The sequence below is a fragment of the Solanum dulcamara genome, chromosome 1, assembly GCF_947179165.1.
Source record: "Solanum dulcamara chromosome 1, daSolDulc1.2, whole genome shotgun sequence".
In the NCBI taxonomy this organism is placed as follows: domain Eukaryota; kingdom Viridiplantae; phylum Streptophyta; class Magnoliopsida; order Solanales; family Solanaceae; genus Solanum; species Solanum dulcamara.
Genome location: NC_077237.1, coordinates 88,137,896 through 88,279,112, shown reverse-complemented (window position 1 = coordinate 88,279,112; position 141,217 = coordinate 88,137,896). Strand labels below are relative to the sequence as shown.

The following is a 141,217-nucleotide window of genomic DNA, read 5'->3' as shown; positions in this document are numbered from 1 at the left end:
TCGAATTCTCTTGGATTCTTCCATAGTAAAATCCGTAACGACATAGGGAATGACTTCAGTAGCCCCGGCGGTGCTTTAGAGGGGTTTAGGAGTATTTTATTGGCTATGAAATAGAAATTAGGCGATTTTTCCAGTTTTTCGTATTTGTTAATCCATAGATTTTTTAGATGTCGTGGGTTCGGGTCGAATTTTCTTGGATTCTTCCATAGTAGCATCTGTAATATCGTGGGGAAAGACTCCAATAGCCCCGGAGGTGCTTTAGAGGGGTTTAGGAGCATTTTATTGGCGACGTAATAGAAATTAGGGGATTTTGCTAGTTTTTAGTGTGTGTTAGCCCACGGATTTTTTAGATGCCGGGGGTCTGGGTCGAATTTTCTTAGATTCTTCCATTTTAACGTCCGTAACGACCTAGGGAACGATTCCAGTAGCCCCAGCGGTGCTTTAGAGAGGTTTAGAAGCATTTTATTAGCCACGCAATAGGAATTAGGCGATTTTGCTAGTTTTTCGTGTGTGTTAGCCGACGGATTTTTTAGTTGCCGGGGGTTTGGGTTGAATTTTCTTGTATTCTTCTATTGTAGCATCCGTAACGACCTAGGAAACGACTCCAGTAGCCCCGATAGTGCTTTAGAGATGTTTAGACGCATTTTATTGGCAACGCAATAGGAATTAGGCGATTTTGCCAGTGTTTTGTGTGTGTTAACCCACAGATTTTTTAGGTGCCGAAGGTCCGGGTTGAATTCTCTTGGATTCTTCCATAGTAGCATCCGTAATGACCTAGGAAATGACTCCAGTAGTCCCAGCGGCGCTTTAGAGGGGTTTAGGAGCATTTTATTGGCGACGCAATAGGAATTAGTCGATTTTGCCAGTTTTTTGTGTGTGTTAGCCCACAGATTTTTTAGGTGCCGGGGGTCCGAGTTGAATTTTCTTGGATTCTTTCATAATAACGTCCGTAACGACCTAGTAAACGACTCCAGTAGCCCCGACGATGCTTTAGAGGGGTTTAGGCGCATTTTATTGGCGACTCAATAGGAATTAGACAATTTTGCCAGTTTTTCGTGTGTGCTAACACACAGATTTTTTAGGTGCCGGGGGTCAGGGTTGAATTCTCTTGGATTCTTCCATAGTAGCATCCGTAACGACCTAGGAAATGACTGCAGTAGCCCCGGCGGCGCTTTATAGGGGTTTAGGAGCATTTTATTGGCAATGCAATAGGAATTAGTCGATTTTGCCAGTTTTTCGTGTGTTTTAGCCTACGAATTTTTTAGGTACCGGGGGTTCGGGTCGAATTTTCTTGGATTCTTCCATTGTAGCATCCGTAACGACCTAGGGAACAACCTCAGTAGCCTTGACGGCGCTTTAGAAGGGTTTAGGAGCATTTTATTTGCGACGCAATAGGAATGAGGCAATTTTCCCAGTTTTTCGTGTATGTTAGCCCACGGATTTTTTAGGTGCCGGGGGTCCTGGTCGAATTTTCTTGGATTATTCAATAGTAACATCCGTAACGACCTAGGGAATGACTCTAGTAGACCCGGCAGTGCTTTAGAAGGGTTTAGGAGTATTTTATTGGCGACGCAATAGGAATCAGGCGATTTTGCCAGTTTTTCGTGTGTATTAGCCTACGGATTCTTTAGGTGCCGGGGGTCTGGGTTTAATTTTCTTGGATTCTTCCGTACTAGCTTCCGTAACGACCTAGGGAATGACTCCAGTAGCCCTGGCGGCGCTTTAGAGGGGTCTAGGAGCATTTTATGTGCAATGAAATAGGAATTAGGCGATTTTGCTAGTTTTTCGTGTGTGTTAGCCCATGGATTTTTTAGGTGTAGGGGGTTCGGGTCGAATTATCTTGGATTCATCCATACTAGCGTCCGTAACGACCTAGGGAACGACTCCAGTAGCCTTGCGGCGCTCTAAAAGGGTTTAGGAGCATTTTATTGGCGATTCAATAATAATTAGGCGATTTTGCCAGTTTTTAGTGTGTGTTACCAATGGATTTTTTAGGTGACGGGGGTCTGGGTTGAATTTTCTTGGATTCTTCTATAGTAGCATCCGTAACGACCTGGGGAACGACTCCAGTAGCCCCAGAGGTGCTTTGGAGGGTACTAGGAGTATTTTATTGGCAATGAAATAGGAATTAGGCCATTTTGCTAGTTTTTCGTGTGTGTTAGCCCACGGATTTTTTAGGTGCCGGGGGTCTGGGTCGAATTTTCTTGGACTCTCCCAGAGTATCATCCGTAACGACCTAGGAAACAACTCTAATAGCCCCAGCGGTGCTTTAGAGGGGTTTAGGAGCATTTTATTTGCAACACAATAGGAATTATGCCATTTTGCCAGTTTTTCGTGTGTGTTAGCCCACGGATTTTTTAGGTGCCGGGGTTCTGGGTCGAATTTTCCTGGATTATCCCATAGTAGCATCTGTAACGACCTAGGAAACGACTCCAGTAGCCCCAGTGGCGCTTAAGAAGGTTCTAGGAGCATTTTATTGGCAATGAATTAGAAATTTGTCGATTTTGCAAGTTTTTCGTGTGTGTTAGCCCACATATTTTTTAGTTGTCGGGGGTCCTGGTCGAATTTTCTTGGATTCTCCCATAGTAGAATCCGTAACGACCTAGGGAACGACTCTAATAGCCCCGACGGCGCATTAGAGGGGTTTAAGAGCATTTTATTGGTAATGCAATAGGAATTAGGCGATTTTGTCAGTTTGTTGTGTGTGTTAGCCCACGGATTTTTTAGGTGCCGGGGATCCGGGTTGAATTTTCTTGGAATCTTCCATAATAATTTTTATAACGACCTAGGGAATGACTCCAATAGCCCTTGTGGCGCTGTAGAGGGGTTTAGGAGCATTTTATGTGCAATGCAATAGGAATTAGGCAATTTTTCCAATTTTTTGTGTGTGTTAGCCCACAGATTTTTTAAGTGCTGGGGGTGCGGGTCAAGTTTTGTTGGATTTTTTCATAAAATGTCCGTAACGACCTAGGAAACGACTTCAGTAGTCCCAACGGTGCTTTAGAGCGGTCTAGGCGCATTTTATTAGCAACGCAATGGGAATTAGGCGTTTTGCAAGTTTTTCGTGCTAGTTAGCCCACGGATGTTTTAGGTGCCGGGGGTCTGGGTTGAATTCTCTTGGATTCTTCCATTGTAGCGTCCGTAACGACCTAGGGAACGACTCCAGTAGCCCCGATTGTGCTTTAGAGGGGTTTAGGCGCATTTTATTGGCGACGCAATATGAATTAGGCAATTTTGCCAGTTTTTCGTGTGTGTTAACCCACAAATTTTTTAGGTGTCGGGGGTCCGGGTTGAATTCTCTTGGATTCTTCCATAGTAGCATCCGTAACGACCTAGGAAATGACTCCAGTAGCCCCAGTGGCACTTTAGAGGGGTTTAGGAGCATTTTATTGGCGACGCAATAGGAATTAGTCGATTTTGCCAGTTTTCGTGTGTGTTAGCCCACGGATTTTTTAGGTACCGAGGGTTCGGGTTGAATTTTCTTGTATTATTCCATAGTAGCATCCATAACGACCTAGGGAACAACCTCAATAGCCTCGGCGGTGCTTTAGAAGGGTTTAGGAGCATTTTATTGGCGACGCAATAGGAATGAGGCAATTTTGCCAGTTTTTCGTGTATGTTAGCCCACGGATTTTTTAGGTGCCGGTGGTCCTGGTTGAATTTTCTTGGAATCTTCCATAGTAGTGTCCGTAATGATCTAGGGAACGACTCCAGTAGCCCCGGCGGTGCTTTAGAAGGGTTTAGGAGCATTTTATTGGCGACGCAATACGAATTAGGCAATTTTGCTAGATTTTCGTGTGTGTTAGCCCAAAGAGTTTTTAGGTGTCGGGGGTCCGGGTTGAAGTTTCTTGGATCCTTCCATAGTAGCATCCTTAACGACCTGTGGAACGACTCCAGTAGCCCCAGAGGCGCTTTAGAGGGGTTTAGGAGTATTTTATTGGCGACGCAATAGAAATTAGACGATTTTGCCAGTATTTCGTGTGTGTTAGCCCGTGGATTTTTTAGGTGTCGGGGGTCTGGGTCGAATTTTCTTGGATTCTTCCATTTTAACATCCATAACGACCTAAGGAACGACTCTGGTAGCCCCGACGGCGCTTTAGAAGGGTTTAGTAGCATTTTATTAGCGACGCAACAGGAATTTGACGATTTTGCCAGTTTTTCATGTGTGTTGACCCACGAATACTTTAGGTGCCGGGTTCCGGGTTGAATTTTCTCGGATTCTTCTATCGTAGCATCCGTAATGACCTAGGGAATGACCTCAGCAGCCCAGAGGTGCTTTAGAGGGTTATAGGAGCATTTTATGGGCGACGCAATAACAATTAGGCAATTTTGTCAGTTTTTCGTGTGTGTTAGCCCACGGATATTTTAGGTGCTGAGGGTCCGGGTCAAATTTTCTTGGATTCTTCCATAGTAGCATTCGTAACGACCTAGGGAATGACTCCATCATCCCCAGAGGCACTTTAGAGGGTTCTAGGAGCATTTTATTGGCGACGCAATAGGAATTAGGCGATTTTGCTAGTTTTTAGTATGTGTTAGCCCAAAGACTTTTTAGGTGCCGGGGGTCTGGGTCAAATTTTCTTGGATCCTTCCATTGTAGTGTCCGTAATGATCTAGAAAACGACTCCACTAGCCCCAGCGGTGCTTTAGAAGGGTTTAGGAGCATTTTATAGGCGACGCAATACGAATTAGGCAATTTGGCCAGATTTTTGTGTGTTTAGCCCAAAGATTTTTTAGGTGCCGGGGGTCCGCATTGAATTTTCTTGGATCCTTCCATAGTAGCATCTGTAACGACTTGGGGAATGACTCTAGTAGCCTCGGCGGTGCTTTAGAGAGGTTTAGGAGCATTTTATTGGCGATTCAATAATAATTAGGCGATTTTGTCAGTTTTTCGTGTGTGTTACCCCCCGGATTTTTTAGGTGTCGGGCGTCCGGGTCGAATTTTCTTAGATTCTTCTATACTAGCATCCGTAATGACTGGGGGAACGACTCCAGTAGCCCCAGAGGCGCTTTGGAGGGGACTAGAAGTATTTTATTGGCAATGAAATAGGAATTGGGCCATTTTGCCTATTTTCGTGTGTGTTACCCAAAAGATTTTTTAGGTGCCGGGGGTCTGGGTCGAATTTTCTTTGATTCTACCATAGTAGCCTCTGTAACGACCTAGGAAACGACTCCAATAGCCCCAGCGGCTCTTTAGAGGGGTTTAGGAGCATTTTATTTGCAACGCAATAGGAATTAGGCAATTTTGCCAGTTTTTCGTGTGTGTTAGCCCATAGATTTTTGAGGTGACGGGGGTATGGGTCGAATTTTCTTGGATTCTCCCATAGTAGTGTCTGTAACGACCTAGGGAATGACCCCAGTAGCCTGGCGGCGCTTTAGAGGGGTCTAGGAGCATTTTATGTACAATGAAATAGGAATTAGGCGATTTTGCCAGTTTTTCGTGTGTGTTAGCCCACAGATTTTTTAGGAGTAGGGGGTTCGGGTCGCCTATTTTTGGATTCATCCATAGTAGCGTCCGTAACGACCTAGGGAACGACTCCAGTAGCCTGACGGCGCATTAGAGGGGTTTAGGAGCATTTTATTGGCGATTTTGCCAGTTTTTAGTGTGTGTTACCAACAGATTTTTTAGGTGCCGAGGGTCTGGGTCGAATTGTCTTGGATTTTTTATAGTAACATCATTAACGACCTGGGGAATGACTCCAGTAGCCCCAAAGGCGCTTTGGAGGGGACTAGGAGAATTGTTTAAGCAATGAAATAGTAATTAGGTCATTTTGCTAGTTTTTCGTGTGTATTAGCCCATGGGATTCTTTAATAGTAGCATCCGTAACGACCTAGGGAATGAATGCAGCAGCCCCGGTGGCGCTTTAGAGGGGTTTGGAGCATTTTATTGGAAATGAAATAGGAATTAGGCGATTTTGCCAGTTTTTCGTATGTGTTAGCCTACGGATTTTTTAGGTGTCGGGGGTCCGGATAGAATTTTCTTGGATTCTTCCATAGTAGCATCCGTAACAACCTAGGGAACGACTCCAGTATCCCCGGAGGCACGTTAGAGGGGTTTAGGAGAATTTTATTAGCGAAGTAATAGAAATTAGGCAATTTTGCCAGTTTTTCATGTGTGTTAACAGAAAGATTTTTTAGGTGCCGGGGGTCCAGGTTGAATTTTATTGGAATCTTCAATAGTAGCATCCGTAATGACCTATGGAATGACTCCAGTAGCCCCAACGACGCTTTAGAGGGGTTTAGGAGCATTTTATTGGCGACGCAATAGGAATTAGGCAATTTTGTCAGTTTTTCGTGTGTGTTATCCCAAACATTTTTTAGGTGCCGGGGTCCTGGTTGAATATTCTTGGATCCTTCCATAGTAGCATCCGTAACGACCATGGGAACGACCCTAGTAGTCCCGGCTGTTTTTCCAGTTTTTCTTAGGCGATTTTGCTAGTTTTTCATGTGAGTTACCCCATGGATTTTTTAGGTGCAAGGGGTCCGAGTCGAATTTTCTTGGATTCTTCTATAGTAGCATCCGTAACGACCTGGGAACGACTCCAGTAGCCCCAGAGGCGCTTTAGAGGGGACTAGGAGCATTTTATTGGCAATGAAATAGGAATTAGGCCATTTTGCCAGTTTTTCGTGTGTGTTAGCCCACAGATTTTTTAGGTGCCAGGGGTATGGGTCGAATTTTCTTGTATTCTTCCATTTTAACGTCCGTAACGACCTAGGAAATGACTCCAGTAGCCTCGGCGGGGCTTTAGAGGGATTTAGGAGCATTTTATTAGCGATGCAAGTGGAATTAGGTGATTTTGCTAGTTTTTCGTGCATGTTAGCCTATGGATTTTTTAGGTGCCGGGGGTCCGGGTCGAATTTTCTTGGATTCTTTCATATTAGCGTCCATAACGACCTGGGAACGACCTCATTAGCCCTGTCGGCACTTTAGAAGGGTTTAGGAGCATTTTAGTGGCGACGCAATAGGAATTAGGCGATTTTGAAATTTTTCGTGTGTGTTAGCCCATGGATTTTTTTGGTGCCGGGGGTTCGAGTCGAATTTTCTTGTATTCTTACATAGTAGCGTCCGTAACGACCTGGGAACAACCTCATTAGCCCCGGCGACACTTTAGAGGGATTTGAGAGCATTTTATTGGCGACGCAATAGGAATTAGGCGATTTTGCCATTTTTCATGTGTGTTAGCCCACAGATTTTTTAGGTGCCGAGGGTCCGGGTCGAATTTTCTTGGATTCTTAAATAGTAGCATCTGTAACGACCTGGGGAGTGACTGTAGTAGCCCCGGAGGCGCTTTTGAGGGGTCTAGGAGTATTTTATTGGAGACACAATAGGAATTAGGCGATTTTGCCAGTTTTTCGTGTGTGTTAGCCCACAGATTTTTTAGGTGCCGGGGGTCCGGGTCGAATTTTCTTGAATTCTTCCATAGTAGCATCCGTAATGTCCTAGGGAATGACTCCAGTAGCCCCGTAGGCGCTTTAGAGGGGTTTAGGAGCATTTTATTGGCGACGCAATAGAAATTAGGCGATTTTGTCAGTTTTTCATGTGTGTTAGCCCACGGATTTTTTAGGTACCGGGGGTCCGGGTTGAATTTTCTTGTATTCTTCCATTTTAACGTCTATAACGACCTAGGGAACTACTCAAGTAGCCCCGGCGATGCTTTAGAGGGATTTAGGAGTATTTTATTAGTGATGCAACAGGAATTAGGCGATTTTGCCAATTTTTCGTATGTGTTAACCCACTAATATTTTAGGTGCCGGGGGTCCGGGTCAAATTTTCTTGGATTCTTCCATTGTAGAGTCTGTAACGACCTAGGGAACGACTTCAGTAGCCCCGGAGGTGCTTTAGAGGGTTCTAGGAGCATTTTATTAGCGACGCAATAAGAATTAGGCAATTTTGCCAATTTTTCGTGTGTGTTAGCCCATAGATTTTTTAGGTGCCGGGGTCCGGGTCGAATTTTCTTGGATTCTTCCATAGTAGCCTCCATAATGACCTAGGGAATGACTCCAATAGCGTCGGAGGCACTTTAGAGGGTTCTAGAAGCATTTTATTTGCGACACAATAGGAATTAGGCGATCTTTCCAGTTTTTAATGTGTGTTAGCACAAAGATTTTTTAGGTGTCGGGGGTCTAGGTCAAATTTTCTTGGATCCTTGCATAGTTGTGTCCGTAATGATCTAAGAAACGACTCAAGTTGCCCCGGCGATGCTTTAGAAGGGTTTAGGAGCATTTTATTGGCGACGTAATATGAATTAGGCAATTTTGCCAGATTTTCGTATGTGTTAGACCAAAGATTTTTTAGGTACCGGGGGTCCAGGTTGAATTTTCTTGGATCCTCCATAGTAGCATCCATAACGACCTGGGGAACGACTCCAGTAGCCCCGTCAGCGCTTTAGAGGGGTTTAGGAGCATTTTATTGGCGATTCAATAATAATTAGGCGATTTTGCCAGTTTTTTGTATGTGTTACCGCACAGATTTTTTAGGTGCCAGGGGTTCGGGTCAAATTTTCTTGGATTCTTCTATAGTAGCATCCATAACGACCTGAGAAACGACTGCAGTAGCCCAGAGGCACTTTAGAGGGGACTAGCAGCATTTTATTGGCAATGAAATAGGAATTAGGCCATTTTACCAGTTTTTTGTGTGTGTTAACCTACGGAATTTTTAGGTGTCGGGGGTCCAGGTCGAATTTTCATAGATTCTTCCATATTAATGTCCGTAACAACCTAACGAATGACTCCAGTAGCTCCAGTGGTACTTTAGAGGGGTTTAGGAGTATTTTATTGGCAACGCAATAGAAATTAGGACATTTTGTCAGTTTTTCGTGTGTGTTAGCCGACGGATTTTTTATGTGCCGGGGGTTTGGGTCGAATTATCTTGGATTCTCCCATGGTAGCGTCCGTAACGACCTAAGAAACGACTCCAATAGCCCTAGCGGCGCTTTAGAGGGGTGAAGGAGCATTTTATTGGCAATGAATTAGGAATTTGTCCATTTTGAAAGTTTTTCATGTATGTTAACCCACAGATTTTTTAGGTGCCGGGGGTTCGGGTCGTATTTTCTTGGATTCTCCCATAGTAGCATCCGTAACGACCTAGAGAACAACTCCAATAGCCCCGGCGGTGCATTAGAGGGGTTTAGGAGCATTTTATTGGCAATGCATTAGGAATTAGGCGATTTTGCCAGTTTTTCGTGTGTGTTAGCCCATGGATTTTTTGGGTGCCGGGGGTCCGGGTTGAAATTTCTTGGAATCTTCCATAATAACATCCGTAACGACCTAGAAAATGACTCCAAGAGCCCTAGCGGCGCTTTAGAGGGGTCTAAAAGTATTTTATTGGCAATGAAATAAAAATTAGGCGATTTTGCTAGTTTTTCGTATTTGTTAGTCCATAGATTTTTTAGATGTCGGGGGTCCGGGTCGAATTTTCTTGGATTCTTTTATAGTAGCATCCGTAATATCATGGGGAATGACTCCAGTAGCCCCGGAGGTGCTTTAGAGGGGTCTAGGCGAATTTTATTAGCAACGCAATAGGAATTAAGCGATTTTGCTAGTTTTTTGTGTGTGTTAGCCCACGAATGTTTTAGGTGCCGGATATCCGGTTTGAATTCTCCTGGATTCTTCCATTGTAGCATCCGTAACGACCTAGGAAATGACTCCAGTAGCCCCGGTAGCACTTTAGAGGGGTTTAGGCGTATTTTATTGGCGACGCAATAGGAATTAGGCGATTTTGCCAGTTTTTCGTGTGTGTTAACCCATAGATTTTTTAGGTGCCGGGGGTCCGGGTTGAATTCTCTTGGATTCTTCCATAGTAGCATCCGTAACGACCTAGGGAACGACTCCAGTAGCCCCGTCAGCACTTTAGAGGGGTTTTGGAGCATTTTATTAGCGACGCAATAGGAATTAGGCAATTTTGCCAATTTTTCGTGTGTGTTAGCCCACAGATTTTTTAGGTGCCGGGGTTCGAGTCAAATTGTCTTAGATTCTTCCATAGTAGCATCCGTAACGACCTAGGGAACAACCTCAGTAGCCCCGACGGTGCTTTAGAAGGTTTTAGGAGCATTTTATTGGCAACGCAATAGGAATCAAGCGATTTTGCCAGTTTTTCGTGTGTGTTAGCCCACGAATTTTTTAGGTGCTGGGGGTCCAGATTGAATTTTCTTGGATTCTTCCATAGTAACATCCGTAACGACTTGGGAATGACTCTAGTAGCCCCGACGGTGCTTTAGAAGGGTCTAGGACCATTTTATTGGCGATGCAATAGGAATTAGGCGATTTCGAAAGTTTTTCGTGTGTGTTAGCCCACGAATATTTTAGGTGCCAGGGGTCCGGGTCGAATTTTCTTGGATTCTTCCAAAGTAGCGTCCATAATGACCTAGGTAACGATTCCAGTAGCCCCGGCGGTGCTTTAGAGGGGTTTAAGAGCATTTTATTGACGACACAATAGAAATTAAGCGAGTTTGCCAGTTTTTCGTGTCTTAGCCCACAGATTTTTTAGGTAACGGGGGTTCGGGTTGAATTTTCTTAGATTCTTCCATTGTAGCATCCGTAACGACCTAGTGAACGACTCCAGTATCCCCGGCGACGCTTTAGAGGGGTTTAGAAGCATTTTATTGGCTACGCAATAAGAATTTGGCAAGTTTGCCAGTTCTTCGTGTGTGTTAGCCCACAGATTTTTTAGGTGTCGGGGGTCTGAGTTGAATTTTCTTGGATTCTTCCATTCTAACATCCGTAACGACCTAAGGAATGACTCAAGTAGCCCCGACGGTGCTTTAGAGGGGTTTAGGAGCATGTTATTAGCTACGCAATAGGAATTTGACAATTTTGCCTATTTTTCGTGTGTTTAGCAGATGGATTTTTTAGGTGTCGGGGGTCCGGGTCAAAATTTCTTGGATTCTTCCATAGTAGCGTCCGTAACGACCTAGGGAACGACTTCAGTAGCCCCAACGACGCTTTAGAGGGGTTAAGGAGCATTTTATTGGCGACGCAATAGGAATTAGGCAATTTTTCTTCTTTTTCATCTGTGTTATCCCATGGATTTTTAGGTACCGGGGATTCGGGTCGCATTTTCTTAGAATCTTCCATAGTAGCACCCGTAAAGACCTAGGGAATGACTCATGTAGCCCCGACAGTGCTTTATAGGTGTTTATGAGCATTTTATTGGCGATGCAATAGGAATTAAGCAATTTTGCCAGTTTTTCGTGTGTGTTAGCCCACAGATTTTTTAGATGCCGGTGGTCCAGGCCATATCTTCTGGGAATCTTCCATAGTACCATCCGTAATAACCTGAAGAACAACTGCAGTAGCCCCGGAGATGCTTTAGAGGGGTTTAGGAGTATTTTATTAGCGATACAATAGGAATTAGGCGATTTTGCCAGTTTTTCGTGTATGTTAGCCCACAGATTTTTTAGGTGCCGAGGGTCCAGGCCAAATTTTCTTGGATTCTTCTATAGTAGCGTCCGTAATGAACTGGAGAAAGAATCTAATAGCCCTGGAGGTGCTTTATAGGGGTTTAGGAGCATTTTATTAGCAATAAAATAGGAATTAGGCGATTTTGCAATTTTTTCGTGTGTGTTAGCCCACGGAGTTTTTAGATGCCGGGGGTCCGGGTCAAATTTTCTTAGATTCTTCCATAGTAGCGTCCGTAACGACCTAGGAAATGACTCCAGTAGCCCCGACGGCGCTTTAGAAGGGTTTAGGAGCATTTTATTGGCGACGTAATAGGAATTAGGTGATTTTGCCAGTTTTTCGTATGTTTTAGCCCACAGATTTTTAAGGTGCCGAGGGTCCGGATTGAATTTTCTTGGATTCTTTCATAGTAGCGTCTGTAACGACCTAGAGCAGGACTCTAGTAGCCCCGGCGGTTCTTTAGAGGGATTTAGGAGCATTTTATTGGCTACGCAATAGGAATTAGACAATTTTTCCAGTTTTTCGTGTGTGTTAGCCCACTGATATTTTAGGTGTCGGGGGTCCGAGTCTAATTTTCTTGGATTCTTCCATAGTAGCATCCGTAATGGGTCAAATTTTCTTTGATTCTTCCATTGTAGCATCCATAACGACCTAGGGAACGACTCCAGTAGCCCCGGTGGCGCTTTAGAGCGGTTCAGCAGCATTTTATTAGCGATGCAATAGGAATTAGGCGATTTTGCCAGTTGTTCGTGTGTGTTAGCCCATGAATTTTTTAGGTGCTGGGGTCCGGGTCGAATTTTCTTGGATTCTTCCACAGTACTATCCGTAACGACCTATGGAACGACTCCAGTAGCCCCGACGGCGCTTTATAGGGATTTATGAGCATTTTATTGGCGACGCAATAGGAATTAGGCAATTTTGCCAATTTTTCGTGTGTGTTAGCCCACGGATTTTTTAGGTGCCAGGGGTCCAGATTGAATTTTCTTGGATTCTTCAATAGTAGAGTCCGTAACGACCTAAGGAATGACTTTAGTAGCTCCGACAGTGCGTTAGAAGGGTCTAGGAGCATTTTGTTGGCAATGAAATAGGAATTAGGCGATTTTGCTTGTTTTTCGTGTGTGTTAGCCCACGGATTTTTTAGGTCCCGGGGGTCCTGGTAGAATTTTCTTGGATTCTTCCATATTGGCGTCCGTAACGACCTAAGGAACGACTCTAGTAGCCCCGGCGGTGCTTTAGAGGGGTTTAGGAGGATTTTATTGGCGACGCAATAAGAATTAGGCGATTTTGCCAGTTTTTCGTGTGTGTTAGCCCATTGATTTTTTAGGTGACCGGGGTTCGGGTTTAATTTTCTTATATTCTTCCATATTAGCGTCCGTAACAACCTAAGAAAGGAATTTAGTAGCTCCGGCGGCGCTTTAGAGGGGTTTAGGAGTATTTTATTGGCGACGCAATAGGAATTAGGCGATTTTGCCAGTTTTTAGTGTGTGTTAGCCCACGGATTTTTTAGGTGCCAGAGGTACGGGTCGAATTTTCTTGGATTCTTCTATAGTAGCGTCCGAAATGGGTCAAATTTTCTTGGATTCTTCCATTGTAGCATCCGTAACGACCTAGGGAACGACTCCAATAGCCCTGGTGGCGCTTTAGAGCGGTTTAGGAGCATTTTATTGGTGATACAATAGGAATTAGGCAATTTTGCCAGTTTTTCGTGTGTGTTAGCCCACGGATTTTTTATGTGTCGGGGGTCCGGGTAAAATTTTCTTGGATTCTTCCATAGTAGCATCCGTAACGACCTAGGGAACGACTCCAGTAGCCCCGGCGGCGCTTTAGAGGGATTCATGAGCATTTTATTGGCGATGCAATAGGAATTAGGCAATTTTGCCAATTTTTCGTGTGTGTTAGCCCACGGATATTTTAGGTGTCGGGGGTCCAAATTGAATTTTCTTGGATTCTTCAATAGTAGCGTCCGTAACGACCTGGGAAATGACTCTAGTAGCTCCGACGGTGCTTTAGAAGAGTCTAGGAGCATTTTATTGGTCATGAAATAGAAATTAGGCGATTTGGCTTAATTTTTGTGTGTGTTAGCCCACAGATTTTTTAGGTGCCGGGGGTCCGGGTAGAATTTTCTTTGATTCTTCCATAGTAGCTTCCGTAACGACCTAGGGAACGACTCCAGTAGCCCTGGCTGCGCTTTAGAGGGGTTTAAGAGCATTTTATTGGCGACGCAATAGGGATTATATGATTTTGCCAGTTTTTCGTGTGTGTTAGCACACAAATTTTTTAGGTGCCAGGGGTTCGGGTCAAATATTCTTAGATTCTTTCATTGTAGAGTCTGTAACGGCCTAGGGAACGACTCTAGTAGCCCCGACGGCGCTTTAAAAGGATCTAGGAGCATTTTATTGGCAATGAAATAGAAATTAGGCGATTTTGCCAGTTTTTTTAGTGTGTTAACCAATGGATTTTTTAGGTACCGAGGGTCCGGGTCGAAGTTTCTTGGATTCTTCCATAGTAACGTCCGTAACGACCTGGGGAATGACCTCAGTAGCCCAGGCGGTACTTTAGAGGGGTCTAGGAGCATTTTATTGCCGACAGATTTTTTAGGTGCCGGGGGTTAGGTTCGAATTTTCTTGGATTCTTCCATAGTAGCGTCCGTAACGACCTAGGGAACGACTTCAGTAGCTCTGATGGTGCTTTATAAGGGTCTAGGAGCATTTTATTTGCGACGCAATAAAAATTAGGCGATTTTGCCAGTTTTTCATGTGTGTTAGCCCACAGATTTTTTAGGTGTCGAGAGTTCGGGTTGGATTTTCTTAGATTCTACCATAGTAGAGTCCGTGACGACCTAGAGAATGACTCCAGTAGCCTCGGCGGCACTTTAGAGGGGTTTAGGAGCATTTTATTAGCGACGCAATAAGAATTAGGCGATTTTGCCAGTTTTTCGTGTGTGTTAGCCCATGGATGTTTTAGGTGCCGGGTGTCCGGGTTGAATTTTCTTGGATTCTTTAATAGTAGCGTCCGTAACGACCTAGGGAATGACTTTAGTAGCCCCGGTGGCGCTTTAGAGGGGTTAAAGAGCATTTTATAGGTGGCGCAATAGGAATTAGGCAATTTTGCCAATTTTTCGTGTGTGTTAGCCCACGGATTGTTTAGGTGCAGTGGGTTTGGGTCGAATTTTCTTGTATTTGTCCATAGTATCGTCCTTAACGACCTAGGTAATGACTCCAGTAGCCCCTGTGGTGCTTTATAAGGGTTTAGGAGCACTTTATTGGCGACGCAATAAGAATTAGGCGATTTTGCTAGTTTTTCGTGTGTGTTAGCCCACGAATGTTTTAGGTGCCGGGTGTCCGGGTTGAATTTTCTTGGATTCTTACATAGTAGCGTCCTTAACGACCTGAGAAACAACTCTAGTAGCCTCGGAGGCTCTTTAGAAGGGTTCCGGAACATTTTATTAGCAACGCAATAGGGATTAGATGATTTTGCCAGTTTTTCGTTTGTATTAGCCCACAGATTTTTTAGGTGTCAGGGGTTCGGGTTGAATTTTCTTGGATTCTTCCATAGTAGCATCCGTAACGACCTAGGGAACGACTCCAGTAGCCCCGACGGTGCTTTAGAGGGGTTTAGGAGCATTTTATTAGCGATGCAATAGGTATTAGGCGATTTTGCTAGTTTTTCGTGTGTGTTAACCCACAAAATTTTTAGGTGCCGGGGTTTCGGGTTGAATTTTCTTGGATTCTTCCATAGTAATGTCCGTAACGACCTAGGGAACGACTCCAGTAGCCCCGGTGGCACTTTAGAGTGGTTTAGGAGTATTTCATTTGCTACACAATAGTAATTAGGCAATTTTGCCAGTTTTTTGTATGTGTTAGCCCACATATTTTTTAGGTGCTGGGGGTCCGGGTTAAATTTTCTTGGATTCTTTCATTGTAGCATCTGTAACGACCAAGGTAACGACTCCAGTAGCCCCGGTGGTGCTTTAGATCTGTTTAGGAGCATTTCTTTGGTGACGCATTAGTAATTAGGCGATTTTGCCAGTTTTTCGTGTGTATTAGCCCACAGATTTTTTAGGTGCTGGGGGTTCGGGTTGAATTTTCTTGGATTCTTCTATAGTTACGTCCGTAACGACCTAGCAAATGACTTCAATAGCCCCGGCGGTGCTTTAGAGGGGTCTAAGAGCATTTTATTGGCGACGTAATAGGAATTAGAAACTTTTGCCATTTTTTCGTGTGTGTTAGCCACAGAATTTTTAGGTACCGAGGGTCTGGGTCAAAATTTCTTGGATTCTTCCATACTAGCATCCGTAACGACCTAGGGAACGACCTCAATAGCCCCGGCGGTGCTTTAGAAGGGTTTAGGAGCATTTTATTTGCGATGCAATAGGATTTAGGCGATTTTGCCAATTTTTCGTGTGTGTTAGCCCACAATTATTTTAGGTGTCGGGGTCTGGGTCAAATTTTCTTGAATTCTTCAATAGTAGCGTCCGTAACGATCTGGGGAACGACTCTAGTAGCCCCAGAGGTGCTTTAGAGGGGTCTAAGAGCATTATATTGGCAATAAAATAGAAATTAGGCAATTTTGCCAATTTTTCTCGTGTGTTAGCCCATGGAATTTTTAGGTGCTGGAGGTCCGGGTTGAATTTTCTTGGATTCTTCTATAGTAGCGTCTGTAACGACCTAGGGAATGACTCTTGTAGCCCCGACGGTGCTTTAGAGGGCTTAAGGAGCATTTTATTGGAGACGCAATAAGAATTAGGCGATTTTGACAGTTTTTCATATATGTTAGCCCATAGATTGTTTAGGTGCCGGAGGCTCGGATTGAATTTTCTTGGATTCTTCCATAGTAGAATCCGTAACGACCTAAGGAATGAGTCCAGTAGCCCATGCGGCGCTTTAGAGGGGCTTAGGAGCATTTTATTGGCGACGCAATAGAAATTAGGCAATTTTGCCAGTTTTTTGTGTGTTTTAACCTTTTTTATTTGCCAGGGGTACGGGTCAAAATTTTCTTGAATTCTTACATAGTAGCATCCGTAACGACCTAGGGAATGACTTAAGTAGAACCGGCGGCGCTTTAGAAGGGTCTAGGAGCATTTCATGTGCAATGAAATAGGAATTAAGTGATTTTGCCAGTTTTTCATGTGTGTTAGCCCACGGATTTTCGGGTTAAATTTTCTTGGATTATTTCATAGTAGCATCCGTAATGACCTAGGAAATGAATCTATTAGCCCCGGTGGTGCTTTAAAAGGGTTTGGAGCATTTTATTAGCGATGCATTAGGAATTAGGCAATTTTGCCAGTTTTTCGTGTGTGTTAGCCCACAGAATTTTTAGGTGCCGGGGGTACGGGTCAAATTTTCTTGTATTCTTCTATAGTAGCGTCCGTAATGACCTAGGCAACGACTCCAGTAGCGCCGGCGGTGCTTTAGAAGCGTTTAGGAGCATTTTATTAATGACGCAATAGAAATTAGGTGATTTTTCTAGTTTTTTGTGTGTGTTAGCCCACAGATGTTTTAGGTGCCGGGGGTCCGGGTTGAATTTTCTTCGATTATTCCATAGTAGCATCCATAACGACCTAGGGAATGACTCCATTAGCCCTGGCGGTGCTTTAGAGGGGTTAGAAGCATTTTATTGGCAACGCAATAGGAATTAGGCAATTTTATTAGTTTTTTCTATGTGTTAACCCACAGATTTTTTAGGTACTGGGTCCAGGTCGAATTTTCTTATATTCTTCCATAATAACGTCCGTAACTACCTAGGAAACGACTTCAGTAGCTCCGACGGCGCTTTAGAGGGGTCTAGGAGCATTTTATGTTCAATGAAATAGGAATTAAGTGATTTTGCCAGTTTTTCGTGTGTGTTAGCCCACAGATTTTTTAGGTGTTAGGGGTCCGGGTAGAATTTTCTTGGATTATTTCATTGTAAAGTCCGTAACAACCTATGGAATGACTTCAGTAGACCCAACAATGCTTTAGAGGGGTTTAGGAGCATTTTATTGACATTGAAATAGGAATTAGGCAATTTTGCCAGTTTTTCGAGTGTGTTAACCCACAGATTTTTTAGGTGTCGGGGGTTCGGGTGGAATTTTCTTGGATTCTTCTATAATAGCATCCGTAACGACCTAGGGAACGACTCCAGTAGCTCTGGCGGCGCTTTAGAGGATTTAGGAGCATTTTATTAACGACGCAATAGGAATTAGGCAATTTTGCTAGTTTTTCGTGTGTGTTAGCCTACACATGTTTTAGGTGCCGGGGGTCCAAGTTGAATTTTCTTGGATTCTTCCATAGTAAAATCTGTAACGACCTAGGGAATGACTCTAGTAGCCTCGGAGGCGCTTTAGAGGGGTCTAGGAGCATTAATTTTTTAGGTGCCAGGGGTCCGAGTCAATTTTTTTTGGATTCTTCCATAGTAGCATCCGTCCAGTAGCCCTGGCGGTGCTTTATAGGGGTTTAAGAGCATTTTATTGGCGACGTAATAGAAATTAGGCAATTTTGCTAGTTTTTAGCCCACATATTTTTTAGGTGCCGGAGGTCCGAGTCGAATGTTATTGGATTTTTCCATAGTAGCATCCATAATGAACTTGAGAATGACTCCAATAGCCCTGGTGGCGCTTTAGAGGGGTTTAGGAGCATTTTATTGGTGATGCAATAGGAATTAGGCGATTTTGCCAGTTTTTTGTGTGTTAGCCTACGGATTTTTTTGGTGCTGGGGTTCATGTCGAATTTTCTTGGATTCTTCCATAGTAGCATCTGTAACGACCTGGGGAACGACTCCATTAGACCTAACGTTGCTTTAGAGGAGTTTAAGAGTATTTTATTGGCGACGCAATAGAAATTAGGCAATTTTGCCAATTTTTTGTGGGTGTTAGCCCACAGATTTTTTAGGTGCCGGAGGTCCGGGTCGAATTTTCTTGGATTCTATCATAGTAGAATCCGTAACGACATGGTAAACGACTCTAATAGCCCTGTTGGCACTTTAGAGGGGTTTAGGAGCATTTTATTGGTGATGCAATAGGAATTAGGAGATTTTGCTAGTTTTTCGTGTGTGTTAGCCCACGGAATTTTTAGGTGTCGGGGTCCGGGTCAAATTTTGTTGGATTCTTTCATAGTAGCATCCGTAATGACCTTGGGAATGACTCCAGTAGCCACAGCAGTGCATAAGAGAGTCTTAGGAGCATTTTATTAGCGACATAACAGAAATTAGGCGATTTTGCCAGTTTTTCATGTGTGTTAGCCTATGAATTTTTTAGGTCCTAGGGGTCCAGGTCGAATTTTCTTGGATTCTTCTATAGTTGCGTCCGTAATGACTTAAGGATTGACTCCAGTACCCCCGGTGGGGTATTAGAGGGGATTAGGAGCATTTCATTGGCGACGCAACAAGAATTAGATGATTTTACCAGTGTTTTGTATGTGTTAGCCCATGGATTTTTTAGGTGCCGGGGGTCTAGGTCAAATTTTCTTGGAGTCTTCCATAGTAGCGTCCGCAACGACATGGGGAACGACTCTAGTAGCCCCGGCAGCGCTTTAGAGGGGTTTAGGATCATTTTATTTACGACGCAATAGGAATTAGTCGATTTTACCAGCTTTTCGTGTGTGTTAGTACATGGATTTTTTAGGAGATGGGAGTTCGGGTCAAATTTTCTTGGATTCTTCAATAATAGCATCCGTAACAACCTAGGGAACAACTCCAGTAGCCTCGACGGTGCTTTAGAGGGATTTAGGAGCATTTTATTGGTGACGTAATAGGAATTAGTTGATTTTGCCTATTTTTCATGTGTGTTAGCTCATTAATTTTTTAGGTGTCGGGGGTCCGGGTCGAATTTTCTTGGATTCTTCCATATTAGCATCTGTAACGACCTAGAGAATGACTCCAGTAGCCTTGGAGGTACTTTAGAGGGGTTTAGAAATATTTTATTAGCGACGCAATAGGAATTAGGCGATTTTGTCAATTTTTCGTGTGTGTTAGCCCATAAATTTTTTAGACGTCGGGGGTCTGGGTCGAATTTATTTTGGATTGTTCCATAGTAGAATCCATAATGACCTGGGAACGATCCAGTAGCCTGGGGGTCTAGGTCAAATTTTCTTGGAAGCTTCCACAGTAGCATCCCTAACGACTTGGGGAACGACTCTGATAGCACCAGCGGTGCTTTAGAGGGGTTTAGGAGCATTTTATTGGAGACGCAATAGGAATTCTATGATTTTGCCAGTTTTTCATGTGTGTTAGCCCACAAATATTTTTGGTTCCGGGGGTCTAGGTTGAATTTTCTAGGATTCTTCCATACTAGCGTCCATAACGACCTCGGAAATGATTCAAGTAGCCCCGGCGGTGCATTAGAGGGGTTTAGGAGCATTTTATTGGCGATATAAAAGGAATTAGGTAATTTTTCTAGTTTTTCGTGTGTGTTAGCCCATGGATTTTTTAGGTGTTGGGGGTCTGGGTCAAATTTTCTTAGATTCTTCCATAGTAGCATCCGTATCGACTTGGGGAACGACTTCAGTAGCCCCGTCGATGCTTTAGAGGGATTTAGGAATATTTTATTGGTGACGCAATAGGAATTAGTCAATTTTTCCAGTTTTTTGTGTGTGTTAGCCCATTGAATTTTTAGCAGTTGGGGGTCCGGGTCGAATTTTCTTGGATCCTTCCATAGTAGTGTCCATAGCGACCTAGAGAACAAATCCAGTAGGTTTGACGGCGATTTAAAGGGGTTTAGGAGCATTTTATTAGCGACGCAATAAGAATTAGGCGACTTTGCCAGTTTTTCATTTGTGTTAGCCCACGGATTTTTTAGGTGTTGGGGGTTTAGGTCGAATTTTCTTGAATTCTTCCATAGTAGTATCCGTAACTACCTGGGGAATAACTCCAGTAGCCTCGTTGGTGCTTTAGAGGGGTTTAAGAGCATTTTATTGGCGACGCAATAGGATTTAGGCAATTTTGCCAGTTTTTTATGTGTGGTTAGCCCACGAATATTTTAGCTGATGGGGGTTTGGGTCGAATTTTCTTGGATTCTTCTATAGTAGCATCCGTAATGACCTAGGTAATGACTCTAGTAGCCCCGATGGCTCATTAGAGGGATTTAGGAGCATTTTATTAGAGACGCAATAGGAATTAGGCGATTTTGCCAATTTTCGTGTATGTTAGCCCACGAATTTTTTAGGTGCCGGGGTCTAGGTTGAATTTTCTTGAATTCTTCCATAATGGCATCCATAACGACCTGGGGAAGGACTCCAGTAGCCCTGGCGATGTTTTAGAGGAGTTTAAGAGTATTTTATTAGCGACGCAATAGGAATTATCCGATTTTGCTAGTTTTTCGTGTGTGTTGGCCCACAGATTTTTAATGTGCCGGAGATCCGGATCGAATTTTCTTGGAATCTTCCATAATAGCATTCGTAACAACCTGGAGAATGACTCAATTATCCCCAGTGGCGCTTTAGATGGGTTTAGGAGCATTTTATTGGCGACGCAATAGGAATTAGGTGATTTTGCTAGTTATTTGTGTGTGTTAGCCCACAGATGTTTAAGGTGCCGGGTGTCCGGGTTGAATTATCTTGGATTCTTCTATAGTAGCATTCGTAATGACATAGGGAATGACTCCAGTAGCCCCAACGGTGCATAAGAGAGGTTTAAGAGCATTTTATTAGCGACGCAAAAGGAATTAGGCGATTTTGCAAATTTTTTATTTGTGTTAGCCCACGGATTTTTTAGGTGTTGGGGGTCTGGGTCGAATTTTATTGGATTCTTCCATAGTAGCATCCGTAAAGACCTTGGGAATGACTCAAGTAGCCCCATATGCTTATTAGAGGGGTCTAGAAGCATTTTATTGGCAACGCAATAGGAATTAGGCGATTTTGCTAGTTTTTCATATATGTTTAGCCCACGGATTTTTTAGGTGCCGGGGGTACGGGTCGAATTTTCTTGGACTCTTCCATAGTAGCGTCCATAACGACCTAAGAAACTACTCCAGTAGCCCCAGAGGCACATTAAAGGCGTTTAGGAGCATTTTATTGTCGAAAGAATAGGAATTAGGCAATTTCTCCAGTTTTTCGTGTGTGTTAGTCAATAGATTTTTTTGAAGCCGGGGGTACGGGTCGAATTTTCTTGTATTTTTCTATAGTAGCATCCATAACAACATGGAGAACTATTTTAGTAGCCCCGGTGGTGCTTTAGAGGGTTAGGAGCATTTTATTGGCGACGCAATAGGAGTTAGGCTATTTTGCCAGTTTTTCATTTGTGTTAGCCCACGAATATTTTAGGTGCCGGGGGTCCGGGTCAAATTTTCTTGGATTCTTTCTTAGTAGCATCCGTAACAACATAGTGAACGACTGCAGTAGCCCCGGCGGCGCTTTATAGGGGTTAAGGAGCATTTTATTTGCGATGCAATAGGAATTAGGCAATTTTGTCAGTTTTTCGTGTGTATTAGCCCACAGATTTTTTAGGTGCGGAGGTCCGGGACAACGTTTCTTTGATTCTTCCATAGTAGCGTCCGTAACAACCTGGAGAATGACTCTAGTAGCCCCGACAGTGCTTTAGAGGGGTTTAGGAGCATTTTATTGGCGACGCAATAGGAATCAGGCAATTTTGCCAGGTTTTTATGTGTGTTAGCCCACAGATTTATTAGGTGCTAGGGTTTGGGTCGAATTTTCTTAGATTCTTCCATAGTAGCTTTCCTAACGACCTGATATGACTCTAGTACCTCGGTGGTACTTTAGAGGGGTTTATGAGCATTTTATTTGCGACGCAGTAGGAATTAAGTGTTTTTGCCAATTTTTGTTTGTGTTAGCCCACAGATTTTTTAGATGCTGGGGGTCCGAGTTGAATTTTCTTGGATTCTTCAATAGTAGCATCTGCAACGACCTAGGGAACGACTCCAGTAGCACCGACGGCGCATTAGAAGAGTTTAGGAGCATTCTTTTGGCAACGCATTAGGAAAGATGATTTTACTAGTTTTTCGTGTATATTAGCCCATGGATTTTTTAGGAGCCAGGGGTACGGGTTGAATTTTGTTGGATTCCTTCATAGTAGAGTCTATAACGACCTAGGAAATGACTCTAGTAGCCCCGACGGCGCTTTAGAGGGTTTAGGAGCATTTTACTGACGATGCAATAGGAATTAGGCGATTTTGCAAGTTTTTAGTTTGTGTTAGCGCACAGATTTTTTAGGTGCCAGGGGTTCGGGTCAAATTTTCTTGGATTCTTCCATCGTAGCATCTGTAACGACCTGGGGAATGACTTCAGTAGTCTCGAAGGAGCTTTAGAGGGGTTTAGGAATATTTTATTAGCGACGCAATATGAATTAGGCGATTTTGCTAGTTTTTTATGTGTATTATCCCACAGATTTTTTAGGTGTCGGGGGTTCCGGTCGAATTTTCTTGGATTTATCCATTGTAGAGTTTGTAATGACCTGGGGAATGACTCCAGTAGCCCCGTCGGCTCTTTTGAGGGGTTTAGGAGCATTTTATTGGCGACGGAGTAGGAATTAAATGATTTTGCCAGTTATTCATTTTGTATTAGCCCACGGATTTTTTAGTTATCGGGGGTTCGGGTCGAATGTTCTTGGATTCTTCAATAGTAGCATCCGTAATGACTTGGGGATTGACTCAAGTAGCCCCGATGGCGCTTTAGAGGGGTTTAGAAGCATTTTATTGGCGATGCAATAGAAATTAGGCGATTTTACCAGTTTTTCATATGTGTTAGCCCACGAATTTTTCAGGTGACGTGGGTCCAGGTCGAATTGTTATATCCCATACTTCTGTACCTTGAGATATATTCGTAAGCTTCTTAAAAATCGCCATGTGATCCCTATTATCTATCACGTTACCAAATAACTCTAAGGAAGGGAGAATCTCCATGATAGTGAAGGTTGAAAATAGAGTTATAAGTATTTGGAAGAAGTTGGAGGCCAACTAACAAATCGTGGAACTCGACTTGCTTGCATAAGCTACTAACTTAGAAGTCCTACACACTTAAGCTACTTGAGTATACATCAATCTTAAGTAGAAAGGAGTGCATAGACTCTTAAAATGAGACGAGATGACGAACGTATGAAAGGGAGCAAAAATTAGTTTTTGAACTTACGAAAGTAAAGCAAGTAGGTGACAAGCAAGCAGGTGACAAGCAAGCTGGTGACAAGAAAGTAGGTGACTCACCTACTTGGGATGGACCCATGCTGCCACGTGGCAGCTTTGGATTGGAAGCTTGGACGAGGTGGCACCCTAGGAGGCTGCCATGTGTCACCCCTAGGGGGCTACCACATGTCACCTCCTAAGGAGGTGTATATATACATGTTGTCTGACTCTTAATTAATTTTCCATCCAAAAACATTAGCCAAAGAAGAGGAAAAACGTTAAGAACCCAAAAAGAATAAGGCAGCCATGGTTTTGAAGAATTAAAGGTGAGTTCTTCGATTCTTCTCCATGAATTAATTATCTACGGTGTTCCTCAATTACGTCAAGGAATATATATATATTTTATGATGCCTACAGAACCATACCTTCAGCTTTACACTTGGAACAAACAAGAGAAAGTGTGAAAGAAGAAAAGGAAAACGTTGGAGGGCAATAAGAGGAGCTACGGGTTTGGGGCTGCCAAGGTAAGACTCGGAGTTTCATTCCGTGAATTAATTATTTAAGGTATCACACAGTTATGTAATGGTGTTTTATAACATAAAATTACAAATTGGGGTAGCGTAAAAGGGGCACAAACAGTCCGCCCCAATTCAGCATACCAAGAAGTTTCCGAGATGTAGTTTTGGCAAGCTTTGGACAATTTCGGGTAAGGTGAGACCTTTCCCTTCAAATTGGGGTTTATGGTGTTGCTATAAAGTGTATTATATGTTGTTTAAGTGGCTGGAAACGTGAAAACATCATAGAAACGCTTGACGTTCGAAACAAACTAAATTGGAATCGCTATAGTTGAATTATCGTCGAAGTAAAGTGTTGTGCTTGTGGTGTACTGCTGCAGGTGTGTGGGGGTTTGTAACAGGGCCTAAATGTGTTATAAAATGGGTGTGGGTGCTTCTGGTAACATCCACACGACCCCTCATTTTGTATAAATAAAGGCTTTGCAAAATAAAGACTAGAAACCCTATTTTGGTGTCGTAATTTTCAGCAAGTTGTTTGGAGCTTGTGTTGCCTGATGTCGCCATGTTTTATATTTATATGCTGCAGGGTGTTGTTGTTGGTTGGATGTAGTGATTAGGGATATAATTGGAAATTAAGATAGGGCACTTTATAGGGGAGGTGCTGCTCAATTTTCATTAACGCCTTTACTAATTAAAGAACTAGTCGAGGAGACGAATAAGGAAATAGGTTCCATGAATGCTAAGGTGCAACTGAGGGCACTGAAAAGTTAAGGTTGTTGATACTTTCATTTCTTCCATGTTAAATAGATTCGGAATACGATGACGTGGACGTGATTAAGAAAAGTCCATACGAGGTATGTAAAGCTATTCTTCTCTTTTTTGGCATGTCTTAGACGTAAGTAATGAATTATATGTATATGAGCTTGGGATAATTCCATTCATAAATTCCAAGCATGAGCCATGAGTTTCATTGACTTCGTGATATTAGAAATCCTGTAGTAATTAAGTTGTTGCCTTTTAGGGCTTCTATATGACGAAAGGTGGTATGTGTAAAGCCTGTCTCTTCTTCTCTTTGGAATGTCTTAAATGTAAGTGAATTGAGGTATGATATGAGTGTAAAGGCAGTTCCAGTTGTAAGTCCCGAGTATAACTTGTGACTCGATTTCACTCCTAAATGCTAAGGGTCTTGAAGTAGTTAAACTACGACCCTCGAGCCTTCTATAGGCTGAATAGTGATTGGGTGTGTAAATTCCTAAATCTGGGGTTTCTTAGGCATATTTATGATAATGGTTGGGGGATGTCTGATGTGTTACCAAGTCTTACATACACGTATATGCATTGTTGTATGATATGTGGATCGGGCCATCGTTCCTCGGCATTATTATATGATATACATGTATACAGATTGGGTCATCGTTCCTCGGCACTAATATAAGAGATACGAATTAGGCTGTCATACCTCGACATTATCATACGATATATGGATTGGGCCATCGTACCTCGGTATTATCATACGATATATGGATCGGGCTATCGTACCTCGGCATAATCATACGATATATGGATCGGGCTATCATTCCTCGGCATTATTACATGATATGTGGATCGGGCCATCGTTCCTAGGCATGTGCTTGCTATATACATGGATAGGACTGTACGTTCCACAGCGCTAATAGCATATATATACCTATCATGATAGATGATGTGTTTGTAACACCGAGTCCCCGAGCGGGCCAAATACGGTACGTGATAATGGTATACAGGACTTTATTTTGTGAGCTGCAGGTACAGTACCCTATTAAATGTTATACTTGGGTTCCTGCATTCCTGTTTCAGTTGTTATCTCAGTTATGTTATGCTTATATACTCAGTACATGTATCGTACTGACCCCCTTTCTTCGGGGGGCTGCATTTCATGCCCGCAGGTATAGACTTTCATTTCAGAGATCCGCCAGCACAGAATTTCTGCTCATTTATGATTGGACGTGCTCCACTATTCCGGAGCCTAGTTTTTTTGTACTGGTCCTCCGATGTATATATGTATTTGTTTATTCAGGGGTATGGTAGGGGCTCTGTCTCGCCATATGTTATCATACTATTCTTAGAGGTTTGTAGACATGTATATGTGGGTTGTTCATGAGTTTATTTCGGCTGTGCCTATACGGCACATTGTAAATGTTTTTTCATTATGGCAGCCTTAAGGGCTTGTATTTTCTTCCATGATACGATATGAATAAAGGAGGCTACATAAACATGAAAAAGTTTTAACCCATTGGGGTTTTAGGGGGTTTTATCACATTACCCATAGTTCAATTTGGTTATATTTGAAAGTTACGTATACAGAGGTCCAGGTCGGACCCCAGTCGCGGCCCACAGGGTTGTGTTATGACACGAATTTTCTTGGATTCTTCCATATTAGCATCCGTAACTACGTAGAAAACAACTCTAGTAGCCCGATGGTGCAATAGAGGGGTTTAGGAGCATTTTATTAGAGACACAATAGAAATTAGATGATTTTTCCAATATTTTGTGTGTGTTAGCCCATGAATTTTTTAGGTGTCGGGGTCTGGGTTGAATTTTCTTGAATTTTTCCATAGTTGCATCCATAAAATCCTGGGAATAACTCCAGTAGCCCTGGCGGTGCTTTAGATGGGTTTAAGAGTATTTTATTGGCAACACAATAGAAATTAGCCGATTTTGCCAATATTTCGTGTTTGTTGGCCCACGGATTTTTTAGGTGTCGGAGGTCCATGTCAGAATTTCTTGAAATCTTCCATAGTAGAGTCCGTAATGACCTGGGAAACGACTCAAGTATCCCCGATGGCGCTTTAAAGGGGTTTAGGAAAATTTTATTGAAGACGCAATAGGAATTATGTGATTTTGCTAGTTTTTCATGTGTGTCAGCCCATGATTTTTTTAGATGTCAGAGGTCCAAGTTGAATTATCTTTGATTATTCAATACTAGCATCCATAATAATCTAGGGGATGACACTGATAGCCTCAACGGCGCATTAGAGAGGTTTAGGAGCATTTTATTAGTGACGCAAAAGGAATTAGGAGATTTTGCAAGTTTTTTGTTTGTGTTAGCCCACAGATTTTTTAGGTGTCGGGGGTCTAGGTCGAATTTTCTTGGATTCTTCCATAGTAGCATCCGTAACGATCTGGAGAACGACTCAAGTAGCTCATAGGCGCATTAGAGGTGTTTAGGAGCATTTTATTGGCGATGCAAAAGTAATTAGGCAATTTTCCCAGTTTTTCGCGTGTGTTAGCCCACGGATTTTTTAGGTATCGGGGATCTGGGTCAAATTTTCTTGGATTCTTCTATAGTAGCATCCATAACGACTTGGGAAACCACTCCAACAACCCCATCACTGCTTTAGAGGGGTTTAGGAGCATTTTATTGGCGACGCAATAGGAATTAGGCAATTTTGCTAGTTTTTTGTGTGCGTTTAGCCCACGGATTTTTTAGGTGCCGGGGGTCCGAGTCGAATTTTCTTGGATTCTTCCATAGTAGTGTTCGTAAAGACCTAGGGAACTACTCCAGTAGCCTCGAAGGCACATTAGAGGGGTTTAGGAGTATTTTAATTGCGAAGGAATACGAATTAGGCAATTTTGCCAGTTTTTCATTTATGTTAGACCATAGATTTTTTAGGTGCCGGAGGTCCGGGTCAAATTTTCTTGGATTCTTCCACAGTAGCATCCGTAACAACCTAAGTAACGACTCTAGTAGCCCAGTGGGGCTTTAGAGGGGTTTAAGAGCATTTTATTAGTGACGCAATAGGAATTAGGCGATTTTGACAGTTTTTCGTATGTGTTAGCCGAGGGATTTTTTAAGTGTCGGGGGTTCAGGTTGAATTTTCTTGGATTCTTCCTTATTGGCATCCGTAACGACATGGGGAACGACTCTAGTAGCCCCAACGGGGCATTAGAGGGGTTTAGGGGCATTTTATTGGCGATGCAATAGGAATTAGGCAATTTTGCCAATATTTCATGTGTGTTAACTCACGGATTTTTGGTTGACGGGGGTATGGGTCGAATTTTCTTGGATTATTACATTGTAGCATCTATAAGACCTGAGGAATGACTCCAGTAGGGCCGGCAGCGCTTTAGAAGGTTTAGGAGCATTTTATTGGTGAATTTGCCAGTTTTTCGTGTGTGTTAGCCCACGGATTTTTGGGGTGTCGGGGGTCCAGGTCGAATTTTCTTAGATTCTTCCATACTAGCGTCCGTAATGAACTGGGGAATGATTTCAGTAGCCCGGGCGACGCTTTAGAGGGATTTAGAAGCATTTTATTAGTGACGTAATAGTCATTAGGTGATTTTGCCAGTTATTTTGTGAGTGTTAGCCCATAGATTTTTTAGGTGTCGGGGGTCCAGGTCGAGTTTTCTTAGATTCTTCTATAGTAGCATCCGTAACGACCTAGTAAACGACTCCAGTAGCACAGGCGGCGCATTAGAGGGGTTTAATAGCATTTTATTGGTGACGCAACAGGAATTAGGAAATTTTGCCAGTTTTTGGTGTGTATTTGCCCACGAATTTTTTAGGTGCCGGGGATCCGAGTCGAATTTTCTTGGATTCCTCCATAGTAGCATCCGTAACGACCTGAGGAATGACTCCAGAAGCCCAGCAGTGCTTTAGAGGGGTTTAAGAGCATTTTATTAGAAACTCAACAGGAATTAGGCGATTTTGCCAGCTTTTCGTTTGTGTTAGCCCATGGATTTTTTAGGTGCCGGGGGTACGGGTTGAATTTTCTTAGATTCTTCCATAGTAGCATACATAACGACCTTGGGAACCACTTCAATAGCCCTGGTGGTGCTTTAGAGGGGTTTATGAGTATTTTATTAGCGACGCAATAGGAATTAGGCAATTTTGCCAGTTTTTTGTATGTGTTAGCCTATTAATTTTTTAGGAGCCAGGGGTACGCATCAAATTTTCTTGGATTATTACGTAGTAGCATCCGTAACGACCCGAGGAATGATTTCATTAGCCCTAACAGCATTTTAGAGAGGTTTAAGAGCATTTTATTAGTGACGCAAAAGGAATTAGGAGATTTTGCAAGTTTTTCGTTTGTGTTAGCCCACAAATTTTTTAGGGTCTGGGTCGAATTTTGTTGCATTCTTCCATAGTAGCATCCGTTATGACCTGGGGAATGACTCAAGTAGCTCAGAGACGCATTAGAGGGGTTTAGGAGCATTTTATTGGCGACGCAACAGGAATTAGGCAATTTTCCAGTTTTTCGCGTGTGTTAGCCCACAGATTTTTTAGGTGTCGGAGGTCTAGGTCAAATTTTCTTAGATTATTTCATAGTAGCATCTATAACGACCTGGGGAACCACCCCAATAGCCCCATCAGTGCTTTAGAGGGATCTAGGAGCATTTTATTGGCAACGCAATAGAAATTAGGCAATTTTGCTAGTTTTTCGTGTGTGTTTATCCCATAGATTTTTTAGGTGCCAGGGGTATGAGTTGAATTTTCTTGGATTCTTATATAGTAGCATTCGTAAAGACCTAGGGAACTACTCCAGTAGCCTCGGAGGCACATAAGAGAGGCTTAGGAGCATTTTAATTGCGAAGGAATACGAATTAGGCAATTTTGCCAGTTTTTCGTGTATGTTAGACCACAGATTTTTTGGGTGCCGGAGCTCCGGGTCAAATTTTCTTGGATTCTTCCATAGTAGCGTCCGTAACGATCTAAGAAACGACTCCAATAGCATCGGTGGGGCTTTATAGGAGTTTAGGCATATTTTATTAGCGACGCAACAACAATTAGGCGATTTTGCCAGTTTTTCATTTGTGTTAGCCCATGGATTTTTTAAGTGTCGGGGGTTCAGGTCGAATTTTCTTGGACTCTTCCTTAGTAGCATCCGTAACGACCTGGGGAATGACTCCAGTAGCCCCAGCGGCGCATTAGAGGGGTTTAGGAGCATTTTATTGGCGATGCAATAGGAATTAGGCGATTTTGCCAATATTTCATGTGTGTTAACTCACGGATTTTTGGTTGACGGGGTACGGGTCGAATTTTCTTGGATTATTCCATCGTAGCATCTGTAAGACCTGAGGAATGACTCTAGTAGGCTCGGCGGTGCTTTAGAGGGTTTAGGAGCATTTTATTAGCGATTTTGCCAGTTTTTCATGTGTGTTAGCCCACGGATTTTTTAGGTGCCAGTGGTTCGGGTCGAATTTTCTTGGATTCTTCTATAGTAGCGTCTGTGACGACCTAAAGAACGACTCCAGTAGCCCCGGTGGCGCATTAGAGGGTTTTAGGAGCATTTTATTGGCAACGCAACAGGAATTAGACGATTTTGCCAGTTTTTCATGTGGGTTAGCCTACGGATTTTTTAGGTGCTGGGGGCTGGGTCAAATTTTCTTGGATTCTTCTACAGTAAAGTCCAAAATAACCTGGGAACGACTCCAATAGCTCCGGCGGCACTTTAAAGGAGTTTAGGAGCATTTTATTGGCGACGTAATAGGAATTAGGCAATTTTGCCAGTTTTTCATGTATTAGCCCATGGATTTTTTAGGTGTCGGGGTCTAGGTCAATTTTTTATGGAATCTTCCATAATAGCATCCGTAACGAATTGGGGAATGACTCCACTAGGTGCAGCGGTGCATTAGAGGGGTTTAGGAGAATTTTATTAACGACACAACAGGAATCAGTTGATTTTGCCAGTTTTTCGTGTGTGTTTAGCCCACGAATTTTTTAGGTGTTGGGGGTCCGAGTCAAATATTTTTGGATTCTTCCATAGTAGAGTTCGTAAAGACCTAGGGAACTACTCTAGTAGCCTCGAAGGCACATTAGAGGGGTTTAGGATCATTATAATTACGAAGGAATACGAATTAGGCAATTTTGCTAGTTTTTCATGTATGTTAGACCATAGATTGTTTAGGTGTCGGGGGGTCCGGGTTGAATTTTCTTTGGATTTGTCTCTATTAGCATCCATAACGACCTGAGGAACAACTCCAGTAGCCCCGGTGGTGCTTTAGAGAGGTTTAGGAGCATTTTATTGGTGACGCAATAGGAATTAGGTGATTTTGCTAGTTTTTCGTGTGTGTTAGCCCACAAAATTTGTAGGTGCCGGAGGTCTAGGTCAAATTTTCTTAGATTCTTCTATATTAGCATTCGTAACGACCTGGGTAATGACTACGGTAGCACCTGTGGTGCTTTAGAGGGGTTTATGAGCATTTTATTTGCGACGCAATAGAGATTAGGCAATTTTACAAGTTTTTAGTGTGTATTAGCCCACAGATTTTTTAGATGTCGGGGGTCCGGATCGAACTTTCTTGGATTCTTTCATAGTGGCATCCCTAACGTCCCGGAGAAAGATTCTAGTAGCCCGGCGGCACTTTAGAGGGGTTTAAGAGCATTTTAATGGCGACACAATAGAAATTAGGTGATTTTGCCCAGTTTTTCGTGTGTGTTAGCCCACAGATTTTTGGGGTGTCGGGGGTCCGGGTTGAATTTTCTTAGATTCTTCCATAATAGCGTCCATAATGACCTAGCGAAAACTTTAGTAGCCCGGGCGGCGCTTTAGAGGGATTTAGAAGCATTTTATTGGCGACGCAATAGGCATTAGGTGATTTTGCCAGTTTTTTATGAGTGTTAAGCCCACGGATTTTTTAGGTGCCGGGGGTCCATGTCGAATTTTCTTGGATTCTTCCATAGTAGAATACGTAACGACCTAGGTAACGACTCTAACAGCAAGGCGGCGTATTAGAGGGGTTTAATAGCATTTTATTGGCGACGCAACAGGAATTAAGAAATTTTGCCAGTTTTTTGTGTGTTTGCCCATAGATTTTTTAGGTGTCTGGGGTCCGGGTTAAAATTTCTTGAATTCTTCCATAGTAGCATCCGTAACGACCTGGGGAATGACTTCAGAAGAACCAACAGTGTTTTAGAGGGGTTTAGGAGCATTTTATTAGCGACTCAACAGGAATTAGGCGATTTTGCTAGTTTTTCGTTTGTGTTAGCCCATGGATATTTTAGGTGCCGAGGGTCCGGGTTGAATTTTCTTAGATTCTTTCATAGTAGCATACGTAACGACCTGGAGATTGACTCCAATAGCCCCGATGGTGCTTTAGAGGGGTTTAGAAGCATTTTATTAGCGACGCAATAGGAATTAGGCAATTCTGCCAGTTTTCCGTTTGTGTTAGCCCATTAATTTTTTAGGAGCCGGGGGTACGCTTCGAAGTTTCTTGGATTATTCCGTAGTATCATCCGTAACAACCCGGGGAATGATTTCAAAGGCCCCCGCGGTATTTTAGAGAGGTTTAGGAGTATTTTATTAGCGACGCAAAAGGAATTAGGAGATTTTGCAAGTTTTTCATTTGTGTTAGCCTACAGATTTTTTAGGTGCCGGAGGACTGGGTCGAATTTATTGGATTCTTCTATAGTAGCATCCGTAACGACCTGCAGAACGACTTAAGTAGCTCAGAGGTGCATTAGAGGGGTTTAGGAGCATTTTATTGGTGATGCAAGAGGAATTAGGCAATTTTCCTAGTTTTTCGCATGTGTTAGCCAATGGATTGTTTAAGTGTCGGGGGTATGGGTCAAATTTTCTTGGATTCTTCTATAGTATCATCCGTAAAGACCTGGTGAACCACTCTAATAGCCCCGTCAGTGCTTTAGAGGGGTCTAGGAGCATTTTATTGGCAACACAATAGGAATTAGGCGATTTTACCAGTTTTTCGTGTGTGTTTAACCCACGGATTTTTTATGTGTCGGGGGTCCGAGTTGAATTTTCTTGGATTCTTCCATAGTAGCATTCGTAAAGACCTAGGTAACTACTCCAGTAGACTCAAAGTCATATTAGAAGGGCTTAGGAGCATTTTATTCTGAAGGAATACAAATTAGGTAATTTTTCCATTTTTTCGTGTATGTTGGCCCATAGATTTTTTATGTGCCAGAGGTACGGGTCAAATTTTCTTGGATTCTTCCATAGTAACGTCTGTAACGACTTAAGGAATGACTCTAGTAGACTCGGCGAGGCTTTAGAGGAGTTTAGGCATATTTTATAAGTGACGCAATAAGAATTAGGCCATTTTGACAGTTTTTCGTTTGTGTTAGCCCATGGATTTTTTAAGTGTCGGGGGTTCAGGTCAAATTTTCTTGGATTCTTCCTTAATAGCATCTGTAATGACCTGGGGAATGACTCCAGTAGCTCCGGCGGCGCATTAGAGGGGTTTAAGAGCATTTTATTGGCGATGTAATAGGAATTATGCAATTTTGCTAATTTTTTGTGTGTGTTAGCTCACGGATTTTTGGTTGCCAGGGGTACGGGTCGAAGTTTCTTGTATTCTTCCATCGTAGCATCCGTAAGACCTGAAGAATGACTCCAGTAGCCTCGGCGGTGCTTTAGAGGGTTTAGGAGCATTTTATTGGCGATTTTGCCAGTTTTTCGTGTGTGTTAGCCCACGGATTTTTTAGGTGCCAGTGGTCCGGGTCGAATTTTCTTAGATTCTTCTATAGTAGCGTCCGTGATGACCTAGTAAACGACTCCAGTAGCCCCGGTGGCGCATTAGTGGATTTTAGAAGCATTTTATTGGCGACGCAACAGGAATTAGGCGATTTTGCTAGTTTTTTGTTGGGGTTAGTCTACGTATTTTTTTGGTGCTGGGGGCCGGGCTGAATTTTCTTGGATTCTTCCACAGTAGAGTACGTAAAAACCTTACGAACGACTCCAGTAGCCCTGGTGGCGTTTTGGAGGGCTTAAGAGCATTTTATTGGCGACGCAATAGGAATTAGGCAATTTTTTCAGCTTTTCGTGTGTGTTAACCCACGAATTTTTAAGGTGCCGGGGTCTAGGTCGAATTTTCTTGGATTCTTCCATAATAATATCCGTAATGAACTGTGGAACGACTCCAGTAGCCACAACGGCGCATTAGAGGGGTTTTGGAGAATTTCATGAACGACGCAACCGCAATCAGTTGATTTTGCCAGTTATCCGTGTGTGTTAGCCCACAAAGTTTTTAGGTACTTGGGGTCTGGGTCGAATTTTCTTGGATTCTTTCATAGTAGCATCCGTAACGACCTGGGGAACGACAACAGTAGCCCCAGCGGCGCTTTAAAGGGGTTTAGGAGCATTTTAATTGCGAAGCAATAGAAATTAGGCAATTTTGCAAGTTTTTCGTGTTTTAGCCCACATATATTTTAGGTGTCGGGGGGTCCGGGTCGAATTTTCTTAGATTCTTCTCTATTAGCATCCGTAACGAACTGAGGAACAACTCCAGTAACCCCGGTGGTGCTTTAGAGGGGTTTAGGAGCATTTTATTGATGACGCATTAGGAATTAGGCGATTTTGCCAGTTTTTGGTGTGTGTTAGCCCACAAAATTTTTAGGTGCCGGGGGTCTGGGTTGAATTTTCTTGGATTCTTCTATAGTAGCATCCGTAACGACTTGGGCAACGACTATGGTAGCACCAGCTATGCTTTAGAGGGTTTTACGATCATTTTATTTGCGACGTAATAGAGATTAGGCAATTTTGCAAGTTTTTAGTGCGTGTTAGCCAGAGATTTTTTAGGTGCCGAGGATCCGGGTTGAACTTTCTTAGATTCTTTCATAGTAGCATCCCTAACGTCCTCTGGAACGATTCTGGTAGCCCAGCGGCACTTTAGAGTTTAAGAGCATTTTATTGGCGACGCAATAGAAATTAGGAGATTTTGCCAGTTTTTCGTATGTGTTAGCCCACAGATTTTTGGGGTATCGAGGGTCCGGGTCGAATTTTCTTAGATTCTTCTAAAGTAGCGTCCGTAATGACCTGGGGAACGATTTCAATAGCCCGGGTGGCACTTTAGAGGGATTTAGAAGCATTTTATTAGTGACGTAATAGGCATTAGGTGATTTTGCCAGTTTTTCGTGACTGTTAGCCCAGGGATTTTTTAGGTGCCGAGGGTTCAGGTGGATTTTCTTGGATTCTTCCATAGTAGCATCCGTAACGATCTAGGGAACGACTCCAGTAGCACAGGCGGCATATCAGAGGGGTTTAATAGCATTTTATTGGTGACGCAACTGGAATTAGGAAGTTTTGCCAGTTTTTTGTGTGTTTGCCCACGGAATTTTTAGGTGCTGGGGATTCGGGTCGAATTTTCTTAGATTTTTCCATAGTAGCGTCCGTAACGATCTGGGGAATGACTCCAGAAGCCTAGAAGCACTTTAGAGGGGTTTAGGAGCATTTTATTAGCGACTCAACAGGAATTAGGCAATTTTGCCAGTTTTTCATTTGTGTTAGCCCACGAATTTTTTAGGTGTCGGGGGTCCGGGTCGAAGTTTCTTATATTCTTCTATAGTAGCATCCGTAGCGACCTGAGGAACGACTCCAACAGCCCCGGTGGTGCTTTAGAGGGGTTGAGGAGCATTTTATTGGCGACACAATAGGAATTAGGCAATTTTGCTAATTTTCCGTATGTGTTAGCCCATTAATTTTTTAGGAGCCAGGGGTACGCATCGAAGTTTCTTGGATTATTCCGTACTAGCATCCGCAACGACCAGGAGAATGATTTTGGTAGCCCCAGCAGCATTTTAGAGAGGTTTAGGAGCATTTTATTAGCGACGCAAAAGGAATTAGGAGATTTTGCAAGTTTTTCGTTTGTGTTAGCCCACAGATTTCTTAGGTTCCGAGGGTCTGGGTCGAATTTTCTTGAATTCTTCTATAATAGCATCCGTAACGACCTAGGGAAAGACTCAAGTAGCTCATAGGCGCATTAGAGGGGTTTAGGAGAATTTTATTGGCGACGCAACAGGAATTAGGTAATTTTCCCAGTTTTTCGCATGTGTTAGCCCACGGATTTTTTTGGTGTCGGGGGTCTGGGTCAAATTTTCTTGGATTCTTCCATAATAGCGTCTGTAATGACCTGGGGAACCACTCCAACAACCCCTTCAGTGCTTTAGAGGGGTCTACGAGCATTTTATTGGCAACGCAATAGGAATTAGGAAATTTTGCCAATTTTTCATTTGTGTTGACCTACGGATTTTTTAGGTGTCGGGGTCAGGGTTGAATTTTCTTGGACTCTTTCATAGTAGCGTCCGTAAAAACCTGGAGAATGACTCTAATAGCCCCGGTGGTGCTTTAGAGGGGTTTAGGAACATTTTATTGGCGACGCAATAGGAATTAGGCAATTTTGCCAGTTTTCCATATGTGTTAGCCCATTAATTTTTTAGGTGTCGAGGGTACACGTTGAATTTTCTTGGATTCTTCCGTAGTAGCATCTGTTATGACCCGGGGAATGATTTCAGTAGCCCCGGCGGTGTTTTAGAGGGTTTTAGGAGCAATTTATTAGCGACGCAATAGGAATTAGGCGATTTTGCTAATTTTTCGTCTGTGTTAGCCTACGAATTTTTTAGATGCCAGGGGTTCAAGTCGAATTTTCTTAGATTCTTCTATAGTAGAATCCGTAACAACCTGGAGAATGACTTTAGTAGCCCCGGCGGCGCTTTAGAGGGGTTTAGGAGCATTTTGTTGGCGACGCAATAGGAATTAGGTAATTTTTCCATTTTTTCATTTATGTTAGCCACGGATTATTTAGGTACCAGGGGTTAGGGTCGAATTTTCTTGGATTCTTCCATAGTATCATCCGTAACATCTTGGGAACGACTCTAGTTGCCCCGGTGGTATATTAGAAGGGTTTAGGAGAATTTTATTGGCTACGCAAAAGATTTAGGTGATTTTGCAAGTTTTTCGTTTGTGTTAGCCCACGAATTATTTAGTTGCCTAGGGTCCGGGTCGAATTTTCTTGGATTCCTCCATAGTAAAGTCTGTAACGACCTAGGGAACGACTCCAGTAGCCCCGACGGGGCATTAGTGGGGTTTAAGAGTATTTAATTGGTGATGTAACAGGAATTAGGCAATTTTACCAGTTTTTCGTGTGTGTTAGCCCACAGATTTTTTAGATGTCGGGATCCAGGTAGAATTTTTTGGATTCTTCTATAATAACGTCTGTAACGACCTGAGGAATGACTCCAGTAGCCTCAGCAGTGTATTAGATGGGTTTAGGAGAATTTTATTAGCGGCGCAACAGGAATCAGACGATTTTGCTAGTTTTTCATGTGTGTTAGCTCATAAATTTTTTAGGTGTCGGGGGTCTGGGTTGAATTTTCTTGGATTCTTCCATAATAGCATCTGTAACGTCCTGAGGAACGACACCAGTTGCCCCTTCAGCATTTTAGAGGGGTTTAGGGTATTTTATTGGAGACGCAATAGAAATTAGGTAATTTTGCAAATTTTTTGTGTGTGTTAGCCCACGGATTTTTTAGGTGCCGGGGGTCCGTGTCGAATTTTCTTGGATTCTTCCATAGTAGCACCGTAAAGACCTAGGGAACAGCTATAGTAGCCCTGGTGGTGCATTATAGGGGTTTAGGAGAATTTTATTAGCGAAACAACAAGAATTAGGCGATTTTGCCAGTTTTTCATTTGTGTTAGCCCACAGATTTTTTAGATGCCGGGGTTTTGGGTCGAATTTTCTTGGATTCTTCCATAGTAGCATCCGTAACTACCTAGGAAACTACTCTAGTAGACCCAGAGGCGCATTAGAGGGGTTTATAATCATTTTATTGGCGATGGAATAGGAATTAGGCAATTTTGCCAGTTTTTCGTGTGTGTTAGCCCATAGATTTTTTAGGTGCCGGAGGTCCGAATCGAATGTTCTTGGATTCTTTCATATTAGCGTCTGTAACGACTTGGGGAACAACTCCAGTAGCCCTTCGGGGCTTTAGAGGAGTTTAAGCGCATTTTATTAGCGATGCAACAAGAATTAGATAATTTTGTGAGTTTTTCATTTGAGTTAGCCCACGAATTTTTTAAATGACGGGGGTCCGGGTCGACTTTTCTTGAATTCTTCCATAGTAGCATCCGTAATGACCTGGAGAAAGACTCCAGTAGCCCTGCTGGTGCTTTTGAGGGGTTTAGGAGCATTTTATTGGAGATTTAATAGAAATTATGCAATTTTGCCAATTTTTTGTATGTGATAGCCCACGAATTTTTTAGGTGCCGGGGGTCCAAATCGAATTTTCTTGGATTCTTCCATATTAGCGTCTGTAACGACCTAGGTCACGACTCTAGTAGCCCCGGTGGCGCGTTATAGGGGTTTAGGACATTTTGTTGGCGACTCAATAGAAACTAGGTGATTTTGGTAGTTTTTCGTGTGTGTTAGCCCATGAAATTTTTAGGAGCCGGGCGTATGGGTCGAATTTTCTTGGATTCTTCCATCGTAGCGTCTGTAATACCTAGGGAATGACTCCAGTAGCCCCGGCGGTGCTTTAGAGGGTTTAGGAGTACTTTATTAGCAATTTTGCCAGTTTTTCGTGTGTGTTAGCCCATGGATTTTTTCGGTGCCAGTGGTCCAGGTCGAATTTTCTTGGATTCTTCTCTAGTAGCATCCGTGATGACCTAGGAAACAACTCCAATAGCCGCAGCGGCGTATTAGAGGGGTTTAGGAGAATTTTATTAACGACGCAACACGAATCGGTTGATTTTACCAGTTTTTCGTATGGGTTAGCCCACAAAGTTTTTAGGTGCTGGAGGTTCGGATCGAATTTTCTTGGATTCTTCCTTAGTAACATCCATAACTACCTGGGGAATAACTTTGGTAGCCCCGGCGGTGCTTTAGAAGAGTTTAGGAGTATTTTATTGACAATACAATAGAAATTATGTGATTTTGCCAGTTTTTCGTAGGTATTAGCCCACAGATTTTTTAGGTGTCGGGGGTCCGGGTCGAACTTTCTTTGATTCTTCAATAGTAGCATTTGTAACGACCTGGGGAACGAATCCAGTAGCCTCGGTGGTGGTTTGGACGGTTTAGGAGCATTTTATTAGCGACACAATAGGAATTAGGCGATTTTACGAGTTTTTCATGTGTGTTAGCCCACGGATTATTTGGGTGCCGGGGGACAGGTCGAATTTTCTTGTATTCTTCCTTAGTAGCATCCATAATGACCGGGGGATTGACTCTAGTAGCCCCAGCAGCGCATTAGAGAGGCTTATGAGTATTTTATTGGCGACGCAATAGGAATTAGATGATTTTGCCAATTTTTCGTGTGTGTTAGCTCACGGAATTTTGGTTGATGGGGGTACGGGTCAAATTTTGCCAGTTTTTCGTGTTTGTTAGCCTACGGATTTTTTAGGTGCTAGGGGTCCGGGTCTAATTTTCTTTTATGTTTCTTTAGTAGCATCTGTAACAACCTGGGGTATGACTTCAATAGCCCCATTCTACGGCATTTAGGAGCATTTTAGAGGTGACGCAACAAGAATTAGATGATTTGTCAGTTTTTTATGTGTGCTAGCCCACAGATTTTTAAGGTACCAAGGGTCCAGGTCGAATTTTCTTGGATTCTTCTTTAATAACATCTGTAACGACCTGGGTAATAACTCTAATAGCCCCAAAGGGGCTTCTATGTTATTTAGGAGCATTTTAGGGGCGACGCAATAGTAATTAGGCAATTTTTCTAATTTTTTATGTATGTGAGCCCACGGATCTTTTAGGTGTCAGGGGTTCGGATTCTTAGTAGCATCTGTAACGACTTAGAGAATGATTCTAGTTGCCTCGGTGGGGCTTCTACATCGTTCAGGAGCATTTTAGGGACTGGTCGAATGATCTTCTATTCTTATTTATTAGCATCCGTAACGACCTGTGAATGGTTCCATTAGCCTCGGCAGGGTTTCTACGATGTTTAGGTGTTTTGGGGGTGACTCAGCAAGAATTAGGCGATTTTATCAGTTTTTCGTGTGTGTTAGCCCACATACTCATTAGGTACCAGGGGTTCAAGTCAAATTTTTTGGATTCTTCTTCATTAGCGTCTGTACCAACCTGGAAAATGACTCTAGTAGGCTCAACGGGGATTCAATGGCATTTAAAAGCATTTTAGAGGTGAAACAACAGAAATTAGGCAATTTTGTCAATTTTTTGTGTGTTAGCCTACATATTTTTTAGGTGCCTTGGGTTCGGGTCAAATTTTTTTAGATTCTTATTTAGTAGTATTTGTAACAAGATGGGGAATGACTCCAGTAGCCCCGACGGGCTTTTAGGATGTTTAGCAGCATTTTAGGGGCGACACAACAAGAATTGGGTAATTTTTCTAGTTTTTCATTTGATTTAGCCTATGGATTTTTTAGGTGACAAGGGTCTAGTTCGATGTTTCTTGGATTCTTCTTTAGTATTATCCATAATGACTTGGGAAACACTCCAGTAACCCCGATGAGGCTTCTAGGGTGTTTAGGAGCATTTTAAGAGCGATGTAAATGAAATTAGGCGATTTTGCCAGTTTTTCATCTGTGTTAGCATACAAAACTTTTGGGTGCTGAGAGTACTGGTCGAATTTTCTTGAATTCTTCTTTAATAATATTCATAAAGACCTAGGGAACCACTCTTGTAGCCCCGATGGGGCTTTTACAGCGTTTAGGAGCATTTTAGAGGAGATGCAATAGAAATTAGGTGATTTTACCAATTTTTCATGTCTGTTAGCCCACAGATTTTTTAGGTGTCGGGTGTCCAAATTGAATTTTTTTGGATTCTTCTTTAGTAACATCCATAACAACCTAGAGAATGACTTCAGTAGGCCCGCCGGGGCTTCAAGGATTCTTAAGAGCATTTTAGGGAAGAAACAACAGGAATTAGGCGATTTTGCAAGTTTTTCATGTATGTTAGTCCACAAATGTTTTAGGTGTTAGGGTTTCGGATCGAATATTTTTGGATTCTTCTTTAGTAGCAACCGTAAAGACCTGGAGAATGACTCCAGTAGCCCCGATGGGGCTTCTACGGCATTTAGGAGCATTTTAGGCAACACAATAGGAATTAGGCAATTTATCCAATTTTTTGTGTGTGTTAGTCCACGTATTTTTAGGTGCCTGGGTCCATGTCGAATTTCCTTAAATTCTTTTTAGTACCATTTTTAACGACCTGGGTAACGATCTTGTATCCCCGGTGGGGCTTCTACAATATTTTGGAGCATTTTAGCAGCAACGGAACAGGAATTAGGCGATCTTACAAGTTTTTCGTGTGTGTTTAGCCCACAAATTTTTTATGTGCCAGGGTTTCGGGTTGAATTTTCATGGATTATTACTTAGTAGTATTAGTAACGACTTGGGAATGACTCCACTAGTCCTAGCGGGGCTTCTACAGTAGTTAGTAGCATTTTAGAGGCGACACAGCAAGAATTAGGCGATTTGGCTAGCTTTTAATGTCTGTTTGCCTATGGATTTCTTAGGTGCCGGAGGTTCTCATCAAATTTTCTTGGATTCTTCCTTATTAGCGTCTGTAACGACCTGGGTAAGCGGGATTTCTACAGCATTTAGAAGTATTTTAGGGCAACGCAATAGGAATTAGGCGATTTTGCTAGTTTTTCGTGTCTGTTAGCCTACAGATTTTTTAGGTGCCGAGGGTTCAGATTGAATTTTATTGATTTCTTCTATTGTAGCGTCCATAACAACCTGAGAATAACTTTATAAGCCTCGATGGGGCTTTTATGGCATTTAGGAGTATTTTAGCGGCGACACAACAGAAATTAAACAATTTTTCTAGTTTTCATATGTGTTAGCCCACAGAATTTTTACGTGCTGGAGTCCGAGTTGAATTTTCTTGGATTATTCTTTAGTAGCATCCATAAATACCTAGGAAATAATTCCAGTAGACCCAACAAGGCTTCTACGATGTTTAAGAGCATTTCTGGGGCAATGCAGTAGGAATTTGGCGATTTTAACAGTTTTTCATATATGTTAGCCTACAGATTTTTTAGGTGTCGGGGGTCTAGGTCGAATTTCCTTGTATTTTTATTTATTAGAGTCCGTAACGACATGGAGAATGACTCCAGTAGCCGTGGCCTGGCTTTTACGGCGTTAAGGAATATTTTAGGGGAGCCACAACAGGCATTAGGCGATTTTATCAGTTTTCCGTGTGTGTTAGCCCATGGCTTTTTTAGGTGCCGGGGGTCCGGGTCGAATTTTCTTGTATTCTTGTTTAATAGCATCTATAATGACCTGGAGAATGACTCTAGTATCCCCGACAGGGCTTCTACGGTGATTAGGAGCTCTTTAGGGGCAACGAAGTAGAAATGAGGTAATTTTTCCAGTTTTTCGCATATGTTAGCCACAGATTTTTTAAGTGCTGGTGGTCCCATTCAAATTTTCTTCTATTCTTCTATATTAGAGTATGTAACGACTTTATTAGCCCCATGGGGATTCTACGGCGTTTAGGAGCATTTTAGAGGCGGCGCAGCAAAAATTAGGCAATTTTCCTAGTTTTTCATGTATGTTAACCCCACGGATTTTTTAGGTTCCGAGGATCTGGGTCAAATTTTCTCTAATTCTTCTTTAGTAGCATCTGTAATGAATTGAAAATGACTCAAGTAGCCCCGTAAAGGCTTCTACAGCATTTAGTAGTATTTAAGGGGCGACGAAATGGGATTTAGGCGAATTTACCAGTTTTTTGTGCGTTAGCCCACGAATTTTTTAGGTGCCGGGGGTCCGGGTCTAATTTTCTTGGACTCTTTTTAGTAGTGTCAAAAAAGACCTGGAGAACAACTCCAGTAGCCCTGGTTGAACTCCTACAACATTTAGGAGCATTTTAGGGGCGACACAAAGGGAATTAGGCAATTTTACTTGTTTTTTGTGTGTGTTAGCCCACGCCTTTTTTCTTGCCAGCGGTCTGGGTCAAATTGTTTAGATTCTTTTTTAGTAGCGTTCGTAATGATCTGGGAAATGACTTCAATAGCTCCGGCTGGGCTTCTACCATGTTTAGGAGTATTTTAGGATCGACGCATCAGAAATTACGCGATTTTGCTATTTTTTCATATGTATTAGCCTACAGATATTTTAGGTCTCGGGGATACGGGTTGAATTTTCTTGGATTCTTCTTTAGTAGCATCCGTAACGACTTAGAAAACGACTTCAGTAGCCCTAGCAGGGCTTCTACAGTGTTCAGTAGCATTTTAGGAGAGACGCAATAGGAATTAGGCGATTTTGCCAGCTTTTCATGTGTGTGCCCACGAAGTTTTTTTATGATGGGGTTTGGATCGAATTTTCTTGGATTCTTCTTTATGAGTATTTGCAATGACTTGGGAACAACTCTAATAGACTTGGCGAGGCTTCTACGACTTTTTGGAGCATTTTAGGGGTGACGCAAAAGGTATTAAGTGATTTTGCTAGTTTTTCGTATGTGTTAGCCCACGAATTTTTTAAATATCGGGGGTTCGAGATAAATTTTCTTTTTTCTTTTATAGTAGCATCATTAAAAACATAGGGAATGACTCTGGTAGCCCCAACGGGTCTTCTACGAATTTTACAAACAATTTAAGAGCGCTGCAACAGGAATTAGATGATTTTGAACGTTTTTCGTTTATGTTAGCCCAAGAATTTTTTAGATACCGGGGGTCCGGGTAAAACTTTCTTGGTTTCTTCCATAGTATAGTCCTTAAAGGTCTAGCGAACGATTCCAATAGCTCCTTCTGGGCTTCTACGGCATTTAAAAGCATTTCAGGGGCAACGCAAAAAAATTAGGCGATTTTGCCAGTTTTCGTGTGTGAGACTATGATTTTTTTAGATGCCGGCGGTCCTAGTCAAATTATATTGTATTCTTTTGTAGTACCATCCGAAATGACCTGGGAACAACTCCAGTAGCCCAGCAGGGTTATATTGTGTTTAGGATCATATTAAGGGAAACACAGCAGAAATTAGGCGATTTGCTAATTTTTTGTGTGTGTTGGTCCACGAATTTTTTAGGAGCCACTGGTCCAGGTCTAAGATTCTTGGATTCTACTTTAGTAGCATCCGTAATGACCTAGGGAACGGCTTTAATAGCTCCGACAAGGCTTCTACGCGAGGCTTCAATGGTGTTCAGGATCATTTTAGGGCGACACAACAGGAATTAGGCCATTTTTCCAGTTTTTCGTTTAAGTTAGCCTACAGATTTTTTAGGTGCCGGGGGTTTGGAACAAATTTTTTTGAATTCTTCATTAGTATCATCCATAACGACCTAGGTAATGACTCTAGTAGCCCCGGCAGGACTTCTACAGCATTTAGGAGCATTTTAGGGTTGACGCAAAAGGAATTAGGCGATTTTGTCAGTTTTTCGTATGTGTTAGCCTATGGATTTTTTAGGTGCCGGAGGTTCGGGTCAAATTTTCTTGCATTCTTATTTATTGGCATTCCTAATGACCTGGAAATGAATCTAAGAGCTCTGGTGGGGCTTCTACGTCTTTAAAACTATTTTAAGGACGATGCAATAGGAATTAAGTAATTTTTCTGATTTTTCGTGTGTATTAGTCCACTGATTTTTTAGGTGACGAGGCTCCAGGTTGAATTTTTTTGAATTCTTCTTTAGTAGCATTTATATAAACTTGGTGAACGACTCCAGTAGCCCTGATGGGGTTTCTACGTCATTTAAGATCACTTTAGGGGCGACGCACTAGGAATTAGGCGATTTTGCCATTTTTTCGTGTATGTTAGCCCACAGATATTTTAGGTTCTGGGGGTTCGGATCAAATTTTCTTGGATCCTTCTTTATTAGCATCCGCAACGACCTAGGGAATGACTCTAGTAGCCCTAACAGGGCTTCTACGGTGTGTAGGAGATTTTTAGGGGCGTCGCAACTGGAATTAGGAAATTTTACCAGTTTTTTGTGTGTATTAGCCCACAGATTTTTTAGGTGACGGAGGTCTAGGTTAAAAAAATTTAGATTCTTCTTTAGTCGCATCCGTAACAACTTGGGGAACGACTCCAGTAACCCCGGCAGGACTTCTACGATGTTTGGGACCACTTTAGAGGCGATGCAGCACGAATTAGACAAGTTTCCAGTTTTTCGTGTGTGTTAGCCCATGGTTTTTAGGTGTCGGGGTTTCAAGTCAAATTTTCTTAAATTCTTCATTAGTATCGTCTATAACGACCTGGAGAACAATTCCAGTAGTCCCGGCGGGGCTTCTATTGTGTTTAGGAGCATTTTAGTGGCGACTTAACAGTAATTAGGCGATTTTGCCAATTGTTCGTATGTGTTAGCCCACAGATTTTTTAGGTGCCGAGGTCCGTGTCGAATTTTCTTGGATTCTTCTTTAGTAGCGTCCGAAACTACTTGGGGAATGACTCCAGTATCCCTGTCGTGGCTTCTACGGCATTTAGTAGTATTTTAGGGGCGACGCAACAGGAATTAAGCGATTTTACCAGTTATTCGTGTGTTAACGCCTATAGATTTTTTAGGTGTAATGGGTTCGGGTCAAATTTTTTTAGATTCTTATTTAATAGCGTCTGTAAAGACCAGGATAACGATTCCAGTAGGGGGTTTCTAAGGCTTGTAGGAGCATTTTAGGGGAGACGCAACAAGAATTAATTAATTTTGCCAATTTTTCGTATGTGTTAGCCCACATATTTTTTAGGTATTGGGGGTCTGACTCCAATTTTCTTGGATTATTCTTTAGTAGCATCCGTAACGACCTGGGGATTGACTTCAGTAGCCCTGACAAGGCTTCTACAACGTTAAGGAGCATTTTTAAGGCGACACAACTGGAATTGGGCGATTTTGTCAGTTTGTCGTGTGTGTTAGCCCATGAATTTTTTAGGTGCCGAGGGTTCGGGTCGAATTTTCTTGGATTCTTCTTTAGTAGAGTCTGTAACAACCAAGAAAACAACTCCAGTAGCCCCAGTGGGGCTTCTACGGTGTTTAGGAGCATTTTAGGGTGATGCAACAGGAGTTAGGCAATTTTGCCAGTTTTACGTGTTTGTTGGTCCACAGATTTTTTAGGTACCAGGGGTTCGGGTCAACTTTTATTGGATTTTTATTTAGTATCATCCTTAACGACCTGGGTAATGACTCTAGTAGCCTCGGCAAAGCTTCTATGGTGTTTAGGAGCATTTTAGGGCAATCCAATAGGAATTAAGTGATTTTGCCAATTTTTCGTGTGTGTTGACCAACAGATTTTTTTAGGTGCAGTGGATGCGGGTCGTATTTTCTTAGATTCATCTTTAGAAGTATCCGTAATGACCTGGAGAACGACTCCAGTAGTCCCGGTAGGGCTTTTACGGTGTTCAAAAGCATTTTAGGGACGACGCACCAGAAATTAGGCAATTTTGCCAATTTTTCATGTGCGTTAACCTACATATTTTTTAGGTGCCGGGGTTTCGTGTAGAATTTTCTTGAATTCTTTTTTAGAAGTAGTCGTAATGACCTAGGAATGATTCTAATATCCTCGGTGGGACTTCTATGGTGTTTAGGAGCATTTTTGGGGCGACGGAACAGGAATTAGGTGATTTTGCCAGTTTTTATTTGTCTTAGCCCATGGATTTTTTCGGTGTCAAAAATTCGCGTCGAAATTTTTTGGATTCTTCTTTAGTAGAGTCCGTAATGACCTGCGGAATGACTGCAGTAGCCTCGGCAAAGCTTCTACGTCCTTTAGGAGCATTGTAGGGCAACACAGGACGAATTATGCAATTTTGTTAGTTTTTCATGTTTATTAGCGAATAAATTTTTTGGTGGTATGGTTTCGATCAACGTTTTTGAAAATCTTTTACAGGACCCTTAGTAATGATCTAGGGGAACAATACATGTAGCCTCCCGCATGATCTATACTATTTTCTTAGTATTTAGGGTCATTCAAAAGGAATTAAGCAATTTTCTCATTTCTTTATGTGTGTTAGCGAATGATTATTTTGGTGATATGGAATTTTGTCATATTTTTTTAAAAATCTTTATAGGACCCTTCGTAACGATATGTGGGAACAATATGTGTATCCTCGGTATGATTTACGTCATTTTCTTAGCATTTAGAGGCACTAAACAGGAATTAGGCAATATTTTTGGTTTTTTGTGTGGTGATATGGCCTATGAAATTTTTAGTGATATGGATTTCGATCAATTATTTTACAAAACTTTTAACAAAAATTTTGTAACGATCTAGGGAAACAGTATGTGTATCCTCGATATGATCTACACCATTTTCTTAGCATTTTGGGGTCATTCAACACGATTAAGGCAATTTTCTCAATTTTTGTGTGTTAGCCAATGAATTTTTTGGTGATATAACTTCCGATCCATTTTTTTATAAAGGCTTTACGGTATCCTTTGTAACCGTTTGGGGGAACATTAAATGTAGCTTCTACATGATCCGTGCCTGTCACGCCCCGAGAGGGTACCCTAGGCGTGGCCGGCACTCAGAAACCATTTCTGGCTTCTGAGAGAACCACTTGGTCTCATTTCTTATTTATTCATCAGCGGAAGACTTAAGAATACTAATGTGGGCTTGTCATAATCAAAGTAAAAATAGATAATTCCTAGAAGAAGTAGTTTCTAAGGAGAACTACTCCGATTACATCATCAGACTCTGTCTATGAAGCCTCTAATACTCTTAGATGGTGTCAATGACATGTCCATGGCTACCTCAAAAGAAACATCACACTCAACAATAATAAAAGGATAAGGAGTTCCTTCGAATACAAGAAGGACTCACCAAATAGCCAAAAAGAAATGATCTTCAACGATGCGCCTGTTGAGGATCTCTAACACCTGTATCTGCATCATAAAACGATGCAGGTCGAATGACGTCAGTACGTGGAATGCACGAGTATGTAAAATGGCAGGAAGGTAAGGACAGATATCAAGATACTCCTCTCAATAAAACTCAGCTCAGAACTCAACATCATCTCAACATCAATATGTAATGCAAGTTTAAAATATAATAATAAAAATAATAGTAATAAGCAATGCTTACTCAGTTGGGAGTTTCTCTAACCGACAACCATCACTTATGAGCTAGCGATGATACAACGAAGCGATGTCGTTGCCACATCCATCCAATACCTTGTAAGGGTAAAGGACATCACCACCTTGGATCCACTCATCAAAGTCCTCTTTTTGGGACTTAAGAGGCATAGCCTCCATCCTACGCTGGCTACGTAGTTCTGGGGTTTGAGTCAATTAAACTCTTACCCAACTCGGTGCTCAATACTACTCCCAAAATATGTGCTCATATTAAACTCAGCATCTAGTCTCATTGGACTTTAATTTAAATCATCAAACTCATCTCATTTTATGTTCATCAATCATTATACTTCCAAAAACATCATTTACATCTCATCAAAACATCTTGCTCAAAATATCATTTTCTCAAATTCATTCAAATTCAACTCTTTTGCTCTTTCAAAACTCAATAAAATACATATATAGTATTAATTCATATAACTTTCTTTTTATCAATGAAAATAATAATAAGCCAATATCTTTACTCAAAACATGTGTAAAAATATTCATGAACATCAAATCAATTAAGATTCATGGGAAAGTAGCCATTAACAATAATTCCAATAATATGAGAGATAATAATAATAATAATAATAATAATAATAATGCATAAATATATCAAACTCAATAGAAGAAGAATTATTTCATTTAGAATTCAAGATTTCGATAAAACTCAACTATAACTCAATTATAATGAATTTAAATATTGGGCGCATGGACGAACTCAATTCAATGCTATGAAAGCCTTACATACCTTAAATCCGAAGGTTTACTCCGAATTGAAACACTCTTGGACCCCTAGCTTTTTTTTCTCGCCTAAGCGTTTTGTGTACTACCCGGAATATAAGAATAACCAGAGTAGTATTTTTATACTACTAAAACTAAAACTATATTTGAGAAGAAGTATATAGAGAGAAAAGAAATGCTTAAGAAAGCTTGATGAATAAAATGAGGAAATAAGGTGGGTATTTATAGGTGGGAAAGAGGGACCTAACAATAAATAAAATAATTATAAAGAAAAATCTGAAAATTTAATAGAATATATTGATGTCATGGATGATGTTAAATGGAGGACAATTTATGTCATGATGTCAAATGTATCTAGATGTTTCTATGGTAGGTAAGATGAGTTCTTTTTAACAGAATACTCTTTTTCGAAGCTTCGTTTGAATAAGATAAATTCCTTATTAGGATTTGGTGTCTTCATAAGAATTGTAGATATGGAAGTATAGTTTCCTATCGTTCAAGAATCAACTAATTTGGAGCAATCTACAGTGAGATATGAATTTTATTCTATAAACACTCAATTTCGTAACAGCACTATATCTTGCAAAGATTAATTTATTTGATCTACTTATAATCCGAAGCTTAAGATGTGTTCTTCATGAAAGTTGTAGGTAATGATGTTGTGGTTACTCAGAAATTTGAATCACCTAATTTGGACCAACCTATGAAAAGTTATGCCCAAAATACAGAGGCTGTATTTTTTCGTCGAGAATTGAAATACCGACATACAACATTTTAGGGGTTGTTACAGTGCCACTTTCTTAGCATTTAGTAGTTACTCAACAGGAATTAAATAAAAAAAAATTATCTTTTGTCAGTGTTAGCTAATGATTTTTTTTGACATGGCTTCGAGTCAATTTTTTTTGTAAAACATTTACAAGACCTTTCATAACAACCTAGGGGAATAATATGTGTATCCTCGACATGATCCACATCACTTTCTTAGCATTTAGGATCCACTCAACAGGAATTAGATAATTTTTTGAGTTTTTCATATGTGTTTGCCAATAAAATTTTTGGTGATAGAGTTGTTGGTCAATCTTTGTGCAAAACCTTTATAGGAGACTCAATAATGACCCGGATGAATAATACTTGTGTCCTCGGCATGATTCACGCCATTTTCTTAGTATTTAGGGGACATTAAATGGGAATTAGATGATTTTCTCAATTTTTTATGTGTTAGTCTATGATTTTTTGGTGATATGACTTTCGATCAATTTTTTTGAAAAATATTTATAGGACCCTCTGTAACGACCTTGGATAATAATACGAGTAGCTTCGTAATGATCCACTCAACTTTCTTAGTATTTAGGGATCATTTAAAAGGAATTAGACAAAAAAATTTAACTTTTCGTGTGTGTTAGCCACGAAATATTTTAGGATAAGGTTTTCGATCAATTTTTTTGCAAAACCTTTATAGGACCCTTCATTACAACCTGGGAGAACAGTACGTGTAGCCTCGACATGATCCACACCACTTTCTTAGTATTTTATGGGCCACTCAACGGAATTAAGCAATTTTCTCACTTTTTCAAGCGTGTTAGCCTATGAATTTTTTGTGAAATGACTTTCGATCAATTTTTTGGCAAAACCCTTTGAAGGGAGTTTGGGGAGTATTATGTACAGTCTTACCACTTTTTATGACAAATTTTTTGCATTTAGATGTAATTTACAGGAATTGGCGATTTTATCAGTTGAATATTTTGGTGTTCGGCCTCCGATCAATTTTTTTTGTGAAACCTTCACGAAACCCTCCATAGATAATTGGGGGAGCAGTACATACAGTCTCACCATTTTTACGATATATTTTGGCATTTAGGGTCTAATTTACAAAAATTAGGCGATTTTCTTAATTTTTCGTGTGTAGTAAACCATTAATATTTTGGTGTTATGGATTCCAGAAAAAAAAATTGCAAAAACCTTTAAAGAAATCTCCGTAGGGAGTTGGTGGAGCAGTACGTAAAGTCTCATTATTTTTTACTATATATTTAAGCATTTAAATCTACTTTACAGGATTTAGGCAATTTTCTCAGTGTTTTATGTGTGTTAGCTCATGAACCCTCCGTAGGGAGTTGGGGAGAAGTACGTAGAGTCTTACCATTTATTAAGACATATTTTGGCATTTAGTGGTTAATTTATAGAAATTAGGCGATTTTCTCAGTTATTTGTGTGTGTTAGCCCATTAATATTTTTGGTGTTATGGCTTTCAATCGATTTTTTTGTGAAACCTTTAAGGGGAACCCTCTATAGTAATTTAGGGGAGTAATACATACAGTCTTACTATTTTTACGACATATTTTGGCATTTAGGGGCAAATTTGTAAGAATTAGGAGATTTTTTCTTATTATCGAGTGTTAGTAGCCCATTAATATTTTGATACTATGTCTTTGGGTCGATTTTTTTGCAAAACTTTTGTGGAACCCTCCGTATGGGTTGGGGGAGCAGTACGTACAGTCTCACCATTTTTTACGACATGTTTTTGTATTTAGGGGGCGTTTACAAAAATTATACGATTTTCTCAGTTTTTTATATGTATTAGCCCATTAATATATTGGTGTTATGTATTTCGTTCAATTTGTTGTGAAACATTTAAGAAACCTCCGTATGGAGTTCGGGGAGCAGTACGTATAGTCTCACCATTTTTACGAAATATTTTGACATTTAGGGGAAATTTTATAGGAATTTGGTGATTTTCTCAGTTTTTGTGTGTTAGCATATGAATAATTTAGTGAAATGGCCTCCTAGCGATTTTTTTGAAAAACTTCATGAGACCCTCCATAATGAGTTGGGGGAGCAGTACATATAGCCTCACCATGATTTATGATATCTTTGGACAATTAGGAACTATTTAACAGAAATTAGGAGATTTTTTCAGTTTTTCATGTGTTAGCCTATGAATATTTTGGTGAAATGGTTTGCGAGCGATATTTCTGTAAAACCTTTATGGGGCACTCCGTAATGACTTAAGGGAGAAGTATGTATAGCCTCACCATGATCCAAATATTTCTTGCATTTAGGCTTAATTTTACAGGCATTAAGCAATTGTTTTAGTTTTTCATATGTGTTAGCCTATGAATATTTTGGTGATATGACTTTCTGATGATTTTTTGAAAAACCTTTAAGGGACCCTCCATATTGAGTTGGGAAACAGTACATATAGCCTCACCATGATCCACGATATATTTTTGGCATTTAGGGGTCATTTAACAAGAATTATGCGATTTTCTTAGTTTTTTGTGACTGTTAGCCTATTAATATTTTGGTGTATGGCTTTCGAGTGATTCTTTTGAAACATCTTCATAGAACTATCTGTAATGGGTTGGGGAAGAGGTATGTATAGCCTCACCATGGTCCACAATATATTTTTGGCATTTACGGGCCATTTTATAGGAATTATGCAATTTTCTCAATTTTTTGTTTGTTAGCTCATGAATATTTTGGTCATATGACTTTCAGATCATTTTTTGCTAAAACCCTTTACAAGACCTTCTGTAATGAGTTTAGGGAGTAGTACTTATAGTCTCACCATGATCCACGAAATATTTTTGACATTTAGGGGTAATTTAACAGGAATTAGCAATTTTCTCAATATTTATGTGTTAGCCCAAGAATATTCTGGTGATATGACTTTCGAATGAGGTAAGTATTAACAAATAAGGATTCAAAACTATTATTGGATAGACAGCAAGGTAAGTGGGCACATATGGGCATGAAAAACCCCAAATCTACATAACATAAGCAATTAGGGTTAAAGGAATGAGATCACAACTATACTAGCGAATATGGAGACTCAATCCTATCTGCTTGTAGGAGCACATTGTTGATCATGTCTAATCCCAAACTGAGTATTCGAACTACCACCTCCAATACCAAGGACACCATTCCTAATCGAAGGTGCTACAAACCCTAGAGACTGACCTAATTAAGTCGACTGCACTCTCTAGACCTATGTCCAATCTCCCCACAATCATGACATATCATGACAGCCCTATTTGGGGAGAAACACTTGTTGACCATACCTAGATGACCAACTCAAGTCTATGGAATTCTCTGGAATAGTGCACAAGTTTTTCATAAGCGAAGCAACCCATATGGGCTGAAGTCCTGCATGAAAAATGTGACGATCTGTGCGGCTACTTAGCCGAAAACCCAGAATGGAACCCTACAATGCCTGGCAAGAATTCTATCCATCGTGGACACCACAGCCTGCCTCAGAACCATGTATAACCTGAGGTGCTAGAGTCATGGGTCTGATAGGTCAAGAGTGATGACGACCCCTACTGAGATGATACCTACCTCGAGGTGAGATGTTATCACTGTTGTATTAATGAAGGGGCCTACTACCACTACCTCTGTAAGTCCCAAGTCACTCCTTCTCTACAATCCTCGCATGACTAATCACCTGAGAGAAGGTAGACTCGGTTGCTATCAAGTACTCAGATGTTAGGCGGAGTGGTAAAGTCAATCCCCCTATGAATCTCTGACTCAAATCCTGCTCGGTAGGAAACAATGTAGGAGTATGCCTGGCCCACTCAAGAAACTTGATCTCATACTCAGAAACTAGCAAGGAACCTTGATGGGGGCCTACAAATTCAACTCTGGGCTGAAAATCACTCGATGCATCCAAAACCATAACTATCTATGGTGTATCCTCGAAGAGACTCAGAATGCCCAACATTATATTCAAAGGAGTCGAGGTATACCCCTAGCGGAGTCTCTCTTTCCTGACCATGCACCAAAATTATGGTAATATGCGTCGATGTCCCATCCACGTCTACAGAATACTTCGTGCTATCCATCTAGAAAAGAATGAGTTCAAAGAAATACTTTAAAGGTTGATCGAAGCAAATGCACACGATAAGGTATTAAGAATGAGATTTCCTAAGAATGTCCTATAGCTAGCCTCCCGAAGATAGGATACACATGTCTCCACACCGATCTGTAGATTTCTACTAGGCATTTGCTCTCGTACCAACAATACCAGTGAATCTAGAGCTCTGATACTAATCTTTCATGATCCAAAATCTTAAGTCATGATGGCACCTAAAAACATCTACCAGTAAGTAGGCCGAACCCATAGTCCGGAATCAAAAATAATGGGCTATCACGCAGATAAAAAGAATGTAGACATTAAAGAATAAATACTAGAAGTATAACGGTGAAATCTTAGATGCATGACAATGTGATATTCATGCAAAAAAGACAGACAAAACTGACAGTAAAAAGGAAAGTTCATCAAGATATATACACAAATCAATTCTTTTTTCTCCGACAGATTAAAAAAAATAGTGAACAGAGACATTTGCAGCCTCTCGTGAGTTATCTGCAAATCTGGTCATCATGAATGGTTACTTTTATCTACTTGTCTTCTTTACACATGTATGTATAAGCAAACAAATAATCAATATATGAGGTAGACATAACAATAAGCCAAAAGGTCAGACTTTTACCCTACCATTTTTGATTAATTTCTTTGTCCAAACGGTCACTCTATTATTACCGAATCAGAAACAATCTTTCTATCTTAAGGTAACATTTGTGTACATACCACCTTTTGTGTATCCCATTTATAAGATTAGACCAATATGTTGTTGTTGTATTGTTGAATGTGTGTTACATCCTTTAAAAATTGTGCATTTTCAAACAAATTCAACACGAGTACGTGTTGCATGATATTTCTCAAGAATTCGAACAATATAAGACAATGATTGAAAATTCTGTTGTAATGTCATCTTGTGTACTTTGTTAGAGAATCACTATTATGTGACAAATGCTAAATCAAGAATTGAATGTTGAAAAATTCAGAAATCGGTTAAAATAATTTTTGGTGCAAAATAATTATAGAAAAATGACTTTTATGTGATAAAATAACTTACATTAAGTTAAACACATGAACTTCAAACATGTATGCTACTTAAACTAGTGTTAGGTGTCAATTGTCATATGCCCCCTTGATTTAAAACCTTTTTGGCATGTGTTTTCCATTTACTAAACATGTGATACTATTTTGACTTGGATCTTAGAGACTTGAAGATGATTCTAAAAAAGACTTTTTTTAAAACATGATTAGTTGTGTCCACCAATTCTTGCACATGAATAACTTGTTCTTTATAGATCTATTGGCTTTTTGGCCTCTAGCTTTTTGGCCAACTAGAAAAGTAGGCATATAAACTAGTCATGAGACTCCTGGAGACATCTAGATGTAAAAAGAGTTCCAAAATTTCATAACAAAAAATATACTTTAATTATTGTGATTCTTTACACTCCCATCATTGTCAATCAAGATTTGAAAGTTTGGCATAGAAATGACTTTAAAGGTGTGGCTTAGTAATCAATAAATGAAACGAAAAACATGGAGATCAAAACTCCAATTTCAATACAAATAAAAAAAAATGTTAGATAGTTTCTTCTTGTCTGTCTAAGTTTTAGTTAGAAGAGTTATTCGATATCTTGTCAATGGGAGATAACAAGCAGAGGCGGATATAGCCTACACCCTAGGGTTCATTGGAGTCCAATTATTTTAACTCAAAGTATGCATTTAAAAGCTTACTAAATAAAATAACAAGAGATTTTGAAACTAATAAATAGAACGAGTTGTAGTTAAATCATGAATTTTCCTGTCATAGCTAGTATTTTGTGAGATAAAGTACTCGATAAAACAATCGAGATGAACACAACCTAACCCTACGCGACCATTATAAAAGAGTTCTTATACAAAATTATGTTTTCATGTATAACAAAGCAGGAAATACATGATTGGATTGGAATTGCTCTCATTGAAAATCATTACAAACAAAAAGAAGAGACTCATTCTTTAACCATCTCTGTGCCCAAAAACTACAAAAGGTTTGAATTCAACTCAATCATTATCATTCTACATTGTCATACAAAAAAAGATAATTGTCCACTAAAAACAGTAAAATGATGAGAAATCAACATCCACCTTACAACAAGACCAAAAAAAGAAGGAAGAGCTCTAATAAGCAGTGATGAAACAGAGAAATTAGTTGATAAAACCTGATAAATAAACATAGTTTCTACACAAGAATATAATGCAAATTTGTGCAATAGTATCAGTAGTAGTAGCTATGGAGGGTCTCAGATCAATCTTACGGCTTTGCTACGCCTCGGTCTTTCTGGATCAATAGCTCCAATCCCCGTCTGCTAAAAACGTTAGTGTTTTTCACTTAATGAATCACTTTAGTGAAAATTAGATTAAAAGAAGTATCACTCTAGCTGCTAACAGTCAACAAAGAAGGAATTGCATCCAAGTTTGGAGTAGCATTCTCATTATCATTTGAATTTGAATCTTCTCTTTTCACACTTGATGATGTTTTGCTAAAAGCTCTCATTGGACTGGCTAATGCCCATCCCCAATTCTTACTCCTTCCATTAGCAATATGATGGGATTTTCCATTCATATTATTTACTTCAGAAGAAACCAAATATGATAATATGCCACCACAGTTGACTCTTTCTTTATGATGAACAGATGAAAATCTTGGCTTGCTTTCTCTTTGTGACTCAATTCTTCTTAATGTGCAATCTCCAAAACCTGTGGAGATTTTTTCAAATAAATCACCTGAAAAACTCCTACTTCCACAACCAACAGATCTTGATCTTGCAACTTTATTGTTAAATGAAGTCTCATTAGGACTCTCATTCTCTTCCACTACAACAATCTCTTCTTTCTTCTTCTCCCTTGATGTTTTAGAACTATTCACAGATGATCCTGTTGAAGATGTAATTAAGTAAATAAAAAATGTGCTAAATGGTAACTGACAAAATGGTTACAGACTTCTGATAATAGAGTGGAAAAGAAAGAAGTACGGTGTTCGAGTCTCATTGCCACCGACTTATCAAAAAGATTTTACATTTCTTTATCAGATAAAATGACTACACACTTCAACGTAATAACAAAGCAGACAAAACTACTGTGTTCATAGCTATCAGCCACCAATTTATCAAAATGAATTTCCAAGGGGCATTTCTACAAATGGCCTTTTTGAGTCCATTCTTCAAATTCTATTCCCATTTAGTCACAACTCTAAGTTTGTCCCAAAAATATCTACCCAACTACTTTTAAATAAAGGCAAAATTTAGCTCACTCAACTAATAGGAGACATAATATTAAGCTAGCTTTTGGCCATAGATCTAATTTCACTCACAAAATTTAAACTTTTTTTCCAAGTAAAATGTATGTCCAAATAATTTCAAAAACTCAAAGTTTTAAGTTTCAACTTCAAAGTCTATGGCCAAACGAGAGCTGAAGAGTCGGACCATTTCCACATGCTTAGTCCATGAAAAAGAATAAGACCAGTACATAAGGGGCACGTTAAGGATATAATTAAGTAAATAAACACATTACTTCTATCTAATAACTTAAACTTTTAGACAAGACGAAATTTGTTTTACCTGTGGAAGAATAATGCTTTGAGGATGAGTAATGAAGAAATGACCAGAACCGTTTCCTGTGAGGACCATAATCTTCACTTTCATTAGCTTCCAAGAAATGTAAATGATTTCTCGGGGTTGTAGTAGACTTACTTTTCTTAAAAACAATGCCAGAATCTGAACCAGAACTTGCCATATTAACATTACCGTGACCATTACTACTCTTCTTCAAAAAATGCATTCTTGATTTCCTTATATTGTTTTCATAAGGATGATAGTTAATACAATCAGTGGTGTTTTTGTTATTTGTTGGGACTTGTAGAGTTGAAGTTGTAGTAGTAGAAGAAGTGGCTACAAAATCAGATCTTGAAATAGAGGAAGAAGAAGAAGAAGGGAAAATAGAAAAAGAGAAAGAGGAAGAAACCAACTTTCCAAGTTTTTCTTGAAGGCAAAAAGCACAGATCCCACCTGGGGAACTGTTCTTGTAAGGGTGATTCATACATTGCATATTTCCATCACCTATATCTTCTTGAATCCCTTCCATTACCATTTTTACAGCAGAAAATGGGGAAAAAATTGAATCTTGATAAACCCCAGATGATAAAACACACACACACTGTCAAAATGAAGGAAAAAAACTGAATCTTGATAAGCCCCAGTTGACAGAACAAAATCACACTATGAAAAGGGAGAAAAGATTGAATCTTGATAGATCCCAGTTGACAAAAACAAACACAAATGCACACACTGTCAAAATGAAGAAAAAATTTGAATCTTGATAAACCCCAGTTGACAAAACACACACTATGAAAATGGGGTAAAGATTGAATCTTGATAGACCCCAGTTGACAAAACACACACAAATGCACACACTGTGAAAATGGAAAAAAGATTGAATCTTGCTAAAGCCTAGTTAACAAAACACACTGTGAAAATGGGGAAAAATTGAATCTTGATAAACCCCAGCTGACAAAACACGCACAAATGCACACACTGAAAATAGAAAAAAAGATTGAATCTTGATAAAGCCTAGTTGACAAAACACACACACTATGAAAATGGGGAAAAGATTGAACCCAGTTGACAAAACACATACACACACAGTGAATATGAGATAAAAACTGAACCTTGATAAATCCCAGCTGACAAAACACACGCACACACTCTATTATATGCTTTGGTTTCTATTCTTGTTGATGCATATAATGTTGAAAGCCACTACTAGAGCTTAACTTCAATGGATTGAAAAAAATAATAGAGGATTAAGTTAGTAGTATACCTATAAAGACGGAGAAAGATGAAGAGAAACTGGAGAAGCAGTAAGCTAGACAAATATGGTCAAAGGACAAAGGTGGTGTAAAGTGAGTGCAAAAATAGTGAATAGTGACATTGAAGTAAAGGAGAAAACGTTGGTCCCCAAAACCACATGGAATCCTGACTAATCTATGATTAAAAATGCACAAGTGAAGTCTGGCGGGGATAACATTGTTTTCGATACCCTCTCAATTAAGTAAAATATTAAGAATAATACTGAAAACATAGGATACCTTAAGTATTTTTATTAAATGTCAGTCATGTAAGTTTAGTAGTGTTTTGGATGAGTTAGAATATGACTGTTGAATCTTCTTTGCTCTATAATTAGTCCAACTTTTTAAAGTTTCATCATAATTAATGTATTAATATTACTACTACTACTATTATTTTATTCATCTTGATTTGTCTTTTGTGTTTTAATATAAACAATATTAACCAACAGCTGTTTCATAGGAGCATGGACCATCTTGCTTGCACACGATGCAGATTTGTAAAAATGATGTTGACTTGTTATCACGACTCAATATTTATTTGTTTGTTTATGTACGATATGGTGATCAATATTCATTAATAATATATTATTATTTTTCATTTTTTAGAGTTATATAATTAGAATACATGAATTTGATTATTTTCTGCGTGTATATGTATATGATGACTTTTTTTGAATTTGATTCACAAATTTAGATTGATCTGAAATTTAGTGAGTTCATCGAAAATAGTCTAGTGATCACTCACCAAGTTTGCCTTAACAAATGTCGTTTATTTTGATGTTTTGGGATCATGAAATTTGAATTCATAAATTTAATTGTTTTTCATGTATATTAGTACATAATGATTTTCCTAAATATAATTGACAGACTCCGATTAACTTGAAATTTTGATGGATCAATCAAAAATAGTCCAGTGACCAATACTCATCATGTTCATCATGACAAACATCATTTATTTTGGCGTTTTGGAGTCATGAATGTATGTATTCATTAATCTTGATTGTTTTTTGTGTATTGTTAGTCAACTGATTTTATTTTCCTGAATATGATTGACAAACTCCAATTAACTTGAAATTTGGTGGGTCCATTGGAAATAATCTGGTGACCAATACTCACCATGTTCTCCATTAAAACATCATTTATTTTGGCATTTTGAAGTCATGAATCCGAATTTATATTTTTCGTGTGTATTAACACATGCTAATTTTCTTGAATATAATTGACAGACTCCAACTAATTTGAAATTCAGCGGGTAAGGCAGAAAATTCGAGTGACCAATACTCATCATGTTCTCCATGACAAACATCATTTATTTTGATATTTTGGGGTCATGAATTACAAAGTCCCCACTGATTTTCCGAATATTAATCGACCAACAACGTTGACCCCCAAACTTGTCCAGGTCGGGCCTCATAGGCATGATGATCAATACTCGTTATATTTTAATTAATATCATCTATTTTTTTCAGCTTTTGGGTGTCATGAAATAAAAATTCAATTTTTTAAGCATTTGAAACATAATTCATTTTATCATTTCGTGATCATAAAACTCGAATTGATGAATTTGATTGCTTTTGGTGTGTTAATGCCTTCAATCATGAATATATAATAACGTGCAGAAGTATATTGATCATTTGACCATTTATAAAACATGTCAGAGAGGAACAAATGGAGGAAGAAGAAAATTCTCTCCCTCCCCCCCCCCCCCCCACTCCCCACGTTTGATTCCTTTCTACTTGCACACATGTCCCTTTCAATGTTAATAGTTAAATGACGATGTTCTATTTTATGCAATTTCATTTCTAAGAAATTGTCATAAAGAAACAGCAGAGTGATTAGAATTACATATGAAAAAAAATCAAAATACAACATTTACATTTCCATAGAAGCATCTATTGGAGGCAAACAATCTAGATTCACATAATTTCATGGAGAAGCAACAAGCAAATATTTGATTATTGTGAGAAACCGATAGACCACCCAATGACGACCGATACTAAGTGACATGAAGACTCTACTCGAAAGGAGTATCAAGAGGAACGAATACATTTTTCAAAATCCAGTTCACTATCAAGGCATGAGAACAAGCAGGGGACTGTCCGATACTCGCGTCACATTTTATTTCCAGACAACTAAGTTTTTAACTAACGTAATATAATCTAGTCCTTCGATTTCATTTCTACATTATTGACTCTTGTGAAATCCTCTTTACTGACCAGAGTAAGGAAATAACAAAGCTATTGCTCATCTTACAAGCGCGACTTGGCTGGATCCGTTGTAGAACTCTGCAATGACAACAAAGAAAATTAATATATCAGTAAATATTTCCAAGTGGGTGAGCAGAGGAAGGGTTTAAGCTATAAGATAAGATGACAAGCTGTTGCCCACTCTTTTCTAACAAGAGTTTCCTTTTCACCCCATATTGACAAGATTTGTTTCCTTATATGGAAAGCTTTACACCCAAACCCCCTTACCCAGGAGCTCAACTGTGGTTCTTTCCACTTCGTTACGTTATGACTCAAACTCCAAACCATGTGTTTATAGATGGAGGGTCTTTATCACTAAGCAATCTCTCTCTTGTCTAAAGATGAGATGTTCTTTTTTTTTTGGTACTCCGCATTTGATGCATCTGGTAACTGACTACCAGATGCTAATGATTAAAATTCTTGCTAGTCCACACAGTAATCAGGATCATCTAGTGACAATATATTAGTACTTTTATGTGACTACTAGCGTGACCAGGAACGGACCTAGAGGTAATTGAGGGGGTTCACCTAAGTCCCCTCGGCAAAAAATTACATTTTGTATATAAGGTATTTTTAAAAAAAATTATGTCTATATATTAATTTTGAGCCTTTTGAATATAAGATTAGAGGTTGGCTTAGTGGTTGAGGTGTTTAAAACTAGCCTTGACGTCCCAAGTTTAAATCTTAAGCACTACATTTTTTTTCCTGAACCCCATTAATGGAAATCTTGGATCCACCACTGAGTGTGACCTTGCATTCAACAACGAAGGATGTCTCAATGAAATGATGGTCTCATGGCTGATATGAGCTGATGTCTAATATGTGCTGCAGACAGCAAATGGGAACCTAGTCCACTAAGCTAAGAAAGGAAAACTAGATACATCCATTCGGAGGTAGAATAATAGAACAAAGGGTTGATACTCACAGTTGTTGTGGCAGAATAGAGTCGGAGATCTAAACGAAACACTACACATAGGTCCATCATATATTTTTTTGAGAAAGGTAACATCACATAGGTCCATCATATTGCCTCAAAACATTTCAAAAACCTATATGAATCCCCGATCATATAACACTAATAGAACTCAAAACACTCACCAGAGGAGCCCCCTTGGAAGCTCTTTCAGCTAGGTAGGAACAAGGCTTGAAAATGTTTCCATACATTCTTGACCACTCATCCAATCGTGAACAGATGTATTTGGATCCAAGAGTGTCTGCCCAGAACATGATCCCTCCCCTGGCAAAGAAAGTAGACAAATCATTCTTATTAAACAAGAATGCCTTTTTTTAATAGATTTAAGTATCTTTTAGTAAGTTCCTGGGGGCTGGGACAGAGTTCACTTAAGGGGATGTGTTTTATTTGACAAACAGAAAAATGTATCTGAAACGAACCTGTAAGGAGGGAATCCCATGCCCATAATAGCAGAAATGTCAAGATCAGAAGCTTTGACCGCTATGCCTTCTGCAAGCACTCTGCAGGCTTCATTTACTACAGGGAAGAAAATCATCTCTATGATATCCTTGTCCGAGAGTTTTGCCATCTGTGTCGAGTTCAAAACAATGAGTAAGAACAGAGTAGAATTACTGAAAAGAATCTCAAGAGTAGTATTCGTCAACGAGGAGGAGGGAGGGAGAGAGAGAGACCTTAGGGTCAATGGTTACACCAGATATCTCTCTTGCCTTCTCAATATATTTCTTTATTTCTGGATCTGGCCTCGCTTTACGTCTGTCGTCATACACATAAAATCCTCTCCGAGTAGTTTCACCTACAGAAAGTGTATCAAATGTCCATTCATAAATGTTTCAAATTGCATTTTTTACTAAATTATCTGACCGGCATTTCAAAATATAGGAATCACACCAGCTCTTTTATCTTCTTGCATGAGCGGTATCAACATTGATATGTAAGTTCTCTCCGGGAAATTCTTCACAAATTGCGTGCCAGTGGCAGTTGCAACACCAAAACCAACAAGATCACATAATCTGCATATGGGAAACCAAACCTTTAAAGCCAGGCCAACTTAACAGGCATGCATATCTAGCCCTACAGCGCTGTTATCTTTTTACCTGAAGGGGCCCATTGGCATGCCAAATTTCGTAATGACCCTATCTATGCGAAAGATGTCTGCTCCACGTTCAACTAGCAAAAGAGCAGCTTGGGTGTAAGGAAAGAACATTCTGTTGACAGCAAAACCGGTGCAGTTCCCCACTACTACAGGAGTTTTCCTTATCTTCTTGCCAACATCGAGCAAATCTACAATTACTTGGGGCGATGTCTTTTGGGTGCGGACAATTTCCAACAATGGCATCACATGAGCCGGACTGCACCAGCCAATAGATCAATTTGACAGAACTACCAAGAAAAGTGTAACAAAAAAAAATCACGGTACCAGAAAATATTACCTGAAAAAGTGAGCTCCAATAATACGATCTTGAGATTTGGTCTTTTCCCCAATCAAATTCAAGTCAATCGTAGAAGTGTTACTTCCTAGAATGCAATGTGGAGGGCAATACTTCTCAAGATCTGCAAATATTTGCTGCTTCAGAGATACATTCTCGATGACAGCCTGTTACACATATTAAGAGCAATGTAAAGTAAGATACCAAGGAGAATCAGAGAGTATATCCTAGAATGAGAATACCGACCTCAATGACCATGTCCACATCTCTAAAATCTTCATAATCCAGAGCACCCTTGAGTAGGGAGAGTGTTTTTTCAAACTTCTCTTGACTCATTTTCCCTTTCTTGACACTGCTTTGCAAATTGGCTGAGAAATTAATGTATTAGGCACACCCATAACATGTATAAGCTATCATATCAAAGCAAGACAATGATTTTACCTTTTACCCGACCCAACCCAGCCTGTAGGAATTTGTCATTAACTTCTTTCAAGATCACCGGGTAGTTACTAAGAAGCAGTGCAGTCGCAATTCCAGAACCCATTAAACCACCTCCAAGAATTGCAACCTTTTTTATGCGTCGCGGTTTTAATCCTAAGTCAGTCACCCCTGGTACCTGCTTGTGTGAGAAACGGAGTAGGCAGAATCAACAGGTCAGAGTAGAAGATTGACAAGGATGAACAATATCACAAACTTCGGCACACAAATCATTCAGATTCCATTGTTTAATGTTGACAAGTATCAACTTATGCAATAATCAATCATCATAGACTCACATATTAAATCAAGAATACAACTGTTGTACATATAGAGACTATGCAATTCCAAAGTCTACTAATTTCTGGAATAAAACATAGCTTTGATTATGTTAGGTATAGCAGTCGCACAAAGTTATCCAGTGTTGAATAAGCTTACCATTTCCAAGCATTGGGCCCATTACAGCATTACAAAGATTAGAGGTTCTACTCAGATCCATATGAACTCAAAATAAACAATCAGTTTTGTTAAAAAAAAATATGAAAACAAACTAAAATTTTGAACTGCTATGTACAACCAGGTTGAAATATGCGACAATAATTTCTTAGTAGGGTATTTAACTCATTAACCTTTGTGGTTCCACGCTGAGCAAAGAAAACGTTGACCAAGGCCTTGCAAGTGTCGGAATGTAGAAGACTTTGGAATGCTTCAGCCTCCTGCAAATACCAACAATTTTTCAGATAATACATGTTACGCAATTAAACAAAAAGCACAAAAGGAATAGAGCCGGAACTAAACCTTCCAAAGCCCAGCACGTGGACCAGACACTATACCCTCTTCAACAACATCAATGACGACTAAGGGATGCTGGAGGTTTGGAGCCTGTCTGCGCGTTTGAACTCTTGCAAACTTTAATATTTCCCTTGCCTCACCAAGAGGCTCTATCTTGTCAGTTTTGTGAAGACTGGCAACCCAAGGCTTTCTGCACTCCAAAATATCAAGAGCCCACTTACGAGCAGTATCCAATAATTGATTTGATGGAACTACAGCGTCAACAAGGCCCAGATTAACAGCTTCCTCTCCTTTAACAGGCTTTGAAGTCTACATTGATATATTAGAGCGAGAGGGTCAGAAGCAACTATAGCACCAAAAATATGGACTCATAACTTAAAGCAAATTGCAGCTTACTAGCATCATTTCGAGGGACTTAGCAAGACCTACGAGGCGGGGGAGGCGCTGAGTACCTGAAATAGTGCAGATAAATTGAGATAAAAGGAAGAAATGTGGTGTTGGATTACAGAGCAAAGTGGTGCGAGTACTGCTTATGATAGGGATCATATGTTTTGGATCCAAGGATTACCAATAAACAAAAAAAGAAGAATCTCAGGACGTCTCATTTAAAGTTCTGCTAGCAATTAGATCAGAAGTTTAATAATTTGAATACCTCTTCATCTAGACATAAGGTACCTGAAATATGAAATGATCCCTTATACATTAATTTAAGACATGCATCAGCTTATTTTTTAGTGCATGAGCAATTAACTTCAGTACATGCTTCCTTACATTTCTGTATGTCCTTTGATGATAACCAGTTTCTCCATGAAACCATATGCACGGTTTTTTGGTAGAACACATTGTTTTCATACTAATTAACTTCTTTGTTTTCATACTAATTAACTTCTTAGGCTATCTGTGCAAATATCCTTTCGATTATCTTCAACAGACCCCAACCAATTTATATGCTCCTCAGGGATGGTCAACCAGATTATGATATTTTCTAGTCCTACAAAACTAAGACTTTACTAGTGTTAACTATGAGGACATGTCTTGCTCTAAGGCTAATATCATATATGAACCAGTCTATGAAGAAAACACACCAAATTCAAGGTCATTTATTCATGTGTTTCATATTCTTTAGATAATGGTGGTGTCTGGAACAGCTTGCGCACACCTCAACTATTCCCCGAGGTACTAGCTACCTTCTACCATCTCATGTACCGGGTAATACTGCCCACAAAGGATTAGGCAGATGGGAAGAAAATGACCTGGTGTAGTTTGACTCTAGACGTCATGGTTCTCCTCCGACTCCATTAACCACTAGGCTACACCTACGACCACGTAGTCATGTCTTACTAGTATCTGATAAAATATGCTTGGATAAATTGGGTATGTATTTTTAAAATTCATGAACCTTGTTTCCCCAAATAATTCTCCTCTTAAGGGTCAGAGGATGGACTTCTTTTAATGATCACAAAAAAACTTTGGAGAGATAATTAACATTTCATAAGGAGAAGCTTTAGAAATTACACATTCCAAGGTGTATTCTGCAAAAACTAATAGTGATCAAGAGGTTGAAGCAATGGCTTAGATGCTTTTTTTATCAGGGAAATATTTTTAATAAGAAAACATCCTTTACATAACGCTTAGATGTTTAAATTACTACTGTAAAGATAACTAGAATTGGACATTAAGGCTATGTAATGTGCTTGAACATACTGGATTTCAAAACTACTGGCTTTTTGAAAACGTAACAGAATTCACAGTTCATAAAATTGGATTTGGTAAAAGACGATAACATTCATCATATTTGTTTTTCATATTTTTTGTAATAATGATGTATAAGTGCTTCACGCAATATTACGTTTTTTTGCCTAATGAAAAAAAAAGTTTTAATTGGAAAAAGGTCATACTTATAAGATACAATGGGCTCGCTCATAAACAGCGGTTATACAAGCTTTGATTGTTAGAAGGTGAAAAACCAGTCACCCAAAGCTGATGGTAGATTCAGGGGAAAAAATAAAGAGAAAATAACAATTTAAGCATAGAGACAAGCTTGCTTACCTCCAAACCCTGGAAGTATACCAAGCTGAAGTTCTGGCAATCCAAGTTGTGCATTGGGAGTAGAAATTCGTGCATGACAAGCCTGATTTTAACACATAAGGAGTCAGAAAATGATCAACAGGATTATCTGTAGAGAAATATAACTTATTTATACCATTGCAACTTCTAGTCCTCCACCTAGAGCGAGACCATCAATAGCCGCCACAGAAGGTTTTCTTGCAGCTAAAATCAAGGATAAATCAGTAAATATAGACATGTTTAAACTGCACCCACTTGTTTGCTTCAAGGAAGAAGATCAAAACCCTAAAGGCTCACCTTCAACGGTGTCAGTGAGAATCTCCACTGATATAAAACCAGGCTTTGGTGATTCGACTGTGAACAGACTGAAATTAGCTAAGAAAACTCATGCAGCACCATAATAGAAAATCAGCAAAACAGAAATGTATACCTGTTCCTCCCTGCAGTTTCCCGAAGGCACTGATATCGAAACCACCAGAGAACTTGCCATTTGCGCCTGTAAAAGATTACACATTCAAGCTTAATATTTCACCAAATTGGATATATAAAGAGGCTGTGATTTCTTGACATTTACCTGTCACAACAATCGCTTTCACATCATCCCTTCTTAAGGCCTGATCATAGTTCTCTTTCAAGCTGTACAGCACTGAAAAGAAATTGCAATAGTATCAAAATAAATTATTGATTCAAAGTATTGAGCATCAAATTTGGAAAATCACAAAACTAAAATTTAAGGGAAAGACAAGCTTTTATTATACAGTTATCTGACCTCTTTTCCAAAATTAACATGAGAAGAAGCAGTATCTTTCTCGTAGTTACATTTACCACTACCATCAACTTATAATATGTCGTATAACACAAATGTCAATCAACTCCCCTCAATCCAAATTAAACGAATCAACTATAAAAATCATATATAGTCGTTCCGCTCTAATACACATATCTTATAACACCAACCGTTAAATCATCAAAAAATCTTCACACATGCTTCCCGAGAAAGAACTCCCTCAATCAACACTAAGCAAAAGAAGTGGCAGCCAAGCTCAAAGGAAACTACCAAGTGCAGGCACATTGTATAGCATATGGATGAAAATGCTCCAAAAGTCTTGTAATATGTCTGTGCATGGAGGTCACGGATTAGAATAGAAGATTAGTAGGTAATTACGTGTTGTCTCACTTTTGGTGCGGGCTAGGGTTGGTGGTAGTTTGGTACACTATACATGTTTCTCCTTCCTGACCAATAGTTAGTAGCATTATTCTCATAGTTATCGATTCATGTTACTACCCGTTGTTTCTTGTGCTTCATATTGCATTATTTGGATGTTGTTACTGTATTTCTCTAAATGCTACTTAATGCTTTCCTTATGATTTACTGTCCTCTTTGATTCTGTATTTTTCTTTTCTACTGGATTTGATATGCATTACTCAGAAACAACTCTCTACCTCCATGAGTTAAGAGTAAGTTATGCATACACTCAAACATCCTAACTCTAACATACTCACACCCACTGGCGGATCCAGCGTGTAATGAGGGGGTTCATCCGAACCCCATTCGGCGAAAAATTATACTATTTATATATGGTTAAAATATTTTTTTATGTATAAATAGTAGATGTCGAACCCCCTTCGGCTAGTTCGTGTGTCTATCTTTTCAGATTTTGAACCCCCTTATTAAAAATCCTGGGTCCGCCACTGCTCACACCACTGGCAATTATACACCTGTAAATCATATCTATTCATGATCATTTGAAGAAATAAAAATATAACAGCCATTTGAAACATTCAATCACGCCTCAATCGCAATTTAAGTTAAACTATGACAGTATTAAATCATTTTTTTCATTTGATCAACTAAAGCCAATTTACATTTTAAGAATAGATCCTTTTTTTTGTAACTGTGATGTTCAAGCCAGTTTGCGCATACCTCAACTAATTCCACCAATACCTAATAACTCTATCCGCCGACAGAAAATACAACATAGTAGTAATTTTTACTTCAGATAATTGATCAATAATTCGACTATTTTAACTAAATCCATCAATAATATGCAAAAATGAGGGGAAAAATGAAACTACAAGATCAGTGAGATCTAGAAAAAGAGCTTTTAACGTACCATCTAAGGCGAGAGAATTGACCGGAGGATTGATAATTGTAATGACGGCAACTCCATCAGCTCCAACTTCGATCGTTGTTCTTCCTTTTGGATTGCTACGGTTACTCATTTTTTTGCTCGGAAATTCAAAATTCCGGTGAAATTTATGACAGGAAAATGGGAATGTGATCGGAGAAAAATGAATTTGTCGAGAGAGAGAGTGATATTTATGAGGGAGGAGGTGTCGTGAAGAAACTGTGAACAATGACGTAAGGCTGCGTTTGGATGCTAAACAAAAAGAGATAAGGATTGTGACAGTCAAATTTTTAGAAAAAAGGAAAATTATTTCTTTCCCTTTCTTACACGATTCATTTATTAGGGGTTGTTTGGTTTGCAAACAACTAGTATTTACGTCTAAATTTACGTGACACTATTTGAATTGATATTAATACTCTATTTGGTATGAAGAAAAATATTTTCCACAGAAAATAATTTTTTCAAAAATATATTCTTAATAAAATAAGTGGGATTTTTGTTTATTTTTGACAATCCACATGGATGTAATGAAAGTGAATGACCCACGATAATGATATAACATCCTGAATAGTCGGTTCATTTGCCAAGCAGAGTCTCACAAAATCTTCAGATTTTGCCTTCATTTACTTTAGTGTTTGATAAGTAAGCTAGAAATGTTATTTCAAAAATATTAAAATGTTATCTAGTAAAACATTATGAAGCGGGATGAGATGTGGAGTGAGGATTTAGAGTGGAAAGTTCAAGGGTCGGGGGAATTGAGTGGATTGGAAAAGACAATAAACTTGAATTGTCATTCATGTAACTTGTTTTTTCTACTTCTATTAGTAAACTCATTTTTGAAGAGATTTTTTTTTTAATTATTTAATATATATTTGATTCAAAAAATGTATTATAATATAAATTGTTGTTTGATTATACACTAGATAAAATTGAATAAGTTAAAAAGAAAAAATAATAATTTTGATCTTGATTTTTGGAAAAGAGGTTTAGAGAAAGACATCATTATTATTTTGATTTCATACGATTAGTAATTTAGGAATTGTTGTCCCATATTAAATACGGTATTAAAAGATGATACTATATATGTGATATAATTAATTTTGAAATGGTTATTCTTGGAATCAAATCTAATTAAATGCAAAATAAAATAAAATTATTTTGTATGTAATTCTTTCAACTAAATAATCTTCAATATTGAGAAATCGTATGGTATTTATAGACTTCTAGTTAATGAAGAAAAAAGAGTTTCATATTTATTACTCAATTTTAAATTAATATTTAGAATTACCAAATTGAAGCTCAATTGGGACTAAGGAAAATATATAAATTATTTCCTAATGGAGAATAATATAATATCAAAAGTTTAAAGGAAGGATATAGTTACTTAATTTCAAATAATACATAAGCAAATTGGATCTTTTTTCTTGTTTTATAACTGACACGTAGACAAAAGATTATATCAAAAAAAAATGTTATTGGTTAAATTCACATTCCAATAAGATTACATTAAAGTTATTATTTTAATTATATAATAGTGAGTTTAACATTTTACCAATTCTATTTTCTAAATTTTAGTACTACTTTCGATCGTAACAACACAAACTAGTCTTCATATATTTATGTTGTGATATTTTCTCTCTTCTCGACACAAATTAGTATTACCTTCTTTTTCCTCAATTTCATAAATGTTATTTTTGTAATTTATTGCATAAAATTTTAGAAGGAATTTGAATAATTTTGTCTTAAACCAAAATAATCGATGTAAAAATTTATGATGCTTTTATTCATGCTACAATTTTTATTTTATGAAAATTGTGTGTATATATGATTACATGAACTTTTTTTATTGGCTAAATTAAAATTGTTAAAGATAAAAAATTGATTAATTAATAATAAATATTTTATTAATTAAGCATATTTATACATCAAAATAAATAAATCAAATCAATAATATATAAAATTAAATTAAATTGATCAATGCACACCCCTTATATATAGGAAAAACACGATAGATAATTTGAGATCGGTGAATGCTATAGTTTGGTTTGTTCCAAGGGTCCAACCAAACAGATTAGATTAGATAATTAGAAAGAGTATGGGAGCCCACAGGTGATAGTTCCAAAGCTCACACATCCCAAGGCAGTTGTAGCCCATTTATTAATATATATTGATTTTAACTACATTTTGACAAATCAGCATTCCTACTACCAATTATTTGAAAGAATATACAATTAGATCTGTTTGAATATATAGATTTTGATAATCCAAAAAAAAATAAAATGTTACTATTAAAAGTAAAAATTACATTTGGAATAGAAGTTAATTACATTTATTTTCAAAAATTTTAAAATGTGTTATTTTATTTAGAACAAAAATTTCCTATTATCTTTACTTATTTTCTGGAAGGAGTGAACTTATACATCACGTCAAACATACATAATAAGTGTAACAATAACAATATAATCAATATAATTTCATAAATAAAATTTCTAAAGAATAATGTGTGTGCATAGTCTTATCTTGCGAAGATAAATAAACTATTTTTATTGACCTTCGTTTCAAATAAAACATATTAAATTTAAGTATGAAAAGAAAATATAGTAAGAAATTTTAGGTTAGGAAAATCTTTAGGTTAATTTCATGCAAATATAAGTAGAAGAAATTTCCTTGAAGAAATCATAAATTTGTATGTTAATTTCATGTCTTTTCTTCTTTGGGAAAATGGCCAAATCTTTCCAATATAACCCCTTCTTGACATGTATTTTATTCAATTACATCAAAAGTTTACGATATCCCCTAAAACAAACTAGACATTAAACTTTCAAGTAGAAGAAAATGGCCAACTCTTTCCAATATAACCACTTCTTCACATGTACTTTATTCAATTACATCAAAAGTTACTCTATCCCCCAAACAAAATAGAAAGGCCTAAACTTTAAACCCTCAAGAAGAAGAAAATGGCAACTCTTTCCAATATAACCACTTGTTCACATGTCCTTTATTCAATTATATCAAAAGCTACTCCATCTCCCAAAACAAACTTTGAAAGGGCTAAACTTTAAACCTTCAAGTAGAAGAAAAGCCCTTAAAGAAATCATGAATTTGTTTGTTAATTTCATCAGGCTTTTCCTGTTGAAGAAAATGGCCAACATTTTCCAATATAACCACTTTTTCTAGCAAAGGTACATCTTTTTTCATTCCACCTTTGTTTAAATAGTCTTTTACTCCAGGGGCATTGTAAGTTAAATCCAAATCTCCCACAATGAACTTTACTGGTACTTTCACTTTTGCACCTGTCCATGCTGCTGTCAATTCCCAATTTCTGCATTTCAACAACATATCCACTGAAATCTCATGGTGGAGTTTGAAGAGAGTAGAATGTATCGTAAATAGAGATTCTATACGATCAAAAGTTCAAACAAATGCACAGGGTCAGCAAAGTGCAAAGTCTCAAATCAATGTTGCAGTTGATGATTGTGACAAGAGCTTTTGGTTTTATCATATTGTCAAAGATTTGGGCTTACTTCAACATCGTAGTGCTTGGTGTTAGAACACTTGCTCGAGGCATTTCCTAGATCCCTTCTTACCTTTAAAAAGTAAGGAAACTTTACATTTGATAACCATCTTTTGGCTAACCTAGCCTACTCCGTTCCTAGGGACCCTCAACTCAAGTGAAGGACTTGATCCATAAAGCTAGAAAATCGACATTTCTGGTACTTTTTTTACATTTACTCTATAGGTAGGGCCAACAGAACTCATATAAGGTAACTTTTTCGTCTGAATAAAGATAGTCCAATGCACTAAGCTCCCATTATGCGCAGGATCCGAGGAAAAGCCGGTCCACAAGAAGATCTATAGTATGCAACCTTGCCCTACATTTTTTAAAGGAAGATATTTTTATAACTCGAACCAATGCTAATAACAACTTTACCAGTTACGCTAAAGCTACTCTTCTTTTGTCAGAATATGCAATGTCACTATTAGATTCTCTGATCGAAATAATACTACTTTCCTACTAAAATGACAAGTGTCACAACATAACTTTTAGCCAAAACTCAATACAGGACAAAAACTTACAGGTCAAGTGCTCTGTAATAATTCAATCCACCGGTGAAGCCAGCGTTTTCATATTTGCTTGCCAAGTAATCAACTTCTTTTTCTGATAGCCAAGAAGGCAAAATTACTGGACTATCATCAAAGGGCTTTCCTTTAGGCATGTATAATGGTCCAGGGTTCCTGTAAGTTAAAAATTTCTCCAACACTTTCTTAGTGCCTATTTTTGCAAACTCTGCTTCTATTACTCCAGGCTCCTAGAGAAAAAAATAATAATATTCAGGCATAAACATCCAGATTTAAGTTATATAGACCGACAGTATAAGAATTTAATGAAATGAAAATAGTAAGCTACTTTGAATTGTATATACATTTGAACCATTATCACTCTTTTGTTCATGGGAGCGACGACTCGATGTTCCCATTTTCCATTGGATTATTATCAAGTGATTAGCCAACTCAATCCGTGTCATCTTCACCCTAGGATTGACTCTATTCGATCCGCCTTGATTGCCTAGCTAATGCACGTTCTTTGTATATCAGGGGGGATCCATAGGAGAATGTAGTATAGTATTACTCATTAAACTGAACCTAGTACTTTTTGCACATACCATACATATATTTTTTTATGTGAAAAATCATTAAAAATAGAGTTAATGGTCAAAAACTCACCTAAGCTATCACTTTTCCAGGAGACTATCCATTTTTCACTTTATCGACCTAAACTATCCCTCCCTTTGTATTAAAACATACTTTGTGGCTGAGTTGGTCAAATATTGTACTCACTCGACAATAGGCACGTGTAAGTTATCTCAGCATCAATGTGAACATGTTAACACGGAAGGGTTGAACTCATCAAACATAAACTAAAGTAAGGGCATGTGAGCACATGTTTCTATAGCTAGCTTGAACTAACTCGAGCACCTAAAACTCGTTGACTTAAAATCTTGAATCTGCCTCTATTCGTTTGTCGAAGAACATGAAATGAAACATCAAAAATGAAGAACTAGAAGAAAGCAAAGAGGAGAACCTGGAATCTAATAACATAATAGTCATCACCATAAATAGCCTTCAATGTCTCAATTGGCTTTCTCTTAGGATTCCTAGGAGAAAATGGCACACTCATATTAACCAATGCCTTAACTTTATCTGGCCTCAATAAACAAAGATTCCAAGCAATCAGAGCACCCCAATCATGGCCTACAACAAACACTTGCTCTTGCTCAGGCACAATGGTATTCAAAAGTTCCACTAAGTCACCCACAACTCTTAAAGAGCTAAACTTGCTTGGATCATCTTTAGGTGCTCCTGTCAAAAACGGCGGATTTAGAATTTAAACTTGAAAAAAATCGTGATTTTAAGATCACTGAAATTACGAGTTCAAAATTTAATTTAAAAAAAGGGTCAAAAATATAAATAATAACAAATATTTTAATCTTACCTTGTGACATATTTTATTTTTTGGTTATTTAGATCCAAGGTCGTATTTGACATTGACCATAATTTTTTTGAAATTATGAGTTCAAAGCACTATATTTAGGGGAAAAGGGTACAAATTACTCGATACAAAATATCTTAATTTTACCCCTCTACTTCTTCCTACTATAGTTTAGAATTACCCTTAGATATACTCCTGTTAGGGTTCAAGCTGGAGCTCCATTAGTGTCAAGGGGAAATACGTTTCGATCTGCTAACGAAAAGGGTATAAATGACTTCTGTAACATTTTTCAAGATTCTTCACATATATATGATCTTTGGTATATTATATTTTTTTTCTTTTCCCCCACCCCACCCCATAGGATCAATAATATTACCTTCGAGCGTGACTTGAACCCTGGTTGAATGGTGGAGGTTCTTAACCACTTGAGCAAAACAGTGACTGATCAAAGATTTTAAGGTCGTGTGTGCTCACTTCTTTAATATAAACGCATAGCTATTTGAACGTGAAAATATAAAAAGTTAATGAGAATACTACACTTGTAGTCATTGGTATGGTACCTATGGTATCTCCATAGCCACGAAGATCAGGAGCCATAGCTTTATAACCATGTTTAGCCATGAAAGATATTTGGTGCCTCCATGAATACCATAATTCTGGGAATCCATGGATGAATAGAATAAGAGGACCTTGTCCTTTTTCAACAACATGCATGTTTATTCCATTTACTTTCACTATTTTGTGATCATAGCAATGTTCATCCATTTCTTGATGAAAAAAATTGAATGAGATTTTTGTGTGTTCAATATAATCTTTGGTACTCTTTTGGGATATTTATGCACGTCACAAAGGTTAAAAGTTGGGTTACGTAAAAGTAAGGCGCACTTAAATGTTTACGCCAATACAACCAATATGACATGACATATATATTTCTTTATATACTAGGTGATTTTTTTGCTCAAATCTAGTATTTATATATTTTTTAAAAAGTATTTTTTCTTTTCATCCAAAAATGTCATATATTAATTCATTATCAATATAAAATGCCCAAAGGATCGTTCAGCATCACTTACAATCCAACTTGGGAATAGTTTTTTCCAAGAAAAATTTCGACAACAAAGAAATTGAAAACTTAGCTACATTATGAGTTACGACATTAAATCTTCTAGAAATATGTACAAACACTATATGCTCTAAACATGCAAGACATATTTCAAATATCTTCACAAATTACATCAATGTCCCAAGTAGTCTTCACGTTTTTCTTCAATACATCTACCACACCTTTTGCATCAGAGAAGACAGAGATCTTCCTCCATCCATATTGTATCGCTTTTTCCACAGCTTTCCTTACTGCAAATGCTTCAGAAATCATAGACTTCCCAACATATTGGATCGGGGATCCATGGGCATGAAGCAAAACACCCTTGCTATCCATAACAACCAAACCAATGGTTGCCTTCTTTGATTCAACCAGTAACCCTACATCAACAAATAAATAATCTAATATTAATAATAAAAGAATAATTATTTCTCAAAATATTTTTTATCATACTATACAATTTACCCCACTAAAAGAAAATAATCAATAAAACTTACTAGTATTATAATAAAAACATCACTCCATCATTAATAAAAATAAAATTACTTTCAAATAACTAAATAAAATATGAAAATTTTGAGACATATGACAAAATCACGAAGACCAATGATAAGTGAAAAAGTAAAAATTTCGCTACGTATTTTTAAAAGAAATGTTACGTAATATATAATCATCTTCATAGTGTTACCAAATAGTAAAGATGTGATACTACAATTTGTTATTTGAGTTACTTTCAATCTTGTTATCTCTATAGATTAAAAATTATTAAGTATCATTCATTTATTTAAGAATTATGACGGTCAACAATGTTAACTAAAGATTTTAACACATAATTTGTGTAAGATCAGTTAGACGACCCCCGAGCATTGGGAGTTGGGCGTGCATAAGGCGTACAATCAGCACTTAGGGTGTAAGTCTAACATAACTAATTAAGTCTCACACTTCAATGTTGAAGCGTTTGCTAGAGCCCCGCCCCAGAGCGAGTCCCAGCAATGTCATTTAAAATATTGTTATTACCATAAGAAACAAAATAGCAGGCTATTACTGGAGTGGAATTGATCATGTGCGTATCCAAAGAATAGTAATTGTAAGTTCTCTTGTTATAAAAAGAAAGAAGCCCAAATTGACTTGATTTAAATCTTGTGAAAGAAAGTATGTAAAATATTTTTCTAATTATCTATTGTTTTATGAACAAAGTTTATCCGATACTTATATTGGTGAAAAATAATAGATACATATAAAATTAATTGAGGTAAACGCAAACTAACTTGAATAATACAATTATTAAAAAAAAAGTATGTGAAATACTGTTGCTAGAAATATTGAATGAGAATAGATATAATTCAAAAAAATAATTTAAGAACCTCTAATTGTGACATCGTTATTTTTCTTTCCTTTTTTGACAATTCTTTAATTTAAAATTTTCACATAGCATATTTAAGACCACAAGATTAAAGATCGTGTTGGTACTTTCTACGTATCCTTAGTTTAAAATCACAAAATTTAAAAGTTTTTTTTACTTTTTAAATTCTGTGTCAAATAAAAATCAGACAAATAAATCTGTGTACATAAGGAGGAAGTATATATAATATTATACTCGATTTAGACCATGTTTTGTGTATAAGCATGCACTTTGTATATACATATTATACTAAGATTGACACATCATGTATAGTGTTTTCTCCGATTATAATTTTATATAATATTATATATTATGTTACGTGGTGTAATATTCTAGATTGATCTGTATATCTTTCTAGATTGATGTATATATCTTTGAAAATTTCAAACTTAAAGCGCATTCATCGAATGCGTTTTATGCACATTTATAGAAAGTCTTAGAAATAAGTTTTGACAACGAGAGAAAAGATTATTTTTTTGGAAAGTACATTTTGAGAAAAAATATTTCAAATAACTCGAACAATACAATTATATATAATAATTTTTTTAAAAAAAGTATGTGAAATACTGTTGCTATTGAATGAGAATAGTAACTAATTTTAAAAAATAATTATGTATATGAATTTGACACGTATACCTAGATGCTAGATTAAGAAAGAAAATAATTATACTTGGCCCATGTGACAATTATATTTTACCCAACACTATAATATAAAGGGAGTGAAATTGATCGATATGAAAAAAGAAGAAAGATACCTCTTTTGTCAAACAATAAGGCGTGGTAGGATAGGCAAGACTTTTCACTAAAAAAATTGCTACGAAGCATTTTTCTCTTAAATAAGCTTTTATGAGATGCGTATTTAAATTAATTGGGATCGTAATAAAAATATCGAACATCAAATAAAAAAAAAATTATGATGAGATGATAAGCTTACTAATTTTTAATCCGAGAATTCGAGTTTGAATTGATTTGACTTTGGTAGGGAAGGTTTCGTGGAATTTGCCAAGCTATTTGATTCACTTTTTATAGTGGAGTTGCGCATAAGTTACACCAAAAGCAAATATGTATTATTGTTTGCTTTACCCCTTTTGAGATTTTGTGGTCATAATAATGAGTTTTTTTTGAGAATAGAACTCTATAGAAACATCAAGAGCCAAAGAGGGGTCCCATTTTTATTTCCATTATTATATCCATAACGTGAGTTTCATGATAACAAGTGTTTGAAGATTATGAGAATTTGGACAGGTGGACTAATCAAAGATAAATCGAATCATCCAATTGGTTTGAGTGTGTATTCGACTTATAACTTCATAGTAATCCCATATCAAAGTCTTGAATATAATTCCAAGACAATAACAGTCAAACTGGAGGTACATTTACTGGTTTGATGTAGTAACTCCAACAAACAAATATACACTTGAAACATTACTAGCATTTGAGACTAGTTTCCACGCATCTCGACAGAATCCATAGGTTTACCTGCTATATCTAACGAACACATACACTAGGCAACTCTAATCAACATGTTTTTCTAGAAAGAGACTAATGAAGAGTATATGTGAAATATTGCTACATCTTCCTTGCTAACTATAACACTAAGGCCTAATTAAGTAAAGCAAGAAAGCAGGAAACAGAAGCTACAAATTTCTGCAGCCAACGGGTTATTGGTTTGCAATAAGAATTACAATGGTGGGGTGAATTACAATGGTGGGGTGAATCTTCTGTCTTACTACAATGCAGTAGGCAAATCCGATGTTACCGCTATTCTGGACTTCCTTCTTTTCTTGCTTTCAGGTGTGCATCTAGTTCCATTAACCTTTCCCAGCTTCAGGGGAAATCTGCAACCTGAATCGGGTCCTGAAGGCGATGAATCGACAGAAGCCTGAACTGCTTTACCTTTGTTCTTTTCCTTTCTAATGTTCTGATTGTGCATTGGAGATTTCGCTCTCTTTTTTGACGATCGAAACTGCATTTTCTCCCTACCGTTGTCATGCCTAAGGAGTTGAATAGAGAAAGGATTTGCAGCTGTGTAACAAGTGGATTCGCGTACTTTACCTCTTTCCAAACCAACATCTCCATTGTTTACCTACATTTTTTTGTTGTTTTTAACGAAGTGAAAGAAAAAAGGTGAACATTTCTTATTGCTGGCCTCAGGCATAGGATAAAATTTCAAAAGCAAAAGAAAGAATATATTACTTCTATCTTCAAAAGTAGGCAACTCTAATGTCACTAAAATTCATGTAGAAAGAGGGTTTTACCAATTGCAGAAGCGCAGAAAATGTTCGAGCAATGTCATGCTTCTCCGAACCCTTGACAACATCAGAAAAGGACATAATGCTTTTATCATTTTCTTCCAGCGATAACTTGCTCAAAACCCTTGCCCCATATTCATGAATGTCAAAGGGTGGATGCGATTCCTGTGGATAAACACTACAGAGATAAAACATCTGAACTAGACAGAGAAAAATAGGACAAACAAAGGAGATATTAGAAAATGCAACACACTTGTTCCTCCAAGTTCTGCTCAATTCTCTGTTTCCACGTTGAAACCCGAGCAGCCAATGCAGTCTGCTTTTCAGTTTCAGCAAGGCTAGCAAGAAGAGAATCCTATAATAGAAAGAAGGTCACCAAGACAATCACAGAAGATTCAAATAACAATTAACAGATAAGCATGTCTAGAGTTCATGTTAGTGAACCCCTTCTCATGCGATTTAGGGATAACTAAATAAAATATCAAGACATAAACCTTCAAATTCATAATTCTATGAAGATTATGAATTTTATTCTTACCAAGTGGGAGCGACAAAGATCTTCAAGGTTTTCATGACCATTCAGATCTTCATGAGCTTCACTATCAAAAAGTGGACAACAATTATCATGCTGCAAAAATAAAATATAGTTAGGCATTGTGCCAGCTTCAAAGAAACATGATCTTTACTGTATGGAGAAACATCCTTATCTAGATTACTAACCTTTTCACCATGTGGAGTAGCATCGCTGTTCATGTCCGCATTTTCTGGCATGTCAAAGTCGAGAGGCCCAAAATCGTGATCTGCACTATCATAGTCATTATCTTCATTCTTTTCTTTTGGGGTATACAAATCATCATAGTCATTGTTCACCCCATGAAGAAGTGATTCCCGGAGCTGCAAACAGAAACTTCGTACGATGAAATATTCAGACATAAAAAATTAGGTACAAATAAACTATCAATAATTTAAACCTTCTCAAATGGTGGTGGAGATTGTGAGTCGACTTGTTTATTCATGGCACAACATTTCCTCTCCCACATTTCATTGAGGTCGGTACTAATGGTACCATGTAATCTTGCGAGCGGAAATTCTGTGGCCAAAGATGCAAGGTTTCTGGATACCACACCCTGCCTTCTATTAGATTTAACTGCTTGAAAGTATGAAACATCGTTAGACAATAAAGTGCTTGGATACAGAAGGAAACAAAGAGAAGGAAGCTTAAGAAACCTTTTTTGTACGGTTTTACTTTCAAATTGCCAGGTTCATGAGGGTTCAAGGGTTTCCATGGGTCTTCATCATCTGAGTCATCTAAATCTCTAGGTTCTGAATAGCCATCCTCACATCCATGTGCATCATCAATGTTATCAGGTATATCAGATGAGAATGGATAATTGTTTAAATTGACTGGATCAAACTCATGTTGATCATTGTTTAAATTGCCTGGATCAAACTCATGACCCCTTGGAGACTGATACAAATTAGCATCCTGATTCTTTCGCGCTGAAGATTTATTGCCAGTTCCCCCAGAAAGTCCTGTGGGAGAGGAAAAGCTTTTGTGGTATTTGGATTTTAGGGAACTGCCCTTGCAGCTATTGTTCAGCCCCTTTCCAGCTATATTCTCACTATTCAGAAATCCATCCACTGTTACAGAATCACAAGCGTCCAATAGAATAAAATCTCGATAAAGATCACATGTGGCTAACTGCAAGAAATAATATAACAAATCAAAATAACAGAAAACATACTGCAACTGCACTTAAACAGACATTAACATACCAAGTAAGACTCCAGTTCTCCAGCATCTCCAGTAACATCCAGGCAGTCACCCTCGAGCACAACCAGATTTGCAGGGGCCTTCACAAACTGGGTGAATGAATCCCTGCATGTTGAATTATCCAACATATTCTTTGCTTCCACTGCAAAAAGAACAATATAAATCATGCTGTTTGAAGTCGGGGCACTTACTAAAATAACAGACAAGTAATGATGCTACCTGGGATTTCCTCTGAAGCCCAGTATGGATCATCCTCTTCATGGTTGGCAGCAAGCAAACTGTTTTCATCCGCTTCGGCTGATCCACTTGCTGGTAGATCTGGTTCACTGATTTAACAGGAAATGGAAAATCTCAATATATAACATTTTTGGGTTATGATACAAGAACTGAATTAGTATATTGGTGTACTACAAAATTGATAGCAATGAAAAATGTATCAACAGCCAGTTAATATGAATTACTCACTGCTCTTCATCAGAATGAGCAAATAGAACATCATCAGTAAAAGGCTCAAGTGAAGAACAACGTATGTTTTATATGGGTGGAATTAGTTGAAACAGTGATGTTAAAGGCTCCCTTGATGCGTGCCTAAGCCCCAAAGCTAGGTGAAACCCATGGTGGCAACTTTGTCTTGCTTAGGTGATGCCTTAGAGTAGGCATCAAAATGCCCATAGGCTTTGTTTTTAAGAAGCTAGTACCAGACAATAAATATAGTTGGTAAAGCAACATATAGTTGTTAGTTGCTAGAGGGGTGATTTTGACGGCAGATAACCATAGGAAAAGGAAGGCTGTTTGTAACTTTGTATCAGTTGGTGTTACTTATGCAAGGAGACGGGTGAAGATGTTGATCACCTTCTTCTTCACCGCAGCTTGGCCTCGAGACTGTGGTGGGCTTTCAAATTGTACATAGATAAAACTACTGAAAATTTAGGAAACGAAATTTTACAAGAGGGCACGGCCTTTCAGGATAAGCAAGAAGCACAAGTGGCAATTAACCGCTTTGTCTATAATACAATAGACCTAAAAGGATGAAGTGTCGACAACTTCAAGTTTTTTAGAAGAAGAAACCAAGAGGTATTTTGACTTGCACAAATTTTTTTCTAACCTCAACTTCAAATGTATGTCCAAGAAGGCCTTAAATCTCTAACGGGAAAACACATCAAATGCACCCTAAAGTTAGCCGGATAAGTTGAATACACACTTCAACTAATCGGGCGACCTAATACACCCCTAACCTTGTTCAATGTGATCTTATTACCACCTTCCTTAGACAATCTTAGATTTTATGTGGAGTGATGTTATACACGCGCGCTTGACATATGTATAATATCATTTTCAATTTATTTTATTTTTTACCTTTTCCCTTAATATTTCCTCTTTTTTTTCAAAACACTTTTCCTCTTCCTACTCCACCATAATGTATTTCTCTCTTTTATAAATTGGTCATTGATAAATTGAAGGAAAAAGAGAAATCTGAAGAGAGAAACAAAGAACAATAAGACGGCTATGGAGTATAGAAGTTGGTGGTGGAGTGTCGATAGGCGGGAGTAATGCCATTGTTGCCGGTGAAGCAAATGGAATTTTCAGATCTGTAAGACTGCTAAAATTCTTCAAAAATCTTGATAATTACGGATGAAAATCAAGCATTTCATTGGTATTCTTTGTGTGTCATGAAAAATTGATATGTTATTGGTGGCTTGCAACTGAAATGGCATTGTAGTGGCCGTAGGAGGTGCTACGGCGAGAAAAGAGCAAACCAAGAGAGTAATCGTCTTCTCTGATGGATTTCGATAAGTTTAGGCGCAAAAACATCATGGATTTTATGCCTGGATATCTTGGGGTTCTTAGTAGGAGTCGTTGTCTTCCTTAATGATTTTTCCCGATGGGTTCTCCAATGAGTTTGCGCAGAAAAATCATGAACTTTATGGAGAGAAATCATGATTCCTTTCAATTTCTTCCTTAAAGTTCCTCTTTTAAAGTTTCAAGGGAGACAGTTGGAGATGCTTTCGTGGGGGATTGAGTGAAGAAATGTCGGGGACGATAGGAAAAGGGAAAAACTTTAAAAGAAATTGGGGCCCACAAATAAAAAGAACAAATAAGAAAGAGAATAAATATAATTAATGTATTAGAAATTACTATATATTAAGAAGAAGATTAAGAATACTTAGTTATATAATGACCAATAAAATAGTGTCACGTGTGCAATTTAATCATCTTAAGATCTTTTTTCTTCTCACGCACCATAAGGGGGGTGAATGCACTTTCTCTGCCATGTCACCTCCCACATCGAAAAAGGGATGAGCAAATGATCTCCTTATATGGACTTGCACAATCCCACCCTATGAGTTAGCTTTTGGGGTTGAGTAAGGCCCAAGATTTCTTTACATGGTATCAGAGCCAGACTCATCCTAATTCTTTGTTCACCAATGTTGGGCCCATAACATGTCCATGCTCCAGTTAACAAGGTTTGGGCGCACAAGGGAGTGTAAGGAAGTCCCACATTGGAAAAGGGACGAGCAAATGGTCTCTTTATAATGACTTGGAAATTCCTCACCCTATGAGCTAGCTTTTCAGGTTGAGTAAGTTTCAAGACCCATTTCTTTACAACATCGAACAAGGTTAGCGGTGAATTAGGTCGCCTGATTAGTTGAAGTGTGTATTCAACTTATCAGGGCATCTTTAGGGTGCATTTGATGTCTTTTCCCATCTTTAAACATGAGGCATTTCCATGGCAAACATAGAATAATATATCACATCAATTAATGTTGGTCATAGGCTATTGAAATAACTTATAAAGGATGATTTACAAGATTGCACTGTCAATATCAACAAGGAAACTTAAGTGGAAAATTAACCATTTTGTCTTTAATCCAGTAGATCTAAAGGATAAAATATCAACTTCATTTTTTTTCAAAAAAAAATAGCAGAATAGACACTTATGAGCTTTATGCCAGTGGGTATATTGTTGTTGTTGTAGACACTTATGATCTTTAAAACCAAGTGGAAAAAAAACCACGGGAAAACCAAGCATTTCCATACGGTTTTTTAACACAAGCTATGATGTAAGCTCAAATCCACTTATGTGCGTACATTCATGTGTTTGGCGAGTGCCTAAAACTAAATCTTTCTAACACTAAGGTGTACAACTTTTTCCAAAAGCCAAACTATAATATATTCCTTGTTTGTCTCAAAAGGATTAATGTGAAAAAGCTAGCCAAACATATTTTGAAGTCAAGAACTTTAGGACATGTAAAGACTTTTAGAAATGGAGATGTATCCCAGCAGAGTTTACTTTCTGGTCAATAGTCACCATGATAGAAACACAAAACAAAAGCAGTAGGCTGCCATATTTTACATGACATATACGGTGCAAGTTTAGCTTCCTTGGATGTCCCACCAGAATTTTTCTTCCTGAAGTAATATTTGTGAACATTTTTTTACAGATATACCATAATAACTAGAGAAACCAATCGGCATGATCTCAATCAGGAAAAAATGCAAGTTTCTCCAAACAGGAAAGTTGAGGAACTCTCTAAATTCCCAAAATGACCCATGGTTACTTTTACTCACACGGTTTTTTCTTGAACTTTGTCAAACTGTTGAATTCCTAGAGAATTCAGAAGAAAATGCAAAATAAAAAATAGATTTTTGGTCTCCTAGACCTCTAAAAGTACAGAATCAGTCCCCTATTGAACTCAAATATGTGAGTCTTTTAACTGATAAACAATTCTTTAACATCAAATTACGCAACATAAATAAGAATCTTTTTTATAAGTAGCTACATGAATAAGAATATCATGACTTATTTAATGTTCATGAGAAGATTCTTTTCCTGTATAAAATGAGAAATACTTTAAAATTGGAAATAATCAGTACTCAGAGAGTGTAACTCGTTTAACATTCATTCTAAATAACACATGCTTAAAAATATTCTTACTAACAAGACTCTTTTCAAAAATCTTCCTCCTTTCACCTCAAGCAAACACAGCACCTTCAACAGCGAGAATTGTCGAGGCACAAGTTCATGCAGCACACACTAGACTCGCTTAACTCTGGTACAAAGTTGAGCAAAGGTAAGAAAGAGTGAAGCAGAGCACCATACTCTACCCTCTCATGGCATTCTGATGGACCAAGGGATAACATTATTGCTTGAAGTGGACATTACCCACCTTAGTAACAACACTGCAATGACAAGACCAAACCACAAGAAAAAGAATAACAACCTCTCTACAAAAAAAAAACTAGTCATTCAGAAATCATTGACTGTGTGAAGGCCCTAGCTCTCCATGCTTAGATAACTAAAGTTTACAAGCAGTATAAACTAGGAAGAAATATCATATTCTGAATTGGTGTCTTCAGCAGCACAGAGGGCTATTGGGTGATTTGTGAAAATTTCATTCTCATAAATCAAATCATGAATTTCCACGCTCCTCAAAGGCTCAAACCATGAGAGAGGCAGGCCATTGCATACATTATGGCCGGTGTTTGTAATGAGTCTTCTCAGCAGTGTTAAGGGAAGCGTGAAGCGGAAAAAGTGACAAGGTCCCGCTACACGCTTTAAGTGAAGCATGAAGCGAAGCGCTCGCTTCATTGAAGTGAAGCATAAGTTAAAAGAAAAAAGACCAAAATAAATAAAGACAATATATATAAGCAAAATTTCAAATTAAAAACTCTAGATGCGTGAAAATCCTAGAGGAGAAGCAGACCAGTAGTCAAACTAAACATTAAGCATCGCTTCCTTTGCTTCGCACATCGTCACGCTTCAGCTATCGAAGCGACTGCTTCTCTTCACCTCCATCACTTCTAGTTTGCGAAGCGTGACTGGCTCACATCGCTTCGCTTCATTAAGCGATGAAGCGCTCGCTTTCCTGAACACAGCTTCTCAGTTTGTCTAGAGATTGAATATCAGTAAAAAAAAAAATATACAGAACCTAGAATCCATAATTTTTCTAATCAGAAAATTATTGAATATTGAGATGAAATGGGTATGGATATGGAGGATTCATATAGTTGACCCAAGTTCCAACTAGCCTGGAATTGGGACATAGTTAATGTTATTGTTGTTGACTTGTGGCTTTTCTAACCTGGTCACTAGTAAAATTATAAACTTCTGATCAATACCCAAGAGAAATAACCCACAATTAGACCAAAAGTATGTGGTACGTTCTAGGACATTGACAACATCTACATATCATTGTTGACACCTATCAATACAACATTTTCCAAACGATTATCTCCCAGTAGGTATTCAAATCCAACTTACCAGAGTAGGAAATGGTATCTATCTTAGCAACAATTAGAATTAATGTCGAAAAGATGTTAGCTCTAACTGTCATTGCCACTTGCCAGAACAGCATTCACATATAAATAGCTTCATGAAATACAAGGCAATCCTTTTATCATTTAACTAGGGTGAAGACAAAGACAAGCAGGGCCAAATTGTACAAACAACTGCTTGATGATGGATAAAAACTCAAGCAACAAAGTGCAGCGTTTAACAACCTTTACATACAAGCTTTCATCTAATGTTAAGCTGCAGAGAAGTTCTCTAAATTAGCTGCATCATTTCTCTAGAGGACCAAAAGTACATCAAAAACCATCTTCACAGGCTAGCGCACTCAACAAATTTAGAGAGAAACCAAAAGGAAAAAAAAGAACAAAAGCTTTCCGAGGAAAAAAAGGAGTTTTAGAAGTCATTTCCTGGCAAAACATATATTCAAATCCTTGCCCTACGGGTTGAGCCAGATTTGCGAAGTTAGGACATCATTGTCTAATTTCAGGCTCCAAAAAGCAATACTCACATGTGAACGGCCTAAGATGTACAACTACCGACCTTTGAAGACAAACAGAGGTACCTTAGAGGCTTAGACAGGACACTGTTTCATCCATTTACAGAACAAGAAAAAGTTGAATAAATTGTAACCTAGACTCTAATTATGCAAATAATTAGACTTCATCTCCAACCAGAGACACCTATACAATTCTACTCAAGGAATAAACTAAAATAAATAGCAAAAGCTGAAAAAAAACCTCTTCTTGGTAATGAATTCCAAAGCATGCACTACAAGAGAATACAGATACTCCACCTTCCTGCTGTACACCTGAACTGACCCCTGAAGCAGCAAAGCAGCTACACATCCAAAAAAGTCTCATCAAAAGAATTACAGGTATACCCTTTTCAAACCATACAAACCCAAAGCATCCTTCTCGAAACATCAAAAATTACCTGGCATGGGATAAATTATTTTACAATTAAAAACATTTTCTGATTATTTTCTAGTGGAGGATTATGTGCAAAGTTAGCCAGCATTTAGTAACAGATCCTGGATCAAATAATCAAAGTTTGAAAATTTATCTTCAAATATCTGTTTAGCCATGAAATTTGATCAGATTATAAAATTTTATCTTCAAAAAATTCTCCAAAGCCAACTTTTAGGAGAAATTTCACTTCCACTCACAAAAATTTAAATTTTTTCCAAATAAAATGCATGTCCAATCACAACTTCAAGTTACAAAAAATCACAACATTAAAAACTCAATTTTTCATGTTTCAACTTCAACATCTATAGCCAAACAGGATCTTAGCGTCTTGACAAACATTAGAAAACCATTTCATCAAAGAAAATATATCTACTACAACCAAAATAGGTAAAATGTGATTATTATACACACTAAAGCTGAAAATTTTACCAACCTTCAGCAAAATTCACAGAAAGGTGATGCCCATCATCATAATCTTCACCAGTAATTTCACCCGAGCAAATTTTGAGCAAATAATGCTCAAGATTTTTGGCTAAATCAACACCCCAATTAGATTCTAGGTCCCGAAGTGGCTGTACAGTATGAAACTTCCCGTTTTCCTCATCTACGCCGGAGCGATTCGCTTCTTCTTGACTGTTAATCATCTTTTAGGAGTACAAATTCCACCATCCATCACAGAAACCCAACTTAAAAAAGCTCTAAATTCAACAAAATTCGAATTGTTGAATCAAATTCGAAAGCCCTAATTTTTGGGGAAAAGGGTTTATAGCAAAACTACAGTGCGACGTCGTTTAACTGACGTTTCAAATTTTTGGAATGAACTTTTCCCGCTCCAATGTGTATATATATGTGGGCTTTATGTTGAAGAAATGAGATGGGCCAAAACAAAGCCCATTTGAAGTTTATTGGATCATGTCATTAGCCCAAACTTCTTTTTTGGGTTATCATTAGCCCAAAACATTTTGTCAAACTCAAACATGGAGAGGGGATTAATGAAAAGGAAACTTACATAAATATACAATATTAAAAAAATATTTATCATTTATAGCAATAAAAAAAAAATTCACTGAACACTTATAATATAGTTTTAATACATATTGCAGAGAACTATTTATAAAACATATATAATACAAGTTTTATAGATAAATAATACATTTATCACATACTTTAATAGATTTATAATACATTATGTCAATTTCTTACTACACAAATAAAATATATATTTTAAAACACTTATAATACATTTATATTGTATGCATAATTCACTTTTAATACAAGTGTAGATTTATCATAATATTGTTATGTATTGCTATAAATTGTAATAAAAAAAATATCATTAAAATCAGTAATTAATTTTTAAAAAACACTCAATTAAGTAATTTTTCCTTAATTAAAAGTTCCTTCCGCCGGCCTTTATAGGAGTAGGGAAGCGTGGTAACTAGTAATAATAAATATAGACATCCAATCAAAAACTCTTTTGAAATCTTCATCGAACACAAATTATGCTTTAATATTGGCAAAAATGTCTTTTAAATTTTATACCAAACACAAACTTCAATTTTTTATAAGTTTTTTTTCGAAAACCTATTTTCAAATGAGCAGATTTTGAAAGTTTGGCCAAACAAAATATATGTATATTTTTTTAATAACTACAATTCAGATTTTGAAAGTTTGGCCAAACTGAATTCGAAATCTTAATACGACGTCTTAAAATATTTCAATATCTTATTTGTGATCTATAATTTGCTCATTTAATAATAGTGAAATGCATGTTCAAATTAAATTTCAATTTCAAATCATGTCCAAATATTGGATGAGGAGGTGTCACAGAGAGAAGTTGAAATAGTAGTACCTACTTATTACAAATTTAACCACATTTGACGGGAAATAAATCAATCATCTTTCTCACAATATTCACGTGATACACATGACCACTCACTTTACTACTTTTGTATCTGTAGGTCCTCCATCGCTGCCGTACGTACGTGTCTCCACGCGCTTACGACCTACTTATGTCGCCTCCTCCGCTCATCCTCCTCCTCGTTCACTCCGCTCCTCCTTTTCTCGCCGGAAATACTTTTTCCCTCCAAAATTCACCATGCCTGCCACCGCCGTTGCCGATTTCCCCGACGATGGCGACGAGCTGATATTGCCTTTGGAACTTGCCGATGAATCTGATTTTGATCGAATTGTATCATCCGATGGACTTATCACTATCTGTGGCTTCGGTTCTCTCCTCTCAGGTCAAAATTCAAATTATACGTTTATCCTTGAACTTTGATTTTGGAGAATATAGCAGAATTGCAATTTATACTCTATACTTATTGTGTACTCGTAATTTGTATTCGCCTTGTTATGTTTCTCGAGATTCAAACTACGTGAATTTGGCCAATTTTGAGATTGTATTTTTTTTCACTGTATTGGTACGAGAAAATTGCAATTTATAGTACTTTTGGTATATTTTTTTTTGTATATTTTAAGTTTAATTTTGAAATATTGAATTGATCTAATAAATTTAATTTTGAAATATTGAATCGATCTAGTCTAATTTAGCTCTGAAGATTAGTTTAATTGACTCTGGAGAAGTGGAAACATGACAAGTATTTGGAGACGGAGAGCGTAGTTCTTAAAAAATAATTAATGTAGTTCATGCTTAGTCAAATTAATTTGGAAAGTGCAAAACAAGCTGTGACAAAGTGAGTTGTGTTATAATCTGTCACTGTGTGTGGCATTTTGATGTTGTGTTGTTGTTGGTAGAACAGAGAGGAGTGCTCAGAGTACATTTCCGGATCTGATCAACTTCAGAGTGGCGAAATTAAGTGGATTTCGGAGAGTGTTTGCTCATGTGGCGCCTATTTTCTTCGAACGTGGAATAGCTAAACCTGAAACCAAGGTGCCTTACATTCACTAAAAATGCAATCTTTAATATTGTTTGGTTTGCTAAGAAGGTGCAGAGAAAAAAGGAAACAAAGCAAAAAAATGGCTCTGCATGTTTGACTCTTGATATATTATAATTGGATATTAGAAAGGAGAAAGAAAACTGAAGTTAAAACAAAATTTCTCAACCACAATTTTCTGTAAAGGTACTAACTTTTGCTGGCTTTGCATAATTACTTATCAGTAGAAACTTTCCGGCATTGAAAAGGTTAAACAAACTGGAATTATAGATCGGTCTCTGCTATGATCGTTTTAAGTCGCTTTACGGGTATCGGGAAAGAGGACAAATTCTTCTGGAAATTCGGATGGAGAGAAAACTGGAAATGAGAGAATGGTATAAGTCTAGCAGAAATTAGGAAAGTTAAGTGATTTCTTGTCTAAGACTCTAAGTCTTGGTGGATAGAGTTACCGACACTTGTATTGGAGAGAGCTAGCAGGGACCAAGTGGATTAGTCGAGTGCAAGTTGATTCAAACTCCATATTTATCAAAAATATAAAAATGAAAGATTGGTCGGCTTAACTCTCTGTTTAAATTGAAAAGTGTCAGCCCCTGGTTGTCAGTTTGTTGAAAATCTTAATAAGCCTCTCTGAAATGAAAGAATTAGATTAACTTGATTTTCGTTATTGTGCATTTGAGGTATCAGGAAAATCATCATTGTGAATAAACTATTGCTTCTTTTTGAATTATTCTCAAATAGTCTGTTGAAATTTGAAATCTGTTTAGGACTGACTTCTATTGCGTGGAATGTTTCGATATTTCCAGGAAATATCAAGCTTGAGTGTGGAGCCCTGTGAAGGGGAAACTCTTATAGTTACCATCTTCGAGATTCAGAGATCAGAGGTAACGTCTTACTAATTATCCATTTTTAAGTTAGTTACTTACCTAATAAAAATAATTGTCCATTTTAAGTTGAGATCTTGATATGATTACTTGTGATCTCTAACTTCTTCTCTGTAAAGGCCAGATTCCAGCATTTATTGAAAGAGAGCACGAGTTTCGTTTTTTAGCTGTAAGACCTTCAATAATCCTTCCTTCTCTTTCCTTTCTCTAACTATATAAAACAAAATGTAACTTCAATTCAAGTAACTAATATCAGTAACTTTTCTGTGTATAGGTAATCCCAGAAACGCTAAATGAATTGTTTTACATCAATCCAGCAGTAAGCACCCTGAGACTGCTTGGCCATTTTGTACCTCTGGTGAACCAATAATTTGTCTTCCTGATCCTATTCTTTGTATTATCTCTTAATGCAGGTTATTTGTGCCCGTTATAGTGATGAGGAGTATCTGAAAAATAGATGCAAAGGTAATTTTCCTATCACTAGGAGAGGTAGTGACTAATCCAGTCAAACCTCGTTATAATAATATTTCACTATAACTGCCTGATTTTCGAGCTATCTTTTTAACACTAACGATAAGAAAATGGGAATAGCTTCAACCGAAAACAAAATGATTGATGATTCATTCTTTTATTTTTCTTTGTATTCTTCTCTCTTAAGTTCATGCTGCTTCCTCACTCATATGTTACCATCTGTGTGTATGTTACAGTTTCATATCTTTTATTTTATCATTAGGTGATAAAGAAATCTTCTTCCAGCAGTATGGACGGTACAATATTGACAAGATTTGGCGCGATGATATATTCCCTTGCCGTGTCTATCTCCGCCATTGGTTAGTTCCATTGATTACTTATTAGTACAAACCATATTCTTGTTTGATATTGGTTTCCTCAAATCTCTGAGTCCTGTGATCATTTGGATTTCATACCTGATCAAACATTGTGATTTTGTAGTGTTCTGGCAGCTCAAAATCTTGGTGATCTGGCCTACGACAACTTTCTTGATCATACCTTCCTTGGTGACCGTAGAACTACAATACGCGAGTACTTGTCAACAACTGGTTCTGGAATCATGGAAGAAGAGCCTCCAGAGTTGCTAAAAGAACGATATGGCGGTTAAGTCTGACGCTCATATCAAATTACATTGCTCGATTTATAGCTATTCCACTAGATGTCAATGAATGACACTAAAATTTTAGGTTTCTGTATAGTCATTGAGGTCATCAAGCAACTTTGCTGACTAACTCCATATTAGGTAGTATATCAGAAATGTTTGTGATTGGTATCACAAATAGACTGCATCGACTTGTAGTCAGTACTGACAAACTTCTGCTCAATCAAAAGTGAGTGTTTTAGGTCTATCAAGTATCATGTTGAATATGATGGAATCTCTTATGCCTTTCTGAATGTACACTCGTTTGGTTTTGTGCAGACACAAAATGAAGAAAAGTCATTCTTGGAAAATTGATGGCCTATAATCTTTGATGATATATGAACTAAGATCAACATTCTATCATTCTCATTATTCTTTATTCATAGATCACATGATAAAATGCAAAACGCGTGTCCAAAGACTAGTAAAATAAACTTGAGGAAAAACCTCAATACAATATGTTCTCACTAAATCAACACAAGTTTTATTAGTTAACCAACCTCAAACATAAGTCGATGCGCGAACAGAATTGACTGAGTGATAGAGTCACGAAAAACACACTTAACATATTCATTAGGATTTACCAAGAGGTAATCCTCAACTGCCTTGACCATAAGAGCAGTACTCTCTTTGCTTGCTTTAATTTCTTCTTCTTTGATCTCAACACCAGGTTTTGTATGGTAATTGCCAGTTCTTTTACTTTTTCACCCTCCATCTGGGGTGGACTCAAGTTTTATCTCATATGAAATTGACTCAAATTTGTCCATCAAAATGTTACTTTCAATCAATGTGTAAGCATAGGCCATGTTTTCCTTGTCAAGTGCATCAACCCTATTCTTCAAAAACTTGATTTCACTACCAGCATCAAAATGAGCGGCTGATTCAAGATAGTGAATTTATATAACAATATTGAAACACTCGACACAAATAGTTTTAGTAGCCCTCTCTTTTTAACTCTTGTTCCTAACAAGTGAAAAAATTGTATATCTTTTTGGGGGTCTATCTCTTGTATATGAACAAACAAATTTGATTTATTTGCATACACACCTGTTTTATTTTTATTTTTATTGTATATATATATATATATAAGGTCAGAGCTAAAGTTGTGAGTCATAGTGAACACACTATACGACTACTTTAGATCCATCACTAGTCAAAACCTCAACACATAAACAAAATGTTGACTTAAAAAGTGTCAAAGACATAATTAAACAAATAAAAGTATTCTCTCTCAATTAGCTTAAACTTTTATATGAGATGATCACATACTTCAACATGATAACGAAGCATGTTGAGGTCCTATATTCTAATAATATCACCGCCACTCATTATTAAAAAAGAAAAGAATTTTCACGTGTTTGACCTGTGAAAAAGAATCAGACCTGCACGAAAAGGGACATGTTGAAAGACATAATTAAGCTTTCAGATAAGTTGACCTCCGAAGGTCGATTTTTATATCGATCAATACAATACCAACCTCCACGATTGGTTTTTTGTCAGTATTTGCCCAAAATCGATCTCCAGAGGTCGGTTTTAATCCATGTTAGAATTGAACAAAAATATAAATAAATAAGAGAAAAAAGAAGAAATACATTGCCTTCAGCAAAATTCATTTGCTTGATGGATCCAGGACCTCCATCTCCATGAATTATCTCAACATTTTTGATGACTTGAGGTGCAATTTTTGGAAGAAGATTATCACCATCAAGTATAAAGGCCTTGAACATTCTTGGGGCTGAAATTGGGCTAGTGAACTCATCAATGACTGTGATAATCCCCATGATAAATCAATAGTATTTTTTTTAATAAATTAAAAAAAAATGAATTGTACTATATTGTATGAAGAACTTGATGTGAAGAAATTGAATTGATTCATGATGGTATTTATAGTTTGGAAAAATGAATTGCATTTTAATGTTTGAGCATTCTTTTATTTACTTAAAGTGTACTTAGCATACAATCTTTAATTGAAAGGTGAAGTTTAAATATACATTTTAATTCCTCCTAACCTAATTTTTCAGCTACGACCAACTATTTTTACTATAAGTAAATACCATCTTGATTCTTGAATATGTTTGGTACGTATCTGTTTTAGGACTCGATTAATTTAAATTTGTGTTGGAACGTTTTATTTTAGGGGTAAATTAAAGTGTTTTATATTTTAAAAAATGATTACATATTCATAGGGTTTGATTAAAGATGGAGAAATACTTATCAATCCATCATAACTTCGATTAACATGACATGAATGATCTGCCAGAATATATTATTGGCAAATTCCAAGTATACAAAAAAAAATTGACCATCACACAACACAAGAAATTAAGACACCAATGAAATACACTATTTCAACTTTTTGACAACAAGCCATAGCCGAATCCAGAATCTAAATTCAGTAGGTTCAAATAAAGTTAACCTTATTATATATGCATATATATTTTCAGTTTTTATATATATATATATATATACGTGATTGAGGTTAAATCAATGGGTTTAAGTTGAATCCACTAAGCCCTCACTAGATCTGACTATGTAATTAAGTCAAAATCAGTGGTTTTCATCTGATCATCCACTAAACCCGCACTAGATACATCTTTGACAACGTAATTTAGGTCAAAAGTAATGGTTTTCAAATGAACGCATTGAAATCCATGCTAGATTCACCTCTGAGTACGTAATTTAGGTCAAAATCAATAATTTTCAAGTGAACTCACTAAAACCCGCACTAGATCCACCTCTGATTATTCAATTTAAGTAAAGATAATATGATTTGCATATGAACCAACTGAACCTGCACTAGATCCGCCTCTGAGTACACAAATTATTAAGCATCAGGATTTGCTAGGAGGTAAGCCTCAATAGCCTTGAATAGTCCAGCAGCCTTCTCTTTGCCAGCCTTAATGTCATCTTCTTTGATTTGAACATCACCCTTAGTGTGATAAGTGCTAGTGTTCTTGCATATTGACCCTCCATTTTCATATGGTTCAATTTTAATATTGTAAGATATTGATTCAAGAACATCCATTAAAACATCTCCTTCAATGATTGTGTATTTGTATGTGTAGTTCTCTTTGTCAATTCCATCAACCCTTTGTTTCATATTCTTGAATTGGCTACCTAAAAAAAAAAAACTAACAATTATTATTATCAAGATATGTGTGAAAAGATTAAACATAGCTAACATGTCCGGTACTCGCTTTGGGGGTCCATGTAACACCTATTTTTAGGGGAAATACTTCTTATCAGGAATTTTTTTTTTAATTTGAAAGGTTTGAGCCTCAGATCTCTGATTAAGGATAAAGGAATCTAGAGTCTAGAAAATAAAATTCTTTCTTTTGTATTCTTTAATGACTGACAATTGACTTTTTAAGTTAAATATAATGAAAACTAAGTCCAATTTATTTTTTGCGCAAATTCAAGATCTTAAGTCACTAAACACAAAATACTCCTACTACAACTATTCATTTATGAAATCGATACGAACTTAATATATATATATATATATATATATATATATATATATATATATATATATATATTTATTTATTTATTTTACCGTCGCCGAAGGTGATGAGCTTGATAGTGCCAGCACCACCATCACCATGGAGGATTTCAACATTCTTGATTGCTTGTGGAAGGATTTTAGGGATTAGAATGTCAGCATCAAGAACAGAAGCTTTGAACAATTTTGCTGGTGGAATTGAGGAAATTGTTTTTGTTTCATAAGCGATGAAACCCATTCTTGTTCTTTCTTCTTCTTCTTTTTTAGGTGTTTCCTAAAAGTTGTTGATGCAATGCAAATGCATGGAATTAGGCTGTATTTGTAGTGTGTAAGATGTTGAAATTTGTTTCACTGTTTGTTCACATTGCCTCTTAACAACAAATTCCAATTATTTAGTTGTTGAAGATTTAAATTCTTCTTTCCTCATGTGATGTTTGACTATATGTGGTTATAAATTGTACTCTCAAGATGCATAAGACAGCCAAAGAAGAACTGGGAAGGTTATTAGACAAGACATGACAAAATTTCAATGTAATGAAAATATAGTCTTAAATAGAAAGGTATGGAGGTCGTGAGCGGGACATAGATAGCCTCTTTGGCTCCATCTCAGGAGTAAGCTGCTCCGTTGTAGCCACTTCTGTACCTGTACCGGCCCCATATGCGGGACCAAGCATGTTGCCGACAGAAGCAAAACCCCGTATAGAATCTCCTAATTGTTCCAGAGTTTAAACCCATAAGCTCAATCCACTAACATGATCAAAATGACTAAGTTTAATGACTTTACCAGTTGGGAAGGCAGTCGTAGAAACGAAGCCTATCGCCATGCTGACCATCAAATACGAGATTGGGCCCCTTCTCAAAGATTTGATGGAATGAGAAAGAAAACGTATATTCTATCAATCTTAGAGAGAATCTCTATTCTACACCGAAAAAGCTAGAATTCAACATTTATGATATGTTTTGCATCTTGTTCGCCCACTCTTCATTCAGGGTGATTCGAACCAAGGGAGGATCTTCCACCTTTAAGGTCATATTAGATAAACGAATATTGTCGCACTTTACATGGGAGAGGCAAGGGACTATCCTCATCTCTTCTCCTCCTTATAAGTACTAGTATCTACATAATCATGTAGTTTCTTATCTTCCAATGTGTGCATCTCTGCTATTTTAGTGTCATATTTTCATAAAATCCTGATACGAATACTACTCTTTTGAGCGGGTCCCTACCCTACTATATGTGAATCACGACTATGTCTTTACATGATTATATTAGAAATATATTGCATACTGTCGGACGGGGAAAAGTAAATAGTCTTCATTATTATATACATACATATATAGATAGAACTACATACAGTAGGACTCCATAAGTTCCAATTGGCCTAATAACTACTACAGATTTGGCAGCAGTATCTCTTTCTCTCACAGAGCTACAACATTGCAGGTTACATAATATAATAGTTACTACACTGCAAATCCTCTTTTGTTAAATTAAACGACGTCCTCGTCTTCAAGAAAAGTCGATAGCAGAAGCCCTTGCACAAACTCACATTTCCTTGCCTTCTCTACTTGGTCTTCTTCAGATAGTGGAGATGGCTGAATATCTCTGTTCAAAATAACATCAAGATCAATAATGTCAATTATAAGTGAATAGGAAAAGGAAAAAAAAAAGAGCAGCCCAATACACAAAGCATCCCGCGTTAACCAGGACTGGGAATAGACACACTACCCTGATACAAACATTAGTGGCTTCTTCCACGACTCAAACCCATGACCTATAGGTCATACGGAGACAACTTAACCGTTGCTACCAGGCTCTCCCCTTTGAATAGGAAAAGGACCAAACTGAAAATTTTGAAGTCCACAAAAGAGCCATATAAGAACAAGTTGCCTAAAGCATGAACCTGGATTCTATACTCTAGGTTAGGATCTTCCCTATAAGACATATCAGGTACTCCCTTCGATTCGTTTTATCTTTTCTTATGACTGGCACAAAGTTTAAGAGAGGAAGCTTTTTAAATCTTGAGGTCCGAATGCTATGTTATGTTTTCCCTATTATTTTCTCTGTCCTCTTTACTTTTATATTTTTTTTAGCTGCTCTGACGTTTGTTGTTCAAGCCGAGGGTCTTCCGAAAACAGCCTCTCAACCTCATCGAGTTAGGATAAGGTCTGTATTCACTTACCCTACCCAGACCCCTCTTATGGGACTATACTGGATTTGTTGTTTTTGTTGATCTTCTGAAACTAAAGATGTGTTTAATGGAAAAGGATAATTTACCATACAAAGGGATATGCTTTTGTGCCAAATTACATCAAAATTTGGCAACTTAAAAATTGATTTCCGATTAAGTAGTACAAATATATTCCAAATAAGACAAGGGAAATGAAAACTTATGTGAACCTCAGCCAAGCAACGAAACACGCAATTAAACATTACAAGAACAATGAGAAAAGCAACCCAACGAATTATGGACAAAGAAACAAAAGAAAGAAGCCGAACTAGGGTCGTTCACATACTCTTAGAAGCACTACATAGGCTGGGACTTCATTCCCCCTTTTACCCTACTTCCTCATCCACTTCCCACTTCCCAGTATCAAAGGCAATGATAAAAGGAGACATAACAAAAGTGTAACAAAATGCTAGCATACCTATCAGACAAGTTCTCAACAGTGCTTTCTTGTGTTGAGCATGCTGCTAAAGCAGAAGACAGAGGTTGAACTTCAGAAGGTTCATCAACCGAAGCTGAGCTGCTAATGAATGAAGATAACAAGGGATCAGGATCTGCAGTGGTAGAAGGAACCAAGTGCGAGGATCCCCTGAGAATGGATTGTAGACTTCCTTCTCTCAGCTCTTTTCTTATAATAGAAAGAGTTGAATTAGATCCACCCCTTCGAAATCGTCTCTTGCGCTGAACCTGTTACACAGTCAATGGAACATAATAACTATATGGAGTCTAGCACTAAAATCAAACAGAAGAGAGATGTTTTATAGTTCTAGAAAGAGCTTCTGAACAAAGAAAAGGTTTCCTATTCAAATCCCAGTTAAGCAAACAATGAAAAAGCACCAGAAGGATACCTTCAGAATATTTCCATGTTGCTGTGTAATATGGCCAACCAAATTCGTCCCGACCCTTTTAGCACAAACAGGGCATATCTGCATGTACAGACATGTTATATAAGTCAACGGATAACACTGACATATGAACCAGCATAAACATTTTCACTGACATTTAATAGGAAAAGTGCCACAGGATCACTTTGGGTCATGTTTACAGCAACAATGGCACTAAAAAACATATGCAACTCACAAGCTTGAAGCATTTACATATAAATAATACATCTATCGAAATATACCGAGAAACAAAAAAAATAATCATATGATCCTTTTTTTATGCATTCAAGAGGTCGGAGACAATTTCCATGTAAGGAATCAAGGATGGGTCGTGTTGGAACATGGGCACCGTTGAGATAATCGTTCTCAATACCCTGAATGATATGGCTAGCTTTCCATTATCAGATGTTCTTCCCTACTCCCCAGATTTTCCAGTTTATACTTCCATTTCCTTTGAGCCGTGACATGGGCAAAGTTGAGATAACCGTTCTCAATACCCTGAATGATGTGGCTAGCTTTTCTTTATCAGATGTCCTTCCCTACTCCCCAAATTTTCCAGTTTATACTCTATTTCTTTTGAGCGGTGATGACTTTCTTTCTTATAATATGGTATGCCCACCCCCCAAACTCCCTGCTCAAGAGTCAATAGTGGTCCTTTCCCATTTTGCTCCATTAGGGTAGGAGGGGGGAGGGTCCTCTCCACTAGGCTAAAGATTTCCATTTCAAACCTTTCCTATCACTTGACTATGTCCATGAATGAGGGAACTCAAGAATGAGCCAAAGCACTCAGGAGCCTAAACATTTCCTTTTTCCAATGAAAACTATGAGGCAGATTACATGATTCCAAAGGAGGAAAAGTAAAGGTGGGAGATAGCATGGATAAGTCAAGTTGTGCACAATCTGGCACAATCACCACTGTCATCCAACCAAAAAAAAAACGAACTGAGACTATCGATAGTTCTGGGAAAATTGAATGTCGGCAAAGATTTTAATTGCAATAAACAGAGCAGCAAAAAAGAAAAACTTACTATGATGTAGCATTGATGTAACTAATGCTCGAATAAAGCCTATACAGCTTCATTTCATACTCTCTACAATTAATCTACAAGGCAACAGAACAAGAAGCTATCTTCGTCTCCTTTTCCTTTTCATAAGTAAGGAAAATAAGAAACTACAATCCTGAAGCTTTGAAATGTGAAGTTCAAAGCCTCTACAATATACACACTAAATTGAAAGGATCATTTCATTAAGTCAAAGGCCAAACATACCCCCCCCCCCCCCCAAAAAAAAAAAAGAACACAAGAAACACGGAAAAATCAGCTAAACAGTGAATAACGTTGCTTCAAGAAGCAGAAATGCAGCATAGAAGAGTTAGAAGGACAATAAAGTCCAAAACTTCATATCCTGAATATTAGACAGTCTTAGGTGTAAAAACCCTTTTCAGATGATAAGCTATGCCTCAATGCCAGTACGATTGTTCAATTAAAAGGAAAAAAAAAGAGTTGTGCATATACTATACCCCATTTTTAGCCTCAATAGCATGCTCTTCGTCAATATGACAGCAAAGGCCAACAATATCAAAATCCTCGCCACAAAAAGGGCACAGAAACTCCGGCCTTGACTCCTCTTCACCTTCGTACTCTTCTATTATATTATAGAAGTCTGCACAATACAACCCAACTTCAATCACGAAAATCATAAACAATTCTTTGTGACAATTCAAAAAAACCACATAGCAAAAACACAAAACCAAGCAGTACGAATGTAAAATTTTCTTCGTATTTTTTCTTTTTAATCTGGTAAATATATTGGATATCACATCAGCTTACAAACTAATTACTCCTTCTGTCACAAGAAACAGGTGGCACCTTTAATTTTATTTGGGAGCAAAATAGTACTATTATTGTCTGGAACATCATAAAGATATTTTGAGAAAACTATGAATTAATTGAAATCAACAATCAATACACAAAATCCACCAAAAATTAGACGCATAGACCTCATACTCTGAACCATCTGTTTCGGGCAAGCGTAAAAGGGAAGTAAACAATATATTACTGAACTCCATATGAGAGAAACAAAAACCCAGAAATGCATATATGAAGCTTCCTTTTCAATTCGTTCATTTTCTTGCAAAACATAGTCCCACTTAACCTCAGCTCACAAACTATTTCTTCATTCAAGGGAAACACACTTATGATTTCCTTTTTTTTCTTGTTTAATAATCTTTAAGCATATTTACAATAAATTATTCAATTCTAAGTTACTGAGATTACGATCATCGTACACACTACCCTCCCCAAACCCCAATTGTGATCTTACACTAGCTAATGTTGTTGGCGTTCATTCTAAGTAATTCAAACCAAAAATGATTTGCTTGGACCTCATACTCCACCCCATTTATTATTATTTTTACGGAAAGAATACTAAGCAAGCCAAAAGAGGAAATTAAGTGAGAAAAACACTAAACCCCTAACACCATAAACTAAAACCCAGAATTGCAAATGTAAAGATACCTTTTTTTCCCCAGAAAATGTAAAGTTTCCTTTTACATTCTTTCATTTTCTTAACCTCAGCTCAAAAACTAATTCCTCCTTCCAATCCCCCACCCTCACTCCCCACACAAACTGAAAAGAATTACTATCTCCAAATGCTATCTACACATATTATCTAAGAAATTAAGATAAATTGACCCTTATACTAGCCCAAAGGGGAATCTTTGTAGCTCAGTTGATTAATATCAGAGCTTTCACCTTGTTGATGAGTGTTCGATTCTCCACCTAAACCCTAACACCATAAACTAAAACCCAGAACTCCAAATGTAAAGTTTCCTTTTTTTTTTGTGATAAGAATGTATAGTTTCCTTCTCTCTTTTTTTCCAACAAAATGTAAAGTTACCTTTTACATTCTTTCATTTTCTTAACCTCAGATCACAAACTAATTCCTCCTTCCAATCCCCCCAACCCCACAAAAAATTACTATTTTCAAATGCTATCTACACATACATCATCTAAAAAATTCCAACTGACCCTCATACTAGCCCAACGGAGAATCTTAATAGCTCAGTTAATTAAAATCCAAACTTTCACCTTATGGATAAGTGTTCGATTCTCCACCTTATAATCTCCCACCCCATTTCCCCTTCCCCTACACCCACCCCCACCAAAAAAATAGCCGAAAAAGCAAAGTTAAGTGAGATAATACTGACCTGATCGAGATTGATGACGTCGTGAAGAAGAAGTAGAAAGACGAATCCACGAATCAGAATCCATCAAATTATCCCAAATTTTTTTCAAAAAAATTCAATGAAAACTTAAATCTTCAGAAAATGTTCAAGAAATTGCATTCCCAGATACTGAAATTTCTCAAAGATTAAAACTTTATAATAATTTTTTGAAAACCCTAAGGAGAAATTTGGAAATTCTTCGCGAAGTTTCGTCGAAAATGGGAGGAGGAAATTAGCAGAAACAGCCTCCAAATTTACACCGATAATAAGTGTTGGAAATTTATATAGAATTTTGAGTTATGAATAAAGGCTTGAATTTTGGGTTTAATTACGAAATGACCATTCACCCACTTGACAAAACACAGTTGTGTCAATTTGACTCATCATGATGTGTAATATTTCTTTGGAAAATATGGAAGCTTGGTCACCAAGTTTGGACAATCGGGCAGGTTGTGTGTACCTCGATTTATTTTATTTTAATTTATGTAATATTTTTTATTTTATAATAATCAAACAATTTAAGTTTGATCAAAAATTTGATGTTTAAATTTTTAATTTTTTTGAAATAAAATTTATATATTTGTAAACTACGTAAAAAAATACTATAAGTCATAATAATTAATAATTTAAAATATTTAAAAGATATATGAAAAATTTAAGGTTAAAGATAGATTTGTTTGAATCTCAAAATTCAAAAAGTGTCACATAAATTAAGATGAAGGAAATAATAATTATGCGCTATTTTTTTCTGCTTCAATTTGTGTGGCCTATTTTGATTTGATGCGGAGTTTAAGAAAATAAAAAAAACTTTTGAGTTCGGTGATTTTAAACTAAAGATACGTCAAATGTAACAAAATATTTTTAAATCTCATGAGTTAAGTATCTCATGTAGAAATTTGAAATAAAGGAAGTACTTTTTAATAGTGTAGATATCGAATAACTTTGTCAGCTAATAATTTATAAAGGTAGAAAAAACAAAGGATTTTATTTTTTGGTTTACAACGAGGTATTAAGTATCCTAGTGCTTTGGAGTATGCTTTCTATCGTAAGAGATTTCTTTCTCAAAATTCGAACCTAAGATTCCTTTAAAAGATGATACGGTAAGCTTTAACATATAGATTCGAGAAATTATAATAACTTTGATCATGATCTTGTATATATATATTTATAAAATTTCATGAATTGAGTCGTGAAAACAACCACTAATACTTATATTAAAATAAACTATCCACATAGTTCTTTTTTTGAATTTTATATTAGTACAGAATATTTTGTGAACTGGATTGTAATAGTTATTTTTATTTTGGCTCGTGTGAGGTTATGGTCTTAAGTAATCTAATATTTGCTGTATTTAATATGTTGACTTGATGTTGTAATGAAACCCATGTGTTAGAATAAGAACAATTAGTTATAAAAAATCCATCATATTTATTTTACCTTAGAAGCAAATCATACTTATATTTCCTTATTTAATTCATGCAAGTTGCATGGTTTATGTACCAAATAATTAATTAGCTCATTGCCTCATTCAAAGAATTATTATGAACTTTCAAGATGAAATCCAAATATTACTATTTAAAATTCAACTTTCTTTTTCTTATTACTTTAATATTTTCCTATGAAATGAACGTACATGAAATTAAACATGTACGTATTGCAACACAGTAAATGCAATCTCTACCATGATTATTACCAATAAAAATAATATACACGATGTAACTTTAGAAAAGTGGAATAATGGAAGGGTAGTGTGCAATCGCATATCATACTTTTATCTTAGAAAATAGAAAAAATATTTTTGATAGACACTCAACTCAAGAAAAAGTGTAACAAAATAGTTCAGAAAAAGAAGAGACCATGATTATTAGATATAATGAATTAAACTAAGGATGGTAAATATCTTAAATTTGATCCAAAAAAATCAAACTAATAATTAAAGACAACATCAAAAATAACATATTTATTGTAATTTCATAAGTCGGGTGTGGAGAGGAAGAGGTATATATACACATATCTTTATATTTATCCTTGTAAAGTTAAAGACTTTATTTTTTATCAACTAAGATCTCGAAAAAATTAATCGTATTTCAGAATATGATACATAAATAGAGTTTGAGTTGGTAGAATTTTTTAATAATAAGTATGAGTAAATTTTCGAACCTATTGATCCATTAAAAAAATAAAAAAATAAGTAAAAAGTGTGATTTTTTAATCCCTTCAAGTAAGGATATTTTTATATACTAAACTATGAAACATTTTTTTGGTATTTATCATATAGTATGTATTAACCAAATATTATAATAAAAGAGAAAGAGAAGACATGAAGCTCTCGTAGCTCAGTTGGTTAGAGCACCCGTTTAGTAAGCGGGAGGTCTTGAGTTCGACTCTCAACGAGAGCATTTTATTTTTCATCTTCATGTTGTTAGTTTTTAAGTTATTGCCATTTTTTTAATCATGAATTTCGAAAGTTAAATAATTTAACTTTTAATATTAATTTAGATATGAAATCTTTAAATTTTTTAAAATAAAATTCACACATTTGATATTTGATAATTAAGTAAAAAGTATTATAAGGCATAATAATTGATAATTCAAAATATTTTTAAAAATATATGAAAAAATTAAAATCGTATGCATATGTTGGTTGGTGAGATTAATAATTGTATTATATGGTAGTGATATTAGCTAAAGGTGATGATGGATGGTAGCGATTGTCAGCCACACGTGATTAAGAATGACGATTGATGATGATAATTGTAATTGATTGTTAATAGGAGTGTTCATGGTCCAATTTGGGTCAGATTTCTTCTAAGAGAAACCATGACATATTTTTCAAAGTTTTTTTGAATGAATAGTATCTTGATTATATTAAAGGTGTATTTGGAAAGTCACTTTGTAATTGAATTTCACCAAATTCAATTACAAGGTCGCTTTCCAAATAGTTTTTAATAATTTAGATCTATTTAGATAAATTAAGTAATTATAGAATATAAAAATAAATATATTTAATGATTGAAATTTGAATATTTAATTTTAAATTCAAAAAATAAATATACTTAAGGACTGAGATTAAATAATTAAAATTTAAATAATTATTAATTATAAATAAATAAGGCTGGCCATAAATTAGACAGAGGTTAAGTCTTGATTTAACTACCTTAATCTCTCACAGCTTCATCCAATTATCAAATAGTCATTAAGCACTATTAATTAGTTAAATATTTAGAGGTTGTTTGGTAGAGTGTATAAAAATAATATTAAATAGAGCATATTAGTTATGCTTGTATTAATTATACATGAATTATTTTTATGTATTGTTTGATTTTATGTATTGTGGTCAGACACTTTTCCGTACTCTGCGCATAGCGGGAGCTTTAATGCATCGAACTGCTCTTTTTTTATTTGATTTGATACATTAAAAATAATCCTAAAAAAATTATAATCTCCAAATAATTTAATTTACATATCAAACAATTCCTTAAAACTTTAGTATGTAAATTACACACTAATGAATAGAATAAATTTCGTTCAAAAAAGAGTTCTACTCATACTAATACTCTTCAGCAGCATTTTTCAAAAAAAAAATAAAACACGTAAAGTTTATTTTAAAAATTATTATAATAAAACCCTAAATAACAATTATATTACTCCAAAAATAAATAACCACATGTAAATTTACATATTTGGAGTAAACCCTAGTATGTAGCTGTTTTGGTAGGAAAAAGTATATTTTCCGCGCGAATTCAAATTTAGTCCAGCGCCATATAAATAAATAAAAAGTTTAGTTTTTTATTTTCTTCTCTTCATGCATTATATATTTCTATTTGCTTGTTGAAAATTAAAAATTGAAGAAGAAATAACACCATGTCTAACTCCGGTGCATGTTTGAACTCCGGTGAGATGTTTTCCGTCAAGTTTCCGACGTTCCGGTTGCTAGTGGTGGATGATGACACACTTTATTTGAAAATATTGGAACAAATGCTTAAGAGGTGTCAATATGAAGGTATTTTGCTCAACAATTCTAATGCAATATTTGTATAAACTTCAAAAAAAAATAATTGAGTTTTGAGTTTTTTGGGGGAGAAATATGTTGTCTATTTAGTAGGTTTGGTTCTTTTTTGAGTTTTGGGAGTCCTTAATCTTGTTGAATTAATAGAATTGATGGGAGGGTATATGTAGAGGCGTAGTCAAGATTTAAATTTTATGAGTTCTGAAGTTAAAACATTAACGATTTTGAGTGTTAATAACTTGGTTCTAATTTAATATGCATAAATATTTAATGAATTTCTTAACACTAATATATTGTTTGAGCAAATCTATAAGGTCGAAACCAGGGCTTCTAACTACGCCCCTATTATAAGTCACTAAAGAGCAACAAATCTCTAATTATTAAATTGTAGGATTCATTATACAACAATGACGACATAGCCAGTGTAATTTGTCAAGTGGGGTGTTAGGACGGTGGAGTGTACGCATATTTTACCCTTACCTAAATTAGTATATTGTAGGATTCGTTGTACAACAACTACAACATAGCCAATATAATTTGACTAGTGTAATATGGGATGGATAAAATATACGTAGACCTTACCCTACCTTGGTATCAGGTAGGATTCATGGTAAATTAACCAATTTTAGGCTATTCGTCAATCGTGCAATCTACTGCACTTTTTTTCAAGGTTTGAGACGGTAATGTGAGTAAGCTCACTCGAAAGGAGTTTAACCATGAAGAGAAAGGAGTTTAACCATAAAAACTATCCCTTTTGTTGTACTTTATGTGGTACTATTACTATTTGGAGAGTCGGAGAGGTTCTTATTTTGATCAATTTGTTTTTCAAATGTTTCGAATTATTAGTCATTGTAGACTTGTAGTTTCTAAATATATAAATTTTCTTTCAGAAACACTTGTAGATTCTATGTCTCTGCATTGAAAATTAAGTAGACTTGATCCTTGTATTCCGAACCTCGTGAGTAGAAGTTCCTTAAAATTCTGCTTCTAGGTGATTTTCGACTTTTAGGTGATTTAGGGAATGGTTGTGTTGAGAATTCAAGCTGGAAGAGGACTTTCTAAGGACCGTTGAACTTTACCAAGTGAATGCTTAATGAGGAAAAAAGATTGAGTTCCAACGAAGCCAATTTAGTCATTAGTAAACTCGAAGTCAATGAGGGTACTACTGTGAAGAAATTGAAACCTGGAGCTCAAGGATGTAGTCGTCTGTAGGTTGATATGTTGATCCTGAACGGATTTTTTTCCTTTTGTCTTTTCTCGTCCTCACATTTCATTCAAATATAATGATTTCTTCCAGTCACCACATGTACTCGAGCAGAGGATGCATTGTCATTGCTCCGCGAAGACAAAAACAAATTTCACTTGGTTATATGCGATGTCCACATGCCAGACATGGACGGTTTTGAACTTCTTCAGCAGATTGCTCTGGAGACCGACGTGCCTGTTATTAGTGAGTATCCTGTTTCATGTAATACAAACTAACGTTCGTTCCTAAGTTTAGAAATGCTGATTTTTCTACTATTTGTGATTGGTTAGTGATGTCTGCGGATGATAGAAAAAGTGTAGTTATGAAAGGTGTGATTCATGGTGCACGTGATTATCTGATCAAACCGTTGCGTTTTGAGTCAGTGGAGAACATTTGGCAACACATTGTTCGATCAAATAAGGACGAGTGGAAGGACAAGATTTTGGATCAACCGGAAGAGGTTGAGTACTCGTGTGTAGCTAATGAAGGGAGGTTGAAAAGCTCAAAGAAAAGGACGGAAGAAAGGAGTGATGCAGCCACATTGAAGAAGGCACGTATGGTCTGGTCCCCAGAACTTCGTAAAAAATTTATACAAGCCGTCAATCATCTTGGAATTGACAGTATGAACCATTTCACCTTTCTTTTGGATATTTGTACAAATTTTTATTTTGTTGATGTTATTCTATGTTGTTCCGATTGTCTGGTTATTTTGCATCAGCATTTTCATTTCATTCATATGATTCCTCATCATCACATATTTCGCCTTATAACTCAAATTCTCTGTGTCTTTCAGTCCCGGATGTGTAATCAATCTGTGACCATTATACCTGATAGACAGAGTTCTTACTAGCTGAGTTATCGTTATTATAACCAAGTTTCCGTCTTGTCTCATGTCTTCTCTCTTCTTCCCTTTTTATTGGTAATGTGTTCGAGTTAGAGACCTTTCGTAGTGTGATTCCTCATCAACACAGAGCTAGTCCTTACCTTAATTTCATGCTTCTATCACTTTGTACGTCATAATAGAGATGTGTTTACGATACTAAATAATTGTGTAGAAATGAGGGGTCTGTCGAAAACATGTCTACTATACAATTAATCAACGGTCCATATTATCTTCTTATTTATTTGTGTATTCCTTGTTGTCTTAACTCTATCTACGTATATAGGGGCAGTTCCCACAAAAATTCTGGAATTGATGAATGTTCCGGGGCTAAAAAGAGAACACGTTGCTAGCCACCTTCAGGTACTTTTTTCCCATTTCGAGATTGTAGTTTTATGCATACGAAACTTTTTATTGGTGATCAATAAGTTCATGTATCTTGACTAGTTAGTAAGTCGAAACAATGGTGAAAATAACTAGAGTTAGAACACAATGAAAGCAAATGATTCATATAGACGACACTGATTAGTTATAGATGTTACACTTACACAATGAAATGGACCTGAATAGAGCAAAAAGAGTATTTTGTGCAACCCAATTAGTTTTCGGTTAAATAGCAGTGCATAATTGATCGATTGACTGAGTACTTGTTAGTTGTGTGGTCGATTGATTGATTGAAATACTTATTAAGTGGCAACCATTTGCTGCAGAAACATCGACTGCTTCTACGTAAGCATCAAAGTGGACTGAATAATGCTCTCATGGGACACTCGGAAGCAACCATTGGGACACTGTCTAACAGACTTCAAGCTCTTGCACCCATTGATCAACTTCCCGCTCAAAATCTTGGGACATGGGGTAGGCCTGCAACAAAATCTTCGATATCTGTTCCGATAGCTGACCAGATAAACCATTTTAGCTTTGAAAATCCCATATTGAGATATCAAAGTCAGCAACAGATGAACAATAGCAATAAGCAAAGTAACTTGCTTTATGGAATCCCAACAAACGTGGAACAAAATCCGTCCTTCTTGGGAATGAATATGCAAGTAGGACGGATTTCTCAACCTTATTTACAAGCTCAGAATATGCTAAGTGAATCCAATAATGTTCTATCACGGAATGGTTTTGTTCACGATGCACGAGGTAGTATGTACAATCAGGTTCCCCGAGCATCATCTTCAGCGGTAGATTTCTCATTGAATCAAAACATACCGTTGGGAGGAAGCAGCTTTCGTTTGAGTGACAATTCAGCAATGTCAACAGCTAAGGAAGATTTTAACTCTGTTTATATTTTTGACGAACTATATCAGCAAAATGTTGGATCAACCTTTGATGTGTCTTATCATTCCCACGGAATTTTGTCGATGGAGCAGAGTAGACAGAATGTAAATGCTCCTATCGTGGAAGAAGTTCTCTGTAACGGGCAAGAAATTGGACACGTTAATCCTATAGATGGTCCACATGTTAACGCTGAAAGATATCCCGGTTCAAGCTATCAGAGTACCGTTTTTCCTGAGACATTTGGACAAGAGGACCTCAGGAGCGTCTTTCTCGAGCAGGTTGGTCTTAATTTGCTATCTTTACCTCGTTTCAATACTTAGTTCCTATGTTCTCTCGGAGTCTTTTAGTCTTGTCAGAGGAATATATGCTAGTAGAAATAATAGACAACTTCTCGAACTCTTATTTTTATATAGTATCTGCTTTGATATGTTTTTTCTTGAACTGAGGGTTTATCGGAAACAACCTTTTTACCTCCCAGGTATAGGTAATGCGTACATTCTACCCTCCCCAAACCCTACTTGTGGATTTCACTGGTATGTTATTGTTGTTCTCGTACTCTTAATTGGTCTAAGACGAGCTTTAGTGGTGCAATATGATCAATGGGGATTCATATATCCGTCCCTCAACTTGCTTGTAACTTATATATTCCGAATCATATCTTTCAATGTCTAAGCTTAAAACTCCCACGTTTTACTGATTTGGATTAATTTTCTGTACCAGCAACAACAAGAAAGTGTTGGACCGGTTGAATATGAATTTGGGGACGAAGATGAGGATGCATTGGGAAATCTTTCAATGTAAGATGTGAAGAAACTCCGTTTTTCGTTCACTGAAGCTAATTATCAGCTTTATGGCTGAAAATTCGCTTTAGTGAACCAATGAAACTCCGTTTTTCATTCACTGAAGCTAATTTTTGGACATTGGATTCCGGTTTCTAGCAAATATTTCATTCTAAACTTGAATAATTTTGAATTTTTTATCTCATTTTCAGATTGATTGTAGTGTACAGAATTTGAGTTTTAATTGCTATAAATCACAAGTATCTGAAATTTCCTTAGTTTCCTCATTTATCTTTATCATTCCTATATCCTTTTTGGGGCTAGTGAATATTGTTGTGTATGAATAAGTGGCCTTTGTTGAAATCTAAAAAATCGAGTTCTGTGAGTTCAATTGAAATCATTATTTTGTATATATATGTAAGAAAATAAAAATCAGAATGTATAAATATAATAAGATTACTGTTATTCTAAGTTCATTGACTTTAGATAAGAACTTGAACAACAACTATCAGTTTCCGCAAATCCTTAACCAAACTTATCCACTAAAGCAAATGACCCTCAAGTTTTTAAAAAAAAAATACAAAAAAAAATATTAATCTAGTCAAAACCTCTCTATAACAATAATCTCATTTTCGTTTTTACTAAAAAAAAAAAATTAGAAAAATGTGATCACAAAATAATCTTCAATAATGAAAAAGCAGATGCTTTACTGATGCTTGCCTTAACCATGTGATGAATGCATCCACCAAAAATGAGACAAAGCTTACTACATTACTCACATGTATTGGTCTTTTGTGTGATAAAATATCTAAATTATTACTACTTCCTCCGTTTCAAAACAAAATGACCTTCTTTCTTTTTTAATTTATTTCAAAAAAAAAATAACCTCCTTTGTTTTTTAGTTTATTTCAAAAAAAATGACCTCCTTTTTTTTTTTTTTGTAACACCTTTTCACCTGGCATATTTCAGACCACAAGATTAAAAAACATTTTTATACATTTGACATAACTTTAATTAAAAACCACAAGATTGAAAAATCTTTTATTTTCTTAAATTCCAAAGAAAATATCTTTTTATGGGTTTTATATCTCAATTATTAAATATTTTATTTAACAATCTAAACTATATTTTTACAATAGGCTAAACTAAAAGGTCATCTTGGTCAAAAGATTAAGATTCCATGTCCCAAAAACATTTGATCAAATGAGTTGCATTATCAATTAACTCTAAAAATAAGAAATTCAAGGCACAAAACAGTCTCACATTCACAAAAAATCTACAAAATTGTGACATAAACAACCTATCTAATGCAAATAACTTATAAATCACACAATCAATGAACTCAACTTAGATGAAAATAAATTTAATTAAATTTAAACTACAAGACAATCCTCAATTCAACATTCTTATGAGCTCTCAAAATGATTAAGCTCTTTTTTTATCATTCTAGATTCTACTCATACACCTACCCCTCTTAACTCTATACTAAGCATAAACAGAACCACAAGACAGAGCCATCAACAAGAATGCTGCTTGTTCTTCTTCACCCAACTTTCTTCTATGTGTAGAGTTTGATCCTGGTCTTTGCAATCCAACTTCTCGACCAAAATGCTGTAACCTCTTCTTAAATGGAATGCATTCATTCTTCACTACGGCATTACTCGTCGTACTTTCTCCACTGCTGCTTGTACTGCTACTGCTATTGCTACTCTGGTTCTGATGATGACGATTAACAATGATCTTATTTGAAGATTTCTTTGATTTCTTGTCGTCTTTGTTCAATCCCAGAAGAGCTCTTCTCTTCTTCCTGCTCCTTATTCCACAAGCATTACACAATGACTGCAATTCATCATCATAATCAAAATCATTACATTCTTCAATATTTTTTGAGAAAAATCATAGACAGCCCTATAATGAAATGTGTCATAACACACAAACCATATATAATCTTAGAAAGTAAATATCAACTATGTACAATCAGAGACTCAAACCTAAGCTCATTTACAAGCCAAGTTGGGACTATAGACCAAAACTCACATTATTCTGACACTTCAAAAATATTACCAAGTGTAATCACAAACTGAAACCTAAACTCATTTAAAAGCCAAGTTGGGACTACTAGACCAAAACTCACATTATTCTGACACTTCAAAAATATTACCAAGTGTAATCACAAACTGAAACCTAAATTCTTTTACAAGCCAAGTTGGGACTATCAGACCAAAACTTACACTACTCCGACTCTTAAAAAATATTACCAAGTGTAATCACAAAGTGAAACCAAAACTCATTTACAAGCCAAGTTGGGACTATAGATCAAACAATATGTTACTCTGACTCTATAAAAATGTCATTTACTGTAATTACAATCTCAAACCAAAACTCATTTACAAGACAAGTTGGGACTATAGACCAAAACCTATAGTTATTCAGACTCTTAAAATATCACCATGTGTAATCACAAACTCAAACCAAAACTCATTTTAAAGCCAAGTTGGGATTATAGACCAAAACCTGTGTTTCTCGAACTCTTAAAAATGTCACGAAGTGTGTCAAATCCATAGTACATTTTCAAAAGATCAGACACAAATGTAGCAACATTTTGGAGGGCTCAAGTAACAAATCCAAAACTACAAGAACAAAATCCTACATAATAAATAGAATAACTTTCCTCTTCCATTTTCTATTTATGAAACTTTTTTTGATTGGACATATCATAAATTTCTAACACAATTCCACTAATAATAAGTACTATCAGGGGCGGACCCAAGGCAAGTTCAGGGGTTCGTTAAAAAATTATACTGTATATATAAGATAAAATTTTTAATTTATGTATATATATTTAACATTGAACCCCCTGAGCATAAGCCAAAGGACTAGCTCAGTGGCAAATGGGGTTCAAAATTTCGCCTTAGCTTGTCTCAGATTGTGAATTCAAATCCGAATAAGCACATTTTTTTTTATTAGCGTGTTTAATTTTTTTTGAACACACTTCATAAAATTCCTGGGTCCGCCGCTGAGTACTATATGTACAACTTTCATGAATTCAACTCATCTAATTTCCAATGATATCTTCTACAAATTAACCTTTCAACTATTACTTGAAGATTATATTTCACTACACCTAATACAATATGAAAGTCAAATCAACAATTTAAACTCAATCAAACACTATCATATAAGATGAATTGATAAGTTAACAAAAAAACAAATTACTAACCTTAGGTCCAGCAGGACCACCTCTCCAAAGAGGAGTTTTTGTGGTTCCACAATCAGCACAAGTTTTCTGGTTGGTCTCTGATGAGACCCTTTCTGGGGTTTGATTTTGCCCACTCATCTCTCTAGTTTCTTGAACCTAAAAACAACCATAGAGAACAAAGCTACATCAAACACTAATCAACAAATAGATTGGGAAAAAATTGTGATAAAATGACAAAAATAACAAAAGGTTACCTTGTGATCACTCACTTTATTATCACTTATAATCACCATTGTATCAACTTAAAGACCACCTTGATCACCCTTTCTCAACAATCAGCTGATTAAAGAACCTTTTTCCCAAAATTAACCGAAAAATCCAGAGAAACTTCTACTTCTGCTAGTAAGCACAACTTAAGTTAAATCAAAAAGAAAAAAAACTCTTTGATCAACCACCGTTCAACGATCACAACTCACAACCAAGTGATTTTTACCTCAAACAAAACAAGACCCAGATGATAAAATGACAAAAACCAGCTGAACAAAGAAAGTTTATCCCCAAATTAACAGGAAAAAAAACAACTTGACCAACCACAGCTCAACGATCACAACTCAAAACCAAGTGATTTTTACCTCAAACTAAACAAGACCCAGATGATAAAATGACAAAAACCAGCTGAACAAAGAACGTTTATCCCCAAATTAACAGAAAAAAAACAACCTTGATCACCACTGCTCAACGATCACCACTCACAACCAAGTGATTTTTACCTCAAACTAAACAGGAACCAGATTACAAAACAACACTAACCAGCTGAATAAACACCGTTTATCACCAAAAAAGCAGAAAAAACTCAGATACACTTCTTCTACCTCAACTAACAAGCTCAACTTCAAGACAAAAAAAAAACTGAATAAATTAAAGTTCAGCCAAGGTTGAAAAAGTTCAGCAACTAAGAGGATATAGATAAACCGACATGAAAATTGAAAAAAATAAATTAAAAAAAATTCTAGAGGCTGCGAGAATGATAGAGAAGATAATGATGAACAGATAATAAAAGAGACGTAGCCGTCAAAATAATAATTCGGAGGGGTTTATAAGGAAGTTAGTACGGAAAAACCCTAGTAGAGTGGGATATGAAAAGACTAAAATACCCTTGGTATGAAATTTTTGATTTAATAGTTTACCCGCCAAAAAAAGAGTTTGGGTTTTAATTGAAAACGGCGCCATTAATTTGGGTTATTTTAAATTAAAAAAAAAAAACTTTTTTGGAATTTGGAGTTTGGTGGGATATTTTTAGCAAAATCATTTTGTATTTGCCGCTCAACTCCAAAAGACCAAAATTAAGATTTTTATTTTTACGAGGTATAAGTAAGATCTACGTATCTTTTATTTTTTGTGAAATTATATTGATATATTATTATTGTTGTTAGTATTTATTTTGGAGTTTAATAAATTTGAATTTGTACGAAAAAGTCCCACTTAGAGACATAACTTATTTCTTATCAAAGCTGAAATTCGAAACTTCTAATTAAAAATAAAAATAAAACTTATTACTACACCACAACCTATATTGGCATAATGGGATGGGATGATTCTAGAAGCGGAGTAATAATTCTGTTTAGATGTTCAGTGTTCCGCAAAATTTAGTGGCTTTGGACTAAACTTTGTATTTGTATTTTTTTAAAATGCATTTAATATATATAAATATACAATTTTTTAAAAATTTTAAACTCATAAACTTATAATTCTAACTTTCATCTGATGTTTAATATAGGTGATTTCATCAATGCTAACAAAAACATTCCTTTTGCGTATGGGTTCTAATATATATGTGTGGCACTGAAAATAGAACTCAAAAGATTAATTAAGCAGAGACAGATTCACGATTTGTACCTAATAAATATCGGACAAATACATGTTTGTATTGCTACCATGAAAAGTCATTTGATCTTTTTGTCCTAAAATAACTTCAATTTGTTCAATCTTTTAAATTGTACGGATATTAATCAGAAATATCTCACGATCAAGTCAAAAAAAAAAAAGAAAAATGGGGTGGGTAGCTAGGTAACAAATAAAACCAAATTAAAAAGTGTACTTAGTTTCCAAAATTCATGCAAACATGTTATCAACAAACCTAATTTGTGTTGTTTGTCTATTAGCACTAGTGCTGTTACAAGCACCTTAAATTGAGAATATTCTAGACAGCTCTTAATGGACTTGTTTTGTGTCCTCCAAATTAATATAAAGTAATAATATTTAATTCATCTTAATTTATTTGGTACCTTTTCTTTTTTTAGATTAAAAAATATTGCAATTGAAATAGGACGAGTCAAACGCTCATATCAGATTACCAACTCCATTCTAGCAGTTTTGTTCTTCGAACGATTGGACGTATAATATGCTCTTTAACTTAGTCATAAATATCAGCTAAAGTTAAATTAAATGACATATTTATATATTACGTCTTTAAATAATTAATCTGTGCTTTATATTTCAAATATGCATTAGGTAAAATAGAACGTAATTAAATGTAATACAAATTTCTAACTTTGTGGTATTCTTCTAAAGTGAAAAAAAGGAAAAAAGAGAATGGTATCTACTTAAAAGTAAAAAAGTAAAGGTGTACAAGAAAATGTCAACTCTGTGGTGTACTTGAAATAAACAGATTAGAAAAGAACAAAATAAACTAGTAAATAATTTTACGAAAATAACTTTTTATGATTTGTTGACTACTCCATTTGCCATAATCTAATATTATTGTATTTATTAATTTCTTCAATATAAAGATACTATATTATTTATCTCTCTTTTTAATTTCTCATTGCCACTTCATGTAACATACACAGAACAACATATTGATCAGTATATTCTTACATGTAAGATCTGAGAAGCGTGAAATGTATATAAATTTTGTTCATATTTTTTTCAAAAAAAAAGTTGTTCTGAATATACGCATGCAGTGCATCTAAACATCTTTTTATTGTTAATATGAGCTTATCTCGACTTGTTTGAGACAGAAACATTTATATACCTATTATTAGTTTGATAAATTGTAAGATTTTAAAAAGAATTTAAAAGGTGTGGCACTCATGAATGAGAATCCAAAGATGAATGAGGCCCTAAAATTGGCAAGGGACAACTAGACAATGAGGAGCAATGTTGTGTGTTGCCCTTTATGTACTTAGTTATGAGAAGGAAAAACAACTCCCTTTTTGGTTCCATTTTTGCCAAGTGCAAAGAAAAGAGAGACCAAATTTGGTGGTGGGACTATGGCGGTTACGATGAACGGTCGGAATTCCTTCATTTTTAATTAAATTAAATTTTTTATAAAATTTTTTTGTAGAAAATGTTTTATTTTTATAATGAATAAGGATAAATGTATTATTTACGGTATAGGATGTATTATTTACGGTATAGGATAAGCAAAACCCAATTGAGTTAAATATATATGTATTTATCTTGAAAATCTCACTTAATATGTTCAAATTATAAAATTTAGAAAACATTAATTTCTGAGGGTTAGAATCTGAAAATAATATTTGCAAGTCTTGAATCTGTTTCTAATAGCGAACTAACTCAATACAACAATAACATACCATCAATAACTATGAGAATAATGCTAACACTATCGATCTATAAGGAAAAACCAACTCATTACAAATTCTAAATTAATCCAACTGAATTTCGAATACCGAGTACATAAAGTAAAAGAGAATGGAGGTAATAATATAGTCAAAATAGTCTCACACAGTGGCGGAGCCACGTTGTGCTAATTCGAACCCTCTTCGGCGGAAAATTATACTATTTATACATGATTAAAATAATTTTTTATGTATATAAAATAGATATCGAATCTCCTTCGACTAGCTCATATATCTATTTATTCAAATTTTATATCCTCTTATTTAAAACTTTGACTCCGCCACTAATCTCACACGTGGAATCTAAAAAGAGTGAGACTTATACAGACTTCTATTTTCGTGGGTAAGAGATGAATGTGGTATGTGAGACAAATTTCGATATGAAAATTATGTCTCTAATTAAGGGGTTGAGTGGGTTGAATTAGTCCAAGTATCTAAGTCATTAACCACATAATTTTCAGATAAGCTTTATCTTAAATGCCTCAACTTTATTTGTTAGAAATCCACAAGATGGATACATAACAATAGGATTATCCCATCCTGCAAATGTCCGACCTTTAATTATATATTTTGAGTTTAAATTATAAATATAAAAGAATTATATTTTTTCTCTAATGTATTCTACACAGCGTGAATTTAAATTTATTGGACCAATAAGTATTGAACACCGAATCCTTTGCAGGAATAATTAAACAAAGAACCAATCAAATTTATTATTTACATTTCTTAGCCTATATACATGAATTATACATCTATTATATATTCATCGACTATTTTTAATTTATGTTGTTAGATAAGCGAGGTTAATTCTTCCATATAAACAAATGGTAAATTAAAGAATGAAAAAAAAATCACAAATATTTGAAAATCGTGATAAGACAAATCACAAATATTTGAAAATTGCGACAAGACTTAAGAGCCTATTTGGATTGACTTAAAAATTGGTCAAACCAACTTTTAAGTCATCTTTAGCCTATATACATGAATTATACATCTATTATATATTCATCGACTATTTTTAATTTAAGCTGTTAGATAAGCGAGGTTAATTCTTCCATATAAACAAATGGTAAATTAAAGAATGAAAAAAAAACACAAATATTTGAAAATTGCGACAAGACTTAAGAGTCTATTTGGATTGACTTAAAAATTGGTCAAACCAACTTTTAAATCTTTAGCCTATATACATGAATTATACATCTATTATATATTCATCGACTATTTTTAATTTAAGTTGTTAGATAAGCGAGGTTAATTCTTCCATATAAACAAACGGTAAATCAAAGAATGAAAAAAAAAATCACAAATATTTGAAAATCATGATAAGACAAATCACAAATATTTGAAAATCGTGATAAGACTTAAGAGCCTATTTGGATTGACTTAAAAATTGGTCAAACCAACTTTTAAGTCATATTTAGCCTATGTACATGAATTATACATCTGTTATATATTCATTGACTATTTTTAATTTAAACCGCTAGGTAGGCAAGGTTAATTCTTCCGTATAAAAAAAAGGAAATCAAAGAATGAAAAGACAAATCACAAATATTTGAAAATCGTGATGGACTTAAGAGCCGATTTGGATTGTCTTAAAAGTTGGTCAGTTATTTTTAGCCTATGAGAATGTTTGATAAATTTAAAAATGACTTAAAATAAGTTAAAATTGACGTAAAATAGTTAAAAATCAAAAGTATAACTCTCCTTACTTTTTATTTTTCAATTTATAAGTCATTTAAATTTAACTCTTTTTTTTTTTACTTAAAAATTACTTTTTCTTAGTTAATCCAAACGGACTCTTAATATTATTTTGTGTCGGTGACAAAATCAACTCACTTTATTGGCTTGATTGGTTTAATGCAAATAAAAGAGAGACATCATTTTCAGATAAGGTTATATCCTTTATGTCCTCTCATTTGCCAGAGAAATTCCCAAGAAAACATAAACAAAGTATATGAACCCTAAGGCAGTTTATGAAAATTTTGATTAGAGATTTTCATTTTCGAATAATGTAAGAACTAATAAACCATAAATTAGCTTGGATTGGATTGGATTTTTTAAGTTCAATTTTGGATTAATCAGTTTGGATATTTGCCTTTAAAGTCCACCACAACAATTAATAAATTGAGAAAGTTACGTAAATATGTCATATTAAGAAAATATTCATCATTTATAGCAATAACTTTTTTTCATTGAACACTTATAATATATTTATAATATAATTTTAATACATATTATCGAGAATAATTTATAAAACATATATAATACAAGTTTTATTCATGGATAATACATTTATCACACACTTTAATACATTTATAATATATTGAGTCAATTTTTACCAAACGATCATAATATATTTTAAATCACTCATAAATATTTATATTACATGCATAATTCACTTTTAATACATAACAAATTTATTATAGTATTGCGAGACAAAAACGATTCAAGAACAGATAATTCTAAGTCTTATTTATGTACCATAAAGATCAAAGATACATAAAGACATGTTGAATTGCATTATTTTCTTTGATCAAGTATATAATTTTACTAATATTCTATGTTTCTCGGTCTCTTCAAAAATGTCTACAGATGAGTGTTGGATTCTCCAAATATAGTATATTTTTGAAAAATCCGACACGAATACGGCATCGTAAGTGAAGAGTCGCGATAATGAGAAAACATACTTCGACATTATTAATGGACCATTATAATTACAATCTACTCTTCTTCACTGGTCCCATTTCCCTTGCCTTTGCCCTTAACAAGTGTTTTTGTATTTTCCCAGTAGCAGTCTTTGGCAATGGTCCAAAAATAACTGATTTTGGTACCCAATACTTAGGCATTTTCGATCGACCAAAATTGATAATATCCTCTGCTAACTTACGTTGATCTGTTTCCTTTACATCAGGCTTCAACGTCACGAATGCACAAGGTGATTCACCCCACTGCTCGTCGAGCCTCGCAACTACAGAGACCTCGAGTATCACAGGATGTAAGTAGAGGATATTCTCGACTTCAACACTACTTATGTTTTCACCACCAGAAATTATGATGTCCTTTGATCTATCTTTGATTTCTATGTATCCGTCTGGATGTTTAACTGCAAGATCACCCGAATGATACCATCCTCCAGCAAAAGCTTCCTCATTAGCTTTCGGATTCTTCAAATAACCTTTCATTACAAGATTACCTCTAAAGACAATCTCCCCTATTGTTTTTCCGTCTGCTGGGACAGGTTTCATGTCGTTTGTACTGACAACATCTAAATGCTCCAAACCAACGTATCTCACACCCTGTCGTGCATGTAGACGTGCCTGGACATCTAGAGGAAGTAAATCCCACTCGGGCTTCCACGTGCATAGAGTGGATGGACCATAGGTTTCTGAAAGGCCGTAAGTGTGTAAGACACGGAAGCCACGTTGTGACATTGCAGCAAGGACAGATGGAGGAGGAGAAGCACCAGCTGTGCTTACGTGCACAAGACGAGGCAGAGGAAGGATGGTCTCCTCTTTTGGGGCATTAACTATGGCGTTGAGTACCACTGGTGCAGCAGAAAAATGAGTCACACCAAGCTGCGCTATGGCTGAGTAAACAGCCTTAGCTGTCACCTGGATGCAAGAAATTTGAAATTAAGACTTCAAACATATACTAACAACAACAACAACAACAACATACTCAGTGTAATCCCACTAAGTGAGGTCTAGGGAGGATAGAGTGTACGCAGACCTTACCACTACCTTGAGGAGGTAGAGAGGTTGTTTCCGAACTTCAAACATACTAAGCAAAATAAAAAACAATACAATCAAACTCCTATATCATGCCCCTCCAATTTTCAAATTCGTGCCTCAAGTGTCCAATTTTAAACTCCTATCGATTCTACATGGTTTACATTTTCTCTAAATGTCATCAATACGTGATATAGTGAAAGATAAGCAGTTACATTACCTGTCTAAGGCATATGTTAGTCCCACAAATAGCAGCAAGTGTCCAAACGAAACACCAACCATTACAATGGAACAACGGTAGAGTCCACAGATAAACAGATCCCTCTGGCATACTCCAAATCACAGCATTACTCATAGCCATAATATAAGCGCCACGATGGTGCAACACCACTCCTTTAGGACTAGCTGTTGTGCCGGAAGTATATCCCAAAGCAATGGTTTGCCATTCATCCTCTGGTGCCTTCCATGTAAAGTCTGGATCGCCAGTTTCTATGAATTTCTCATACTCCATTGCCCCTTTCTCAAGAGCATGTTGAACAGGCATTGGATCACAGTTTTTGTCAGCAATGACAATCAGAAGCGGAGCATTAAAGTTTCCTTTAGTGTTATTTTCCCATACTTTTAACGCTTCCTCAGCCAACGGAAAATACTCTTGATCCACCATGACAATAGAAGCTGAGCAATGGCCTAAAAGAAAACCAATTGTTTGTGCATTTAGACGAACATTCACAGCGTTTATAACAGCTCCAGACATTGGAATTCCGAAATGAGCTTCATACATAGCCGGGACATTTGGGGCAATAATCGCAACCTAACAATGAAATAGGAAAATAAAAAGAGTTAATACATCAACAACATCAACAACATATCCAGGAGCGGCACAACATAATTAGACGTTAGAAGCAAAATTTTAATTAGAGGCCTAGGGATACGTAGACCTTACCTTTCCAAACCCTCGCATAGAATGTAGCAAAAGGACTTAATAGAGAGCATAACAATGCATTCGATTAAATGGACAAGGATACTGATGTCCATAACAAACTAATTGGAAGTTTGTGCAAAAAAACTTGTTTATTTAATATGGAGAAACAAATTGCAATAGACAACAGAGCAAATAAAAGGCGGTGTACACCGTACTTAAATTTAATTTATTGTTCATTTTATTCAAGTCAAATGAAATTATTTATTTTTTTGATTTCACGTTCAATGTTCGATATCGGACTAAATTTAGATTCACACACATTATAGGTAAAGTGCCTCTAACAAAAGTAATTATTTTGTGCCCAGAAAACTCGAACTCGAAAACTAACAAACTTACCACTTCATCCCATACCTTGTTGGTAGGCCAATTGAAACTATACTACGACCAACACACACAGAGAAAGAAAAATATTATATTTTTGTCATATTCTAGATAACTAATTATTGATAATCATCATCATCATGTAAAAACATCGTAAGCGGTGTCAATATTTAAAAATAAATAAACAAATAAATAATAAATATAATAGAAAACTTACCGTGCTTCCAAACGTGACGGAGTTTTTGGTTAAAGCAGAGGCTAATTGACGGCAACGTCGGTAAGTCTGGTGCCACTTGTACTCAACGGAGCCGTGAATTAACGATTTCCGATTAGGAAATATGGTTGCTGCCCTCTCTAAAAACCATAACGGAGTTAACGACGTGAAGTTCGCCTTATTCTTTGGAAGATCATCAATATCTCTCTCCACCATATTATCTCTTTCTAAAAAATCACACACTTTCTCTCTCTGCACAAATCCATGACAGCCCGGTTATTGTTCTATTTATATAAGAGCTTATCATCAAGTTATATACGTCACGTAACTAAACACATAATACTCCCTCCGTTTGAAAAAAAAATAGTCTAACTTGATTTGACGTAGAATTTAAGAAAATATATATTTTTTTAATTATGTGGTCTTAAATTAAAGTTGCATTAAATATATTAAAATGTCATTTAATCTTGTGGCTTTAAATATGTTATGTGGAAAGTTGAAATTAAAATGTTAGTCAAAAAGAAAATGATCATTTTTTAAAAAAATAAACTAAAAAAAATATGTCATTCTTTTTTAAACGGAGAGAGTATATAAATATAAAATAGAAGTTAGTTTGCCCTTATCCTTTTATCTTAAGTATTTTACTATAAAAAAAAAAAGAAAATTACTTCGTTCCGTGATGCATTAGTTTGACTTGATTTTAATTTTTTTTTAAAAAAATTATAGTCTGAAATAAGTCAGGTGTATATTTGTGTGGCTAGAAATCATTTTATTAAATGTAAAATTAAGATTTTAAAATTAGATTATTAATAAATATAAAAATATATTATTCTTTCATTATAAACTAAAAGTGGAAATACAACAATAACAGTAAGAAATTCAGTGAAATCCCACTAAAAATAAAAATAAATTATATAATTTAAGATAAAAAAGTAATAATTTAAATTTAAAATTTACAATTAAGAATAGAAAGTTTCTCTTCTATATCATTGATTCGATTAATTCATATTGTAATGACATGAAAGCTCATCAAGCGAAAAATACTTTACTAAAAAAGGAAATTACTTTTTGGGTTCTAGTTTATTTGATGTGTTTTGATTTGGTACGAATTTTAGAAAAATGAAAATAAAATATTTTATTAAAAGTAAAATGAGTTTTTAAAAATTAAATTATTACTAAATATAAAAATATATCATTCTTTTTGAGAATGAATAAAAAGGAAAATGAATTATATGAATTAAGACAAAAAAGTAATAATCTAGATTTGAAACTTATAATTAAGTATAAAAAGATTCAATTCCATCTCATTGATTCGATTAATTTAGATTGGAACACCATGAAAACTCGTCAATTAAAAATATTTTACTAAGAAGGGAAGTTAGTAATGTAAATTCAAAATCTTGTGATTAAAAATATAATATTTTTCTCTATCAGGTCTGCGTACATTTTACCTTCCCTAAACTCATGTTGTGGGATTTCATTGAATTGTTGTTGTTGTATCTCGTTTATATATGGTAATCTATTTTTTCCTAACCACAAATGTTAAGTCTGTTTTTGTTTACCTCAAACCAATATAAGGTATATATTTTTTATTGTATATATCAAATCATATCAAAATGTGAATATATTTTATCCCTTCTTAAAAGCTTTTATCTTTTTTACTTTTTGGGCGAGATGATGGGTAAGCCGCCCCTCTTGTCAAGTGACAAAAATTAAACAAGCAAATATATAATTAGGGACAGGCTTATTATAGAAGTTATAAGCTTATACATGTATATGTATTAAAATATTTACTAAAGGAGACTAATGGAGCAATATAGGGAGAGGAAGAGAGACGCTCAACTACAGACGCCATCCACCTTATAAGGAGACTAATGGAGCAATATAGGGAGAGGAAGAGAGACTTGCATATGATATTCATCGACTTGGAAAAGGCTTACGATAAAGTCCCACGAGAGATACTATGGAGATGTTTGGAGGCTAAAGGTGTACCTGTAGCGTACATAAGGGTGATCAAGGACATGTACGAGGGTGCCAAAACCAGGGTAAGGACAGTAGGAGGGGACTCAGAACACTTCCCAGTTATGATGGGGTTGCATCAAGGATCAGCTCTTAGTCCGTTCCTATTTGCCTTGGTGATGGATGGATTGACGCGGCAAATTCAAGGAGAGGTGCCATGGTGTATGCTTTTTGCGGACGACATAGTCCTCATCGATGAGACTCGTAGAGGAGTTAACGCTAAGCTGGAAGATTGGAGACGCACCTTGGAGTCTAGGGGGTTTAAGCTGAGTAGGACCAAGACAGAGTACCTAGAGTGCAAGTTCAGTGAGACACCTCAAGAGGTTGGCGCGGAAGTTAGGCTCGGGGACCAAGCCATCCAAAAGAGAAGTAGTTTTAAGTACCTTGGTTCTATCATGCAAAACAGCGGAGAGATCGACGAGGATGTCACACACCGTATTGGGGCAGGATGGATGAAATGGAGGCTCGCCTCCGGTGTGTTATGTGACAAGAGGGTGCCACCACAACTTAAGGGCAAGTTCTATAAAGTGGTCGTTAGACCAGCTATGCTGTATGGGGCGGAGTGTTGGCCAGTTAAGGTCTCCCACGTGCAAAGGATGAAGGTTGCCGAGATGAGAATGTTGAGATGGATGTGTGGGCATACCAGGAGTGACAAGATTAGAAATGAGGCTATTCGAGAAAAGGTAGGAGTGGCCTCGGTGGAAGACAAGATGCGGGAAACGCGACTGAGATGGTTTGGACATGTGAAGAGGAGAGTCCCAGATGCACCAGTGCGGAGATGTGAGAGGTTGGCCATGGATGGTTTCAGAAGAGGTAGGGGTAGGCCGAAGAAATATTGGGGAGAGGTGATCAGACAGGACATGGCGCATTTACGGCTTAACGAGGACATGACCCTAGATAGGAGGGTGTGGAAGACACACATTAGGGTAGAAGGCTAGTACATAGTTGTTTTATTCTCCCTTACTCGTAGGCGTATTAACGCACTATGATTTCCTGTACTCTGACGTATGTTATTTAGGGTATTTATGTTATTATCTAATAATAATATTTACTGTTTTTTGTGCTTTGATTATACTACTGTTTGGACGGTTTTCGTCATCTACAGATTTACTCTAATATTCTTGTCTGACCATTTTCTATGTTTTTATTGAGCCGAGGGTCTTTCGGAAACAGCCGTCCTACATTGGTAGGAGTCAGGTCTGCGTACACTCTACCCTCCCCAGACCCCACGATGTGGGATTTCACTGGGTTGTTGTTGTTGTGTTGTTGTAAATCTCATATTAGTCAATTCACATCATGTATCTAATAATCTAAAGTAAATATTCAATGCATATAAATCTTCCCATTTTTTAGTCTCTTTTATATGTATTTTTTACTATTTTAAAAAAATGAATATTGAATTTTGTTACTGATAACAAACATTACAAATTTACTATTAGTCACTTGATTTGATTTTCAAAATATCGATATTATTAGTTTCATGCAATGAGACCTTCTTTTGTCTAATCAAACAACAATAGTTACTATCTTTATGTCTCAATCTCAGACGCTAATCAAAATCAACAAATTAATTTAAAATTATTATCTTACGTTCGTAATATGATTAGTTATTCAGCTATATAAATCAAAATTATATTAATAAATTTCAAATATCAAATAAAATTTTTAATTTTTTTCGTGAATATAAGATCATGTCAATCAATGTATAGTAGCGGTACATTCTAGCATCCATGTGGGACAAAAATGAAAACAAAAATGGAATTTAATTCTTATTAACTACTACTGTTAATTAGATAATGATGGATGAGAAGGACATTATCATGAAATACATGCATTTAATTAGCCATAAATTATGCACAAACACACTATGTTGATAGAGTAATTAGGAAGGTGGAAATTCTTTTTTTAAAAAAAAGGGTAATTAGGAAACAAAATTGCCTAATATATCACAAGTGGTCCAAGTGACACTAATTGGCAAGTGTTTACTTTATCTTGATCTAATTTAACTATACGTAACAAATAATAATTTGTATTGAATATTTACATCAAATCACAATAACTTAACATCATTAAGAAATTTAAAATATGAGAAAATAATATATTAAATAATAAATTTCATGTATATAGCATATATCATCGTTCTCCATTATTATATAATATCACATATATACGATTTAAATAATAAGCATACAAAAAAAATAGGGAACGAAATTAAGACGAGCAAGTGGGATGAGATCTAAATCAGTAAGCCAGTATTGGAGGGTCTGGGCCAGGAACAGGACAACAGAGGTGGGTTTTGGCCGGGGCCGAGAAGCTATCGGGCAGGGATAATCGGGATATACCCGAGGTCCCATCCCGTTCCAGGGGATTGGGATGGGACGAGTTAAACGAGATATATGGAATAAAAAAAAATATTTATTTTTAAAAAATATTTAAATTATTGAAATTATAAGCTATGTTTATTTTTTTAAAAATATTAAAAAGCAACTAATAAACTTATATATTCAAAATTCACCTCTTTTGACGAGAAGAAAAAATGTGACAAGGGGTCAATTCATGCCCCATAGTTCTGCTATTCCGCGATCCCATTTGTTGCTCCGATCCGATCCGATCCGACCCATCAACCACATTGCAAAATGCAAAACGTATGCTCATTTGATTGGCTTACTAATTTGACCGGCAAAAAAACGCCATTGATGTGCACATTAATGGAAGATCTTCACCTCAATCAATGTATAATTAGACGTTGAATGTTTGTTCAACAAGTTTCGTAACTCTCAAAATTTGGTTTTCAAATTATACATAGTTTGGTGGATTGATTTGGTTGATTAATTACGCAGTTTTGCTTCGATTTTGAGTTCTGTTTTTGCAATGGAAAGTAACGTATCAGGACGACTCGTCGGTTGGGAAGTTCATGGCTTCCGCACTATGCAAGGTACTATCTTGTCTCTGTATGCGGAAAATATATCCCTCACTCTGGTTCCTTTCTATTGCAAATCTAAATCCTTTCGAAAAAAATTTGCTTACTTTAACTTAAATAGGAAGGTATTGAGGTCTAGAATTATGCTCGAAGAAGATTAGTAGGTAGTCGAATGTTGTAGTAGTATGATTTAGGTATGGCACAGTTTCTTTTTATCCAATGTGTATTAGTATCTGCTGACTATGCTTGTTTTGTACATTGGTATTTGTTATCTCTTTTCTTTTTGTATTGCAAATATAATCCTTTCGAAGAAAATGCTTACTTCAACTTAGATATGAAGATATCGTGGTCGAGGATTAGGATATAATTGTTTGTTGGTAGTCGAATGTCGTCGTATTTCTAGAAGTATGCTGTAGGTGTCAAGTAGTTTCTTTTTCTTCAATGTGTATTAATATATGTTGCTACACTTGTTTGTACATTACTATTTTGTTATCTCTTTTTCTTTTTGTATTGCAAATCAAATACTTCCGTAAAAAAATGCTTACTTTAACTTAGGAAGGTTTGAAAGTCGAGTATTAGGGTAGAACCTTAGAAGATATTCGAATGTTGTTGTACTTCTAGCAGTATGATTTAGGTATCACGTAGTTTCTTTTTTTCCAATGTGTATTATTATCTATTGCTACAGTTGTTATGATTGCTATTTTGTTAATCTCTCTCTCTTTTTTTTTAATTGCAAATCTAACACTTTCAAAAAAAATATGCTTACTTTTAACTTAGATAGGATAGTATGGAGGTTGAGGATAGGATACAAGGTTAGTTGGTAATCGAATGTTGTAGTAGTTCTAGTAGTATGATTTAGGGGGAATGTCCTTTAATGTGACTAGTTTGGGGGGGAATGCTGGATGTACTGTGACAGAGACTGCTGCTTGAGTTACTTGAATTTAGGGTGTAACTACTGAATAGAGACAAGATGTACTTCCCATAAAAAGAACATGTAACCTTAATGCTAAGATTAATTCCTCGGAATAAGTTGATAGGAAGAGAATGCCATATTTGAGATAAAATTCAATCAACTTTGTAATCGGTGACATTTCTCAACTCTAGCTGTCTTGCAGCACGGATAAAAAAAGGGTGGGCTAGAAAGATCATATTTTTTGGTATTTGGTCTTTGGTCTTCGTTGTTTGATACCATCAAAATCCATCCCTGATAATGATAAAAGAAGAGATTATGTTCAGTTCGAATATAAAATGGGATTAAATTGGTACTAATTGTTTTTTGGTAATACCGGAAAAGAGAGGAAAGCTCGAAATTCAAGGAGTGATCTGATCAATTTGGGAGCAATGGAGAGCCCCACTGCATATAATGGACATGTGAACTTTTAATGTACTGCAACAAAAAATGCTATGTTGAAATCAGCACTGACCTCGATTTTCTTTGCTTTGTTGGTTGTAATTACGAATTTTCATTGATTTAATATTTTGAATCTAGTTAGTTGACTACATTTGTTATTCTCTGGTTCTTGCATAGATTTGGATATTCCCAACATAATGGAGGAATCGAAGATGAGGTGGCTCCGACCAAATGAGATTCATGCAATACTTTGCAATCACAAGTATTTCAACATCAATGTCAAGCCTGTTAACTTACCTAAAAGTAACCTTATTCTAAGCATGAAAAGCTTCTTATGGTTTTGATCTTGCAATGATTTGATTGTTTTCTGGAAATCCATATAGTGTTAAAGGAAATTGAACATGAAATCCTCACGGAAAAGAAAAAAGTGTTTAGGTAATGGAAGGTACCGTGGCTTTCATCTAATATTCTCTGATTTCAATGCATAGGTGGCACAATTGTGTTGTTTGATCGTAAGATGCTCAGGAATTTCCGGAGAGATGGACATAACTGGAAGAAGAAGAAGGATGGGAAAACTGTAAAAGAAGCTCATGAACACTTAAAAGTGAGGTTTAACTGCCTTTAATATGATGTTCTTCCCATGATTGTTTGTTTGCCGGTTTTATGTTTTTCTAATGGATAGATGCTTTTTATTTTCCATTTCTGCTATAAATTTCTAGGTTGCCATTTGATTATAATATAGCTAATCTGAAAATATTTTCCCTAAGTAAAAGTTGTTGCCTATAACATATTTTGGCATTAGTGTTTTGTAGCAGAAATTAAGGAGGCAAATGATCATTCAAATCGTCTTGTCATCAAATTTGGCATCGCACTGAAGAGATGATTAGTACATATGATTGGGGGAAGTTATTGAGTGGCGATAATGAAATTATAATGGGTGGGCTCAAACATAGGCAATGAATAGGAAAAAGGAAAATCTGAACCTTTGAATTGCATTTTCCCTGTATCATAGCTTCTTACAAAGATGAAAATTATGTGGCTGTCACACATATATTGAAGAACCTGAGAAAATCTCCAGTGAATGTTGGGAAAAACTTTATAGGTGCTCTGCCAATTCTTATCTTCTTCAGTGCATGATTCAATGTGGTTAGACAAGATGCACCGATATAGGATGTACGCCTCTTTTATGGAATATGTGCAAACTATGCAGGGACCAGCTAGAATTTTGTGATTAGGTTGGACATTCTTGGAGGCATATAGCATAAAAGTTTTTACCTCAACATCTAAAATGATTGTATAGACTAGGCTAGACGTATAATGGCTGAATTCTGAAAGCATATATAGATCTACCATATATTGGCTAAAGAAAAGTTCTTGTTTTTTTTCTGTTCTCTTCTCCACTTATAAACAGGATGTGCACTCTTTTTTTATTTTTATTTTTATTTTTTTATTGGGGGTAGGGGAAATGAGGGAGGGGATTACAAGATGGGGAATCAAACCCTCACTAACAAGGTGAAAGTTGTTCAGGTATCCAACCAACTGAGCTACAAAGATTCCCCAATAGGATGTGCACTCTTCTAAATGCTATCTGAAGTTTTCTTGATTGAGGTCTAGATTGAAATCATTCCAGAAAGATGAATTTCAATTTGTTTCTTACTGCAGGTTGGTAATGAAGAACGAATACATGTATACTATGCACATGGAGAAGATAACACAACCTTTGTTCGGAGATGCTACTGGCTGCTTGACAAGTATGAATAATTCTAGTTCATAGGTCCTCAATTTTTTTCCCACTTTCTTGTTATTCTTTGGTTAAAACTTAATGGCTCGCTGTAGCAGTTACATAAAAAAGGATTTATCCATGGAGTATGATTTTGTCAATTTCTCCGCTTTACAGGACTCTCGAACACATAGTCCTTGTCCATTATCGTGAAACTCAAGAGGTTTGTTTCCTATTCTTTTTCTCCTTTTTTTGGTGTCCAGCGTATTAATTAGTCTGAAAAAAACCAAAATAGTTGCGACTGTTATGTTTGTTTTCATGCAGAGGAAATTACTATTTGCTTTTTCCTTATCATTTACTTATAATATTCATCAAGAACAGAGTAGCAATTGTTCAACCTTTGATTTTAAGAGATGAAATAAATTCCTCTCTGCAAATGGCTATTACATTACTGTCTGACAAGTCAAAGGGAGGTCAGTGTGCCTCCAAAAAACTGATAATTGATACAATGGTGGTTCATGGAATTTTTAAGTCAAGGACAGGTGCTCCAATTACATGATAACTGAGGTGTTTCATGTCGAATGGAGCTTGCATCAAATTAGAAATAACATAACAAGAAAACAGGTTTCATGTCGAATGGAGCTTATGTCAAATTAGAAATAATATAACAAGAAAACAGGTTTCATGTGTAAGAAAAACAGTAGACTTTGATCACTAGAAAATTGTCCACCTTTCTACATCTAATGAGGCTTATAGCCAATTTTTCCGAGCTTATGTAGTTAATGCTGCCATGATGTGTTCTTCCTGGACTTTTATTGATTTGTAAATCAGTTACTTAATTACAACGTATCAAACTTTTCTAGATATGTGAAACATTTAGAAAATTTAACCATGACTCATTTTTTGTTATGCTACCTAGAGGTTACTGGTTTACATAGTGTCTGTGGTGGCGCCTGCTAACATGATCTTCGTCAGCCAAAGGCAGGAGGTTTTCTAAATTTGATCAGGTGTATTTAGAATAGTTATTTTCAAGTACTACAATTACACTTCCGAAGCAGATGAACCTGCTGATATTAGACTACTATAAATATACCCGTATATGCCTAGGTTCTCATTTCTAGTTTTTATGTGGATTGCAAACAGTGTGTGTGTTAATTCAGTTATTGGCTATGTTTGCTGGACAATCACAGGTTTCCTCCAACAACATAGTTGCACAGGGTTCTCCAGCTGCCCCAGTTAGTTCTGGTTCGGCATTGTCTGATCCTGCTGATCTGTCTGCTTCTTGGGTTTTATCAGCAGAACTTGATTCAGCAGTTGATCAGCAATATTCCGCTAGACGACATGCACATTTAGGTACTATCAAATTAACTTTGTAGAAATGATATCTTTTTGCAGTTTATATTAATGAAAGTGTCGATAGCTTGAACTGAACCTCCTATGGATGTTAAAAGTTGGTAATTAATCTTCGGTCAAAGCCATAGCTGTAAAGAAAAACACAGAAAAGTTTCTCTTGATGAAAATGGAGTTGTATTTCTTGTAGAATGTTTCACGTATGTGCAAAAATATAGTACTCATATTCCGTTTATGCTACTAGAGCTTGGACCTAATTGTAATCTCGGAATATGTTCAAAATCTCTTTTTCTCATTCAAAATTGGCTAGATTAAAGTCCTGTCTTCTACTGATTGACAGAACCTAACAGGGATATGACCGTCCAAAATCATGAACAGAGACTACTCGAGATAAACACACTTGAATGGGATGAGCTGTTGGCACCTGGTGGTCATCCTAACAAGATAATTGCTACTCAACAAGGTATATGCTAGATACTGTTATTATTTGTGCTTGTACCTTATAGACATTATTTATTATTTACATTCATAAAAATAGTTATTTATTAAGTATTTACCTAACTTTTGCAGCAGGAGGCAAAACTGCTAATGTGCAGCACACGTTGTATGAACAACACAATCTATGTGAATTAAATGGTTACAGCCTCAATGTGAGTAGATATATCCACAGCTTGCTTCACTGGCGTAATTCTCCACCAACACAGTTTTCTCTCATCATTTTCATCTCTATGTTGCTGTTAAGATCTATTCATATCTTCACATATCTTATGCTATCAATGACAACGCAAGTAGCGTTTTTTGATTTGGATAATTTCTTAGTTCTCCATTGGTGGTTGTAATAATATTTTAGGGAGGAACCTTTTCCATTGAGTCATTTTAAGGAAAAATGGTTCACCAGAGAGAAAGCTCCACAAATGTTATACTACTTAATTTCCTAAAATAAATACTCTTCATCTGAGATTAACCAACTTAGGGTATACCTTAAAATCAGAAGTAGAGAGTTATGCAGAACTACTTGTATGTAGTGTATGATCAAATAAATTGGCAAATGGATTTTGATACTTAAATTGAAATTCTTAGTGTCTTGCTTTGCACCAACATGCATGAGCAATACTGCGTCTTCCATCTTATCGTTATTATCAAAACCAACAGAATCCTGTTTTATTGAAGTTTAAAATCAACTATATACTATAAGTAACTAGAGTAAGACTCTTGGTGCAGGAGTGTGGTGACTTGGAATGAGATACACCTAATTAAGAGTAGTAAAACGGTGTCTTCTTCTAAAGCAACTCACATGTACTATAATATGTTTACTCCCTTGAACACACAACTTTTTCTTTTTACCTTTTTCAGGTTATGGTGTTCTTAATTTCAGTTTTGCACACATATGGATAAGATGATCTTCCACTTATTCTTCGCAGTGTGCATTTGTTATTTAATTTCATGAATTCACACACCATGTGTATATGTATACTTATCATGTTGTGCGTATCTATGTACCATTTAAGGATCTAACCTTCCTGCTTTAAATCCATCCTTAGCAATTGTCAAGTACCTTCCATCCAATTTTATCTTTCTTCCTTTTGAATTGAATGCTGCTCGGTAATATCTTCTTTTTCTCCTTTCTTTTAGTTGTCTACTAATATTGGTACTTGTAGGGTGTCTCCTCCTCTCTTGAGAGAATGTCTACAGTTAACAATTCAAATGAGATCACCTTCCAGACGGTGGATGGTCAAATGACTTCAAGTTTTGAGAAGAATGAGTCTGGAGTAATGACAGTAAGCACAGACGATTCCTTTGATAGTCTGAACAAGGATAGACTTCAAATTCAGGATAGCTTTGGAAGGTGGATGAACTACCTTATCACTGATTCTCCAGGATCCACAGATGATCCAACTCCCGAATCTTCAGTGTCAACTGGTCAATCATATGCAAGGGAGCAGATATTCAACATAACAGAAATTTCGCCTGCGTGGGCTTTTTCAACTGAAGAAACAAAGGTCCTTTCTTCCCAGATGTGCTATCTTGATACAATGGTTCTCTATGCAAGAAGAAAAATGCTGTCTGTCATGATATTGGCTTTAAGTAAACTCGATAAAACACAAGCGATAATATCAGAAAAAAGGAAGCTTAAGTACTCTTCGTGTGTTTGTGTTACCTTTTTCATTCTTAAAGAAACAAGAAAAATGTGTTCAATATCATTTTGCATTAATAGAAAATAAGTGCTTTGTTAGACCTGACCTGACCTGACCTGACATAACATTTTAGGTTGAGAATTAAGATTAGTTAGCTTTTCAAGAAAAAAAGGAGAACAAGGTTAGCATACTGTGGCCATTGACTTATTTTGTGAATTTGATGTGTTCAGTTATCAGGGATTTTTTTTTACCTCTTTAAACTTTTAGATATTATTCTTGTAGTTTGCCAAGTTCTTTGCCACGGTCAAGATGGTCAAGATAAACATGTCTTTTGAGCTATGATCTAGCAGTTATACCTTTGTCTCTATGATTACAGATCTTTATCATTGGGCATTTTCATGGAGAACAATCACATCTGGAAAGTTCTAGCTTGCATTGTGTTTGTGGAGATTTTTGTTTTCCTGCAGAAGTTCTCCAACCTGGGGTATATCGTTGCATAGTTTCTCCTCAAACCCCTGGACTGGTAAACATATATTTAAGTTTCGATGGTAATAAACCTATTAGTCAAGTCATGAGCTTTGAGTTTCGAGCTCCTTCGGTACATGTTTGGACAGAACCCTTGGAGAATAAATGTGATTGGGATGAATTTAGAATTCAGATGAGACTTGCTCAGCTGCTGTTCTCTACATCTAAGAGCCTTAATATTTTATCCAGCAAAATACCTCAAGATTTGCTGAAAGATGCAAAAATATTTGCTGGAAGATGTTCTCACATTATTGATGATTGGGCCTGTCTGATCAAATCAATTGAAGACAAGAAGTTCTCTGTCCCACATGCAAAAGATTGCTTGTTTGAGCTCTCTTTGAAAACCAGATTACAGGAATGGCTGTTGGAAAGAATTGTTGAAGGATGTAAAATTTCAGAACATGACGAGCAAGGTCAAGGAGTTATCCATTTGTGTGCTATCCTAGGTTACACTTGGGCTGTATATCCATTTTCCTGGTCCGGTTTGTCATTGGATTATCGAGACAAATATGGATGGACAGCTCTCCATTGGGCTGCATCTTATGGAAGGTATCCTTAGTTACAGCTATGGAATGTTGCAATTATCTATTGCTTGAATCTTTCTTTTCTATTCTTGGTTCTTTTGCTAATGTAAATTGTTTAAAATAGTCGTTACACCTTTGGTTGTGTTGAGTTGAACTTCTGTTCACCAACCTGTCTGACCCACTACCAACGATAAAGAAAGTAGAACTAACATGGAACTTATATTTTCGACTGTTTTGGTCATTTCAAGCGTAAGGTTGTTTAAATTGGAGCATTTGGCCTGTCAGGGAAAAAATGGTTGCAACTCTTTTATCTGCTGGAGCAAAACCAAATTTGGTCACAGATTCCACTTCAGAAAACCTTGGTGGATGTACTGCTTCTGACCTTGCATCAAAAAATGGTCATGAGGGTTTGGGGGCTTATCTTGCTGAGAAGGCTTTAGTTGCACAATTTAAGGATATGACATTAGCTGGAAATATCAGTGGTTCACTCCGGACGACTACGGAATCAATAAACCCTGGGAACTTCACAGAGGAAGAGCTAAATTTGAAAGATAGTTTAGCAGCTTATCGTACTGCTGCAGACGCAGCTGCACGTATCCAGTCTGCATTCAGGGAGCGTGCACTGAAAGTGCGGACAAAAGCAGTAGAGTCTTCAAATCCAGAGATGGACGCACGTAGTATAATTGCGGCTATGAAGATTCAGCATGCTTTCCGCAACTATGAGATGCAGAAACAGCTGGCAGCTGCTGCACAAATCCAGTATAGATTCCGAACTTGGAAGATGAGGAAAGATTTTCTTCACATGCGCCGTCAGGCCATCAAAATTCAAGTAAGGCCCCCTTGATTCTGTGACTTTTCCATATAACTAATTGAATAACACGGTCCATCTCGTGCACCAAAGGGCATGACTGATTTTGAATAATCAGTTAAATTTATTAGTGTTTCAACTTTCTTTAAATTTCATACTTATTATTTGCCCACCAAATTGAGGCGGGCCCTCATGTTCCGCAATTGGAAGCGTGGACTATGACCTTTATTTTCCTGAAAATAATGGAATACTAGCAGATAACCTGAAAAGGTTCCTCCTTGTTGCGAATATGACTTTTGATGCTCCTGGATTTCAAGGTTCCTGGTAAAACAACTCTGCTATAATGTGTTGCTACTACTGTCCACAACAGCCTTAATCAGTGGAACCTGCCTCTGGTTTATGCAGGCTGTGTTCCGTGGTTTCCAAGTCCGAAGGCAGTACCGGAAGATAATTTGGTCTGTAGGAGTGCTTGAAAAGGCATTATTTCGGTGGCGTTTGAAGAGGAAAGGTTTCCGTGGGCTTAAACTCCAGTCTAGTCAAGTAGTTAATCACAAACCAGATGATGTGGAGGAGGATTTCTTCCAAGCCAGCAGGAAACAAGCTGAAGAACGTATTGAAAGATCTGTTGTGCGAGTTCAGGCCATGTTCCGTTCTAAGCAAGCACAAGAACAATATAGGAGGATGAAGTTGGAACATAATAAAGCAACGGTAATTGTTATAACAATTATTTTGAGATAGATTCAGATACAAAATTTGATATTCTTAGGTGGTACTTTTATCACAAAGCTCCTCTACATTTTACCAACTTTATTTTTCTGTCACAGCTGGAATACGAAGGGACTCTCAATCCTGACACTGAGATGGACTAAGAGGACAAGTTACAAGCATTTCATATATTTGGCTGCTTTAGCACTGCTGATGGAAAACAGGATTTGGTGCTGCAAGCCAGTGTGTACATCAGCAGATCTTGTAAAATTGTAGATGCAGGTAGTCTGCTTGCATTTACCCTCCAAACATTTTTTGGGTAACGTGAGGGTGGGACGATAATGATACCAGAGTTGGGAAGCTGTTTCTCAAAAAGCAAACAGGCCCTTCTACGGAACGATTGACTAGATACACTGGCATTTTGATGACAACTCGAATTAGACATGGTAAGTTTCTTTGATAGCAAGTTGTGATGGAGAATGTGATAGACATGAAGGGAGGCTTTGTCTTTCATCGTTCATCGCCGGAGCATGAATCTTTATATTTAAGAGAAGCTAACTGATCTATGAAAATCAGAGAGAAATCAGATCCACCAAGACATGAAATATTGAAACTAAGCTGTATCTTTTGTCAAATTTAGTGAGTTTATTAGACCATCTCTGGCAAAAAAAGCCAAGGGGTATTCTCTTGATTGTGAAATGTTCTTTTCCTTGATCCTTCACAAAAATGTGAAGTTGACTATGAAAATTGCCAAGAGATTATCTTTTTTCTGTTTTTACTTTCTACTATGTAGAGCGTCTAAGCGCTTTTTAGGCCAATTCAATTCTCTTATCGATCTGTGCAATGCACTAGGTTCATGTGCTTTAGGACCCACAGTAACAACAACGAATGTGTATCGTCTCAACAAGAACACCTTAATATGTTGAAGGAAACAAGTATTTTTTTTGTCAAAAACAATTATCTACCCAAACAGGTCCATATGTGAATTTACATTTCTTAAACATTTGAACTATTCAGGATTTTGATTGGTTCCAATTCATGCTATGTGATTGAAAAAACATGTTCTTCGTCATCTTCTTCATAACTTTATACATATAATGTTGATTGATAACAATAAACTCAAAATGGAAAAATTAAACCACAATTTTCTACTCTTTTTTACCCCCAAAACTAAATAAATACTCAGAAATAAAAAACGATGATTGTACGAGAAGGGGAGGGGGGAGGGGGTAACAGGAAGAAGCAATTTTTTTACAATTTGAGTTAAGTCGATATTATTACATAAATGGTTTTTAAATCCTAAATATGATTGTTGTTGTTCCTCCTTCGCAACTTTTCACAATACTTGTGTGGTTTATAAATTCATTGACATGTTATTGAATTATCCTACATAGACTATGAAACCTTAAAAGCATAATTATACATCATTCTTAAAAAACTTTGACATAGCATAACTCACTTTAAAATTCAAACATGACGTATGAAGTTATCTGTTGGCTAAAACATAGCATAACTTCAAATCCTCGACCTTATTCAACTTCACACTCTGGTACATTTGAAGTTGATTATGAAGCGATTAAACTTTTAACACCTTGGTTAGTTTTCAAATGGCTATAATATGTGCACATCAATCTAGTTTCAAACTACATCAAAATCAAATCAAGGCTATTTTCGTCATTTCACATAGCTTTAGGGTTTCAAACATCATAAGAACCCTAATCCATTCTCCTCTTTCACTTTCTTCCTCACTGTGAAATCCCTAATCGCCGGCAACAGGTACTCCCTCCTCCCCCCCCCCACCCCACTCGAAAAAATTGAGAAGTATGAGCTGATTTTTCATCGGATTTTTCCTTATTATTATTTTTTCTTGTTCTGCAGTTACTTTGAGAAGAAATGGCCAAGTCGAAGAATCACACAGCTCACAATCAGTCGTATAAGGCACACAGGAATGGAATCAAGAAACCCAGAAAGCATCGTCACAGTTCAACCAAAGGGGTTTGTTAAAAAACCCATCTTTTCTCCTTTTTATGCTTATTTGTATATGTAGATACAATTAAGGTTATTGAATCAGGTGAATGTAGATTATATATATAATAAGAATAGTCATTTAAACAAAATCTGTAGTCATATTAAGTTCTATCACACACTTTCACTAATGGGTCTGTTAAAAAAACCCATATTCTTTTATGACCTTAGCTTTCGCGCACCTCGTCGGAATACTTGTCACCTCCCACCAGCAACCTGTACCCGTAACAGACAGGAAGAAATCATCTAATGCTTTATTTTGTGTCCTGGGATTTGAACCTTAAGACCTCATTGGGTAATTTTAAACCGTATTCAAAAGTTGAGAGGTAAATTTTGATTCTTTTTGGTTCTCAGCCTATCTCATTGACCACTAGGCCACACACTTGGGTACTCTAAAGAACCATATTTTCTCCTTTCTGTGCTTATTATTGTGAGATTTTTGAACTATTTGGATATGTTATGTTAAGGTTATTAAATCGGGAGAATGTGTGTATATGTGAACAGTTTTGAAATTAAATACTTAGTTATACTAAGTTGTGTCACATCCACAAAGTATTAGTAGGTATAAAGATATCCTTATATCCTTATATGCTGATAGTAGGTATAAAGATATCTATGGATTTTCTTATGATAGAAGTAATAAAGAAAAAGTGCACTTGTTGTTGTACTTAAGTTTGGTGATTTTTCTATCTTGTGGTAAAATGTTTTGCAGATGTAAGGTTACTAAATAGCGCAAATGTAACTAGACCCTATATATAATATGAACAGTTTCTTAAACAAAAGATGTGATTATACTTAGTTCTATTACTGCCACAAAGCAATAGTAGGTGCAAAGACATTCGAAATCACGGATTTACTTATGATAAAAAATCCCATCTTTTCTCCTTTGTTTATATGTGAATGTATGGTTTTTAAAAATTGGTAAATGTAGACCTTTTATATAATATGAACAGTTTTTAAAACAAAGTATGTAGTCATACTAAGTTCTATCATTCTCACATGTAATAGTAGGTGTAAAGATATTCGTATCTGCTGATATAAATTCTCACGGATTTGCTTATGATAAAAAAGCCCATCTTTTTTCCTTAGTTTATATGTGGATGTAAGGTTGTTACATCGGCGAGTGTAGACCTTAATATAATATGAAAAGTTTTTAAAGCAAAATACTTGGTCATACTAAGTTCTAGTACTGCGACAAGTAATAGTAGGTGTAAAGGTATTCGTATATCCGTTGATATAAATTCACATATTTGCTTATGATAACCCCCCCCCCCCCCCCCCACATCTTTTCTTGTTCTTAGTTGATTCTTGTTTAGACTTCAAACTATTTGGATATGTAGATGTAAGGTTATTAAATCAAACAAATGTAGACCATATTATTAATTATGAGTAGTTTTGAAGCAAAATACTTAGTTATTTGAAGTTCTATCACTGCCACAGAGTAATAATAGGTGTAGTCATATTCTATATCTGCTGATATAAGACTATGGATTTGCTTATGGAAAAAGTAGTAAAGAAAAAGTTGATCTGTTGTTTTACTAAAGTTTGGTGATTTTTTATCTTTATGGTAAAATGCAGATGGATCCCAAGTTTTTGAGGAACCAGAGGTATGCTAGGAAGCACAACAAGAAGAGTGTTGAATCTGCTGAAAAGTAAATGAATTGTTATAGTAATGAGCTATTCATTATGACAAGCAATCTTTGAGTTTGTTTAGGCGTTGTTTGATGTTTTGGTATTTGTAGTGGATACTTGAGTTAGTACGAAACCTTGTTTTGACTATTAGTCTGTTACACTCTTTCAGTGAAAACAGTTCAAAGTAACGTCATCGCCCTTGCAATTCATGTTATGCTTATTTAGCAATTTGTTTTTATCAAGCTTTTCAGCCTTGTTATTTGTTATTATAATTTCCAAAATCTCCAGCTTATGTTTGTTTGGTTATGGCTCTTTGATAGAGTTCTAATCTTTAACCATATTGGTGAGCTACATAAGTACAGGGCTTCCATTTAAATTCTCTTACCAATTTATGGAAAACAGATCTATTTCAGTGCTTTCTTGTTTATCCTAGAAACACAGTTACTTTTATATACTAGGTGGAGCCTCTATGTTCAACCAGATGTCTAATTATAGAAACTAAGAGAATGTATCATTTGTTTTCTCTTGGAGTCTTCACTTTCCACTTACTATAGAAACTGAACGAATCGGTGGCATCAGATGATGTTTTCTATTGGAGTCTTTCACTTTCCCATCCCATCCCATCCCATCCCATCCCATAAAGCAAGACCTGTGTTGTGGGAATGGTCTGGTTTATATCATGCTATTGTCACTTGGGGTTGTGAGAATTGCCTCCCAGCTCAATTCTGCTTAGTCAATGAGTTCAAGGTTATCGAGTACCTTGCAGGTTTGCATATTTGATTTTAGGGACTTATGCATGTCTCTTATTGCAAATTGCATGCCTCAACAGATGCCCTGTTTTTGTCAACTTCTCAAACAGTGTTGGACTCCCCTACTATATCCACTTGACATGTTTAGAATGCCATTAACATTAGTCTCCATCTCTACCTATTCCTGCTTTCTGCTTATGAATGCAATTTTATGCAAGTCCTAAGTAGTGATATGTGGACAGGTCACTTGGTACCTACAAAGGTAAGAGGTAGCAGGTATTGAGGTGTGGAGTCGAAGAAAATGGCTGTTCTTACCTTAGCCTTCCTAAGATATGGAAAAACATTATTAGATGTCATTTTGGGAAGTTTAAAGTAAGAACATCAGTATCTACGGAGGGATATTACCTGATCACTTACTAAATCAAGATATAATTAATTAAATTTTTCCTATTTTACATCTATAGTTAATATGGTCTTTTGAATGTAAACAATTTTTAATACTAGTTATTTCTATACTTTATATGTATTGCATTGATATCAACAAATGGTAGAATGGTAAAGCCTTTTAATATAGTAATGATTTTTTAATCATCGTGTAAAGTTAGAAGTGTCTATCTAATATGGAACTAAGGAAGTATCAACTAAGTCCCTTTTTGAAAAAAAAAAATAAACTAGCAAAGAGGATCAGTTAATTAGTTATGCAATAATGATATCTGAGTACCACACATCTCATTATTGCATAACTAATAAAACATTTTTCCTACTTTTTGAGTTTTGATAATTATGAATTGATGATGTGTCCAAAACTTAGTCAAGGTTAGACATTTCCTTAGTTGTTTCACGTGTGTATATCATCCAAACTTTAATTTGTTAAGGATGACCCATTATGTTTTTTTTTATGTTAAAAGAATCAATTTAGCAATGTGAGATATTTTGATTTTGTTATGTTAAAAGACTACATATACATTACTCTCCTCAAGACCTATTTGTGTGCTTACACTGAATATGTTATTATTGTTGTAATGAAAAAATTAAATTGTAACGCTCTTTGATCAAATAGGTAATTGGTGACGTGAATTTAAATATAAAAGAGCTATATTAGTAGGCTTCTACGCTAACAAATTTTTGAATGAGAAATGAAAATTACATGGCTTAATAACCC

The 141,217-nt window shown here is 36.6% G+C and overlaps 12 protein-coding genes, 1 non-coding gene and 1 pseudogene across 17 annotated transcripts; 5 read left to right on the top strand and 9 right to left on the bottom strand.

Annotated features, from left to right (window-relative positions):
* Positions 1-55,333: 55,333 nt before the first annotated feature.
* LOC129883716 (uncharacterized) lies at positions 55,334-58,315 on the bottom strand. Its single transcript, XM_055958329.1, has 2 exons — positions 56,860-58,315; positions 55,334-56,176 (listed from the first exon to the last, which is right to left on the bottom strand). Exons 1-2 carry the CDS (start codon positions 57,386-57,388, stop codon positions 55,677-55,679), a joined length of 1,029 nt encoding a protein of 342 aa, XP_055814304.1. The 5' UTR covers positions 57,389-58,315; the 3' UTR covers positions 55,334-55,676.
* Positions 58,316-59,975: 1,660 nt separating this feature from the next.
* Positions 59,976-68,481, bottom strand: LOC129883708 (glyoxysomal fatty acid beta-oxidation multifunctional protein MFP-a-like). Its single transcript, XM_055958321.1, has 18 exons — positions 68,242-68,481; positions 66,702-66,773; positions 66,558-66,623; positions 66,425-66,481; positions 66,264-66,331; positions 66,110-66,191; positions 64,457-64,512; positions 64,067-64,369; positions 63,898-63,984; positions 63,233-63,407; positions 63,038-63,159; positions 62,795-62,958; positions 62,459-62,713; positions 62,253-62,374; positions 62,036-62,157; positions 61,784-61,932; positions 61,490-61,628; positions 59,976-60,430 (listed from the first exon to the last, which is right to left on the bottom strand). Exons 1-18 carry the CDS (start codon positions 68,348-68,350, stop codon positions 60,395-60,397), a joined length of 2,184 nt encoding a protein of 727 aa, XP_055814296.1. The 5' UTR covers positions 68,351-68,481; the 3' UTR covers positions 59,976-60,394.
* A 2,507-nt stretch (positions 68,482-70,988) lies between these two features.
* On the bottom strand, positions 70,989-74,571 carry LOC129883695 (uncharacterized). 2 transcript variants are annotated; one of them, XM_055958309.1, is made up of 4 exons: positions 74,308-74,570; positions 73,340-73,617; positions 72,334-72,566; positions 70,989-71,578 (listed from the first exon to the last, which is right to left on the bottom strand). In XM_055958309.1, exons 1-4 carry the CDS (start codon positions 74,510-74,512, stop codon positions 71,323-71,325), a joined length of 972 nt encoding a protein of 323 aa, XP_055814284.1. In that variant the 5' UTR covers positions 74,513-74,570; the 3' UTR covers positions 70,989-71,322. The 2 variants fall into 2 exon arrangements, with proteins under 2 accessions (XP_055814284.1, XP_055814290.1); XM_055958315.1 differs by lacking the exon at positions 70,989-71,578 and adding an exon at positions 71,585-72,128 and having other exon boundaries at positions 74,308-74,571.
* Positions 74,572-77,604: 3,033 nt separating this feature from the next.
* Positions 77,605-87,328, bottom strand: LOC129883687 (condensin-2 complex subunit H2-like). Its single transcript, XM_055958302.1, has 11 exons — positions 86,972-87,328; positions 86,308-86,407; positions 80,497-80,603; positions 80,280-80,419; positions 79,731-80,205; positions 79,475-79,650; positions 79,224-79,397; positions 79,042-79,131; positions 78,757-78,858; positions 78,510-78,668; positions 77,605-78,337 (listed from the first exon to the last, which is right to left on the bottom strand). Exons 1-11 carry the CDS (start codon positions 87,180-87,182, stop codon positions 77,981-77,983), a joined length of 2,091 nt encoding a protein of 696 aa, XP_055814277.1. The 5' UTR covers positions 87,183-87,328; the 3' UTR covers positions 77,605-77,980.
* Positions 87,329-88,426: 1,098 nt separating this feature from the next.
* LOC129883682 (uncharacterized) lies at positions 88,427-91,693 on the top strand. Its single transcript, XM_055958297.1, has 8 exons — positions 88,427-88,781; positions 89,301-89,431; positions 90,239-90,316; positions 90,441-90,485; positions 90,591-90,635; positions 90,730-90,781; positions 91,050-91,146; positions 91,268-91,693. Exons 1-8 carry the CDS (start codon positions 88,466-88,468, stop codon positions 91,431-91,433), a joined length of 930 nt encoding a protein of 309 aa, XP_055814272.1. The 5' UTR covers positions 88,427-88,465; the 3' UTR covers positions 91,434-91,693.
* A 264-nt stretch (positions 91,694-91,957) lies between these two features.
* Positions 91,958-93,264, bottom strand: LOC129895506 (major strawberry allergen Fra a 1.04-like; annotated as a pseudogene).
* A 652-nt stretch (positions 93,265-93,916) lies between these two features.
* Positions 93,917-95,285, bottom strand: LOC129890851 (major allergen Pru ar 1-like). Its single transcript, XM_055966314.1, has 2 exons — positions 95,023-95,285; positions 93,917-94,583 (listed from the first exon to the last, which is right to left on the bottom strand). Exons 1-2 carry the CDS (start codon positions 95,204-95,206, stop codon positions 94,291-94,293), a joined length of 477 nt encoding a protein of 158 aa, XP_055822289.1. The 5' UTR covers positions 95,207-95,285; the 3' UTR covers positions 93,917-94,290.
* A 976-nt stretch (positions 95,286-96,261) lies between these two features.
* LOC129883673 (protein DEHYDRATION-INDUCED 19 homolog 4-like) lies at positions 96,262-101,568 on the bottom strand. The gene is made up of 5 exons (XM_055958292.1): positions 101,289-101,568; positions 99,600-99,742; positions 98,045-98,122; positions 97,618-97,883; positions 96,262-96,574 (listed from the first exon to the last, which is right to left on the bottom strand). Exons 1-5 carry the CDS (start codon positions 101,350-101,352, stop codon positions 96,460-96,462), a joined length of 666 nt encoding a protein of 221 aa, XP_055814267.1. The 5' UTR covers positions 101,353-101,568; the 3' UTR covers positions 96,262-96,459.
* A 2,063-nt stretch (positions 101,569-103,631) lies between these two features.
* TRNAT-AGU (transfer RNA threonine (anticodon AGU)) lies at positions 103,632-103,705 on the top strand. The gene has a single exon. It is a non-coding gene; the product is annotated as a tRNA-Thr (tRNA).
* A 1,460-nt stretch (positions 103,706-105,165) lies between these two features.
* LOC129890840 (two-component response regulator ARR2-like) lies at positions 105,166-109,771 on the top strand. Its single transcript, XM_055966309.1, has 6 exons — positions 105,166-105,309; positions 106,613-106,765; positions 106,852-107,181; positions 107,728-107,804; positions 108,152-109,003; positions 109,446-109,771. Exons 1-6 carry the CDS (start codon positions 105,171-105,173, stop codon positions 109,524-109,526), a joined length of 1,632 nt encoding a protein of 543 aa, XP_055822284.1. The 5' UTR covers positions 105,166-105,170; the 3' UTR covers positions 109,527-109,771.
* Positions 109,772-110,841: 1,070 nt separating this feature from the next.
* LOC129883661 (GATA transcription factor 16-like) lies at positions 110,842-113,711 on the bottom strand. 2 transcript variants are annotated; one of them, XM_055958287.1, is made up of 3 exons: positions 112,973-113,711; positions 112,725-112,859; positions 110,842-111,343 (listed from the first exon to the last, which is right to left on the bottom strand). In XM_055958287.1, exons 1-3 carry the CDS (start codon positions 112,994-112,996, stop codon positions 110,990-110,992), a joined length of 513 nt encoding a protein of 170 aa, XP_055814262.1. In that variant the 5' UTR covers positions 112,997-113,711; the 3' UTR covers positions 110,842-110,989. The 2 variants fall into 2 exon arrangements, with proteins under 2 accessions (XP_055814262.1, XP_055814258.1); XM_055958283.1 differs by having other exon boundaries at positions 112,958-113,709.
* Positions 113,712-118,792: 5,081 nt separating this feature from the next.
* LOC129883654 (acetate--CoA ligase CCL3-like) lies at positions 118,793-121,861 on the bottom strand. The gene is made up of 3 exons (XM_055958275.1): positions 121,596-121,861; positions 120,296-120,886; positions 118,793-119,958 (listed from the first exon to the last, which is right to left on the bottom strand). The coding sequence occupies exons 1-3, from the start codon at positions 121,806-121,808 to the stop codon at positions 119,062-119,064; spliced, it is 1,701 nt and encodes a 566-aa protein (XP_055814250.1). The 5' UTR covers positions 121,809-121,861; the 3' UTR covers positions 118,793-119,061.
* A 4,303-nt stretch (positions 121,862-126,164) lies between these two features.
* LOC129883639 (calmodulin-binding transcription activator 6) lies at positions 126,165-136,610 on the top strand. 3 transcript variants are annotated; one of them, XM_055958260.1, is made up of 14 exons: positions 126,165-126,344; positions 126,452-126,546; positions 128,060-128,185; positions 128,371-128,486; positions 129,545-129,633; positions 129,780-129,825; positions 130,793-130,955; positions 131,293-131,415; positions 131,523-131,602; positions 132,611-132,952; positions 133,464-134,161; positions 134,422-134,965; positions 135,350-135,652; positions 135,769-136,610. In XM_055958260.1, exons 2-14 carry the CDS (start codon positions 126,483-126,485, stop codon positions 135,811-135,813), a joined length of 2,739 nt encoding a protein of 912 aa, XP_055814235.1. In that variant the 5' UTR covers positions 126,165-126,344; positions 126,452-126,482; the 3' UTR covers positions 135,814-136,610. The 3 variants fall into 3 exon arrangements, with proteins under 3 accessions (XP_055814235.1, XP_055814238.1, XP_055814244.1); XM_055958263.1 differs by having other exon boundaries at positions 126,165-126,546; positions 131,526-131,602; XM_055958269.1 differs by lacking the exon at positions 126,165-126,344 and having other exon boundaries at positions 126,458-126,546; positions 128,060-128,144.
* Positions 136,611-137,284: 674 nt separating this feature from the next.
* LOC129883632 (60S ribosomal protein L29-2-like) lies at positions 137,285-139,515 on the top strand. The gene is made up of 3 exons (XM_055958254.1): positions 137,285-137,425; positions 137,528-137,644; positions 139,253-139,515. The coding sequence occupies exons 2-3, from the start codon at positions 137,543-137,545 to the stop codon at positions 139,328-139,330; spliced, it is 180 nt and encodes a 59-aa protein (XP_055814229.1). The 5' UTR covers positions 137,285-137,425; positions 137,528-137,542; the 3' UTR covers positions 139,331-139,515.
* The last annotated feature ends 1,702 nt before the right edge of the window (positions 139,516-141,217 follow it).

Excerpts from the sequence above, each read along its gene's own strand:
- LOC129883716 (XM_055958329.1), bottom strand. The coding sequence starts at position 57,388 with ATGGTAATGGAAGGGATTCAAGAAGATATAGGTGATGGAAATATGCAA. Across the intron at positions 56,177-56,859 it reads AAAGCATTATTCTTCCACAG|GATCATCTGTGAATAGTTCT; the intron begins GTAAAACAAATT and ends CATCTTCAACAG.
- LOC129883654 (XM_055958275.1), bottom strand. The coding sequence starts at position 121,808 with ATGGTGGAGAGAGATATTGATGATCTTCCAAAGAATAAGGCGAACTTC. Across the intron at positions 120,887-121,595 it reads CCGTCACGTTTGGAAGCACG|GTTGCGATTATTGCCCCAAA; the intron begins GTAAGTTTTCTA and ends TTTCATTGTTAG. Across the intron at positions 119,959-120,295 it reads CTAACATATGCCTTAGACAG|GTGACAGCTAAGGCTGTTTA; the intron begins GTAATGTAACTG and ends TCTTGCATCCAG.
- LOC129883673 (XM_055958292.1), bottom strand. The coding sequence starts at position 101,352 with ATGGATTCTGATTCGTGGATTCGTCTTTCTACTTCTTCTTCACGACGT. Across the intron at positions 98,123-99,599 it reads CTATTGAGGCTAAAAATGGG|ATATGCCCTGTTTGTGCTAA; the intron begins GTATAGTATATG and ends CTGTACATGCAG. Across the intron at positions 97,884-98,044 it reads AACATGGAAATATTCTGAAG|GTTCAGCGCAAGAGACGATT; the intron begins GTATCCTTCTGG and ends ACTGTGTAACAG.
- LOC129883682 (XM_055958297.1), top strand. The coding sequence starts at position 88,466 with ATGACCACTCACTTTACTACTTTTGTATCTGTAGGTCCTCCATCGCTG. Across the intron at positions 90,317-90,440 it reads TCGAGATTCAGAGATCAGAG|ATTCCAGCATTTATTGAAAG; the intron begins GTAACGTCTTAC and ends TGTAAAGGCCAG. Across the intron at positions 90,782-91,049 it reads TCTGAAAAATAGATGCAAAG|GTGATAAAGAAATCTTCTTC; the intron begins GTAATTTTCCTA and ends TTTTATCATTAG.
- LOC129883687 (XM_055958302.1), bottom strand. The coding sequence starts at position 87,182 with ATGATTAACAGTCAAGAAGAAGCGAATCGCTCCGGCGTAGATGAGGAA. Across the intron at positions 80,420-80,496 it reads GGCTTCAGAGGAAATCCCAG|TGGAAGCAAAGAATATGTTG; the intron begins GTAGCATCATTA and ends TTCTTTTTGCAG. Across the intron at positions 80,206-80,279 it reads GAGAACTGGAGTCTTACTTG|TTAGCCACATGTGATCTTTA; the intron begins GTATGTTAATGT and ends TATTTCTTGCAG.
- LOC129883639 (XM_055958260.1), top strand. The coding sequence starts at position 126,483 with ATGGAAAGTAACGTATCAGGACGACTCGTCGGTTGGGAAGTTCATGGC. Across the intron at positions 129,826-130,792 it reads ATTATCGTGAAACTCAAGAG|GTTTCCTCCAACAACATAGT; the intron begins GTTTGTTTCCTA and ends GGACAATCACAG. Across the intron at positions 134,966-135,349 it reads GTCAGGCCATCAAAATTCAA|GCTGTGTTCCGTGGTTTCCA; the intron begins GTAAGGCCCCCT and ends TGGTTTATGCAG.
- LOC129883632 (XM_055958254.1), top strand. The coding sequence starts at position 137,543 with ATGGCCAAGTCGAAGAATCACACAGCTCACAATCAGTCGTATAAGGCA. Across the intron at positions 137,645-139,252 it reads GTCACAGTTCAACCAAAGGG|ATGGATCCCAAGTTTTTGAG; the intron begins GTTTGTTAAAAA and ends GGTAAAATGCAG.
- LOC129890840 (XM_055966309.1), top strand. The coding sequence starts at position 105,171 with ATGTCTAACTCCGGTGCATGTTTGAACTCCGGTGAGATGTTTTCCGTC. Across the intron at positions 106,766-106,851 it reads GACCGACGTGCCTGTTATTA|TGATGTCTGCGGATGATAGA; the intron begins GTGAGTATCCTG and ends GTGATTGGTTAG. Across the intron at positions 107,805-108,151 it reads ACGTTGCTAGCCACCTTCAG|AAACATCGACTGCTTCTACG; the intron begins GTACTTTTTTCC and ends CATTTGCTGCAG.
- LOC129883661 (XM_055958283.1), bottom strand. The coding sequence starts at position 112,996 with ATGGTGATTATAAGTGATAATAAAGTGAGTGATCACAAG. Across the intron at positions 112,860-112,957 it reads ATAAAGTGAGTGATCACAAG|GTTCAAGAAACTAGAGAGAT; the intron begins GTAACCTTTTGT and ends GGTTGTTTTTAG. Across the intron at positions 111,344-112,724 it reads GTGGTCCTGCTGGACCTAAG|TCATTGTGTAATGCTTGTGG; the intron begins GTTAGTAATTTG and ends GATGAATTGCAG.
- LOC129890851 (XM_055966314.1), bottom strand. The coding sequence starts at position 95,206 with ATGGGTTTCATCGCTTATGAAACAAAAACAATTTCCTCAATTCCACCA. Across the intron at positions 94,584-95,022 it reads GCTCATCACCTTCGGCGACG|GTAGCCAATTCAAGAATATG; the intron begins GTAAAATAAATA and ends TTTTTTTTTTAG.
- LOC129883708 (XM_055958321.1), bottom strand. The coding sequence starts at position 68,350 with ATGAGTAACCGTAGCAATCCAAAAGGAAGAACAACGATCGAAGTTGGA. Across the intron at positions 66,774-68,241 it reads CAATTCTCTCGCCTTAGATG|TGCTGTACAGCTTGAAAGAG; the intron begins GTACGTTAAAAG and ends ATTTCTTTTCAG. Across the intron at positions 62,714-62,794 it reads ATTGGAGCTCACTTTTTCAG|TCCGGCTCATGTGATGCCAT; the intron begins GTAATATTTTCT and ends TGGCTGGTGCAG.
- LOC129883695 (XM_055958309.1), bottom strand. The coding sequence starts at position 74,512 with ATGGATGAACATTGCTATGATCACAAAATAGTGAAAGTAAATGGAATA. Across the intron at positions 73,618-74,307 it reads TGGCTATGGAGATACCATAG|GAGCACCTAAAGATGATCCA; the intron begins GTACCATACCAA and ends CGTTTTTGACAG. Across the intron at positions 71,579-72,333 it reads TATTACAGAGCACTTGACCT|AAATTGGGAATTGACAGCAG; the intron begins GTAAGTTTTTGT and ends GTTGAAATGCAG.